A 104,874-nucleotide genomic window follows, 5' to 3' on the forward strand; every position below is an offset into this window, starting at 1 on the left:
GCGGAGCTTTAACAGCTCAACAACAACAAAGCTGGAGAATCTCACGCAGCCAAATTGAGGATTGTCAGTAACGGTGTTCAGCTTTACATTGTTCAAACCGGAGTCGACACTGATGGAGAGACTCAGGAAGAAGTTACAACTTTTAGACGTTTCTGAATGGTTAGTGGATAAATTGATGTAGCTGCTGTGGAGTTGATTCAACTCATCCACTAGCATGTGCCGTCATGTTCATCTTTAATGTTGAATTGATCCTCGTTTGTGAAGCAGTCCGGCGTAAAATGACGGTTCGTTTGTTGTAGTCCTTAAAAAGCGATTTCTGTAAAAGAAAATATCTCTCTTTGCATTGAACTTGCAGAGTTGTTTATGCTCAAACAGCAACATTACACACTAACTAAAGTTAAAAAAGTGAAATCATAATCAAGGACCCTTTAAATGAGGAGACGGAAATCGGAATGTGTGCAAATATATTTTCAAACAGCTTCGTCAGAGAAGATATCAAAAACGTACATATAAAAATATGTAACAAACATCTGAGATGTCTTAAAACTGTACAATAGCAGTTGTGTAAAAACTCACAGAACTGCATTTCCCCCACAAATACAGTGCATTTTGTTATGTGACAGACGAAAGAAAACAGAAAAAGAGATTTTACAGTATCAAATAATAACATGGTGAGATTCTCAGACAGTTATATGACAAAAAAATGATTCATGTAAATATATTTATATATAGTATACATGGAGTTGCCTTCATTGGTATGGATATATAAATATGAACTCTGAGTAAAAAAGCTCTAGTTTATGTGATTTCGTGGATCTTTATGACAGACATTCAAGCTCATCTGGCCTGCGTTTCATTGAGTCCAAACAATGAAAAAGATCATGTACATTAAACATATCGTTTTTCTTTTTAGTACAACATCATTTAGTCTTGTGTGTGTGTGTGTAGTGTGTAAAGCTTCAGCATTAGACTTTTGGATAGGCACACAAGTATTGTAAATAAAGTCATAAAATAAACAATTTACAGCAATGTGGCGGAAAAAGTCTCTAAGTCTCTAAATTGTTGGAGTCCAGCTTTTACACTTTGATCAAGCATGGATGCAGTGGTTGGGTCTTCGGGACATGATGAAACCCCTGAGACACACACACCTGTACGAGCCCTCCGTGTTCACACAGCGAGCGTTGATGCAGTCGAGTGTGTCTTCCTCTTCACACTCATCCACATCTACAGTCAAACAAACACACAGCTGCATCGTTAATTGCTTCCACAAGTGGTGTGGGAGAATAAAACAGCTCTGTTTTTAATGCATCAGAGAGAAAAAAAGAGGAGCGATACCTATGCACGTCATGGTAGTGATGTCGAGCTGATAGCCGTCGTAACAGTCGCAGGTGTAACCTTCCTCGACGCGGATACAGCGGCCATTTTCACAACCATGGACAATGCCACACTCCTCTGAACTCAGACTCCCGTATGATTCGTATCTCCCTAAAACGCACACAAGAGTCACAGTTTCTTCTTTGCTCATATACTGAGATGTACAAGATGTTTCTTGTGCTTAATTATAGTGAATGTGCACTTGTAGTGTACTTCAAACCTTTGAAGTATATTTTTTTAAAAACTTTACTTGCAGATAATCATGTTTTTTAAAAAATGTTCTTTAAAATGTTTTAAAGAAGCGCACTTATTTTAATGTGTTGACTGACATACTTAAGTAGGGATGCACCGATATGAACTTTTTGGCCAATATCGATAACCGATAATTCTTTATATTTAAAAGCCAATAACCGATGTACTGGCCGATAAATCTAAATCCAATTTTTTTTTATAATTTTTGAGAGCCTGATTACAAAAACAAAAGTTTCACCATTAAAAGCCATGTCCTAAGCACTATTATGTAGCAATGACAGACATGTTGCACTTCACTGTATTTTCCTTTTTGAAGTGATTTCAATCATATTTCAAGCAATTCAAAACCATCATGGTGAATAGTGCACATCTGAAGTGCCTTGTCTGAAGGAAATAATCCATTATTTATTGGCTTTAATATATCGGCCAAATTTTCTTATTGGACATAACGATAACATTAAAAATTAACATATATCGGCCGATACCGATATGGTGGCCGATATATTGTGCATATATTTTTAAAAATGTACTGCAACTTTATCATTAATTAAAAATGAATTTAAATGCATGACATCCAAGGTTCAATAGAAACGACATTAAAGTTTATATTTAAATTTATCATGAATGCTTGCCAGTACATTCAGCAGTTTAATCATATTTCAAAGACAACTGAAGTAATTATTAAATTACATATAAATAGTCCTACTTAAGTGAGACAACTTCAGCTAATTGCATTTAAATATACATATAAAATTTTCTTTTTCATTTCATTGTAAATAAGATGCAGTTAAGTGTCAGTATACATTACATTCAGTTCACACTTAAGTATGTTGTTTTAAAGGTGCCCTAGAACCAGTTTTAACAAGATGTAATATAAGTCTAAGGTGTCCCCTAAACGTGTCTGTGAAGTTTCAGCTCAAAATAGCCCATAGATTTTTTTTTTTTATTAATTTTTTAACTGCCTATTTTGAGCCATAATTATATATGCACCGATTCAGTGCGTGGCCCCTTTAAATCTCGCGCTCCCCGTTCCCGAGCTCTCGACTGCCTTAACCAGCATAAACAAAGTTCACAGCTAATATAACCCTCAAAATGGATCTTTACAAAGTGTTCGTCATGCATGTTGCATGCATGCATCGATTCCTGTGAGTACAGTATTTATTTGGATGTTTACATTTGATTCTGAATGAGTTTGATAGTGCTCAGTGGCTAAAGCTAAAATTACACACTGTTGGAGAGATTTATAAAGAATGAAGTTTATGAATTATACAGACTGCAAGTGTTTAATAATGAAAATAGCGACAGTCTTGTCTCCGTGAATACAGTAAGAAACGATGGTAACTTTAACCACATTTAACAGTACATTAGCAACATGCTAACGAAACATTTAGAAAGACAATTTACAAATATCACTAAAAATATCATGATATCATGGATCATGTCAGTTATTATTGCTCCATCTGCCATTTTTCGCTGTTGTTCTTGCTTGCTTACCTAGTCTGATGATTCAGCTGTGCACATCCAGACGTTTTGCCCTTGTCTAATGCCTTGAACATGAGCTGGCATATGCAAATATTGGGGGCGTACATATTAATGACCCCGACTGTTACGTAACAGTCGGTGTTATGTTGAGATTCGCCTGTTCTTCGGAGGTCTTTTAAACAAATGAGATTTACATAAGAAGGAGGAAACAATGGTGTTTGAGACTCACTGTATGTCATTTCCATGAACTGAACTTATTCATCTATGCCAAGGTAAATTCAAATTTTCATTCGATGGCACCTTTAAAGTATATTTAAATACTCTTTTTTTCAAAGTATTCTAAAGTGTGCTTCTTTTTCAAGGATTAAATTGGTCTAAGTGGCCAAAAGCCCTACTAAAATCAACTAAATGTTTTGTTCAGCAGGGTGACGTCATTTCAATCACTAAACTTAATATTTCAAACTCACGCTCATAGACTCTTCGTGGTCCCTCCTGTCTGTCAGGAAACATTGGGAAGGGGGGCGGGGCTCTCCATGTCTCCCCTTCCTCACCCTCGCTGTACGGGGAGTTTTCCGGAAGGGGGGCCAAACTCAGCGGAAGCCCGTCTGGACGTGGCGGCAGGGGTCGTGCATCAAACGTCCGCTCACCGCGAGGATCCGGGATACCGAAGGGAGGGCCGGGAGCCGTTTCATAATCGTCCTCCTCGTAGTAACGACTTCCCCTGGAAATAAGTTGAGTAGAATTACACACAATTTGTCAAGATAACACTTGTAAAAAAGAGTGTTTATTATGGAAATAATATACTTTAAAAGAATATACTCAAGTGTGAACTGAATGTAATGTTTCTGCACACTTAATTGCATGCTAACTGCAAACTTAAATTTTATTGTATTATTATATTATAGTTTAATAATATATAAAATAATATATACTTTTAAGGTTTGAAGTACATTACACTATAAGTGCACATTCAGAACAATTAACCTTTCACAAGGGAAGGTTATTAGTATATTGTTCAAATGGCCCTCACCCTGTGGCTGGCTGCCTGTAGGGGGCGTCTGGGAGCCCGTATGAACTTGGCGGTCTTTCTCTCAGCCCTGACCTCCTTCCACCTGCTCCCACAGAGCTGTAGTCATCATAATCAGTTGGCATGTAGTCTGGGCGTCCCGGCTGGGATTCAGAGTACACAGGGGGGCCGTAAGGTGGGAGGTATCCTCCTCTCCCAGGTACAAGCCCCGGGCTGAAGCGCTCATAATAACGAGGAGAGTAAGGAGGAGGACCCAGCTCATTACACAGAGCCTCATAGGCCTCTAATCAGGAATCAAAAAGACACATGACTGAGTCAAACTGGGTGTGTGTTATCAGGGTTAGGCAAAATTCAGAATTAGAATTTAGTCAGTGTGTGTGTGTGTGTGTGTGTGTGTGTGTGTGTGTGTATACCTTCATCTCTGCGGGGGCAGAGGGCACACTGCAGACCCCAAGCCTCACCAAACATACAACAGCACTCAGTAAAGGTCAGATGAGTTCCTAACAAAGGACTCTGACACACCAGACTAGCCGTGACGTGACGCCAACAGAAGTTTAAGTTCTCATCTGAGAAAAGCATAGAAAGAAAGACAGCAGATATATTTATTAAAATGCTCTTAAAGTTGTCATTTAACACATTTTTTTTTCTTTGCATTCCTAAAGGGACAGTTTATCCAAAAATGAAAATTCTCATGTCGTTCCCAATTCAAAAGACTTTCATTCATCTTGGAAACACAAATTAAGTTATTTTTAAAGAAACAGAAGCTCATATTTGCATCACACAAGCATGTTTACGTTTCCGCAAGAACCAGTAAGGTTTAAAACAAATAAAAGTCAAGTCATATTGACGTGTGTGTGCTTTAAGGAAAACAGAGCATTAAAGGGGACCTATTATGCCCCATTTTACAAGATGTAAAATAAGTTTCTGATGTCCTCAGAGTGAGTATGTGAAGTTTTAGCTCAAAATACCCCACAGATAATTTTTTATAGCATGGTAAATTTGCCACTTTTTGTGGGTTGAGCAAAAACACGCTGTTTCAGTGAGTGCCCTTTAAATGCAAATGAGCTGCTGTGCTCTGCCTGAGAGGGCGGAGCTTCAAGAGCTGATTCTCCAGTGTCAGGAGTCAGTCAGGACGCACTATAATGTCAGAAACGGCGAATATATACTGCATGGAGATAGAACAGGTATAGTTTAGTTTAATTACAGTTATAACTTATATTGTCTTCTTCCACTATATTATTACAAGCCTGTTGTACTGGACCCCGTCCGAATGATGACCAGAACTTTACAGACGAGTTTTACGATGTTTATTGTACTTCACACGAAAGATGAAGCGTCCATTTTCACTCTAGAAAATCTCTGTAGCAAGTGCAAGTGTGCATTAAAATATTATCCATAAACTCTCTCTCTCTCCTCCCTTGTATTATCATCAACATACATAGCGAAGAACACAGAAACACTCGTTACAACTAACAGTAAACAAATATATAAAGACCTTATGCCTTTTCGGGTGGTGCTTAATGAACTGGTAAACTTTATATCCGTAAATCAACTCTGATGAACTGTAATAAAGTGCTCTCACCTTCATTACTGCCGTATCCAGTATCGCTCTGGAGACTGTAAGCTGGATCACGAACAGTTTACTGATCTATCCTTGAGTAACAACCTTTTTAGCATAACCTCTGTTTTGTATTGTCCCTTTGTATTGACATTCGTTCACAAAGCAATCCGGTGTGAAATGATTCGCGCATACATAAACAAATTTCGGAAGAGTTGAGGGAGCAATTTCTTCGAAAGCAAAATTAATCCACCTCGTCTTCAGCGGCTCAGATTTCGGGAGTAAAGGGAGAGAGCTATGAGGATTAATCCATCCAGCTACAGAACACCTAAAACGCCTGGGAGACATTCTCGTCAGTGCAGTAATGGCGGACTGTGTACAACTCGCCCAGGTCGGTTTTATGTTAAAACGTCAGTGTCTGTTAACATTTGTGGGCGGGTCCTGTTGCTAAAGTGACGTCACATTGCCAGGGATCTGGAAACAGCTTGTTCTGAGACACTGCTTATGATTTATGGGGATTAAAAAAAAAGGAGTGGTTGGATTTTTATTATTATAGGGTGGTTGTGTACACACACTGCCAACACATATTTACAGCCAAACACCATGCAAAAGTGAATTATGCATAATAGGTCCCATTTAATATAGAACGGTGATTAAACAGACCTGGAACTACCTGTGCATTTAACATTTTATTGCAAACCTTCCAGCCAATCAGAATCGAGTATTCAGACAGACCATGGTGTAATGAATGAATGAATCAACTCCACAGCAACTACATAAATTTATCCACTAACCATTCAGAAACATCCAGTTTCATTCTAAAAGTTGTAACTTCTTCCTGAGTCTCTCCATCAGTGTCGACTCCGGTTTGAACAATGTAAGGCTGAACACCGTTACTGACAATCCTCATTTTGGCTGCGTGAGATTCTCCAGCTTTGTTGTTATTGAGCTGTTAAAGCTCCGCCCTCTTCTGGAAAGGTGGCGGGAGCAGCAGCTCATTTGCATTTAAAGGGACACACACAAAAACGGCGTGTTTTTGCTCACACCCAAATAGGGGCAAATTTGACAAGCTATAATAAATGATCTGTGGGGTATTTTGAGCTGAAACTTCACAGACACATTCTGGAGACACCAGAGACTTATATTACATCTTATGTAAAGTGGTATTATAGGTTCCCTTAAATTTGTGTTTCCAAGATGAATGAGATTCTTATGTGTTTGGAACGACATGCGGGTTCATGTTTGGCTGAAAAATTCCTTTAGAATGAAACTGTTAACAAAGGCTATAATTTATATGAAAATATACAATACAAATGTATAGTAGTAAAATAAAATATAATTCCATTATCAAAAGGATAAAAATATATTTTTAATTAAAAATAGTCACAGAGCCAGCATCAAAGGCTAGTGGCTACTAAATTTTCTAAAGTTGGTGTTGAGTAGGTGTATTTTTGCATCTCTTACCCTCAGTGAGTTCACTTGTATTGACGCAGTTGCGCTGTGTGTCATCCAACACTAGAGGAGCCTCACACGTACAGTAAAACGCTCCCAGTGTATTTACACACAAGCCACCAGTACAGGTATCCTCACTGTGACATTCATCATTATCTGCAGAAACACAGAGACACAGAGTCACAACATCACTGTCTACTGATCTAGCATCTTACAATGAGTCGGTGTCCAGAGCGTTTCGAAGGCTGACCGATGCACTCCAGCAGATCCGTGTCGTAGTAGAATCCGCTGGGACAGTAACAGGCATAGCCGGGAATGTTGTTGACGCACACACCGCCTTTACACACCTCCGGATCAAACAGCTTACACTCATCCACATCTGTCCGGGGTCAAGCAGACAACCACACTCAGATTAGAAACAACAATACTGAGAGGCTTATGGGAAATTTTTGTCTGTCCATGCATTTGTTTTACCTTTGTAGCTGAATGCTCCCGTTTCCATGGTAACGTACCCTCTTCCGCTGGGACACAACGACTGGAATTCGGCTAAATGGAGAGTTATTGATGATGGGGAAAAAGAAGTGCGCTTAATTTTATTGAATGTGCACTTGTAGTGTACTTCAAATCTTAAAAGTATATTTAAAAAAAACTTTTTTTAAGGAAAAGATTCCAGGATTTTTCTCCATATAGTGGACTTCACTGGGGTTCAACGGGTTGAAGGTCCAAATGTCAGTTTTAGTGCAGCTTCAAAGAGCTCTACATGATCGCAGACGAGGAATAAGAGTCTTATCTAGAGAAAACATCGCTCATTTTATAAACAAAATAAAAAATTATATACTTTTTAACCACAAATGCTCGTCTTGCACTGATCTGTGATGCGCCACACATTACATAATCACGTTGGAAAGGTCACGCGTGATGTAGGCGGAAGTACCGCGGTAAAAACTCCATCTCATTTTCTCCTCCAACTTCAAAATCTTCTGACATCGTTGTTTTACCTTTTTTTGTAAATGCCGTTTGACTTAGTCTTTGAACGTTCGCTTTATAGACACTGGATCGGTACTTCAACCTACGTCACGGCATGAGCTTTCCAACATGATTATGTAATGCGTGGCGCATCACAGATCAGTGCAAGACGAGCATTTGTGGTTAAAAAGTATAACATTTTTAATTTTTTTTATAAAATGGCCGATGGTTTCTCTAGATAAGACTCTTATTCCTCGTCTGGGATCATGTAGAGCTCTTTGAAGCTGCACTGAAACTGACATTTGGACCTTCAATCCGTTGAACCCCAGTGAAGTCCACTATATGGAAAAAAATCCTGGAATGTTTTCCTCAAAAACCTTCATTTCTTTTCGACTGAAGAAGGAAGACAAACATCTTGGATGACATGGGGGTAAATTATCAGGAAATTTTAATTCTGAAGTCAACTAATCCTTAAAAAGTATGCTAAAGTGCACTTGTTTTTGATGAAGTCTTTCTCCAGTGTTAATGTGCGTGTGTGTTCACCTGTTCCAGCTTCGGGGCAGATGTCATATTGGCACAGGAGTCCCCAGCCCTGTCCGGCCGTACAGCAGCACTCCTGCAGCGTCGTGTTCTGAGACAAGATCTTGCACGAGTACGGCTCAGATACGCCGTAGTAACACTCTTTCATTTCTCCAGGACGAGTTTGCGGCAGAGAGCCAGACACCGACCCAGAGGACCCACCAGAAACACGGCCGGATGATGAAGAGGAAGCTCCGCCAGACGGGCTCGGTCGACCTGCTGTAAATCCACACACATCAGTCCTGAAGTACAATATATGATGTATCAATCAGGAAAAAATCTATTTTTCTTTGATCTTTTGAAATAAAGAATTCTGAGTTAATATTAGTAAATATCAATAAACTTTCAGAACTCAAGAATGCAGTGGAAAAACAAAAACCCCTTCAAGATGAACCAAGAGAAATTGTTATTTTAAAAATCTCTGATAAATAAGAAGTGTGCTTAATTGTATTGAATGTACACTTGTAGTGTACTTCATATCTTACAAGTTTATTAAAAAACCTGTACTTGCAGATAATATAATATTAATGAAAATGAAGGCCACTTAAGTGCACTTAAAAGGAGCACACTTTCATGGCACTTAAGTACACTTTTAAAAAGTGCACTTCGTAATAATGTCTAAGTACATTTAAACTATTAAGTATTAACATTTTGGTCATGCTTTAAAGTAGTACACTTATTTTGATGTGTTGAATAACATACTAAAGCACATGTAAATTACTTGATTATAATTTTAACTGTAGTGTGTTTTTTCATATTACATTTAAAGTTAATATATTTTAAAAGTACCGAATAGCAAATTCATCATTACAAATGTTTAGTTTATCATAAATTCTAGTCAGTACATTCAGCAGTTACACTTTAACTATGTTTCAAAGACAATAGAAATAATTATGAAATAACATATAAAGATGTACTGAAGTACTTAAGTGGACTTAAGCGTTCTTAAGTTTAACTAATTGAATTTTAAAAAGTTTAAACGACAATTTGATTACAATTAACATTTTTGCAATGAAGTATATGTAAAATAAAAAGTACTATTGGTAACACTTTACTTGAAGGGGTGTGCATAAGACTGACATGACACCTTCATAATCATGACATGACACGTGTCATGAATATGAAGGAGGTTTTATGAATGTTTATGACAACTGTCATTAAGTGTCATTCGCTCAATTATGTCATTTTTAATGCAAAGATGACATTGTTTGAGATGTCAGTGTTATGACAACTTGACATAAACCAACACATCATAACCTGTCAGTGTCTTTGTCATGACAACTTGACATCATTTAGCTTTATGGGTTAAAATTGCATTAAACTGTCATGCGGTTGGTTTTGACATGAGGTCATTATAATAGTGTCATAAATATGTATCTTGAGCTCAAGTACAGTGGTACAAATTGAACTTGTCATTAAAATGTCATTAAGTGACAATACTCTGACAAATAATTTTATAACAGCGTCATGACTATTTTTCATTTCATGTTTTTTTTTTTTTTTTTTTTTTTTTTTAAAGTTTCCTCCAACAGAAGGTCAGATAATAGACTATTTCAAATTTCATAAAAAAAGATGACACTGTTATAAAATAATGGTAACACTTTATTTTAGGGTCTTTTAACTAGTTGCTTATTACTATTAGCATTCATATGGCTAAAATATTGGCTATTTATTAGTACTTATAAAGCACATATTAATGCCTTATTCTGCATGATCTTATTCTACATTCTTAATCCTACCCAATACCTAAACCTAACAATTAACTATAATAAGCAGTAAATTAAGAGTTTATTGAGGGAAAAGTCATAGTTAATCGTTTATATATGTGTTCCCTATACTGAAGTGTTACCAAAATAATGTAATGTAATGTTAACCCATAAAGCTAAGTAGTTTTTTTAAGTTTGATAATTAATCTGCTATGTCATGTTTATGACAGGTTATGATGTTTTGCTAATGTCAAGTTGTCATGACAAAGACACTGACAGGTTATGATGTGTTGGTTTATGTCAAGTTGTCATAACAAAGACATCTCAAACAATGTCATCTTTGCATTAAAAATGACATAATTGAGCGAATGACACTTAATGACAGTTGTCATAAACATTCATAAAACCTCCTTCATATTCATGACACGTGTCATGTCAAGATTATGAAGTTGTCATGTCAGTCTTATGCACACCCCTTCAAGTAAAGTGTTACCGTACTATTTTTAAAAGTGTTTTAAATTGTCCTTATTTTTTCACAAGGGATAATACTCTTTCAATAACAAAAGGAAAAGTATAATCTAACTAAAAGTTGATTATTTACTCAATATTTGCATGCAGATCTCTTTGCATTATGAGAATCATTATTTGTATAACACAGAATTGCTGCCCATGTAGAGTGTTACAAATTGATCACTCATAAGGTTGTTTCCTATGTAGGCAGCAGAATTCAAGCAGCTGACTAGTTTTTGGAACAGAGCCATTGTGTTTGTTTTTATATTGGTTGGTTTGTATGGTTTTATTATGTACATGCTTTGTAAAGCACATTTATGGCAGCAATATAAAGTAAACTTATTAATACTGTTATTATTTTTACCATTATTATTATTATTAGCAGGTGTTCTAGTATTGCCAGTAGAGGGCAGCACTGAAGCAGAAATACTATGTTCCTGCTTGAGGTACAGTAGAGTTGTGTGTGAGTTTGTGTGTTACCTGCGCTCTCTCTGTTCACACACTGCCTTGTGAGCGGGTCAAATTCCTCCTGTCCATTCTCACACTCACACGTGAACGATCCCTCAACATTCCAGCATTGTGCAGATCCGCAAACACCCTGCATCGTCTCACACTCATTTATGTCTGTGTAGAAATAGACACAGAGCGGTTTAATAGAGGGGAACAAAACAGTTTCTACTAATAAACTAAACTTTCCGATTGTGAAAAAGAAGTGCACTTAATTGTATTGAATGTGCACTTGTAGTGTACATTAAATCTTAGAGGTACTTGCAGATAATATGATATTAAAGGGATAGTTCACATTGTGTTCAACAGAAGAAAGAATCTCATACAGGTTTGGAACAACTTGATTTAAGTGTACTTTCATGAATACATTTCTTAACACACTTAAGTACACTTTGTAATAATGTAAAATTAAAAGTTTTACTTTAGAGGACATTTTAAATTATTATGTTTTAATAGTCTTTTGTCATATTTTAAAAAAGTACACTTCAATGTGTTGACTAACATACTAAAGCACATGTAAAGTACTTGATTAAAATCTTAATTACATTTAATGTTAATATATTTTAAATGTTCTAAATTATACATTTGTGATTACAAATACATTTAAATACATGACAAGTTTCAATAGAAATTACATTAAAGTATATTTTAGAAATTACATATAAAGATGTACTGAAGTCCTACTTAAGTGGGTCACTTAAGCACTCTAAAGTTCAACTAATTGCATTTAATATAAACAGAAACTATAAACTTGAATTTAATAACGTTAATAACATGCGATTAAGTGTCCGAGTTCACACTTAAGTATATTATTTTAAAGTGTATTATTTCTGTAACAAGTTCTCCTTTTAAAAGTGTACTAAAGGTTACTTCTTTTCACAAAGGTAAACTCTTGTAGGACTTAAGCAGGTAAAAAAAGCACTCCTAAGTTATTAATTAACTAAGTAACTAATTGCATTTAATATAAATTTAAACTATAATACATTTTCATTTAACTGGAAAAAACATGCAATTAAGTATCCGAAAACATTACATTCAGTTCACACTTAAGTATATTATTTTAAAGTATATTATTTCTGTAAAAAGTGCTCTTTTAAAAAGTGTGCTTAAGTAAGTATATTATTTTAAAGTATATTATTTCCGTAAGAAGTATGCTTAAGTGTATTTCTTTTACACAAGGGTAAACTCTTTTAGGACTTAAGCACTCTTACGTTTAACTAATTGCATTTAATATAAATTTGAACTATAATACATTTTCATTTAACCGTAAATAACATGCATTCAAGTGTCTGGAAACATTACATTCAGTTCACACTTAAGTATATTATTTTAAAGTGTATTATTTCCATAGTAAGTGCTGTTTTTAAAAGTGTGCTAAAGTGCATTTCTTTTTCACAAGGGTAAACTCTTTTAGGACTTAAGCCCTACTTAAGCACTCTTATGTTTAATTAATTGCATTTAATATAAATTTGAACTATAATACATTTTCATTTAACTGTAAATAACATGCATTCAAGTGTCCGAAAACATTACATTCAGTTCACACTTAAGTATATTATTTTAAAGTATATTATTTCTGTAAAAAGTGCTCTTATGTCTAACAAAACGTTGAAATGTCAGGTTTTAAATCGAGCAAGTCAAATCGAAAACAAACATTCTGTGTTTATGTAATCTGTATGAAAAGAGAGCCATGTCAGAAGTCCGTGATTCAGCTCATTACCCACTAATGCGGCCACGCCCACGGAGCCAGCGCTATTCACAGGCAAATTCAGAGACAACACATGCATTCATCATCTCAATCGTGTATTTATTGCCTTGAAAATTGTTTATCTGGATGAAAAAGCCATGGTTAGCGATCTCTGGAAGACATTCAGTAAATTCCTGTTTGTTTTCTTCTATTGATAAGTTTTAAGTGAGTTTTTGTTTCTTTAGCGCCCTCCGGCTGTAGTATGAATTGGTAAACACCAGCGCTCATAGAGATAACAATGAATATTAAATAAAAAATAACTCCTCTGTATAGAAAATTGACATAAACATATGAGAATCCTATATTTCTCCAAATGTGCATGCTTTTAAACTAAAAGCCTATATTCAGACTCTTTGCATCACAGAAATACATTATATTTTAAAGTATAATATAAAACCATTATTTTATATTGTAATAAAATTTTTCTGTATGTTTCATATACCATGATGAGCTTGAGACATCACAGAAGTTTTTTTTCACAGCCTACCTGACTGAAATGCCTCATTAATATGCAAGTCTTTTCAGGTCATTACTATTCAATTCTTTTGTCTTCACAGGTGAGAATGAGCCATTATTCATGGAGATTCACGCCTCCTCGCATACCGTGTTTCTTGGCAAAAAGTGTCTTACAAAAACTAAATCAGTATATTGTTATAAATGAAAGAGTAGTCAGCATAATTTTTACATAATTTTGAAGCAAAAACTCTAGTCTACAACCTTCAATACCCAAAAGTCTTGTGAACACAGATTTAATATACTTTTATTGGCCTTATATCAGTGACTTAAGTTTTTTGTTTTTTCAGTAACCACGCATAAATGTTATTCCTTCAAAAACACAAACATGTACACACATGTTCCTCACATATTATGGTAGCCTAGTTTGTGCTGAATACAGTGTAATGGCACTTGTGTCATTAATATGTTTATGAACAACTGAAAAAAGCACAAATGTCAGGGCATGTCAAAACTTCTCCAGGCCCCAAATCAGCCTCAGACTCCAGAGGGTTAAAAAGTGTGCTTAAGTAAGTATATTATTTTAAAGTATAATATTTCCGTAAGAAGTACTCTTTATAAAAGTATGCTAAAGTGTACTTCTTTTACACAAAGGTAAACTCTTTTAGGACTTAAGCACTCTTACGTTTAACTAATTGCATTTAATATAAATTTTAACTATAATACATTTTCATTTAACCGTAAATAACATGCATTCAAGTGTCTGGAAACATTACATTCAGTTCACACTTAAGTATATTATTTTAAAGTGTATTATTTCCATAGCTAGTGCTGTTTTTAAAAGTGTGCCAAAGTGTATTTCTTTTTCACAAAGGTAAACTCTTTTAGGACTTAAGCACTCTTACGTTTAACTAATTGCATTTAATATAAATTTTAACTATAATACATTTTCATTTAACCGTAAATAACATGCAATTAAGTATCCGAAAACGTTACATTAAGTTCACACTTAAGTATATTATTTTAAAGTATATTATTTCTGTAAAAAGTGCTCTTTTAAAAAGTGTGCTTAAGTAAGTATATTATTTTAAAGTATATTATTTCCGTAAGAAGTACTCTTTATAAAAGTGTGCTAAAGTGTACTTCTTTTACACAAGGGTAAACTCTTTTAGGACTTAAGCACTCTTACGTTTAACTAATTGCATTTAATATAAATTTGAACTATAATACATTTTCATTTAACCGTAAATAACATGCATTCAAGTGTCTGGAAACATTACATTCAGTTCACATCTAAGTATATTATTTTAAAGTATATAATTTCCCTAATAAGTACTCTTATATAAGTATGCTAAAGTGCACTTCTTTTTCACAAGGGTTCTGCAGACACTCACCCACACACATCTGTCCATCGCCTGTGGACTCGTATCCCTGGTCGCACAAACACTGATACGTGCCAATCAGATTCTGGCAGAAGGCGTGGAGTCCACACACCGTCTCATTGGCACACTCGTTGATGTCTGCGAGAGAGACTGCTGTCATTCTGTGTCTTGTTATGTTTTGAGTGATTTGTGTAACACTTACCCACACACTCTCCTGTGGCTGTGATGTGGTATCCAGGCTCGCAGGACGCCACACAGCGGAAAGAGCCAATGGTGTTCTCACAGCGCTGCGATCCACACACGACCGCCTCTGAGTCCAAACACTCGTTCACATCTGCAGGAGGAAACGGCTTCAGCTGAGTTCTGCCCTACATACACACTCATCCATGTGTGATGTCATTGCTTGTGACAGACTGAGACTTCTGCAGTTTTTGTGCTCTCCGTATGGGTGCTTTTTCTATTAACATCACATTTTAATCACAAATAAAGCTTGAAACGATCTAAAAACAATCGTTCTAGTTATAAAGTCAGAAGTGTGTGATATAAACTCTTAATTGCGAGTTGTAAGGTTATAAAAAGTGTGACAACAAAAGTGAGAATCAAATTAGTTCTACACACAAGAGCATTTTAAAGGACAATAACCAGACAAATGTCTTAAATCATCATTTTCAATAATTCAACGGTCCATCGTCAATTATTCCTTATATATTTTATTACATGTCACGCAGAAGAACAAATCAATATTGTGATCACAAGTAAATCATTAATTTCCATGTTTTCTTTAAATCATGGCTGCATTGTGCTAATTCTTTCCCTAATTTCAATTTAGTTAAATTGTGGCAATATCTTGTTATTTATTATATAAATTATTATTATAATTTAATATATATATATATAATTTATTATTATTAAATAATAATTGATTCCTCACTTTAAATTGGAAACCTAATTATAAAATAATAATTATATATAATAATAATTTTATATAATAATAATAATTATATATATATATATATAAATAATTTATTTTTATAATTAGGTTTCCAATTTAAAGTGAGGGATCAAATTTGTACAACGTTGCCATGATTTAAGTACATTGTAAAATGAGGAAACAAATTCCCTATCTTATTTTTTATCTATCTTGACCAGGGCTTCATATTTTTTATTTTATTTATTTATTTATTTATTTTAATATTTTATTTTATTTTATTTTATTTTATTTTTTAATATTTTTATTTTATTATTTATTTATTTATTTATTTATTTTAAACATCATTTCATTATTTTATTATTTTATTAATTTTATTTGTATTATTATTTTATTTTATTATTGTATTTTTTAAATATTTTATTACTTTATTTTTTTATGTATTTTTAATTGTATTTATTTATTTTAAATTATTTCATTATTTTATTTTATTTTAATTATTTGTTTAGATTTTTTATTATTATTTTATTATTTTATTTTTTAAATGTATTACTTTATTTTTTATTTTATTTTATTTTTTAATATTTTATTACTTTATTTTTATTTTATTATTTATTTATTTATTTTAAAAATGATTTCATTATTTTATTAATTTTATTTTTATTATTATTTTATTTTATTATTTTATTTTTTAAATGTATTACTTTATTATTTTATTTTATTTTTTTAATTATTTCATTTTAATATTTAAGTACTTCATTTTTATTTTTTATTTAATTGTATTTTATTTTTTATTTATTATTATTATTTTATTATTTTATTTTTTAAATATTTTATTACTTTATTTATTTTTTTATTTAACTTTATTTATTTTATTTCTTTCTTTTTTAATTTTTTTAGAATTTATTTTATTTTATCTTATTCAAAGGATCATTGTCCCCAATACTGTTGTCATTGTCAAAAAACACAATAGTTTAACAACCAGAAATATGATTAATTTTACTTCATAATCAGATAGCAATTTTATTAAATGTCATTTGTTGTCCAATCAATTAAGGAAGTACAATTAAAACAGAATTGTATTCAAAGAGCAGTTACATGGCATTTATTTTTAGTATGAATTACCAATAAAGATGTTGTGATACAAGTAACATTCAGATGTAAGTGTGTGTGTGTTGCTGGTGTATGTTTGTGATTGAGAGTGCGTGTGAGTTTTTACCCAGGCAGGCTGTTCTCTCTGGGTTGGTGGTGAAGCCGGTCTGGCAGTGGCACAGGAACGATCCCTCAGTGTTGCTGCAGCGGCCGTCCTGGCAAACTCCCTCTTGAGTGCACTCGTCCACATCTGGTAACACACATGCACACAGACCACATGACATCATCGCAAGCAGAAGCCATCAGTAATGCTCAGACTCAAAACACTTGTACTCCTGACAGTGTCTCTCAGCCCTGAACGACACGGACTGAGCTGGAGTTACATGAACATGAAGACCAAATGTGATATAATGTAGATTATATGATGCCAAACACAATTAGGAACCTTTAAAATAGCATAACAGAGGCAATTAAAACTATGTGCTCTTCAATGACAAAATGATGCAATACATACAATAACTGATATCAGTGTGCAGATGGTTTCCTTTATGACATTATCTGCGTAATTATCCTGCATCTTGATTATATCTAATAGGGTGTGTGGTTGACATGTCGAAAGGAGACATGTTTACTTCAGGCTTTTGAGTAATGCAGTTATGTGAATCGTTTCATCCAAGAATTAAAACATTTGAGAGATTTTCTTTTAAAACAAACCCCTAATGACAACTGAAGAATTCAGAAAACAATCCAAATCCAAGGTCGGTAAGAAAAGCACTCGTCACGCTATAGATTTTATATGTACAATGGCAGCTTGATGTTGGCTATATATCATGTCTGGTGTCATACCTTGGCAGGACGTCCCGTTAACGGTGCTCTTGTAGCCTAGCGCGCAAACGCACTTAAACGAGCCTTCTGTGTTCATACACTCTCCGCGCGGGAAGCAGAAATCTCCTTCCAGACACTCGTTAATGTCTGCGCCAGACGGATGACAGAATGCCATAGTGGGAGAAATTAGTTAAAAACAAACTCATATTTGAAAGCAGCTTATTCTGAGAGAGTATGAAGTGTGCGGTCAGTGGTTTCTAACTTTGAACTGAATGAGAATTTAATGTAATATTTTTGGTGAATTCTGACTGACCTCGACACTGGCGCCGCGGACCAGCTGCTCTGTATCCTGGTAAGCAGTCGCAGCGATACGACCCGTCCGTGTTCACACACGCGCTCTGCGGCCCACACATGTGAGGACTCTCACATTCGTCAATGTCTGGAGGGAAAACAAACAGGAAGGGCTGGTTGTGATGATGCAGAACTATAAAAACTGTGCATGTTCAATTAAACAGAAACTGGGCTTAGTCTGCCATGCTAAACATCATATTATACTTTATCCCTTTATTTTCTTCCTTGTTAGCCTCATTATTGTGTCAATCAAGGTTTTTGCAAGAATTTATTTTTATTGACCATTTAAACCATCTTCTTTGACCCTCTGGATTAAACAGGCTGCTTTTTGCCACCGTCTTTAAGACATTTTGGAGGATTGGAGGATTTTGAGTGCCATAGTAATAAACAAATGTTTCACTGAAAGTGTCAAATGAAAAAAAAAAAAAGTGTGAATAAAATTTTTGGTTTAAATAAATAATGAAATGTGTTAATAAAATGAATAAATATATGTTTAAAAAAAAAAAAAAAAAAATCATGAAATGTGTCATTAACCACAAATAAATGTTTTGGAAAAAAAAAAAAAATAAATCAAGTCAATAAAATGAATAAATGTTTTTTTTTTTTTTTTTCAAATCAAGAAATGTCAATAAAATAAATGAATGTTTAAGAAATAAATAATGAAATTTTAAAAAATAAATACATCATGAAATGTGCCAGTAACAACAAATAAATGTTTAAAAAAATTAATGATGAAATGTGTCAATAAATAAATCATGAAATGTCAATAAAATAAATGAACGTTTAATAAATAAATAATGAAATGTGTCAATAAAATGAATAAATATGTTTATTTTCTTTAAAACAATTGAGATGTCAATAAAATAAATGTTTTAAATAAATCATGAAATGTGACAAAATAAATAAATATATGTTTAAAAAAAAAAAAAAATATCATGAAATGTGTCATTAACCACAAATAAATGTTTTGAAAAAAAAAAAAAAATAAATCAGGTCAATAAAATGAATAAATGTTTTTTTTTTTTTTTTCTTTCAAATCAAGAAATGTCAATAAAATAAATGAATGTTTAATAAATAAATAATGAAATTTTAAAAAATAAATACATCATGAAATGTGCCAGTAACAACAAATAAATGTTTAAAAAAATTAATGATGAAATGTGTCAATAAATAAATCATGAAATGTCAATAAAATAAATGAACGTTTAATAAATAAATAATGAAATGTGTCAATAAAATGAATAAATATGTTTATTTTCTTTAAAACAATTGAGATGTCAATAAAATAAATGTTTTAAATAATCATGAAATGTGACAAAATAAATAAATATATGTTTAAAAAATAAATAAATCATGAGTCAATAAAATAATTAAATATGTTTTAAAAAATAAATACATCATGAAATGTGCCAGTAACAACAAATAAATGTTTAAAAAAATGAATGATGAAATGTGTCAATAAAATAAATAAATGTTTATTTTAAAGAAATCACAAAATGTGTCAATCAATGTTTTAAATAAATGATGAAATCTCAATAAAATAAATCACGAAATGTGTCAACAAAATGAATAATGTTCATTTGTTTTTTTTTAAAATAACGAAATGTCAATAAAAGAAATGTTTTAAATAAATCATGAAATGTGTCAATAAAATAAATAAATATATGTTTAAAAAATAAATACATCATGAAATGTGTCAGCAACCACAAAAAAATATGAAATGTCAATACATTTGTTTTAAATAAATTATATAAATATGTTTTTTAAATAAAATCATATCAATGAATCAATCATGAAATGTCTCAATAAATACTGTAATAGTGTTTTTTATTTAATATGTTTTATTATTTATTTTTTACTGAAACATTTCATGGTTTAATTATTTATTAACTCATTTTATTTATTTATTTATTGAAAATATATTTATTATTTTTATTGACATTTCATGATTTATTTTTATTTAAATATTTTTAAATTACTTATCAAAATAGATTTTTTATGTCATTTTTTAAGCTAGTTTGTTTCTGTAGTCTGCATATAATTTTATCTAATGTTATTTTGAAGGTGAAGGGTTTTGAGACAGATGTGTTGAGTCTTCTTCCTTCCAACCCTCCCTCGACCCGGCCACCTTTCATCTCACTATCCACATGATACAAACACAAAATCCAGGCGGATGTAGATAATTGTGCCCAAACACGTGGCTGAGATTTGAGTCCTGCCATCTGCAGGCCATATGCCCCCACTCACACCGCACTCCTCATCAAGAGAGAGAGAAAGGAAGGAAGACGATAGAGAGACCGTGAGCCTCTCCCTGGAGGAATGAAGCTCTGACACATTTGATGTCGTTCATTTGCCAAAGCCAACTTTCTGCACTACATCCTTTATTTTGTGGCGAGATGGATCCGCCAACAAAGCAGCTGTTTGCACTCAGAGAACTTCAAGATGACTTGAAAGTATGCACAACAAGTATTTACGAAGATTAAAACTGACACAGTGAGTCGGATGTCGGAAACGCCTGTGGTTGCGGTCTGCATTTCGAGGTTAAGCTCGTCTAACCTGTGCAGCGTCCGTTCTGCATGCTGTGCCCGTCTCTGCAGGGGACGCACTTGTACGAGCCCGGAGAATTCAGGCACTGCTGACCGGGACACTGCAGTGGGTCCAAACACTCGTCAATGTCTAATAAAGAAGGAAATGAAAAGCTTATTAGATAAAGTAAAGTAAAATTATAAAATGACAACCCTGTGTGCTCTCATTACCCATGCAAGCGCCCTCCTGTAGCTGGAAGCCCAAGGTGCACACGCATCGGAAGCTGCCGGGAGTGTTTTTACATTGGCCATTAGTGCAGCGTGTCGGGTTTTGACTACATTCGTCTATGTCTGAAAACACACAAGTGAGACAGCACAAATGCATTAAAGGGGACCTGTAATGCCCCTTTTACAAGATGTAATATCAAAAAACACTTAAAGTTAATATATAAAAGTCTCTGGTGTCTCCAGAATGTGTCTGTGAAGTTTCAGCTCAAAATACCCCACAGATCATTTATTATAGCTTGTCAAATTTGCCCCTATTTGGGTGTGAGCAAAAACACGCCATTTTTGTGTGTGTCCCTTTAAATGCAAATGAGCTGGGCGGAGCTTTAACAGCTCAACAACAACAAAGCTGGAGAATCTCACGCAGCCAAAATGAGGATTGTCAGTAACGGTGTTCAGCCTTACATTGTTCAAACCGGAGTCGACACTGATGGAGAGACTGAACGATAAAAACACTGACAGCCAATCAGAATCCACCATACTTTAAAGAGCTCAAGCATTTAAAGTGGCAGACGACAAAGCTAGCGCGCGCTTAGAATAAACAGAACAATATCGTCTGCTGGTGTGGTTATTATTTTCTTTATAGTTATTGGGCCTTAAATCTGCTTTGTTTTCATCCACGTTAAATTCAGTATGGTGTCTAACCTGACTAAGGTCTAGTGGTGCAAACGTCAGAAAGATGTTTTTTACAAGTTGAACGCACAAAAAAGCCCTGAGTTTCTGAGTTTGTGGGGTGTCAAAAAGAAAACATGCAGGATACGATGAATGCAGCGTCTGTATTGTCGGTAAATTTGTTGAAATGAATTAAATTATTATTATTATCTAAGTTGCATGTACCAAATACGAAAGTATTGTACGATATTTTATTGATTAGAATACATTTTAAACCATAACGCTCAAAATAATTAACTGGTTTGAGAAGGACAAACTTAAATTAAACAGATTAGTTCAGTCAAATGAACTTTTATGAGTATTTAGAACTTTCCTTTTCTTTCAAGTTCACAGAACTGATATATTTTAAGGAAACTGAACTGTTTCAATGGTTTGAGTTTTCTGAACTCATTTTTTAAAAAATTTAGATGAACTTAGGTTTAACTGAAACTGGGATTTCTATTTCCCAGAATGCTTTGCCCATGACAACAAAAATTTTGATGTAACCGATTGGCTTAATTTTTTTTTAGTTTTGCCAACTTTTTACATGGTAGATTGATATATAATGATTCAATTTACAGCACTTTCATTAATTAATTAAGAACATAAAAAGGCAAAAACACACTGCTGCCTATTTTTATTCATCATTTTGTAGAAGTAAATACAAACTCGTAAATACAAACTCAGATTTTTTTTTTATTATTATTTTTTTTTTTATGGTTTTAGTTTTATATACTGTTAATAACCCTGATATAAAAGTTGACAGATTGATAATTGTGACTGTGTCTGATAATTGCATGAAGACAAAGAAAGAAATAAACACTTCCCCTTATATTATTTTTTTAACCTAATTAAATTAGTGTTATTGTCAGCTGCACATGTGTAGATTGACATGAATTAATACCTTGGCAGCGTCCTTCAAGAAGCTCAAAGCCCGGCTGACAGGAGACACACTTGAAGGAACCGACCGAGTTCACGCACTCTTTTCCCGGGCACTGAAGCTCATTTTCACACTCGTTCACATCTGGAACAACAAGGCAAGAAACAGACTTCTTATTTTATGAATAGAACAACTTTCATTTAACATGCAATTAAGTCTCCCAAAACATTACATTCAGTTCCTCCTTATTTCCGTATTAAGTACTCTTTTTAAAAGTATGCTGAAGTGCACTTCTTTTTCACAGGGAACATGTTGCTCAGTTCTGTCATGAAGCTCATACCTTTGCAGATGTTTCCCTCCAGTCTGAATCCAGGGCGACACAAACAGCTGTAACTTCCCACGTTATTCTCACAGCGGCCGTTAACACACAGCTCAGGAGTCTGACGACACTCATCGATATCTGACGCAAATAAACAGCTTGTTCATTATACAACAGGCTTCATGCTTTCTCTGCTGGAAACTACAGCTTCAGACCAGATTCAGATACATTTCAGCTGGATATAAACTGGTTTAGGTAGTTGGGGTTGTGGCTGAAGTAAACCATGTAGATCATCTTGGTCAAGCAGATGCATGCAGGAGATCAGTAACGCAAAGCACACTAAGGTTAAATAAGAACGGACAAAGAACAACTGAAACATATGGGTAGAACAAATGACACTAAACTAGACACAGGTGAAAATATGGGTAACTATTAACAAACAAGGACAAAATCAGTGAGCAAGGAAACCAAAACTAAACAGAGTAGGGAAACAGGAACTAATGGAAACAAGGCAGAATGTCAAAATAAGAGATAACAGAACAGAACAGAACATTATCCTGATAATTATACTGACCAACATTAAGTAACATGCTGGCTTATGTCTTTCACTTTGTGTTAATGTTTTTGTCTTTAATAATATTTTTGATTAAAATTAAATCAAAATTTATGGTTCGAACCAAACTATAAATATGATTTGAGACAAATAAATAAATTTTGCCTTAAGTCTAAGTCAAACTTAGTCAACTTAGTCAAATTTAAAGCTGTATTAAGTGAAAACTTAAATATTTGAGTTATCTCAAGTTAAATCCAGAAGTCTATTCTAATGCAACATTTTAAACTGTGATAGCTAATTGCAACAATATCTATCTATCTATCTATGTATCTATCTATGTATCTATCTATCTATCTATCTATCTATCTATCTATCTATCTATCTATCTATCTATCTATCTATCTATCTATCTATCTATCTATCTATCTATCTATCTATCTATCTGTCTATCTGTCTATCTATCTATCTATCTATCTATCTGGCTTTAAAAAGTTAGGACCAGTTTTGTCTATATTTTTATATAACCAACCACAGATGTGTTGTAGTTAGCTGAGCATGCTCCATTTTTAAGGCTAAATCCAGGCCTGCAGGAAACACACCTATACGATCCCTGAGAGTTCACACACTCCTGTCCAGGACACTGTGATGGATCTTCACACTCATTCACATCTGCGTCCACATGCACACACACATATGATTTACAGTATTTATTCCAACCCCAGTTTTTCATAATTGGTATTGTATGAAGAATCATACCTGTGCAGGTACCGCCCTGCAGTCTGTACCCAGTCCTGCACACACACCTGAAGCTGCCAAGCGTGTTTTCACACAGTCCGTTCGAGCAAGGAGAAGGCGTCTGACGGCACTCGTCAATATCTGGACAGATTACAACATCCTACTTTCAGCGTCTGTACATATCTTACGTGTTATGACTTTGCAGGTTGAAATGAATGGTTACCTGAGCATGCTCCATTTTTAAAGCCAAATCCAGGTCTGCACGACACACATCTGTACGATCCCTGAGAGTTCATACACTCCTGTCCGGGACACTGCAACGGGTCCTCACACTCATTCACATCTGTAACGTACACATCAATCCATGCACACAATCATACTTTGCATCTAAATGTATATTATTGAGACTTAAAAGCGTTTTACTCTTCTTACCCACACAGGTGTTGGCCTGCAATCTGTATCCGGTTCGACACGTGCATCTGTAGCTGCCTGGTGTGTTTTCACACCGGCCGTCGGGACACGGGGACCGACGACATTCATCAATATCTGAATAAAAGAAAGATTTTTGTTATCCTGAAAAGCTCAACTTTAACCTTATAATAATCCTTGTGAAAAAGAAGTGTAGAGTGTATTTCAAATCTCACATATATGCACTTGTGGATAATATAATATTAATACAATAAAAGTACTTAAAGAGAGTACACTTTCATGACTGTTTATTAGCTTAAGATTTTTACAAACTTAAGTGCATATTTTAAATCATTGTTTTTATAAACTTTTGTCATGTTTTAAAGAAGTACACTTATTTTGATGTGTTGACTAACATACTAAAGCACATGTAAAGAACTTGATTATAATTTTAACTGTAGTGTTATTCGATATTACACTTAAAGTTAATATATTTTAAATGTACTAAATTGCAACTTCAGCATTACAAATGTGTAATGACAAATATTTAAATATTTAGAAACATGAAATATTACATAATACAAGTTGTATGTGACATACAAGTTTCAATAGAAATGACATTAAAGTATATTTTATTTCCATATTTCAAAGACAATAAAAGTCATTATGAAATTACATATAAAGATATACTTAAGTTCTACTTAAGTGGGCCAAAAAACTCAAGTTCAACTCATTGTATTTAATTTAAATTTAAACTATAATACATTATGTAACTGTAAATAACACTCGATTAAGTGTCTTACAACATTACATTCAGTTCGCACTCAAGTATATTATTATCATTTATAGTGTGGTATTAGTAAAACACATGAGGCAGAATATACAAACAAGGAACACTTTATCCAACACTAATATAATTCACCGAGATTAACTACCACATAAACCCAAGACGAGAACTGACAAGGGATTGAACAGAGCAGGGAGCATATAAACACAGAGTTAACAAGGGAACTAAACAAGGAACAGGTGAACATAATCATTAAAGGTGCCCTCGAATGAAAATTTGAATTTATCTTGGCATAGTCAAATAACAAGAGTTCAGTACATGGAAATGACATACAGTGAGTCTCAAACTCCATTGTTTCCTCCGTTTTATGTAAATCTCATTTGTTTAAAAGACCTCTGAAGAACAGGCGAATCTCAACATAACAACGACTGTTACGTAACAGTCGGGGTGTACGCCCCAATATTTGCATATGCCAGCCCATGTTCCCAACATTATGAAAGGCATTAGACAAGGGCAGCCAGTATTAACGTCTGGATGTGCACAGCTGAATCAACAGACTAGGTAAGCAAGCAAGAACAATAGCGAAAAATGGCAGATGGAGCAATAATAACTGACATGATCCATGATATCATGATATTTTTAGTGATATTTGTGAATTGTCGTTCTAAATGTTTCGTTAGCATGTTGCTAATGTTAAATGTGGTTAAAGTTACCATCGTTTCTTACTGTATTCACAGAGACAAGAGTCGTCGCTATTTTCATTTTTAAACACTTGCAGTCTGTATAATTCATAAACACAACTTCATTCTTTATAAATCTCTCCAACAGTGTAGCATTAGCCGTTAGCCACGGAGCACAGCCTCAAACTCATTCAGAATCAAATGTAAACAATATAACAGTATACAATACTCACATCATGCCGCATGCATGACGAACACTTTGTAAAAATCCATTTGAGGGTTATATTAGCTGTGTAAACATTGTTTATGCTGTTTAAGGCAAGCGCGAGCTCCGTGGGCGTGGAGCACGAGAATTAAAGGGCCAGTAGCCCTGAATCAGCTCATTTATAATGATGCCCCCCCCCAAAAAAAATGAATTAAAAAAAATCTATGGGGTATTTTGAGCTGAAACTTCACAGACACATTCAGGGGGACACCTTAGACTTATATTACATATTTTTAAAAAAAGTTCTAGGGCACCTTTAACTAATGAGTAACCAAGGAAACTAACAAGGGTCAGGAGAGCGCTACACTGAGAGGAGTACAAGAAACCTAAACACATAAGCAAACTAAACACAACCCTGACAATTATTTCCACAATAATTACTTATTGTAAAAGTATGCTAAAGTTTGCTTCTTTTTCACAAGGTAACACAAGATTAGTCTGCAAAAGGAATATTAGGTCTCACTTCAGATCAGGGTCCAATTCTCACTATTAACTATGGCTTTTGCCTCAATAAACTCCTAATTACAGCTCATTAATAGTTAGTTTTGTTTAGGTATGATGTAGGATTAGGGCTGCAGAATATGATCATGCAGAATAAGGCTTCATAATTACTAATAAACAGCAAATATATGCAAATAAGCAACTAGTTAATGGTGAGAATTAGACCCTAAAACTGAAGTGTTACCAAATATTATAATGATATTTCTGTGCCGTGTGTTACCTGAGCATTGTCCGTTGAGCAGATCAAAGCCAGGCTTACAGGAAACACACCTATACGAGCCCTGAGAGTTCACACACTCCTGACCCGGACACCGGAGCGGGTCAACACACTCATCGATGTCTAAGAATAATAAAACACCACATGACGTACATTTGAGTTCATCAGTTTAATAAATTCTGTTTTGGAGACAGAAAACATGTGACTCATCCCTATTATGCAGTAAATAATAATGTCCCTATCCCTTACAGATACACTGTTTGAGGTCACTAAGATTTTTTATTGTTTTTTGAGCACCAAGGTTACATTTATTTGACCAAAAATACAGTCAATTCAGTAATGTTGTGAAATATTAATGTCATATTTTTTAAACTGTAATTTATTCCTAATTTTCAGCATCATTACTTCAGTCTTCAGTGTCACATGATCCTTCAGAAATCATTCTAACATGATGATTTGCTGCTTTATTAGTATTATCAATGCTAAAAACAGTTGTGCTGTGTAAACAAAATAGACAAATTATAATAATTTATCCCTAAGCAATAATTAGTGCATCCCTAAAAACAATTGCTAGAATGTACAAAACAAACAAAAAAGTAAGTAAGCATTATGGGTAAAATGATTTGAATTACCTATGCAGCTGTTCTCCTGTAGCTTGTATCCAGTTCTGCACACACACCTGAAGCTGCCCAGTGTGTTTTCACAGCGGCCGTTAATACAGGGATTGGGCACCTGACGGCACTCGTCAAAATCTGTGGAATCCATCACTGATCTCAATGATCTCATACATTATTATGTGCACAAACATCCTATAAAGTCTCATTTACATGATCAGAAAAGTCAACATAAAGAATGAAATGTTTCTAACCGACACACAGAGTCTGCTGGGAGTTGGTCTGGTATCCCGATGGACACACACAGCGGAAGCTGCCCGCCGTATTCTCACACTGTCCCACAGAGCACGGCCTGGGCGTCAGCAGACACTCGTTTATGTCTGGAGAGAGAGATTGATCCACTGATTGGTTAATACTGTACTGCTAATATTGCTGGCTCCTGTATGATAAACTACTTGTGCTTTGGAAGTGGCTTTCAGTGCTTTACACATTACCAAGTCATGCACATGCACACAAATTATTATACCGTTAAAGGCACATTTTCATTATCAGCGGATGGATACAGAGATGACAAATATATGAGCTGGCTGTCCTCTCAGCAGTGTCACCCTGACCTTTGACCTTTAAAAGCCTTGGACGCATCAGTGAGAAAAAGAGGAATCCTAATCTAAAATACGCTGTGGAAAAATGGCTGTGGAAGGAACATGTAATATCAACATGATTTAAAACCTCTTTTAGGAGGAACATAAAGATGTTATCGTACATGTTTTTCTTCTTTAGAGTGTAATTTCTTATTCCTTATTCTTTAAGTCATGCAGTAACTTCATACCTTGGCAATGGCCCTGCTGAGGATTGAGTATATATCCAATGTTACACGCACACGTGTGTCTGCCGCCGGGCAGGTCAATACAGCGACCCGACCCGCACACCTGAGGACGCGATTCACACACTCGGGCATCTGGGGGAACCACACACAAGGCCATAAATACCAGTGTAAAAATAACTGCATTCAATTGAAAAATTTAAAATATTCTTTTCTTTTGTAAAATGATTGAATATCAGGTCAGTTTGTGGTTATTTAATCAGATTAGCTCAATCTCAGAGGTATGCTGGGTTCACAACTTGATGGACATTTATTCATTCCTCTCCAAACCAAATTCATCGAACAATCAAACTGGATGCAAATGAGGAGAAAATTACAGAGCGGTATTCAACTCTGCATTTTTCCATGTTGATATGAATTTGGCGTCACTTCAACTCTGGAAATCAAAGATGTCGGTCATTTATATGAGCAGGCCAATGAATTTTCTGGGTGCGCTCATAGTGACTGGGATAAAGCTCAAAGAATAGGGTACAACAGGGCTAAAGGTGCCGCGGGACAAAAGGCGCCTTTGATTTTATTTTCCTCTTAACCACTAGGTGGCACAAAAATGTGCCGCAGCACTTTCCTAAAAATGCACTTTTCAAAATGCACGTGCAAATTTGTCTGATCTTTGACGCGATCGCGGGCAGCAACGCAAAGTTGATTCTGATGTAGTTTGATCTAATATTTTATGTTTTTTAAAATTTGGTTGATTTAAGTAGCAAATGAGAATCGATTAAATTAATGTTTGTATTTTCAGACAAAGGTCTTCTTAATGATTTTCGGTTTTGTTCAAGCATCAGTTTTTCAAAAACGGAAGAATATGTAAAAGTATGGTATTTGGGGTAAAAAGTGCACCTGCAATAATTAACATGATAATAAATAGCTGACTGACTTTTCCATTTCTTGACATGACATGGTTAGAGTCACATAGCAAATATCATATATCAGATTGGGTATCCATCTTAGAGATAATACCCATATTTAATGAAACAATCATATTTTAAAAATATTATATTTATCATATCATAATAAAATATTTATTGTTACTACTGTAAATCTATATTGAATATTATGGGATCTTTCAATGCTTTCAGAATCTTTACTTTTTAAAGTAATTTTGTTTCTGTATTTGTAAAATATTTTTTTTATATTAACATAGGCTTATTTTAATAATGAATTCTTTTATTTATCAAAATAAACAGAAAATAGTACAAACTTTGCAAAAGTGATTCTTTTCAACAAGTATTAACTTAGACATTATTAAAAACATATTATTTTAGCTAAAGTATTTGTATGAATACTGTGTTCCTTTTACCCCATGCTGGGGAGCCTTTTACCCCATGTGTGGGGTAAAAGGCCCCCCTAACCACCTCATACATTTATAAGATTTTTAAACAAAATTAACCACATTTATGACTTATTTTCACACAAAATCTGTTGCTCCATCAATGTTCAATACAAACATATATATTTTTCCTGCAATCATACACTTTGAGAGTAGTGAAAAGCACATTTTTTCTTAAGGTGTGCCTTTAGCCCAGTTGTACCCTACTTCGTTTTTTTTAGATCACAAGTTGTTATTGTGATGTCTTTACTAATTATAACCTATTTCACTATTGTATGATGTTTATTACACAAACAATATGCTTGAAATATAAAATGAATGCATATGTATTGCATAATAAAACAGAAAATGTGCTTTTAATATACTATCTCTGTATTTAGAAAATATATTTAGCTACCACTAATACCAATACAGAGATAGTATATTAAAAGAACATTTTAGTTCATATTTAATGCTGTCTCAAAACAGCACAGTTGAGTACACTTAGATGTTCTTAAAATGATCTTAAGTAGTACTAAAGAAGAATTTTTAGTATATTAAGTACAAAATTAGTGCACGAAAATAGAGTACTTTAAGTATATTATGGAAATGTACTTTTTTTTTTTGCATGGGGTATCATTATGTTTTAGTAATCTTTTGTCACGCTAATAGACATTCTGTAGTTTCAATTGGTGTATGACAAAAAATGAGTATTTTAAGTCGATTTTGCTGAATTTTTTATTAATCACATAAAAATTCCACTAAAGTGCACTTAAAGAGTGATTTTTCTTAACACACTTAAGAACACTTAAAAAGTGCACTTTGTAATAAAGTCAATATTTTTTTTTATTTAAAAATACTTTTCAAATTATTGTTTTAATAATCTTTTGTCATGCTTTAAAGAAGTACACTTATTTTGATGTGTTGACTAAAGCACATGTAAAGTGCTTGATTATAATTTTAACTGTAGTGTGTGATTCGATATTACATTTAAGTTAATATATTTTAAATGTACTAAATTGCAACTTCTTCATGGAAATGTATAATTGCAAATTTATTTAAATACATGACACACAAGTTTGAATAGAAATGACATCAAAGTATGTCTTAGTTTACCATAAATGCTTCTCAGTACATATAATTATGAAATTACATAAAAAGATGTACTTAAGTATGTAAGTGGGTTATATAATTTTATGATAATGCATATAATTTTAAACTATAACAAATTTTCATTTAATAACATGCAATTAAGTGTTTGAAAACATTACATTCATTTTCTGTAAAAAGTGCACACACTTCTTTTTTGAAGTGTGCTAAAGTGCACCTCTGTCTCAGAAGCCTCTGTGATGGCGTACCTTGTCTAGTTGGCAGCGGTCGGGCTGTAGCGGGCACAGGCGGAGGTCTGACTGGAGATATTGGCTGTCTGTTAACCGAGGGCCGGCTGGTTTGCGTCCGGACAACAGCTGTAAACAATTAAATTAAATGAAACACACCAACACAACTGTGTTAATAAATAATAATAAGAAACGTTGTCACTCACGCGTGATCACTCTGACCGGCTGGTTGGTTCCTGTGGCGGCGCTCCCAGGACGGACACTGGAAGGCTGCTGAGGTCTGGCGTTTGTGGTTTGAGAGCCGCCGCCTGTTGACAGGTTTGGATTTGGTTGAGTTATAATGATAACCGAACCAGTCTGTGGATTGGCGTCAGGCTGCTGTGGTCTTGTAGAAAGAGAGATCGAAGGTTGTTGGACTCTGATGGTTTGCGTGTTGGTCGGTTGTTGGTTTCTAGAGCTTGTTGAGTGCGTCCTGGAGCTTTCAGGTTGGGATACTACGACTTGTGTGGATGTGCGGCCATTTTCGGAGACCAAGGGCGGCCCGCCGGTGTCAAGCATATCAACTAGTCTTTGGTTAAACTTGACAGCCGAAGCCGAATAATGGTAGCCCGGTCCAGCAGGACAGATCTCTTTGAAGGCAGCTGTGAACACAAAGTTAGATGCTGAACAATTGTAATCTTCGGTAACACTTTACTTGAAGGGGTGTGCATAAGACTGACATGACACCTTCATAATCTTGACATGACACGTGTCATGAATATGAAGGAGGTTTTATGAATGTTTATGACAACTGTCATTAAGTGTCATTCGCTCAATTATGTCATTTTTAATGCAAAGATGACATTGTTTGAGATGTCTTTGTTACGACAACTTGACATAAACCAATACATCGTAACCTGTCAGTGTCTTTGTCATGACAACTTGACATTAGCAAAACATCATAACCTGTCATAAACATGACATAGCAGATTAATTATCAAACTTAAAAAAACTACTTAGCTTTATGGGTTAACATTACATTACATTATTTTGGTAACACTTCAGTATAGGGAACACATATATAAACGATTAACTATGACTTTTCCCTCAATAAACTCTTAATTTACTGCTTATTATAGTTAATTGTTAAGTTTAGGTATTGGGTAGGATTAAGAATGTAGAATAAGGCATTAATATGTGCTTTATAAGTACTAATAAACAGCCAATATTTTAGCTATATGAATGCTAATAGTAATAAGCAACTAGTTAAAAGACCCTAAAATAAAGTGTTACCATTATTTTATCATTTGTCATCTTTTTTACGAAATTTGAAATTGTCTATTATCTGACCTTCTGTTGGAGGAAACTTAAAAAAACAAAAAACAAAAACAAAAAAAACATGAAATGAAAAATATTCATGACGCTGTTATAAAATTATTTGTCAGAGTATTGTCACTTAATGACATTTTAATGACAAGTTCAATTTGTACCACTGTACTTGAGCTCAAGATACATATTTATGACACTATTATAATGGCCTCATGACAGTTTAATGTAATGTTAACCCATAAAGCTAAATAATGTCAAGTTGTCATGACAAAGACACTGACAGGTTACGATGTATTGGTTTATGTCAAGTTGTCATAACTCGGACATCTCAAACAATGTCATCTTTGCATTAAAAATGACATAATTGAGCGAATGACACTTAATGACAGTTGTCATAAACATTCATAAAACCTCCTTCATATTCATGACACGTGTCATGTCATGATTATGAAGGTGTCATGTCAGTCTTATGCACACCCCTTCAAGTAAAGTGTTACCTAAACTTCTAATGCAGTCACATTTTTTGTTTCCTAATTGAGTCAGAAATGGGAAGGGTCAATGCTAGAACTTCAGTTTGTGGCATTTAAACGAAAATGACAAATTCCATCTACTTTACATATGCTTTATTATGTTAGTCAACACATTCTGACAAAAGATTAGTAAAAACTTAATTATCAAAAATGTACTTGTTCGGTCATTTTAGAAAGAAAAAAAAAATGTTTTGAAATTTAAAAAATCGCTGCTTTGTCGGAATAGTATGAAACTTTGTGACATTTGTCAGTTAGAAGACTTAAATCAGAGGTTCAAATCAGGTTGATTAAGCTCTGATAACGCATTCCTGTTCATTTTTGCAACATTTTTGTTGAATTTTGATGTTATATGTAACTAAATGTCCTGCTCTGTGCTCAGGTTTGACTGTAGTTAAATTAATGCAAAAACTGACACTTCAAATCAACATTAAATCTAAACCTTGACAAAAAGTAGTCTTTGAAAATGTATAAATATATATCCAAATCCACAACTTAATAAAAATAAGTATTTATGTCTAAAAACAACTAGAGAATTTACACCACGACATTACATACGTTTTTCTTTTTCTTTTTTTTTACTTTAAATAGATGGCACTAATCTGCCTTCAAAAAATGGATTTTAAAGGCATTGTCTCTATTGTAACATGAATTATGTAAAGTAATACAAAATATAAGAAAATAATAGGTAAAAAAATAATATTTAAAAACATATATTTTTTGTATTATTTTCAATGGGCAAATTTTTATAATAATTATCGCATAAATATTCATTACTTCCATAAAATTCTCTCAAAATACAAAATAAAAAATATTAATGAACAAAATATATATTACACTGATTTTACTGAAAATAAAAAAGTTACATTTCAGGTGTTTGGTCAAGTGTGACTCCAAATGAACAATACCAGAAGGTTAAAGTAAAACTACTAATTTGACATTATTACAAAACGCACTTTTTAAAAGTGTGTTAAGAAACATAGTCATGACAGTGTACTCTCTTTAAGTGCACTTAAGCACACTTCTTTTTCACAAGGGATATAATAGCTTTGTTGTGAGGAACAGATCAACAAAAGCTTTTCAACAAAACAGTTGTGCGTCAAAAGGCAATATTTTCAGTGCATCTCAGCTAGCCTTTGGTTATACTTGTATAATAGTAGCCTGGTCCAGCAGGACACAAAGTTAGATGTTAAAAACCTGTAAAAGTTCAATGGAGCGTTTCTTAATGGAGTCAGGAATGGGAAGGGTCAACCGGGACAATGTAGAACCGCAACTTGTGGTATTTAAACGAAGACAGACAAATTACACAGTAAATTCCATCTCCTTTGATATTCCTCCAGACATTTTCAAAGAAATATTGCTGGTGGTGTGGGTGGGACGGGGTCCTTGAGGAACAGTTGGACTCTTTGTGTTAAAACCAAATCATGTTGTTTCAATATTCTGTACTAACACACTAGAATGTTCTCAGTGCTGTCATCCATCCTTCTTCCAACTCTTTGCACAAATTTCTGCATTAAAGATGTTCATTCCAATGTAGTTGTTTGAAGTGCATTCTTTGAATGCCTGAAAAGTTTCTTACCTGAGCCAAAGAAAGGGCATAACTCACACTTCTTCCCCCAGGCTTTCCCCACTCGACTGCAGCAGCAGATCTGTTTGGTGATGTTCCTCAGGATGGGAAGAGAGCAGGAGCCCTGGTTCAGGATACGGAAACACTGGTCCTTCTCCTGTGAGATCACCTTCTGCGCTATGAGGGGAAAAACAATGCAGAATATAATAGGGACACGGGTAAGGATAGGAATCTAAACATGCAACAGATCGTACATGCAGGCACTGATTTATAAACATGTCTTCATACTGCTTTTTTAAGAGGTCATTTAAAAGGATTAGTTCACCCAAAAGTGAAACTTCTGCCATTAATTACTCACCCTCTTGTCCTTCCAAACCTGTATGACTTTGTTTTTTTCTTTGGAGCACAAAAGCAGGAGTTTAGAGGAATGTTCACGCTGCTCTTTTCCATACAATGAAAGCATACAGTGATCATAACGGTATCAAAAAATCTGTCCATATGACTCGTACTCTACATCGGAAGCCATTTCTTTGTGAAAAAGTTGGCAAACTTTTAAGGATAACTTATTACAGACATATTTTATTTTAAAAATGCTACTTATATATATATATATATATATATATATATATATATATATATATATATATATTTTTTTTTTTTTTTTTTAATTAATGAATTTTGACAAATAAAATGATTTTTTTTGCATTGTAGTTGAACTTAAGAGTGTTTTGACCCACTTAAGTACGACTGCAGTACATCTTTAAATGTAATTTCATTATTACTTCTATTGTTTTTGTGTACTGCATTTCTATCGAAACTTGTATTCACATTTATTTGTCATTGCACATTTGTAATGATGAAGTTGCACTTTTAAAACTTTTAAAATATATTAATTTTAAATGTATTATCAAATAACACACTACAGTGCTTTAGTATGCTAGTCAACACATCAAAATAAGTTTACTTCTTTAAAGTTTGACAAGAAATTATTAAACCATAAAAAGCATCTCTTTAATTTGACATTATTACAAAGCGCACATTTTAAAAGTGTACTTAAGTGTGTTAAGAAACGTAGTGATGAAAGTGTACTCGCTTTAAGTGCACTTAAGTGGCCTTTTATGTCATTAATATTATATTATCTGCAAGTACTTTTTTTTAAAATACACTTTTAAGATTTGAAGTGCACTACAAGTGCATATTCAGAACAAATAAGCAGAGAATTGAAGACTGTGAATCACTGTCTATTTTTATTGTATGGAAAAAGAAGGTCGTACGGGTTTGGAATGACATGAGTAAATGATTTTTTTTGTGTGAAATATTCCTTTAAGTTGGTTGCGTTTGTTATGGACGTCATACTTACGCAAACCTAGCTTAACAAAACAGCTCCAAGGAAAAAAAATATATATTTCTGCTACTCATTCTACATTGGCATCATTCTTTACACTTTTGGCACTTTGATTGGTTCAGCAGCACAAACAAAGTTTAAAGTAGAGCCAGGCATACAATAATCAGCCACAGAGCCACTGGAAATGACATACAGATCAGCTTGAGCAAATCACTGCATAATCACACATATGTAGTACATATACACAGCAGGCATAGGTACACTTACCTGACTGACAAACATGAACATGCTCAGAATCTCAAGAAGGCTTGACAAGATACAGACGAGAAGAAAACTTGATTAAAATAGAGTCACAGAATTTCCCAGATGCAAAAACTCAGGCAGAAAGAAAACACTGAGCGATCAGGCCTCGATTTAAGGATGCATATGCATAGAGCCAACAGGCATCTCTCAAGCAGAGCCAAGTAATGCCTGCTGGAATAGACAGAGACACAGCGCCACACAGCCAAAACCTTCACTCATTTGCATTGGCTTTGTAGTGTGGATTTGAAACTCATGATGTGTTAGTATTGGCCTGTATGAAGTCTGTGTATGACTGAAGGCTGTAGCTGTGTGGCATGGCTGTCCTGCCATATTCCCGCCGCCGTTCTCCTCTCGTGTGACGCCGTAGTGTCCGACAGTCCCGTACTTACAGATGCAGATCCCATGAGAGGCGTCCAATAAGTAGCCCTCTTTGCAGATACAACTGTAGCTCCCTCGGGTGTTTACACAGTTCCCGTTTTCACAGAAACCCGGCTGCAAACACTCGTTAATATCTACACCAGAGGAGGAAACATGACTGTCATAACCTGATGTGTTGGTGTGGGAATACCCTTGTGAAAAAGAAGTGTGCTTTGTGGTGTACTTCAAAGAATCTAAAAAAGTTGCACTTGCAGATAATATTAGTGAAATAAAAGGCCACTTAAGTGCACTTACGTTTCTTAACACAGTTAAGTACGCTTTTAAAAAATGTATTTTGTAATAATTTTACTTTAAAGTACATTTTAAATCATGTTTTAATAATCTTTTGTCATGCTTTAAAGAAGTACACTTATTTCGATGTGCTGACTAACATATTTTAAATGTTCTAAATTGCAACTTCATCATTATAAATGTGTAATTACAAATACATTGAAAAATATATTATATGTTTAGCTTACAATGAATGCATAAATAAAGTATTTATGAAATTACATATAAAAATGTAAAGATTTACTGAAGTCCTACTTAAGTGGGTCAAAAAAACCCTCTTAAGTTCAACTAATAGCATTAAATATAAATTTAAACTATAATTCATGTTCATTTAATTGTAAGTAACCTGCAATTAAGTGTCCAAATGTATCCAAAAACATACAGTATAAAGACAATAGAAGTAATTATGAAATATAAATATACCACTTTAAGCTCAAGCTGCATTTACTATAAATTTAAACAATAATACATGTAAATAGCATGCATTTAAGTGTCTGAAAACATTACATTCAGTATATTCTTCTGAAGTATATTATTTAAGTAAGAAGTACTCTTTTCAAAAGTATGCTAAAATGTACTTGTTTTTCACAAGGGATTGTTTGTCAGTCCATGTTAGCCATTGAACAGCTGCTCTTGTTTGATCAATATCTGGCTGGTGCAGGGATAAAAGATTTTTACTGAAGAAGCACCAAATGACAAACAGGTAGACTGGACAGGCCATGTTTTGGTAGGTTGCTGACGTGCAAAAGTGCAATTAAAGGTATTTTTTTCTGAAATTTACAGTGTTTTTTTTTTGTTTTACTCTTATCTGAAAAGATCAAGAAAGATGTTATTCCTCATGACAGTACTTTCACAAGGATACCTTGTATTGTGGTGTTCAGTATTATTAGCTCAAATGTAGCAAATACTGCAACCATTACTGTTACGTAACCTGAGGTTTGAAGAAGCAGGAGAGGAAATGTAGCATTCAGTGAAGAGAGAGAGAGAGATACGTAACAAATCTGGAGTTGTCATTATTTGACCCTGTGACCACCTCCAGCTATGTCTTGATAAATTGATTTCACAGTGTGTTTATCAAACCATCTGTTCTGCCGTTACGGTCAGGATAAAGATCGGAAAACAATGCCGTAGCTTCTCCTCGGGGGAAGGAGGTTTCTGGATTTCACAGATTTTGACAAATCGTGAAAGTTTCATTCCATCATAATTACTAGCATGTGAGACTATTTGGAGTACGCAAGTAATTTTATTTTATTTCTTTAAATTAAGCTGGACATGCTTCTCAGTATGCATTTCAAAGTCTGTATATAAATATACCTTTTTTTGTCTTGTTTTCCAATACAATTATCTAAACATCCTTACAACAAGATCTATTTACATAAGAAGCAAAATGATACAAGATGAAGATCAATGGGGTAATCACTGGGAAACAACCTTTTTGTTGTTCTAAAGGAGTGGTTAATTTTGATTTCACTTTTTTAACTTTAGTTAGTGTGTAATGTTGCTGTTTGATCATAAACAACATCTGCAAAGTTACGACGCTCAAAGTTCAATCCAATGGGAGATATTTTCTTTTATAGAAATCACTTTTTAAGGACTACAACAAACGGCTGGTAGGGACTACAACAAGCTTCTTCCTGGGTTAGTGACATCACTAACCCTAAAATTTACATAAACCCCGCCCCCGAGAACACACAACAAAGGGGGCGGGGCCATGTTGGGCTGCTTTAGAGAAGAGGAAGAGTTGTTGTAGTAGAGTGTTGTTGTCATGCCGTCATTTTACGCCAGACTGCTTCACAAACGAGGGTCAATTCAACACAAAAGATGAACATGACGCACATGCTAGAATCAACTCCACAGCAACTACATCAATTTATCCACTAACCATTCAGAAACGTCTAAAAGTTGTAACTTCTTCCTGAGTCTCTCCATCAGTGTCGACTCCGGTTTGAACAATGTAAGGCTGAACACCGTTACTGACAATCCTCATTTTGGCTGCGTGAGATTCTCCAGCTTTGTTGTTGTTGAGCTGTTAAAGCTCCGCCCTCTTCTGGAAAGGGGGCTGGGAGCAGCAGCTCATTTGCATTTAAAGGGACACACACAAAAACGGCATGTTTTTGCTCACACCCAAATAGGGGCAAATTTGAGAAGCTATAATAAATGATCTGTGGGGTATTTTGAGCTGAAACTTCACAGACACATTCTGGAGACACCAAAGACTTATATTACATCTTGTAAAAAGGGGCATAATAGGTCTTCTTTAAGCATAAAATTCTTGTGTCATTATTCAAGTAAATAGATCTTATTTTAAGAATGTTTAGATAATTGTGTTGGAAAACAAGGAAAAAAAAAGCTGAGTAAGAACCTACCTACCTACTAATGTCACCGAGCCAAAATGCTATTTTCATGTAAGGATTTGCATCTGCAATGCCCACTCTTTACCTTCCAATCAATTCCCACTGAATAAAATAATCCCGTTCCACATTTCCCCTCTATTTCACTCAGAAATACGGCACATTATGAAAATAAAATGGCTTGCAAATGCTTTTTTATGTTGACTTTATATGGCGTTATTTTACTGTCAATTGTCGAGAGCACATTATTGTGACGCGAGAGCATATCAATGTAATGCGCGAGCGCAAATCTGTCCGCTCCCGCGCGGATTTCCTCTGCTCTCGCGCAAATCTGTCCGCTCGCGCGCGGATTTCCTTTGCTCTCGCGCAAATCTGGACGCGCGCGCTCAAATATACAGTGCTCTCTTATGAACTGCCTCTCCTCTCGCTCAGATATTGCGTGTGCACGCTCAAACTGTTTCCTGCGTGCTCAAACGTGTCCTGCGCGCTCAAACTGCACATGTGCTCACGAATCTCTCCGTGCTCTTGCAGAAATTAATTTGCTTTTGGATTAAATGCTGTCAAAAGTTATAAACCAATCAGAAGAGACGACTGATCCATGAAAATGCTACATGGAATCTTATTGGCTGAGAGTGAACTGTGCCTGGAATTCTTTCGACAAAAATATATATTTTATTTCTTTACAATTTAATAATATTTTTAAATGTAACCTAGTCTAACTGCATCACATTACAGGTCAAACCCCTATTTATCTAAACAAACAAACAAAAAATGTTTCTTAAAGTTATTGTGGTCATACGTTTTGTGTTGAAATTAAAAAAAAAAAAAAAAATAGGTAACATTTTACAATATGGTTTTTATTTGTTAACATTAGTTAATGTATTATCTAACATGAACTAACAATGTGCAATACATTACTGTAATTATTAATCTTTGTTAACGTTAAAAATACAGCTGTTTGTTGGTTGTTTACTTCACAGTGCATTTAATAATGTTAACAAATACAACATTTGATTTTAATAACGTATTAGTAAATGTTGAAATTAACATTAACAAATATTAATAAATACTGAAGAAGAGCAATTCATTATTAGTTAATGTTAACTAATGCAGTTAAATAATGTTAACGCAACCTTATTGTAAAGTATTACCAACAAACATCTTCTGATTTAAGACCGAACAAGATCAGGGTCAAATCGTCATTCCCTTAATACTTAATGTGGAGATCACATACCACCATTGTCAATTTCTTTTGAGGTCTGGTATAAAACATGACATACAAAAATACCTAAGCTCTTGTGTATGCACGATTAAGCAAAAGAACGCGATCTTATTCCTAAATGACAACGATTCGGTTATGTCTATTAAACCTTTTGAAATTACAATCATACCAGAATATTTAAACCTGCTTTTGCATTGCTGCTGAAAGCAGTGGTCATGTAAGCTATATGTTTTAAACAGCTTCACAAAGTGTTTTCAACAACATACTATTGCTACATCTGTGTTGCAAACATTAAATAATAATGCAAGTATTGCAATAACAATTTATAGTCTGAATATACACTGATTTCAGCAATTAAAATAAGTAGCTAAATGAATGTTGAAACTAATGTTGTTACACTGTTCTGCCAGTAGGTGGTGACCAGTGACTGTTAAAATGTATTTGATGTATCAGAATGTATTTGATGTATCAGAATCATTAATTCCAGACCTCAAAAGAAATTGACTATAGTGGTATATGTGATCTCCACATTAAGTATTAAGGGAATGACGATTTGACCCTGATCTTGTTCGGTCTTAAATCAGAAGATGTTTGTTGGTAATACTTTACAATAAGGTTGCGTTAACATTATTTAACTGCATTAGTTAACATTAACTAATAATGAATTGCTCTTCTTCAGCATTTATTAATATTTGTTAATGTTAATTTCAACATTTACTAATACGTTATTAAAATCAAATGTTGTATTTGTTAACATTATTAAATGCACTGTGAAGTAAACAACCAACAAACAGCTGTATTTTTAACGTTAACAAAGATTAATAATTACAGTAATGTATTGCACATTGTTAGTTCATGTTAGATAATACATTAACTAATGTTAACAAATAAAAACCTTATTGTAAAATGTTACCTATTTTTTTTTTTTAAATTTCAACACAAAACGTATGACCACAATAACTTTAAGAAACATTTTTTGTTTGTTTGTTTAGATAAATAGGGGTTTGACCTGTAATGTGATGCAGTTAGACTAGGTTACATTTGATAAATATTATTAAATTGTAAAGAAATAAAATATATATTTTTGTCGAAAGAATTCCAGGCGCAGTTCACTCTCAGCCAATAAGATTCCACGTAGCATTTTCATGGATCAGTCGTCTCTTCTGATTGGTTTATAACTTTTGACAGCATTTAATCCAAAAGCAAATTAATTTCTGCAAGAGCACGGAGAGATTCGTGAGCGCACATGTGCAGTTTGAGCGCGCAGGACACGTTTGAGCACGCAGGAAACAGTTTGAGCGTGCACACGCAATATCTGAGCGAGAGGAGAGGCAGTTCATAAGAGAGTACTGTATATTTGAGCGCGCGCGTCCAGATTTGCGCGAGAGCAAAGGAAATCCGCGCGCGAGCGGACAGATTTGCGCGAGAGCAGAGGAAATCCGCGCGCGAGCGGACAGATTTGCGCTCGCGCATTACATTGATATGCTCTCGCGTCACAATAATGTGCTCTCGACAATTGACAGTAAAATAATGCCATAACTTTAATCTCCCCGCCATGAGAATTGTTCTTTTGTTAGTCACTTTGTGTAAAAGGATCCCCTAAATGTCTTTAAATATGATCTACAGCAGCACAAACTACATCCATCACACAATGAGTGAGAGTGACAAGCGCATCTGCTTCAGTTTCAGTATTTATACAAAACTAGACATGAACACAGCAACCATCAAAAAGTCTTTAGTGATGGATGTATTTGGCTGACCTCTGGATGAAGGAAGGAAGAATGAAGTGTTTGTTTGCATGTTCCTAAAATGTGTTTTGGCCTGTGAAAGATAATCGTGAACGCTCGGATCAATCTAGAACAGGGGCAGGAGACTCTTACCCACACACTGCGTCCCGTTGACCCTCTCGAAGCCTTTCGGGCAGTTCCCCTGTCCATTAACAGTGTTTCCTGTGAAGATAACAGCACACTGATCTCGAGCATGACACATGACAACATCTATCAAACTGTACTTAATGATGCATGCAAAAAATCAATTAACAAGTGATTCATCATCAAGACTGGAGGCTGAAACAAATTCAATGACACAAAACTTCCTGAAACAGTATTTCATTATGCCACATTATGTCTTTGTTCTTATATGTGAGCATATTTAGCTTACTTTCAATCTGTTTTTGCATTACTTTAAATCTGACATTACATTTTTTGCAAGTACAGTTTTTTATATATATATATATATACTTTTAAGATTTGAAGTACAAGTGCACACATAGAACAATTAAGCACACTTCTTTTTCACAAGGGAAGGCATGTTCCCTGATCAGTGTTTTTTTTTTTTTTGTCTTTCATAACAAAGCCTTCCAGCGGTTCAGGCATACTTTCCACAGTGCTTCACCGAGAAAATAACTATTTGTCCCTGTGAGGTTAAATATTTGTGGCTCCAGGGGAGCCAAAGATCCCAAAGGGTGTAACAGACGGATCTATTGTTCCAGTCATTATTCAGCATTGGGTAAAATGATTATGTAACCGTGTGCTTAACATTATCAACCACTCAGGGTCATCAAGCAGTTATGAAAATACATCCTTGGCAAATGTTTTTCTGTGCAAAGAACAACAGCAAAAAAAGCTCATCAGAAATGTCTCAGTAGCAATGAGATTTTAAATCAATAGTGCATTTTCTCTCAAAAACCCTGTTAAAAGGTTAGTTCATCCAAAACATTTTGCAATTTATTACTCACCCTCATGTCGTTCCACACCCGTAAGACTTTCGTTCATCTTCAGAACACAAATTAAGATATAATTAAGACAATAAAATAATCAAAGTGACTGCAGTGGTACAACCTTAATGTTATGAAGCGATGAGAATACGTTTTGTGCACAAAAACAAAAATAACGACTTTATTCAACAAATTCGTCTCTCCCCTGTCAGTCTCGTACGCAGTTCAGCACTTCCATGTTTACGTCCAAATGCCGGTTCAGTATTGGCCAGCTCCTGCGTCAGCATCACACGTATGCGTCGTGCTGATCACGTGACCAGCGTCGACCAATACTGAGAAACGTAAAACCTGGAAGCGAATAAAGTCGTTATTTTTGTTTTGTTTTGGAGCACAAAAAGTACAGTGGGTACGGAAAGTATTCAGACCCCCTTAAATTTTTCACTCTTTGTTATATTGCAGCCATTTGCTAAAATAATTTAAGTTCATTTTTTCCCTCATTAATGTACACACAGCACCCCATATTGACAGAAAAACACAGAATTGTTGACATTTTTGCAGATTTATTAAAAAAGAAAAACTGAAATATCACATGGTCCTAAGTATTCAGACACTCATATATTTAACTCAGGTGCTGTCCATTTCTTCTGATTATCCTTGAGATGGTTCTACACCTTCATTTGAGTCCAGCTGTGTTTGATTATACTGATTGGACTTGATTAGGAAAGCCACACACCTGTCTATATAAGACCTTACAGCTCACAGTGCATGTCAGAGCAAATGAGAATCATGAGGTCAAAGGAACTGCCTGAAGAGCTCAGAGACAGAATTGTGGCAAGGCACAGATCTGGCCAAGGTTACAAAAAAAATTCTGCTGCACTTAAGGTTCCTAAGAGCACAGTGGCCTCCATAATCCTTAAATGGAAGATGTTTGAGACGACCAGAACCCTTCCTAGAGCTGGCCGTCCGGCCAAACTGAGCTATCAGGGGAGAAGAGCCTTGGTGAGAGAGGTAAAGAGGAACCCAAAGATCACTGTGGCTGAGCTCCAGAGATGCAGTCGGGAGATGGGAGAAAGTTGTAGAAAGTCAACCATCACTGCAGCCCTCCACCAGTCGGGGCTTTATGGCAGAGTGGCCCGACGGAAGCCTCTCCTCAGTGCAAGACACATGAAAGCCCGCATGGAGTTTGCTAAAAAACACCTGAAGGACTCCAAGATGGTGAGAAATAAGATTCTCTGGTCTGATGAGACCAAGATAGAACTTTTTGGCCTTAATTCTAAGCGGTATGTGTGGAGAAAACCAGGCCCTGCTCATCACCTGTCCAATACAGCCCCAACAGTGAAGCATGGTGGTGGCAGCATCATGCTGTGGGGGTGTTTTTCAGCTGCAGGGACAGGAAAACTGGTTGCAATCGAGGGAAAGATGAATGCGGCCAAGTACAGAAATATCCTGGACGAAAACCTTCTCCAGAGCGCTCAGGACCTCAGACTGGGCTGAAGGTTTACCTTCCAACAAGACAATGACCCTAAGCACACAGCTAAAATAACGAAGGAGCGGCTTCACAACAACTCTGTGACTGTTCTTGAATGGCCCAGCCAGAGCCCTGACTTAAACCCAATTGAGCATCTCTGGAGAGACCTAAAAATGGCTGTCCACCAACGTTTACCATCCAACCTGACAGAACTGGAGAGGATCTGCAAGGAGGAATGACAGAGGATCCCCAAATCCAGGAGTGAAAAACTTGTTGCATCTTTCCCAAAAAGACTCATGGCTGTATTAGATCAAAAGGGTCTGAATACTTAGGACCATGTGATATTTCAGTTTTTCTTTTTTAATAAATCTGCAAAAATGTCAACAATTCTGTGTTTTTCTGTCAATATGGGGTGCTGTGTGTACATTAATGAGGAAAAAAATGAACTTAAATGAGTTTAGCAAATGGCTGCAATATAACAAAGAGTGAAAAATTGAAGGGGGTCTGAATACTTTCCGTACCCACTGTATTCTCGTCGCTTCATAACAGTAAGGTTGAACCACTGCAGTCACGTTGAATATTTAAATGATGTTTTTACCACTTTTCTGGACACTGAATGTGGTAATTTCTTTGCTTTCTATTGAGGATAAAAAAAATCATATTTCATCAAAAATAACGAAGGTCTTACGGTGTGGAACAACATGAGGGTGAGTAATTTTCATTTTTGGGCGAACTAACCTTTTACAATAATATAAATCATTATAGAAAAGTTAAAATATCATAATTTTTATTTTATTTATTTGTTTAGCTAACAGCTTTTAAAAATGTCAAGTCTGAGGAGGATGTCAGATTTTATTGTGGGACAAGTGATGTAATCATCATTAAATTTTCGGGGGAAAATCAACGGTTTGATAATTGTGCATATTTTCTTTTACTTATTTGTTCCATGAATTGGTTTGTGTTTCACAATTATTCAACCCTCTGGTGCTGTTCGGTCATTTTTTGACCGAAAAATTATACGTTTTCCCCCCCAATTTTTTAATCATTGTAATGGTACGAAACTTGGTAAAGGTTTTGGCACTTGCTATGTGAACATACATACATGCAAAAAATTATTTCTAAATGGTCCTGAAAAAAACAGTCAAACTTGTATTGTTCGTGGATAAAAATGAGCGCTTTGGAAATTAATGGGATACTAATTTCATCTAGTGGAAGCGTTTGGTACTGCACCCAAACAAAATCTTACTGAAAGCTAATTTTTTGAGATATCAACTTTAAATTTGGAACACAACTTGTTTAAATTTATGGCTTTGATTTTCTTGCAGTTTTAGAGTAAAACATATTTTGGAAAATATACATTTCATATAAAAATGCATTCACTTCATTTTTTTTTTTTATTTATTTTTTTTTTCACTTCAGCAATCATCTGCCAAGTGTCGTCTTTAAAAAGAGACTATGCTTAAGCCTGTACTCCAAAGATTCAAGATTTTCCAATAATTTAAGTTGGAAATTTCATTTTCAGGTCTATGCTCAAAAAGTGGTTAACAGGTACAGTAATAAACGGATCATAACAATTCCATAAATATAATTTAGTACCATAAAATAAAAATAAAACAAAATAAAATAAATAACATTATCAAACTAAAATATAATACATTAATTTCATTAAAAAAAAAAAAATGAAAAAAAAAAAAAAAAAAAAAACCTGTCATTTTTGACCACCAAGCGAGCAGCACCAGAGGGTTAAATGCACAGTTTTTGTTATGCTAATTTTGCTATGCATACAGTAGTCTTTCCTTGACTACGTTTACATGCACCGTCAGGCAATATTGTGATTAAACTTTAACTCATGTAAACAGAAAACTTAGATTAAATCAATGCAATTAAGCTCATAAATGTAGCAACCATAATCGTAGTAAACCATGTGATGTACTGCGATTTTAATCACAATAAACAGCCATGTAAACACTTTAATGGCATCTATTCCACTCCGAACAAAGTGCACATGTGCATATGTTTTGGCTGCTGAAGAAACAATGACATGAAGTTCATGTTGACAATGTTGCATGAATATAATGTACGCTGATGGTCGAAAACATTGAAATGGAGACTTTTTTAGGCACATCACTGAACAAATAACTGAGGATGGTTACCAAAGAACTGGAAAAAAATCTGGAAGAGCTTGGCCATTAAACGCCTAATGTGAATAATGGCCGTAAAAATAACCACAATTCTTAAAGAAAAGTCAGAATAATGAAAATCGCATGTAAACGGGAGTGAAAAGGTTTCCACGTGTCATGTAAACATCTTACTGCGATTAAGTCCTTACTCTGATTTTTGGATATAATCTCATTATTGGAGCACAAGTAAATGTAGTCATGTGACAACTTACCCCATATAGTGTTGCAATACACCCAGTTATTGAGGCCACAGTATGCATGTTTTGAATGTACATTAATATCTCAATAATACTGGATTGTGTCATTTTATGTCACTATATTTAATAAATGATAGTGGTGCTGAAGTCAGTTTCTATTAAATACGTGAAAGCAAAGACGATGAGGAATGTAAATATGCTGTAATGTTTAGCCAGCCGGCTGATCGAGGGCTGATGGCGACACCTTGACTGTTGCAATAATAATAATATAGTAGCAGGACTTAAATGCGCCGTCTGCCAAAGAACTCTCTAAGCTATATTTATCTCATGAAGTCATGCAGCGACTGCTCTATTTTCTGTTTTACATGATAGACATGTGTTTTTCTAGCCAGCTGAACTGATATCAGTGTGTGTGTGTGTGTGTGTGTGTGTGTGTGTGTGTGTGTGTGTGTGTGTGTCTCTGTGTGTCTCTGTGTGTGTGTGTGTGTGTGTGTGTGAGTTTGAGTTAAGAAGGAACAAACCTGTGTTTTGTTGCCTCTTTGTGCTCAAAGTACAAACCGTGCTGTTATAAACAGTCAGACGGTTTATAGTTGCAAACCTCCAGGCCTGTCTGACAGAACTGACATGCTCCATGTTTAGACGACTCACCTAAGAGCACTGGGCAGAGCGTGCACTCGTTGATGCCCCAGGCCTTCCCAACACCCCTGCAGCACATCTCTTGACTGCGCAGACCAGGTAAAGGAGAACTGCACTGTGGGATAGAGCAGAAAACACACAATCCTTCACTAATTCAAGTTGGGCACGGGCTGGTGTGATGCACTTGTTCAGGCTCAGGCCTCGTTGGTTAATTCACTAATAAATGAAAACTCTTTCATAGTTTACTCACCTTCACTTTGCTAAAAGTATGCATGCTATTATTATTTTGTGATAACTAGCAGAATGTCCAGATGTCCAAAATGTTCTTTAATGCCCAGAATGCCCTACTTTTTAGCGATCAAAAGCAATCTTTTAAAATGTATTAATATTTCAATCTATTTCTCATTGAAAGATTTTGCATATCGACTTTTTTGATATACAGAGTCATATCCCTTGTGAAAAAGAAGTGTGCTTAGATGTACTGAATGTGCACTTGTAGTTTACTTCAACTCAAATTTTCTGTAAAGCTGCTTTGAAGCCAGGTTTAGACCTTAGTTCAATTAGGACATTTAAATAGCTTTTATAAATGTACCCTAGAAAGAAACATTACTGGTGTGCATCTTGAGACAAAACAATATCACTGACATATTTAAGATTGCTTTCAGTTAAAACATGCATTTTAGTTTAGGACTACACTTAAGCCTTGTCTGTGAAACCGGGGGTTTATGTATTAAAGCACTATTCAAATATATTTAAAGGGGATCTATTATGCCCCTATAAGTCTCTGGTGTCCCCAGAATGTGTCTGTGAAGTTTCAGCTCAAAGATCATTTATTATAGCTTGTCAAATTTGCTCCTATTTGGGTGTGAGCAAAACACCGTTATTTTGTGTGTGTCCCTTTAAATGCAAATGAGCTGCTGCTTCCGGCCCCCTTTCCAGAAGAGGGCGGAGCTTTAACAGCTCAACAACAACAAAGCTGGAGAATCTCACGCAGCCAAAATGAGGATTGTCAGTAACGGTGTTCAGCCTTACATTGTTCAAACCGGAGTCGACACTGATGGAGAGACTCAGGAAGAAGTTACAACTTTTAGAATGAAACTGGACGTTTCTGAATGGTTAGTGGATAAATTGATGTAGTTGCTGTGGAGTTGATTCAACTCATCCACTAGCATGTGCCGTCATGTTCATCTTTTGTGTTGAATTGACCCTCGTTTGTGAAGCAGTCCAGCGTAAAATGACAGCATGACAACAACACTCTACTACAACAACTCTTCCTCTTCTCTAAAGCAGCCCAACATGGCCACGCCCCCTTTGTTGCGTGTTCTCGGGGGCGGGGTTTATGTAAATTTTAGGGTTTGTGATGTCACCAACCCAGGAAGAAGCTCATTGTAGTCCCTACCAGCTGTTTGTTGTAGTTCTTAAAAAGTGATTCCTGTAGAAGAAAATATCTCTCTTTGCATTGAACTTTGAGCATCTTAACTCTGCAGATGTTGTTTATGCTCAAACAGCAACATTACACACTAAATAAAGTTTAAAAAAAGTGAAATCATAATCAAGGACCCTTTTAAGTAACTCAAATAAGTGCGCTTTTTAAAAGTATGCCAATGTGCACTTCTTTTTCACAAGGGATGTACTGTACTACATTTACTTTTTGCTCCTCTTTGGAGCACTTTTGCTGTATGAAAGAGGAGTAGCCTTGACATTCTGTTAGATTATTTGTTTTGGTTTGCGCAGAGAAAATAATAATAATGCATGTTTCCAGCAACATACGAGTGAATAATCAATGCATTTTCATTTTTGTAAGAAGAATCTCTTTAACCCCAAGTTGCTCAAGGGGAATTGTCCCTTTAAGAAGAGTACTACAAGTTCCTTTAGATAAACAATCTGCTAAACAATCTTGAATAAACACACTTCAACAAGCTCATACAGAGGGTGGTGACGGAAGTTGTTTTCGGTACACTGGATACTGCATTTGCAGCTCAGCATGATCACATGACACTCATAATGTTTTGCCATAAACAAGTCGTTCTCAATTCATCCAACATAGTCCAGGCTTATCCAAGGCTGAGTCCTGATCCAGCTAGAATTAAACCAGATGCTCTATTGTTCAAATGAATGACATGAGGAATGAAAACAGAAGAGCTTCAAGCTAACCTGTCCATTGCTGACTTCTCTGAAGCAGTATTTGAAGCTGGATGACTCCGTGTAGACTGAATCCCCGCGTATGGTCTGGGCTTGTATCCGTGGTGGTGGCGCCTCCGCTCTCTCTCCCGGCAGCTGGCGACGATGGGCACCCGAAAGCCCTGCGGACCAGGTGACCGTTTCCGAGTGCTCGTGCACTGTGGGGCCGTAACCCACCTTCAGCACCTGGTGGATTTTCACACTGGCCTCTGGAGGGTGCTGGACTCGCACCTTCACCATGGGGGAGGCTGAAGGACAGAGACACAGAAACATACACTGATGATGGCTTTCATCATACAATCATAAAGATCATGGGCAGCTTTGACCCTGTGGACATTCAGAAGATAAAACACACTTTTCACAATTTACACTCTCACTAGTTTCATGTGTGAAACTAAAAAACTGGTGAAAAACAAACAAACAAACAACAAAAAAACCAAAAAAACCTGGTGTACACTCTAAAAAATGCTGGGTTGTTTCAACCCAAATTTGGGTCAAAACTGAACAAACCCAACCGTTGGGTTAAATTGTTAAATTTAACTTTTAACCCAATTGTTGGGTTTGTCCATATTTGACTCAAATTTGGGTTGAAACAATCCAGCATTTTACAGACGGTAGGATTTACTTTGAATTAAGATGCTTCTCCAGTGTTCCAGAGTATGTCAATTTACCCTTATTAGCTAATAATTCTGATTATGTTCAAGATGGACATATTTCTAACATAGCTCTCCTCTGAGAAAACCTAGCGATCAGGTGTTTTCAATCTCATCTGAGATTACTTTGTGATGTAACAAGTAAAGTATTGCATTACAAGTAACGTGCATTATGTAATCAGATTACATTTTGATGTAAGGAGTGAAGTAACGCATTACAAGTAACATGCATTATGTAATCAGATTACTTTTTGATGTTACGAGTAATGCATTACAAGTAACGTGCATTATGTAATCAGATTACTTTTTGATGTAAGGAGTAATGCATTACAAGTAACATGCAATATGTAATCAGATTACTTTTTAATGTAAGGAGTAAAGTAATGCATTACAAGTAACGTGCATTATGTAATCAGATTACTTTTTGATGTAAGGAGTAACGCATTACAAGTAACATGCATTATGTCATCAGATTACTTTTTGATGTAAGGAGTAACGCATTACAAGTAACGTGCATTATGTAATAAAATTACTTTTTGATGTTACGAGTAATGCATTACAAGTAAGGTGCATTATGTAATCAAATTACTTTTTGATGTAAGGAATAAAGTAATGCATTACAAGTAACGTGCATTATGTAATCAGATTACTTTTTGATGTAAGGAATAAAGTAATGCATTACAAGTAACGTGCATTATGTAATCAGATTACTTTTTGATGTAAGGAGTAACGCATTACAAGTAACATGCATTATGTCATCAGATTACTTTTTGATGTAAGGAGTAACGCATTACAAGTAACGTGCATTATGTAATAAAATTACTTTTTGATGTTACGAGTAATGCATTACAAGTAAGGTGCATTATGTAATCAAATTACTTTTTGATGTTACGAGTAATGCATTACAAGTAACGTGCATTATGTAATCAGATTACTTTTTGATGTAAGGAGTAACGCATTACAAGTAACGTGCATTATGTAATAAAATTACTTTTTGATGTTACGAGTAATGCATTACAAGTAAGGTGCATTATGTAATCAAATTACTTTTTGATGTAAGGAGTAAAGTAACACATTACAAGTAACATGCATTATGTAATCAGATTACTTTTGATCTAACAAGTAAAATAATGCATTACAAGCAATGTGCATTACGTAATCAGATTATTTTTTGATGTAACGAGTAAAGTATTGCATTACAAGTAACATGCATTATGTAATCAAATTACTTTTTGATGTTATGAGTAAAGTAATGCATTAAAAGTAATGTGCATTATGTAATCACATTACTTTTTTGTTAATGAAAATTACATTCTAATAACACAAATACATACAAAAAAAAAATAACAAAAACATGTTATTTTCAAAAACAAGTCACAGTAATAGTATGAATTATAGCTGAAATATAGCTATTGATGCATGATGTCAACAATAGCGGACAGATGATTAATCAGAATTTTCTTCCAATCTAATATCAATACTTGGAAAATGTAACTGTGATATGACTCATTAGATATTGCTTGATGCTACAACTTTTTTTTTTTTTTTTTTTTTTGCAAGAGTCTCATAGGATAGAAGGAATGGATAGATATTCTGAAGCAACTTGGCATTTCTGACTGGCCATCAACCATCTTAGTTTGGAGGAAAAAAAATCTACATACAACGGCTTGCCACTTGGTGGCAATGTATAGGAAGATGCACTAAGGTCCACTGTAGAGGATGATGTGCAACTATGTCATCAAAACCCATGCATATGCTAGAAAATGCTTTTTGAATAGCTGTCCACTGTAGTGACCTCTATGCATGAAAGGGTTAAAAGGAAAGTCTGTGTCTAGGGCAATAATAAAACAATACGCTCTATACATTAATGTTTTAAATTCATGAGCCTCGTAATCTTGAATCAGAATAACTTCCCCTCCCTCTTGCAGCTTCTCTTCTCTGATGATGAGGGCGGGGCAACCTGTCACTCACATGAGATCCACCAATTGCAAACTACAACCATCCAACCATCCAATCAATTCCCCAGTGAAAAAAAAATCAAGCCCCACCCTACATTTGTTCTTGTTCCAGAAGTATTTATCTTTGATATACGGCACAATATGGAAGAAAAGACTAGCGCAACTTCTGATTCATGCTGAATTTATAGTTTACATTTGATAAAAAATCTAAAACTAAATCTGGCCACACCTCATTAAAAATCATTTTAAAAGAATCAATCAAAAAGTAAAGAATCCTCGAGGAGTTAAAACCATCACAGTCCATCAAAATAAGCTTCAGAGAAATTAGGCATAAAGGAGATTCTTCACCTATTAACAAACACTTGTGAGTTATTCTGGAGAGGCCTATTAAACAGCGGGCATTTGAAAAGCAAATTTATGTGAATATAAACCATGAAGGCATGGTAAAAAAATTTCCAATCCCATTCAACATGCCTGTAAACATTGTGAAGAGCCTTTCCTAACACACACTAATGAATATCCTGACACAGATCATGTCTTAGTCCTGGAAATGACACTGACTCACACTCACACACTCAGGACAGAGCAAAAGAAAGTTCTATGGATTTAATGCGTTTACTGTTTCACACATAAACAAACCGATGCTCCAGAAATAACAGAGGAAGAAAGAGAAAGGCATAGGGAGCATCCAAGTTACGATCTCTGAAAACAGAAGACTCATTCTCCTGAAACATGTTCTAGCTCTGAGTCACCATTACCTCCTGCCTTTCGGAGATTAAACTTGGCAAAAAGCTTGTCCAATTTTCCTCACCAAACAGCCGGCAAATGCAATGCTGTCGCTTTCCAGAGCTCTGTGTTTTATAAAAGATGATTTGAGGTCTAAAGACGATACGAAAATGGCTCTGTGATAAAAAGGGCCAGAAAAGAGAAAGCAACATGGGCCTTATTTGTTTGGACGAACATCTCTCCAACCCCAACCCCATCTGGGAACATCAGGTTCAATTTGGGATTCAGAAAGTTACACAACAGTACAGACAGTCTTTAGCACTCATAAGCCCAATCCAAGTTGCACAATAAGAGTGTTTTTAGTTCTCTCTGGCACTGCTGTACGGTTTACTGGCACCTTGCAAAAATCACATGTATCGTATAAAAATAGTAAAGTATTCATCCTAAAAAGGTGTAAGATTTTACTTTTAATTTTTACGTGTTGCATTCGAGTTGCATAAGCATTATATCACTCAAAACACATTTTTTCCACACCGCACCCTATGTAGTTGTGATTGTAATTGATGTTTCTGGCCATGTTATTTTCTGTTAATCAATTCAGAATTAAACACACATTATTTTAATATCATGTTGGTAATTTACAGCAGGTTTACAAAACACAGTTTTTACTGCAATACTTGGTAATACCAAAAGAAATGTTTCCAGAGAAAATACCACAAAAAAGAAAATACCACAGAAAAAAAAAGGCCATTTCATGTGATTTTACAGTAAAATACTGTTACATGTACAGTTTTTGGAAGTGAAAAAGAACAAGTCATCTTATAAATTAAAGTGAAAAAATGTAATTTGGTATATTAACATTATTTTAGTTCAAGAAATATATGGCTTTTGTCTCTCAAAGGAAAGAAGCGATTCTGAACTGCCTGAAATTAATAATTCCAGTCTCATTTTCTGCTGAACCTATAGTTTTGTAACTAATTTGCATAATGCCAGTCTATGGTCTTTAATGGCTGAACAGCGTCTCTTTGCCCCGCCCTCAAACACTGTAGTTGTATCTGAGACTGGAAGAGTTTGGATATGATATGATATGATAATGAGCATTTGGTTTCTGACCAATCACAACAGACTGGGCCATCTGACCAATCAGAGCAGAGCAGGCTCTCAGAAAGGTGGGGTTTCCGTTTCAGACACTGAATTATTATTCAGTGAGAATTAAAGTGTTTTTGACCTTGGATGCATGTAAACTTATTGTAGAAGACTCCAAAACAAAATTAGGAATCTTTAAATTAGCATAATAGGGACACTTTACACTGTCTTTCCTGAACACGCCCCAAGTCTTGGTGAGGTTTTGTAGTTCGTCATGTGTTATCAGCATTGCGTGCAGAAGCTTCTGGAGGGCAGCAGAGGTGGTGCTTGTTCATTTTTCTCCTTGCCAAAAAAATGACCTCACTTGACACTCCCCCATGAAATGACAGATGGAAACTCATTTATCATTACTGCCTGATTAAATAAACCAAAATTAAAGAGTAAACACACAGTGTTACATCAGCCGAGTCTGTGGTGTGTCACTGAGTGACGGCTGTCAGATTGAGATTATAATGGGAAATGCCACAGTTCATCTGTATCTATAAACACTACATACACACAGGGTCTTAAGCATGACAGAAAGTGAAGTAAAAAAGATATTTAACTAAACTATTTAATCACATGCTAACTCTTTAGCAATTAAGGGATTAGTGTTTGCTCTCATTTAAGAGTTGAAATGAATTCCTGGGAGTGTTTTCGATCATACTTTGTCTGGTGTAAAAGAAGTACTTTAAAAAAAAAACTGTAGTTACTAGAGAAATAATTCACTTTAAAAGAAAGTGCAAACTCAATGTAATGTTTTCAGACACTTAAATGCATGTTAATTCCAATTACATAAAAAACAAATTTTAATTTTAATTTGTATTAAATGAAATTAGTCGAACTTAAGAGAGTTTTTGACCCACTTAAGTAGGATCTTTATATGTAATTTTATAATTGCTTCTATTGTCTTGAAATATGGTTAAAACATTTATGGTAAACTAAAATATACAGGTGCTGGTCATATATTTAGAATATCATCAAAAAGTTGATTTATTTCACTAATTCCATTAAAAAAGTGAAACTTGTATATTATATTCATTCATTACACACAGACTGATATATTTCAAATGTTTATTTCTTTTAATTTTGATGATTATAACTGACAACTAAGGAAAATCCCAAATTCAGTATCTCATAAAATTAGAATATTACTTAAGACCAATACAAAGAAAGGATTTTTAGAAGTCTTGGCCAACTGAAAAGTATGAACATGAAAAGTATGAGCATGTACAGCACTCAATACTTAGTTGGGGCTCCTTTTGCCTGAATTACTGCAGCAATGTGGCGTGGCATGGAGTCGATCAGTTTATGGCACTGCTCAGGTGTTATGAGAGCCCAGGTTGCTCTGATAGTGGCCTTCAGCTCTTCTGCATTGTTGGGTCTGGCATATCGCATCTTCCTCTTCACAATACCCCATAGATTTTCTATGAGGTTAAGGTCAGGCGTGTTTGGTGGACAATTAAGAACAGGGATACCATGGTCCTTAAACCAGGTACTGGTAGCTTTGTCACTGTGTGCAGGTGCCAAGTCCTGTTGGAAAATGAAATCTGCATCTCCATAAAGCTGGTCAGCAGCAGGAAGCATGAAGTGCTCTAAAACTTCCTGGTATATGGCTGTGTTGACCTTGGACCTCAGAAAACACAGTGGACCAACACCAGCAGATGACATGGCACCCCAAACCATCACTGACTGTGGAAACTTTACACTGGACCTCAAGCAACGTGGATTGTGTGCCTCTCCTCTCTTCCTCCAGACTCTGGGCCCTGATTTCCAAAGGAAATGCAAAATTTACTTTCATCAGAGAACATAACTTTGGACCACTCAGCAGCAGTCCAGTCCTTTTTGTCTTTAGACGCTTCTGACGCTGTCTGTTGTTCAAGAGTGGCTTGACACAAGGAATGCGACAGCTGAAACCCATGTCTTGCATACGTCTGTGCGTAGTGGTTCTTGAAGCACTGACTCCAGCTGCAGTCCACTCTTTGTGAATCTCCCCCACATTTTTTAATGGGTTTTGTTTCACAATCCTCTCCAGGGTGCGGTTATCCCTATTGCTTGTACACTTTTTTTTTCAATCACATCTTTTCCTTCCCTTCACCTCTCTATTAATGTGCTTGGACACAGAGCTCTGTGAACAGCCAGCCTCTTTTGCAATGACCTTTTGTGTCTTGCCCTCCTTGTGCAAGGTGTCAATGGTCGTCTTTTGGACGACTGTCAAGTCAGCAGTCTTCCCCATGATTGTGTAGCCTACAGAACTAGACTGAGAGACCATTTAAAGGCCTTTGCAGGTGTTTAGAGTTAATGAGCTGATTAGAGTGTGGCACCAGGTGTCTTCAATATTGAACCTTTTCACAATATTCTAATTTTCTGAGATACTGAATTTGGGATTTTCCTTAGTTATAATCATCAAAATTAAAAGAAATAAACATTTGAAATAAACCAGTCTGTGTGTAATGAATGAATATAATATACAAGTTTCACTTTTTGAATGGAATTAGTGAAATAAACTTTTTGATGATATTCTAATTATATGACCAGCACCTGTCATTTAATTTAGTCATTTCTATCAAAACTTGTCACATATTTAACTCTATTTGTTGTTTCAATTTAAATATTTTAATGATTACTCATATTCGATATATTAATATTGAATAACACACTACAGTTAAAATGATAATCGAGTACTTTACGAAACAGTCATGAATGTCTACTTTCTTCAAGTGCACTTAAGTGGCATTTTATTTCATTAATATTATATCATCTGCAAGTACAACTTTTTAAAAATATACTTTTAAGATTTGAAGTACACTACAAGTGCACATTCAGTACAATTAAGCACACGTGGGTCGTGGGTCAAATAATGCGACATGCAGTTATTTTCATGCAGACGTCGATGATACACAACACAACACTCTCATAGTGAACACAGCTGAACACTAAACAGGCTAAATTCAACCCAAAACAATTATTATGTGTTATTAGTTGTGTTTAGTTACTTACTGTAAGAGCTAAGATACTTTGAAATATGTCTGTCATCCTCAAATATTTGTTTAGATGATCTACCTGAGAGAAAGTGAGTACTGAAGAACTGAGGAACACATGAGTGATGCAGGTTCATTTCTGGCTCCTGTTACTCTCTATTACCTCTGTCTAATAAAGAGGCAAAATGCCAAAACACATATATTAAAATGCCATCACGTCTTAGTAAATACCCAGAGCACCATTCAGGTTTTTCTGTGCACATGGTGGTTTCCTTGATGTCATTCGGCCTCCCAGTACAACAAACCCCCACATAATCCGTCTTGATGTCCTGACACATCATCTATTCAAGATGACACCTGAGATATTCCAGGTGTAACTGACATCTGCATGATGCATCAGATGCGTTTCTGCTTTAATTCATTACAGGACTCTAAACATGAAAAGGCTGGTGCTGCCATTTATGGATCACATCCAAACTGAGAACCTCAGCCAAATGAAAACAGAAAATACGCGTCGCCAGTCTGTGACACAGTCATTTTTCACCATCACAACAGTCTGGCTCTGTATGTGGCCATGAGTTACATAACAGACGATAGTGCCAAAGAACATTACCCTCGATGAAAATCTGAAAAGCTAATTTTATGTTGTGAAGTCTTGACTTAGTAATGCATTTCATTGTCTAAATAAAGTTCAACAAATTATATTGTAAAAGTTTTAATGAAACAGGGTGTGCTTGTTTAAATAGCATCCATTTATACATAAATGTGCTCCTAAAATGTTTCCACTTGTGAAAAACAAGAGCACTGTAGCATACTTTTAAAATTATGGAAATAATATACTTTAAAATAATATATTTGTGTGAACTGAATTTAATTCAGATGCTTAACTGCATGTTATTTACACTTAAATCAAAATGTATTATAGTTTAAATTTATATTAAATGCATTTAGTTAAACTTAAAAGTGATTTTTTTTTGACACGCTTAAGTACATTTTTATATGTCATTTCATAATTACTTCTATTGTCTTTGAAATGTGGTTAAAGTTTACTAATGAATGTACTGACAAGCATTTATGGTAAACTAAAATATACTTTAATGTCATTTCTATTGAACCTTGTATGTCATGTATGTAAATATATTTGCATTTACACATGATGAAGTTGCAATTTGATACATTTAAAATATATTAACTTTAAATGCAATACCAAATACTTAATAATGCTTCTTTAGTATGTTGGTCAACACAAAATTAAAATGTGCTTTAAAGTAACATTTTTAATTTGACATTATTACAAAGTGCACTTTTTAAAATTGTACTTAAGTGTGTCTTTAAGTGGCCTTTTATCTCATTAATATTACATGATTATCTGCAAATACAGTTTTTTAAAAAATATACTTTTAAGATCTAAAGTACACTACAACTGCAAATACAATACAATTAAGCACACTTCTCTTTCACAAAGGCAAAGCCATTGCACAAAATGCTTCAAAACATTTTAAATGCAAATATGTTGTAGAAAATGTCTTTGTGCTTTGTGCAAAATAAAACATTTAGCTTCCGCCAGATTGCATTCAATTTATGAAGAAAGCATAACGCCTCTTGCAGTTCAAAAAGCTTACGCTACATCCTACGCCTTCCGTATTCAACTTATGGAAAAAACGTAACTGATGCAACGTAACTGAAGTTGAATATGGAAGGCGGTCAGGCGGAAGCTAGATATTTTACTTTCATAACTTGTTAAATATGGATATTTTTCTTACACAAACGCATCGCTTCGCTTCGTGTGGAGTACATTTATGATGCATGGATGCACTTTCTTGAGCTTTACACTCGTTGGTCCCGTTCAATGCCATTATAAAGCTTAGATGCATCAGGATATTTATTAATATAACTCAGATTGTGTTCATCAGAAAGAAGAAAGTCATATACACCTAGGATGGCTTGAGGGTGAATAAAACTTGGGGTAATTTTCATTTGAAAGTGAACTAATCCTTTAATAAACACCAGGCCCACATTGTGTGTCAACATGCCTTCCAAAAGTAAACTCACCATGAGAAATATTCACTGCAAACAAAAACACAATCAGCGGCCACATTTCCTCTCACCATTGGTGTTGATCTGCTCAGGCGTCTGCAGAGGCAGTATGTACTCAGACGTCATCGGCTGATTGGCTGAATCCACAGCACTTGCCGGTGGTTTCTCAATGTCATTGGTGCTGGAGGCGGCAGCGTGGACGGGGATGTGACAGAACTTCCCGGTAAAGTTGGGCGGGCAGAGACACTGATCCTTCTGTATGCACACTCCTCCGTTCTTACACAACATCGGACACACGACTGATGAGGAAAAACAGAGAGAGGGTGAGTAAAAAGAATTGAGAAAAAAAAAAATTCCGATCAATAATGTTTTGGTGACAGACACATAACATAGTCAGCATGGAAATAGTGTGTCTTTGAATGGATGTTATTAACAACATTTCAAAATGGAGAGTTTCTATAAAAAGCAACTCTTTTTAGTTGCATTCCTTTTATTTCATTAGTGGCCTCAGCATGCCTTCCATATCATATAATACATTTGGAAAGCTTGGGCCAAAACAAAAATGAAAATAAAGAAAGAATGTTTTAAAGAAAGAAAGAAAGAGTTTGTTTTTACAGTATTCATCTGCAATCGCTCTAGCGCAAACTCCTGATCCAAACACATCTGTCAAACAAACAGAATGCAGAAAAGCTCCTTAAAACAACAGAAAACAAACTCCACGCAACAGAGAGAGGAAGAGAACGAAAGAAAACAAACTTCCAAGACAGACAGAATGAGACAGAACAAACTTATCTGTTATTCAACATCATATCAAATCACATTATTATTATTTTCCGACCCTTCCACTCCAATAACGTCATGAAGAACAGTTTTCATGATCCAAGCAAATTCCTGATAAAATCAAAGCCTGCACTACATATTTTTATTATTATAAACACACTGGTGTCCTGTGACCACATTGAAAATCTGGGATTCAAAATAAAATTTAATCCTGAAAAAAAAAGAAAAGTTTTTTTGGAATTTGAAAAATGTAAAACAAATGGCGTAAAACGAATTTCTAGATCACTGATCTAATGAGGAGATTTGTGACACTGACCATGTTAACTCTTTGTATAAAAGGTCAAATGTTCTTGCTTGCTAAAATCATGCTGGATAGTAAATACATAGCATATTCATTTTAAATACAATTTATCACTAATATATGCTGTATGATGATTATAAAAATTACTTATAAAAACAAAACATTTTCACAACTAGTCTCAGATTTTCGAATCCAAATGTATGTAAATATTCTGTTCTTATTTACAATTTGCAATCCACATAATTTCATTATGAGCTTAAATAAGAGCAGAATCTTATCTAATATACAGACACACGGTACAGGCACCATTATGAAACACGTTTATAAAGAAAGTACTTTCCTTTAGTTAACTAAAATAATGCATGAAAAACAACACACTGTTTGTAATGAAGGGGAATGAAGCGAAGATGAAAAACAATATATTATCTTTAGAGTAAACACACACAAACAGCAAGGAGACGGTTGAGATCTGTCGTCGTTGGCTGACCCATTTCCTCCCAGCTGTCGGTGACAAGAGTTTATGTGTGTGTGATGTGAGAAATCTGTGCAGTTTAATTTTGGGACTTTTGGGACACTGAGGTCACCCAGCCAATTATATTCAGTTAGATGAGATTTACCTTTCGTTTCTTAGACGCACACACACACACACACACACACACACACACACACACACACACACACACACACACACGTCTATTAGCCAGGGTTTAGCGGAAGCTGAACAGCATCCAAAGTCCACAAGTATCCATCAATTTTACGGCAGGGTTCTGTGCCGGGTCAGCACTGATTCGTAGGCACATCACTTTAAAACCCTTTTGTGGTCGTATTATATAATTGCCAGAAAACAGATAAAAATCAAATGATAAATCAAATATGATTTACATACATATACAAATAAGTTTGCAAATCATAAATGGAAGCAGGGCTTGACATTAAAGGGTTAGTTCACCTAAAAATTCAGTCATTAAATACTCACCCTCATGTCGTTCCACACCCTTAAGACCTTTGTTCATCTTCAGAACACAAATTAAGATATTTTTGAGAAAATCAGATGGTTCAGTGCATTGCCAGCAAGACAATTAACACTTTCAGATTGCCAGAAAGCTACTAAAGACATATTTAAAACAGTTCATGTGAGTACAGTGGTTCAACCTTAATGTTATGAAGCAGCGAGAATACTTTTTGTGTGCCAAAAAACAAAATAACGACTTTATTTAACAATATATAGTGATTTCAAAACACTGCTTCATGAAGCTTCGAAGCTTTACAAATCTTTTGTTTCGAATCAGCGGTTCAGAGCGTGTATCAAACATTGAAATTGCGAAACACTTATGACATAACGAAGCCTGGTTTACTGAAATCACGTGACTTTGGCAGTTTGATACACGCTCCGAACCACTGATTCGAAAACAAAAGATTCGTACAGCTTCGAAGCTTCATGAAGCAGTGTTTTGAAATCGCCCATCACTAGATATTGTTGAATAAAGTCATCATTGTTTTTTTGGGGCACAAAAAGTATTCTCGTCCCTTCATAACATTAAGGTTGAACCACTGGGCATTGAAAGTATTAATTGTCTTGCTGACAATGCAGGCCTCACTGAGCCATCGCATTTTATCAAAAATATCTTAAAAGTTCTGAAGATGAACGAAGGTCTTACAGGTGTGGAACGACATGAGGGTGAGTGATTAATGACAGAAATTTCATTTTTGGGTGAACTAACTCTTTAACCCTTACCCTCTGAGATATATATATATATAATTTTTGTATTTAAGTCTGTCAAAAAGGCATACTACGTGCAATGTAGTGTTGTCAAAAATACAGATTTTTTGAGACATATCAATACTGAAATATCTGAAACACTTCCAATCTTCATTTTCCACAGAATAGACACAGGAGTCCAGCTGCTCTTTCTCTCTCTTTCATCTCTCTGACAGCGAGTCGACACACAAACCCTCTTCCCTCACTCATATCATTTGCTCCGGGTGAATATTGTTGGTGTTACAGGGCATGAACACCCAAAGTGCGCACACATAAAGCCACCTCTCAGTGCTAAATTGAACTCTTTTTTGCTGCTTTAAACAGTCAAATACACACAAAATGTCAAATGTCTTGGTGAGTATTACTGTAAACAAAGTAAGTTATGTTTTAAGTGAATGTAAACAGTTGAGAAAGAAAACGCATGTGTAAAGTGACAGCAGCCTAATATACCTGCTGCCAAATTATAATATTAAAAAAAAATATATATATGGAAGTTTTTCCCCATGGTATTGATGTCAAGCCAGTGAAATGGTAAGTGGCTAACTTTGGAAAACCACTACCAAAGTGGCTGTTGAGCAAAAAAGTTAATGTCAAGCTCTGAATAGGAGGTGGAGCTTATATGTCAACATCTGCCATTGACTATAGCAAAGTAAAACGCTTTATGAATTACTACTCCAATCTCTCTGGCATAACAAGGGTAAATTCACTATAAGCTGGTTTGGCTACAGTGGTTAAACTGTTCAACCTGCAAAAATGACCAGTAACAAACTAGCTAATAGGAGTTTTAATTTGTGTCTTATATAAATATGGAGATGATCTCATGAGCTGTATGCTAACCTTTACATCAGTGGTCGGCAATAGGCGGCCCGCGTCCGCAGCCAGATTATTTTGATAGCGACTGGTTCTGAAATAGATCTGTCTGGAGAGAGGAGTTCATGGTTGCATAGCAAAGACAGACGCCACGGGAGCGCAAGTGCTTTGGAAAGGAAAGAGGCGTGGCCGCACTTTCCACACGTTTTTAGAGGCGACATGTTAACAGCCCCTAATATTATATTCTTTGCAAACAGCAATAACTTTGTTGCAGATAAGACACACTGGCTTTGCATTCACAAAACCAGGTAGGATGAACGCATAGTTGTCTTTCCATTCTTCTTTGTATGCCCTGTTTTCGCTGAGTTAGTACGTGAGGATGCCAAGAAATAATTCTGAGTGTAAAAGTAGGCTACGTCAAATAATTATTACAAGAAGTTAGGCTCCGTTGTGTAACAAGCAAATTAAAATGATACTCATTTATTATTCACAATATGGAAATGAAACATAGTTCGTTATGAGCATGACTCAAACATGCCATTAATGGGCTTATTCAAGTCCTCTTTTATTTTTATTTTTCTCTCACATATGTGTGTTTTAGCAAGGCGGACTGTGTTGCAAGTTGGTGAATGAAGATACTTGCCAGGTTATGTGTCACTACTCTGCTTTATTAAATTATCCCGTGTAAAACACACGAACACACATGTGGCTTTTTGTTAATGACTGACCTACTACAGGATTTAACACAGAGTAACAGCTCACTATCAGTTACAAAAGACACTGGATCAGTCCGTCACAGGCAATTCTAGTTACATTTTTCATTAAATTATTCAAATTATCCTTTGACTATACTCTGGCCTGCCATCTAGTGGTGAAATGTTTTTTTGGCCCGATGTCAAACTTAATTGCCGACCCCTGCTTTACACTGTATTTTATACATATTAAACTGTATTCTAACACAGGCTGCTATGGGTGTAAATGAGAAAGCGAGGGCTGTGTGAGACTGGGCGTTGTTTACAGATGATGTGGCAGAGGTTAGGTTTGGAAATGAATGAGCTGTGGAGCGTTTTGAACCAGGATGAAAGCTTGTTCTTCAGCTCATCCATGTAAACACAAACAGCTGGCAGAACCCTTGCACTTCGTTAAATTAAAGCTGGAAATCTCCTGTACCTTCTCATAAGCGTTCCACCTTCATTTCTGGACCACAGATATTCTGTTGTTTTGAAACTATTGAAGGTTCGGATAAATATTGGCTCCATCCAGATAACAGGAAGCCAAATCTACACTTTCAGTGAGGGGGGGAAATATGTAAATAAAATTCTTTCGAAATGAAGAAAGGCCAGGAATACGCTGCTTGACTGAAACAACAAAATGATACAACTCTTGACAGGACATGAATGGAGGAAAAAGCCATTTTCATTGGAGAGGGTCCAAGCTGAGTTAAGGTGGGTTATGCTCTCATTTGCACTTCAAAGTTTCATTCAGAGAATCTGCCATCTTCAGCTTAAATGAAGAAAGGAGATCCTGTCAGACATGGATAGATCAGTTTGAGGTTGTGTTTAAAACTAAAACGTCTCAAATTAGACATACAAATGCTTTTATAAAAAACAAGTTTGGAATAAGAGCGTCAAGAGGTTTGTATCAACACAGATATACACACATTTCGGGCATATGAACTTCAAGGCTGACTGCATTAACACTCGAGTCAAGGGGGGAAAGGCAGAACTATTTTGAGGTAAATTAAAGACACATGAAGTTAAAACGTCCTCTCAGTGTGCTGTGCTCTGGGCTAGACTAGAGAAAGCTGCAAATCAATTCATTTCTATGGGGATAATGTGTCACCATCTGAATGTGTAATATTACATATTACATATATATATATATATATATATAAAATATAAAATAATATTTTCGGTGATGATTTTTACTCAAATATATCATATTATTATTACTATGCATCATAGTAAAAAACTAATGTAATAATGATCTTAAAAAACGGCATAAATTAAAGGCAGTACGAAAATATTAAAGATCATAAATTTTCCACTGACCCCACAGCACCCCCTATTTTGACAACCTGCTTTAGTGTTTCCGTGCCTTTGTGGCGCCCTGCAAAAGTCATGGCAAAAGCATATAAAGCTAATATACCAAGGTTCAAAAGTTTGCTCTTCAGTATTACAAATCTCTCTGTAATCCATTAACACATGAATATACTTCCACTAATGTCAAAGCGTGATTGCATGAAAGAATTTTTCCATATCGTAACAACTAGGACAACACATGAACCAAAAGCTGAATCTTTTAAGAAACATCCACACATATGTACAGTAAATGCACACACTTACACACACATGTTGTGAACGCCCCTGACAGTTTCTGGCTCTCTGCCATCGTCCAGATGTTTCAGGGCCCCTGAGGTCCACTGCAGGTAAAATAATTAACCCTCAGAGATATGGCACACATACTGTATATGTACGGAGTGAGAAGAAATGGCTGCTTGATTTTTCTTCCGACAGGAAGCACGTTTCACCCTTTCTCCACTGATTTCAGCTAAAGCGGATAAAGGATTGCAAGCTTTTATTTGGCACCACGTGTTCGCCTCTCTGTTCATCCAAAACCCACAGCCTGCTATTGGAGGAGACTTATAACCAGCCCTATATACACGTGCCTCAGATCGGATACAGATGCTCAGTCCATCTGTATTCATCCATACATTAACTCATCTTCATTCTAAAATCCAGGTATCCAGAATAAAAAAAAAGAAAATAAATATTTAAGATTCAGATGACTTCTCAGTAGTTCAGAAGTGCTTCAGTTCACATGTGCTGCGATGAAGGTATATTTTAATATAGAGACTATTATTTTTTTCCCTATTATGCTATTTTAAAGGTTCCTCATTTTGTTTTGGAGTCTCCTACAATAGATTTACATGCACCCAGGGTCAAAAAACACTAATTTTCTCATAATATCCAGTGCAGCATCAGCTCTTTTCTCACAGTGTCTGAAACGGTTCAATCAAAGATTTGGTCTCTCTAAACCCCGCCTTTCAGAGAGCCTGATCTGCTCTGATTGGTCAGATGACCCAGTCTGCTGTGATTGAAAAGTAATATCTGAAAACACATAATAGAGGCACTTTAGAAAATAAATTTGTTTTAAATTGATTCAGTACCTGCAATAATCCTGGCTATGTGCCATACTGTATAAAACCCCCATATTTCTAACTTTTAGACCTTACTATGGTACACCATAATCAAAAATATATTTTTGCTAAAAACATTTATTTATTTATTTATTTTAGAAAATAATTTATTAATAATCTGTATCATTATTTACATATTGTCATGTGAACAACCAGTCAGCAATTAGACTGATGCGAGTCTCACAAACCTACACCACAAATGTTCCTGGTTCATTTCGATTTGGACATCACCAAAATCAGTCATTTATTTGTAAATCATGGCGTTTGTTGTTTGTGCACCTCATGAGTTCTGACAACTGATGATTTTGATATTTGAATCTGGCAACATTTTATGACATTCAATGTTACATATTGCGGTAGTTCGGAAATGGAATGTTCGGTGAGTAGCGCTAAAAGGTTAATGCTCTATCGCGTTTGAAAATACCATACCACCTACACTGAACCAAACCCATAGTGTTAAAAGCAAATGTGAGATAAAAATGCATTTCTGTCAAGACAACATTCAGTGTGTTTGGCATGTAAGTTTGTATGACAATGTTGATATATTTGGTCTTGACGGAATAGATCTGCTACACTGCTGCTGCTGCTGTTATTGCTGCTGTTGCTGCTGCGGTTATTGTTGCTGCTGCTGTTATTGTTGCTGTTGCTAATGTTATTGCTGCTGCGGTTATTGCTGCTGCTGTTATTGCTGCTGTTGTTATTGTTGCTGTTGCTAATGTTATTGCTGCTGCGGTTATTGCTGCTGTTGTTATTGCTGCTGTTGCTGCTGTTGTTATTGCTGCTGCGGTTATTGCTGCTGTTGTTATTGTTGCTGCTGCTGTTATTGCTGCTGTTGCTGTTATTGCTGCTGCGGTTATTGTTACTGCTGCTGTTATTGCTGCTGTTGCTGCTGTTATTGCTGCTGCGGTTATTGTTGCTGATGCTGTTATTGCTGCTGTTGTTGTTATTGCTGCTGTGGTTATTGTTACTGCTGCTGTTATTGCTGCTGTTGCTTCTGTTATTGCTGCTGCTGCTGTTATGACTGCTGCGGTTATTGTTGCTGCTGCTGTTATTGCTGCTGTTGCTGCTGTTGCTGCTGCTGCGGTTATTGCTGCTGCTGCTGTTATGACTGCTGCGGTTATTGTTGCTGCTGCTGTTATTGCTGCTGTTATTGCTGCTGCGGTTATTGTTGCTGCTGCTGTTGCGGTCATTGTAGCTGCTGTTGTTGCTGCTGCTGTTATTGTTGCTGTTGCTGCTGCTGTTGGTTAATGCTGCTGTTGCTGCTGTTATTGCTATTTCTGATATTGCTGCTGTTATTGCTGCTACTGCTGCTGTTAGTTATTGCTGCTGCTGCTGCTGTTGCTGCTGCTGTTGCGGTTATTGTTGCTGCTGCTGTTGCTGCTGCTGTTATTGCTGTCGTGGTTATTATTGTTGTTGCTGCTGTTATTGTTGCTGCTGCTGTTGTTATTGTTGCTGCTGCTGTTATTGTTGCTGCTGCTATTGCTGCTGCTGTTATTGCTATTTCTGATATTGCTGCCATTGCTGCTGTTATTGCTGCTACTGCTGCTATTTGTTAATGCTGCTGCTGTTATTGCTGTTGGTTATTGCTGCTGTTGCTTTTGCAGTTGGTTATTGCTTCTGTTGCTGCTATCGCTGCTGCTGTTATCACTGCTGCTGCTGCTGCTGTTGGTTAATGCTGCTGTTGCTGTTGGTTATTGCTGCTGCTTTTATTGCTGCTGTTGTTGTTTATTGCTGCAGCTGTAGAGCAAGGACTTGCTACTGCCAATACATACACAATACCCTGCTGTAAGCAAGTAAGACATGCTGCTGCTATACAATATAGCATACATTAATTACCCGTAGCAGATCTATACAGGTGGAGCTGGGGAAGGTGGGGGGTTTCTGAAAGTGTGCTGCCACTGCTACAGAAAATGCTATTAGAAGGTTGAGCAGCAAGCTCATTGGCTACTGATACAGAAGGAACCAATTAGCTGTGCCCTATAGAGAATAATGTGATTGCAAGCATATTGAGTTAAAGACCTATCAGCTTGTGCCATCTAGAGTTTCATGACAGAACTTTGCATTTGCTGAAGCAACCATGCCATTTTATCTTGCTTCTACAAGTCTTTGAGCTCTTTTATCTACCTTCACATCACAAATGTACCAGGTGAGCAACCGAGCAAGTTTACTACATCGGAAAAGCCGAACATATGGAGCTGGTTATGCGATGCAAACGTCAAAATGTATGTGTTTACAAATCATACTCTACGGTAAAAGTGTTTTAAGGTCATAACATAGTATTGTGCAAGGAAACAAAAATAAGTATTTATTAATGGATAATCTGTCACTTTAATCATCAATTTGTGCGAAAAGGAATTGAAGTTGTTGGTGTTTTACTCTAGTGTTCATTTCAGCTGCATTGTATGCTTTTGGGGTTTTGAAAACTGTAGGTAGAGGCATGTTTTTCCAATGAACCTTTGTTGGGATTTTCAATTATTGTCACATTTTTTGTGCGAGTGTGTTTGTGACCATTTTAGTCACAGCTCTGATATCGCTACCACATGACACCAATTTGGTGAAGATAAAACGCTTCCAGGCCAAAGGAAGCACAATCCAGAAGAAACATGACTAACAATCCCACATGGATCCACAGAAATTGACTAGGAGCTACAGAATAGTGGAGACAAATGTGTCTAATCAGCATCTAATCCACTGAGATGAATGCAGGGGGGGAAAGAGGCGTTATTTATATAAATAGCTATAAAGAGCTCTGGATCGCATTGGCGCTGGAAACATCTCCCTGGTTTTTTCAGCTCCCCCACAGCGGTCAAACTTTCACTATGCCTTTACAATCACTACTGTGAGCGATTAGAATCATTCTCGTTGTCGTAATTCAGCTGTCAAATGACTCAAAAAGCAAAATTACAACCAGCGCTCTGGCCTCGTGCCTGATGCCAGACTGACCGTGAAGTCACTGAAAAAGACCTAACCTCCACAATCCATTTGCTCAACTAAAAAGACACTTTGACAGCATTGGCGGAGGTTTAGAGGACCGATAAATTAGTTGCATATTTATCAGAACTGGAAGCCAACGCCATTCCTTCGATGCCAAAAACACGGCATTTGTGTTTATGCCCGTTTATCGCCAAACAGCTTTAGCTGGATGCATTTGCATGCTGGAGAACGCATATAAATCATCTCCTCCTTTTATGTAAGGAGCGTGTTTACCGGACTAAAACACAAATGATCTTTCCCTGTATAAAATTTATCAGAGGAAGCTTTGGTGTGTGATAAGTTCATAATGAGTTTCTCTTGATGGAGATTACAGGCAGCACTTGTATAAATAGGTCACAATGTTACTGGATTGTTGGAGCTGATTTTCTCTTGGACAAGAAGCAAGAGCCGAATAGGAAACAGGTCCCGAGTGGAAACTGAAGTCAAGAGGAGTGTACGAGCCTTACATAAACGCACCATGGTACGGTGACTCAGAATACAAGCTGGGATTCACAACACAATTTTCTTATGTAACGAACGGAAAAAAAAAAAAAAAATCTTATTTGATTAGTGACCTAGAAATAGTGGAGAATCTTAAATAGTTTTATGAACAATGTAATCTCAGACATTTGGACCCCACTGTACAGCTACATATGGGAGAACAGAGAAAAACAAACAGCCACAAACTGAGAGAAAAAGACAGTTAATGAAGAGACATTATTTGACAAGCATCTCAAACGCTCTGGTCATGCTCTCCATCTCAGTGCAGATGAAACTATCTGACAGGAGGTGCAAATGTCCAGTGAGGAGCTCATCCCTCATGTTTGTCGTTGCTGAAGAGCACCAGACACAACAGATGCCTCGAGACAAACACACACCGCTTGTAAATACTTTCAGATGGATCTTTTACACATCTGCAGGTCTGTGCATGTACATGTAGCGTGTGTGTGAGTGTGTGTGTGTGTGTGTGTGTGTGTGTGTGTGTGTGTGCAGAAGCATCATGCTCATTCATCATTCACAGTGGAAAGGTTTCAAGTTTAGGTTTTTTAAAATAATAAAAAAAAAGGTTTAAAAAAAGAAATTAAAAGAATTTTGAAAAATGTAAAACACTAAGAAAGGTTATTATTATTATTATTATTATTATTAATTTAGCATGGACAGGATCAAATCCCAAACTATATCATTTTTTATTTTTTTTAATAAACAATAAATTTTAGATGAATATATTTATAAATTTAATGTAATAATAATAATAATAATAATAATAATAATAATAATAATAATAATGCATTATTATTGTATTAAATGTAGAAAAATATATTCATCTAAAATTATTATTATTATTATTATGAATTTAGCATGGACGGGTTCAAATCCCAAACTGTTATATAATTTTTTATTATAAAAAAATATTTTTTTAAAATATTTTTTATTATAAATTAAAAATTTATTTTTAATATATAAATAATTTTAGATGAATACATTTATAAATTTAATGTAGTAATAATAATAATAATAATAATAATATATTATTATTATTATTATTACATTAAATTTATAATTGTATTCATCTAAAATTATTATTATTATTATTATTATTTATTAGTAATTTAGAATGGATGGGTTCAAACTACTATATAATTTTTTAAATAAATAAATTCATTTTAGATTAATACATTAATACAACAATAATGTGTAATAATAATGATAATAATAATAATAATAATAATAATAATGTATTATTGTCATTACCATCATCACCATCATCATCATCACCATCATTAATTTAGCAATATATATATCTATATATATATTATATATATATATATATATATATATATATATATATATATATATATATATATATATATATATATATATATATATATATATATATATTCCTACTATTTAATAAAAAAAAAAAAAACTTTTTAAATAAATAAATAAATAAATAATTTAAAGACATTTATGAGAAAATATATTTAATTTAATTGAGCTATTTATTTAAAAAAAAAAACATTTTAAGAAAATTATATAGTAGATTAGGATTTGAAACCTAACACCACTAGGCTAACAAATTTTTAAAAAGTGTGTTTTTTTTTTTTTGTTGTTGTTGTTGTTATCTTGCAGGATGCCACTAGTGCCGGTGTCTGTGTTTGTGCATGTACTCACACACTCTGAAGCCGGATCCAGGCGGCGTCTGTCCTCCCTGCTCACTGTTGTAGATAGTGGTGACATTTCCGCGCTCACAGTAGTTGGTGCAGCGTCCCTGCGTGCAGCGCAGCCTGCAGATGGTGGGGGTGAAGAGCACTTTGATCCGCTCCGAACCCCCGCGGACGACTGTGGAGCGCTGGTCAGATGAAGAAGGCTGAGCGACAGCTAGACAGAGGCAGAGGGCAAAGCCAAAGCAGAGCAGCAAAGTCAGCCTGTGAGGACGCATGTCGAGTCCTGTTTACACGCGCATCACACACACATGACACAGGATGAGTCTGTTTCTTGGATTTTCCCTGCAAATATCCCAGCTAGTGCACAAAAAAGATGCCCAGTTCCTCTTTTCACCCAGATATCAGCCAAACACACCTGTGTGTGTGTGTGTGTGTGTGTGTGTGTGTGTATGTGTGGCTGTGTATGTGTTCAGAAAGCCGTTTGTTGAGGAGACGAGAGCTGGTGTCCTGGTGTCTGAAGGTGCTGTTGCAAGCAAACTCTCGGATCCATCTAGCTCTTGTTCTGCCCTGCGCTCACAAACAAACTGACAGGCTTCCCAATGCACTCGCTACATGAGCAGAACTTTCTCTGTCATATGAGCAGGAGAGACCGGAGTGGGCGGTGAAAGAGAGAAAACTAGTGGGGGAGAGAGAGACTTTGCGTCTCTGGCATCGCACACGGGGGTGAGGTCAGCGCCGTTTAATGTGTGTGTGTGTGTGTACCGGGGGCTTGTAGATGAAGGGAGGGGTGTATTTTTCTTTCACTCTGCATTTTCAACACTGTCATTTGGCAAGATTTCACTGTTCCCCTGCAGTGTGCTCTGGACATTGAGGAACAGCTCAGAGAAAATGAATCATTTAGTCACCTTAATGACTTTTCTTTTTCTGCGGAACACAAAAGGAGTCATTTTGAAGAATGATCACGCTGCTCTTTTCCAGAAATCGAATGCGTTATTTTAGTATCATCCATATGTCATTATAGTAAATATGAGGAAGCCTAATTTTAAAGGGGTGGTTGATTATGATTTGACTTTTTTAACTTTAGTTAGTGTGTAATGTTGCTGTTTGATCTTAAACAACATCTGCAAAGTTACGACGCTCAAAGTACAATTTTCTTTTACAGAAAAAGGACTTTTTAAGGACTACAACAAACGGCTGGTAGGGACTACAACGAGCTTCTTCCTGGGTTAGTGACATCACTAACCCTAGAATTTACATAAACCCCGCCCCCGAGAACACACAACAAAGGGGGCGGGGCCATGTTGGGCTGCTTTAGAGAAGAGGAAGAGTTGTTGTAGTAGAGTGTTGTTGTCATGCCGTCATTTTACGCCGAACTGCTTCACAAACGAGGGTCAATTCAACACAAAAGATGAACATGACGGCACATGCTAGAATCAACTCCACAGCAACTACATAAATTTATCCACTAACCATTCAGAAACGTCCAGTTTCATTCTAAAAGTTGTAACTTCTTCCTGAGTCTCTCCATCAGTGTCGACTCCGGTTTGAACAATGTAAGGCTGAACACCGTTACTGACAATCCTCATTTTGGCTGCGTGAGATTCTCCAGCTTTGTTGTTGTTGAGCTGTTAAAGCTCCGCCCTCTTCTGGAAAGGGGGCGGGGAGCAGCAGCTCATTTGCATTTAAAGGGACACACACAAAAACGGCGTGTTTTTGCTCACACCCAAATAGGGGCAAATTTGACAAGCTATAATAAATGATCTGTGGGGTATTTTGAGCTGAAACTTCCACTCGCATCACTTCATAAAATTGAGGTTAAACCACTGGAGTACTTTAATGACGTCTTTACTACCTTTCTGAGGCTTGAAAGTGGTAGTTGTGTAGCTGTCTATGGAGGGGTCAGAGAGGTCTCAGATTTCATCAAAATATCTTAATTTGTGTTCTGAAGATGAACGAATGTCTTATGGGTTTGAAACAACATGAGGGTGAGTAATTAATGACAGAATTTCTGGGTGAACTAACCCTTTAACATTAGTTAAGGCATTGGTTAACATGAACTAACTGCAATACAAGCTTTGCGAATGTTAGTTAAAAACACAATGGTTTATTGTTTGTTCATATTAGATTACAGTCTATTAATTCATTATATGGAAAAGAGCTGCTGAGATATTATTTAAAAATAATTAAAGATTTCATATAAAAATTCCAAGCATGTTATTCAGGTTTGAAATGACATGAAGGTGAACAAATGATGGTAATTTTCATTTTTGTGTGAACTTTTAATTTAAAACGGAGGATAAACCTAATCTAAAACAGGCTTTTGACCGCAACTCTACAAGGCAAAGAACAAACAACTCTCATAAAAGATGATGCTATCTATTATCTGGTGTTTAAACGAGGGGGAAAATGACTAAACCTGTAGGAAATTAAATCTTATTTGTTTCTCCTAGACAACAATGAGAGGGCAAAGGAAAATGTTCTCATTTCAAAGTTCTTTATTTAGGCCCAAGTATTCTCAGATTTAGACTCTACAATCAAACATATGAGATCTCAATATGAACTCATTCCTCATCACATTCATCCAGGATGAAACTATCTGCTGTCCAAATTCATTTATTGACTAATTTGCTTCCATTTTTTTTTTTTTTTTTCTGAGAAAGTTTAGGAGAAGCATCTATCTTTAAGTGCTTAAAGAGGACATTTGTTATCATGTTCTGAACTCCCTGAAATGCCTCCATCTTGAGTTTTCTTCACAATATTACTCATTTAAATAATTCATATGCAGAATAAAGGGGCGGGGCCTGGTTGAGTTGCGGTTCCTGGTGGTTATGGTAAGGGGCGGGACATTTCCCAAACACCAATCACAACACACCGCTCCAGCTGACCAATCAGAGCACATTGTGCTTTTCAGAAGGCGGGGCTTCATAGAGACAGGAGCTAAACAGAGTGTTACTGACAGACTGGGAAGAGAGGAGCTGCAACAATGGAGAATATGAGGAAAATAATCAACATTCAAGCAGGAAAACCTAGGCATAATATGGCCTCTTTAAATGAAACATCACACAACTATGAAAGAGCAACATCAGAGCAGTAAGATTTTCCTCTAGAAAGAAGCAAAAGTGGGTTAAATGGGCAGAAATGAGGTGAAACTGACTGTAACTCAGCCTGACTTGACACACTTTCAGAATCTAGAACAAATGGGCCTGTTTTCTGTGTGGGAGCCTCAGGGGGAGACGCGATTTGGAGGACACATTTCTCCCCCACACCTGTACGCTCACTGCACTGACACATCCGCAGCTGCTGGAATAAGGCCTGCTGGGACAGTAAATTAGTAAAGCTACCGTAGGGAGGATCTAACCCCGCACTCCTCAGCACGGATGATCTATGGATCATTTCACCCAAACTGACCGCCTGCTGTGGCTCTGCAATGACAGTTTCAGGGGTTTTATACAGTCATCGATATGCATTTATCTTGTAAAGGAAGAAACAGCTACTGTCATTTTTTCCTTCTTGATCCACTTTAAAATGACTCCATCAATCATTTGGGAGGAGCTGTTCAACTGTGTCATGATGTCAGTGTTTTACATATTAATGAGGCAGTAAAACATGTTTTGTCATGGCAACCAGTCCTGTTTCTCATGTTGTTTGGAAAATAAATTTGTAACCTTATTGTTGTAAATGATTTCATCATGTGGCACTAGATCATAAATAGACACACAAAATATCATGAATCTCTATATATTATTAATTTTCTCCTGCCATCTGCTCTTTACTAAAATATGTGGGATTTTCTGGGAATAAAACTGATGACTTTGTGCCATGTACAATACAGTGTTGGATAAGTTACTCTAAAATGTAAAAAGTAATTAATTACTACTAATTACATCTTCAACAGTGTATTCGATTACTAAAAAGTATTGCATCACTTATAACTAATTACTTTCTAAATCCAGTTGAACAATACAAGGACAGACTTAAAACTGCTCTTTTAATTCTTTCAGATAAATAATATAAAATTGTATAAATGATTCTTGAACTGATCACAGTAATTAAAAGGAGAAGGTTACATTTTAAACATACATTTTAACATTAGATGTTAAATTTTTATGTAAATCCACTATTTTTTATATATATAAAATTTAATGCAATTACATCAGAAGTAACTGTAATTAAATCACAGAAAAAGTAAAAGTAATCTCTTACTTTACTTTTCAAGGGAAAGCAATTAAATTACAGTAATTAATCACTTAGTAATGAATTACACCCAACACTGAATATCAGTCAAACTTCAGAAACATGTACTGCCACTTTCCATAAATATAGGGTACAAAATGATTTAAAAAAAAATGTATTATATATATATATATATATATATATATATATATATATATATATATATATATATATAATATATATATAGTGAGTTACAGAAGGAGCTAAACCTTCATCATATGTTAAACGTCAACTTCAGGATGCCAAAATGACCATATTGAGCTATTTATTCTTTATTTCAATATTTGCAACCATGTTACCAAAATATAAGATATTTTGTGTGTGTGTGTGTGTGTGTGTGTGTGTGATTTTGCAATTATCTACAATGAATTTATTTTACTTACATTTCAATATTTGCAACCCTGTTACCAAAATCTAAGACATGTCTAAACAACTAAATATTGAATAAACATAAACTATATAGACAGACTTTATTTGTTTGTTTATTTATTTATATTTTTTTCAATGTTTGCAACCGTTACCAAAATTTATGTCTAAATATAGTTTAAAACTTTAAAATGCAGTTTTTCTAAAATTAAATTAAATAAACATAAAAAAATTTAATAAACATTATCTTTACAATAAATAAATGGTTTTTTTTTTTTTTTATGTGGTAAATTTTAGTTTTTAGTCTTGTATTTTTAGATACAACAGCATGTCATTTTAATATGTCCATTTATCTACGGAGCACCGCATATGACATCCAAACAAAAACAAAAGAAAGGTAAATCATGCACACAATTTACTGTTTTGTTCTTTCGATTTACTAAATCGTGCGCATGATTTACTAGGGGTGTAATGGTACATGTACTCGTACTGAAAATGTTCGTATGCATCTTTCGGTTCGGTACACGTGTGTACCGACGAATACAGCCCTTTAACCACTTTTAACCACCAATAATCGCAATAAGCTCTGTATTTTGTTACTTTCAATAAGAAACAAGTCTCATTCCTCAAATTCTCTCCATTTTATCATGAAATTCACATAATAAATGCAGTTTTGTCGCTCTTTGATATGGCCTGACAGATCGCTGTATAGGCGCCTCAGTTACGGTATATGTATATGTTTAATGTTTAAATAAATCTGTCGTGAATACTATTGGATACTGATTGGTCATGATAGTTTATCTGTCCTATCAAACAATTCTCATAACGAACAAAACAATGCTTGTTTAAAAAATTCACAGGACAGTCAAGTGTACAATATTCATGTAATCCTGCTATGTATTTAAAGACCCATGACTGGTATTAAGAGGGATCAATTATCCTTTTACAAAGTCTTGATGTTGTTTTTGTGCTCTACTAGAACAGGTTTTCCTGCTTGAATGTTGATTATTTTCCTCATATTCTCTATTGTTGCAACTCCTCTCTTCCCAGCGCTCTTGCTGCTTCCCAATTCGCCTACTTATACTACGCCCAAAAAGTATGTACTCTTTCTGTGAACAAAAAGTACATACTTTTAAGTGTGTAGCAAAAGAGTAGACAAGCTTTGGGACATACTATTGCGTCATACAATTGCGTCTTTTCTTTGCGTAAACTGGCCTGTCAATCATCTTACATCCTCCACATTTCATTCAGTTAATTTCCTACCGTATCGGAGAGAAATGCAGTAACACGTTGATCTGCAGTCGTGGGTCTTTCATGTGGAAAACTCTTCTCATATTAATGTATAATGATGCATTTAGAAGTTAATGGCCAATTGCAGATGAAATATAACACAGATAACATTAAATATTTTCTATCAGGTTGAACTGATTATTAGTCACTCAAACCTCTCACCGTCGCACATATCCGCCATGCTTTGTAGTTTTTTTAACACTTTTTACTCGTGTTTGTAGTTCTGAACTGAATCCTCATCCAAAGCGCAATGGGTTGTGGGCAATATTAGCCTTTATAGTGTGCACACTTTGAAAGTCTATCGGAAATAGTAGACCATTCGGTGACTTTTGGCATACTCTTTTCAACATACTAAGCTTTGGGACACACTTATTTTAATCTCACATACTATTTAGGATGGATAGTATGGACATTGGGACGCATGCTCTGTTTAGTTCCTGTCTCTATGAAGCCCCTCCTTCTGAAAAGCACAATGTGCTCTGATTGGTCGGCTGGAGCAGTGTGTCGTGATTGGTGTTTGGGAAATGTCCCGCCCCTTACCATAACCGCCAGTTTCAACAGGCTACTAATTAACTCAACCAGGCCCCGCCCATTTATTCTGCGTATGAACTATTTAAAAGAGGAATATTGTGAATATCGTTCCCGGAAGAAAACTCAAGACTACAATGGAGTTCAGAAACAGGTCACATTAGTGCACAGACACTAGAGAAAATACAGCATTAATCATAAGCTCACCAAAATCCACTATCAACAATCTCTCACACAAGCATTCATATTTGGCAAAACAAACTGGACAATAAAATCTTGATGAAGAGCTTTAGGGTCAAACTATTCTGGTATATCGCAGCGCTCAACTCCATTCTGCTCTCGTCTTATTGACTCGTGACACTAGGGGAATTCAGCTATAAATATTTATAAAGTGTGCCATTTCCCTCATAATCACAAAAAAAGGTCATTAATGAAAAAGCAGTTTCCTCATGCGCTGGAATGCTGAGCTTCTGTCACTCCCTCTCTGCATTACAAACTCTCTCAGCGTGGAAACTTGGATTCGGCCTTTACAGCAGCATTAAGTGTTGGATTTCGAGAGATCTGGCATTTGGAAGCGACTCTTGTCTTTTCCACGTGAGACGACATCCCTCATTCTAGTATTTTCCACTTCAGCAGGCAATAAGCATTGACAATATTGCAGCTGGGGAAGGTGTATTAGTGTTTGGAGTTAACGTGCTGTTGGAAGGAGGGAGAACAGGGAAGCCCTGAGGTTATGTGGGGCGTCCAGGGTTGTTTACGTGTTGGCTCTGGATTTAAAGGCCCGGACTGGTGTTAGGAAAGGCCTTCTGGGAATATTTGTGGGCTACGGAGCACACTTCATTACATAAAACCACACTCAGCTAGAGAGAAACTGTATAGACAAGCTCAAGAATCCCAAAATATCCACAGCTCAGATAGTCTCCAGCTGCAACTTCTTCATAATGGTGGTATTTTAGTATCATTATGGTTTTTGTTAATATTTTGAATTTTTCACAAAAAAAAATTATGATTGATTTGTAGTGAATTCCATGAATTACCTGAAACAAAAATATGCTGGCCCAGACTGAGGAATTGCTGTAACATGCCATTCAAAAGTTTCATCTCCCTAGAGCTTTACTTATCAGCCACAGCTTCATATTCAAGGGCTTAAAGACTATAAATCTAGAGATAAGCAACATTAGACGTCTGTGTGTCTGTGTGTGTGTGTGTGTGTGTGTGAGTGAGAAAGAGGTCAGCCTCCCCACACTTCCCATCCGCTGCCACAGAGCACCATTCCAGCATGTTCTGAGGTCATGGAGACACAGGGGTTCCCATTAGCAAAACACCACATCCATCTCCTGAGTAATTACTGCACCATCACCTCTGAGCCAAACCAAACAACGACAGGAATATGCTACAATGGCGTATCGAGGACTGTCTCGATGCAAACTAGCCTGAATCTACAAGCAGATAAACCTTATCGTGGCACAAAAGTTTTAAAACTAGGAAACAGGCCAAATTATTAAAACAAGATATTTTCTATACTCAGGCATGCTGTTTTGAAGCCAGTGCTGCTTCTTGCAAAGAAAAGGTAAACATGTTGACATAGAAACCTGTATAAAGCTTAAAAACAGTGGTCCGCAAAACCTTTTGGACTCCATGTAAATAATATTCTGAAACCCCTTTTCCAATTGTTCGTGATTTACTGGACAAAGATTATGGATAAGGATTTTGAAAAAGATCTTTTAAAAATACAGCCGTTTTTGTGTGTGTCCCTTTAAATGCAAATGAGCTGCTGCTCCCGCCCCCCTTTCCAGAAGAGGGCGGAGCTTTAACAGCTCAACAACAACAAAGCTGGAGAATCTCACGCAGCCAAAATGAGGATTGTCAGTAACGGTGTTCAGCCTTACATTGTTCAAACCGGAGTCGACACTGATGGAGAGACTCAGGAAGAGGTTACAACTTTTAGACGTTTCTGAATGGTTAGTGGATAAATTGATGTAGTTGCTGCGGAGTTGATTCAACTCATCCACTAGCATGTGCCGTCATGTTCATCTTTTGTGTTGAATTGACCCTCGTTTGTGAAGAAGTCCGGTGTAAAATGACGGTAACAACACTCTACTACAACAACTCTTCCTCTTCTCTAAAGCAGCCCAACATGGCCCCGCCCCCTTTGTTGCATGTTCTCGGGGGCGGGGTTTATGTAAATGTTAGGGTTTGTGATGTCACTAACCCAGGAAGAAGCTCGTTGTAGTCCCTACCAGCCGTTTGTTGTAGTCCTTAAAGTGATTTCTGTAAAAGAAAATATCTCCCTTTGCATTGAACTTTGAGCGTCGTAACTTTGCAGATTTTGTTTATGATCCAATAGCAACATTACACACTAACTAAAGTTAGAAAAGTGAAATCATAATCAACCTCCCCTTTAATGATAGTTAACTAATGCCAACTAATGAGACCTTATAATAAAGTGTTACCCTATTTTGTAGAGCTTGGCATAACTAGAAAATTGTATATTCATAATAAAAAAGCTCAAGAACGTTCCATTAATTTACATGACTTTTACAGGTCTAGAAATCACACTTTTAAAATGAAGCTTCCTCACATATCCAGATTTTTCCAGACCCTGGTTCTTTGAAGAACACAAGCTGTTGTTGAGGGACTGAATTTAAATAAGAAATAAGAAAATTGAAATAAGAAATATATCATCTTGAAGCCCCCTTAGAAGTGTGCTGAGGCCCCTATTGGCGCCCAGACCCCTGGTTGAGAACCAGTGTCTTAAAATGTACAATGGGAATTGTTTTCAGTAAGTTTTATTAATATAACTGTTCGAACCATTCGGTACGAATACGCACAACGTTACACCCCTACTACATAGCTATAAATATTCTGTGAAACAAACAGTCAGATTGTTTGGGCTATGATTTGGTTATAATAATGATATCTCTTGACTTTTGATTGCAGCCTTGATACATTTTTTGAGATTTAATTTGCTATTTCAGAAGAGGCAAAGTCAGTTTGCTCTTCATTGAATCTCATTGCCGTCTAGAAAGAAATCATTTAGGTATTAACATGATCTCATTTGAAACTTTCTTTCCTACAGGGAAGGATATGAGGTGAATGTTTTCCCTAAAACATTTAATTTTTAACAATTTTCCCAGCTAGCTTGGACTGACCTGCTGTGTAAACGAGTGTGTACTGGCCGCGTTGAGTGTGAAAGGTTTTGGTGCTGGAGAGTTTGGTTGCTCCAGTAGAGGATGAAGACTCCAGTCTGTTGCGCTCGGACTCAATGTATTTCAGTATAACGCTTGTGATCTTCTCTCCACCTGTTCCATTGGATAGCACTCTCTTCAACAGGACTGACTGGGCCTCTTTTAAACTGCAACACAAAGCAAAATAAATAAATAAATACATAATATGTATGTATTTTTGAGGTTATGTAAATGCAAATATAATCAAACTTCACAAACTATGGTGTCTCGTACTATGTGTCAACTATTGTAATTGTACATTTATTACTATTGTGCAATCTCCTTCAAGACGTTTTAAACTAAAAGCCATTCAAGTGGCCGGAAATTTCTGCTTTTAATTCAAATTGTACTTAATGGCCCATTAAAATAATGAAAAGAACTCCACTGCAAACAGAGAGACGTTACCAACTTTCTTGCAGTGGTTTCCTGTACAACTGTATGCCCGAGTTGATGCTAATGTGGCAAACCTTTTTCAAATCCACAGCATGGACTTAGAAAGCATGCATGAGCATGAGCATGAGCTCATTTTCCCAAACAGAGATAATTTACAGTGAAAACAAGCTGACGTGAGCTTGGGTCAACAGCAAACAGCCTATAAAACATGCATATGGCCATTTCCATTTTACATGCAACCTTCCCAACTCTGCATGTGTCATACACACACTCACTCTGCATAAACACCCTCGGAGACACAGCAGGAGATGATTTGAGAGGGGACTCATTCACAGAAACCCATGATAAAGGACAACTGGATAGGTCCTAATACAGAGCCCTGAGGGACTCCTAGATTTGCACTGAACTCCAGCAAATGAACCATAATGATAATAAGTCTTATACTGTATTTTTTAAAATATAGAACACATCTCTGAATCAAAAAAAAAAAAAAATCTTCCAAGTGCAATATATTTTTTTGACCATGTCAAATTTCTGTCTTTGGGGTGCACTAATATTTCGATTATTTATTTCATGCTTTGGAACAATCCTCTTAAACAGCTAACAAGCATGGGACATTTCCTAAAAACCTCACTGTGATGATTTACTACCTTTTAGAGAACATTTCAGACAAAGAGGTTTCTAAAATATATACGTAGATCAAATACCTTTCATAGCAGACATATGTAAGCATTCATATCTTACTTGAAAAGCCATGGAAATAAAAGCACAACTTGCTTGCTTTATCGATTCTGGGTTTAGTTGCCAGGCTCGGGACTTTCAAAAACAGAGGACTTATCTGACAAATCTAGTTCACACACTGAATGTGATATAAAAACTGTTGAAAGATGAGGAAATTGCAGGCTGTCAGCACAGAGTGTGTATGCAACATTGGCCCGTCAGGTAGATCATTGAAACTGACCCATAAATGGAGTCTTTCAATAGTCTATTGTTAGAGAACTGTTTCCACAGGGCAGGCCCTTCCTTCCCAAGCTTAGATTCAGCAGTGGACTTGCTCAACAGTCTGAGATCATTGCAGAGTCTGAGTGGGTCTGATTGGCCTCAAAAAAGGCTGTAAATCTCTCAAACTAGGACACAAAACCAAAATCTATTGGTTTAGAGTAAGGTTTAATGTTGCCAAAATATACTTTTTTTTTTTTTTGATAAATAAAAACTTGAGGGTTTAAAAAAATACTTACATTATGGTCAAATTTTTTGTTTTGTTTTTTTTTGCCCTTAATGCCTTGGCAATTTTTCCTTGAAAATGGTATTGTATACTGATAATTTTCAAGGGATTTTATCAAAGTTATAAATTCCAGGATTCGGGACAACACTAGTAATGATATTTCAAATAAGTTCTACTTTAACTTTATTGCATGAAAACTAGCATTTTAAAATTTGAAATTGTGTTGATTCTTCTCAGGCAATATTATCATGCAAACTGAAAACTCCACAAGATATTTCCACAAGTTTTGTTTATTATTATTCCGGCTATTTCGCCAACAAACTCGCATTAAGATCATTAACTAACATCACTAAACTGACCTGTTATGTTTTGTGGATCTCCTTCAGGGACCCCTGAGTGAAAACCCTGGCATTATACAACAGGCTAAACACTTTTCTTGTCTTTTATAAATGTTAAAACCTGTCCTCTAAATCAAGATGTTGCAAGATGATTCCTTGGTGTGACATAAACTACTTCTTAACCATGACCGCATATACGCTTTCTCGAGTAAATATATTCCATCTTGAATATCAAAGCTCTGATCAGAGACCTCCAAGGGACAAGACTTCTTAACTTTATGGTATTCGTTGCCCCATCAATCTGAGATCAGATGAGGTGTGGCTCTCCAATCATAACACTTTTCTTCAGTACCTTTTGTTCTTTTGCATCCTCTGTCATCTGAATACAGTATAAAAGAAGCATCTGCCTATGGGGCAGCCAGTCAAAACAAATATGTCAGTTTGAGGTTGAGCAGTACATCTTCTACTCCACATTATCCACCTTGGCAAAACATTAGGTGAGATTAGAGATAGTGTTATTTTTCATTTCAGGGTGGAGAGTGAGCGGTGAGAAGATAAGGGTTACTTAAGGTCTCTGTATAAAGAAAGAACAAATATACCTAACATCAGTGTATACAAATGTTGCAGTTGTTTACCATTTGGATGGAATTATAATCCTTTAGAATCCCTCAAGAAGCTTTGAGTTCAAAAGTAATCTTCCTACTACATCAGATGGGAAAGAAGAGCATTCAAACAACGACATTCTCGAATGTGCAAGTTTTACAATCTTGTGCTGCAGTGCAGTGAAGTAGAGTCAGATGGGTATTTACAGTAGATATGAATTTGGAGTATGAGAGCGCCGCCTGTAGGCAAATCCTAGTAACACACATAATTTGTTTCTTTTGTGAAAGGAATGTCTACATACTGGATTAAAAAATCTTTGGTATGGGGAACATATTTACTATTAACTAAAACTTTTGCATCAGTAAACTCTTAATTTACTACTTATTAATAGTTAGTAAAGTAGGTGTTAAGTTTAGGTATTGGGTAGGATTAAGGGCTGAAGAATATGCAGAATAAGGCATTAATATGTGCTTTAATAAACAGCCAATATGCAAGCTAATAAGCAACTGTAAAAAAAGAATTGTTGGTTTAACTTAATAAAGTAAGTTACCTGGTTAATTTTGAGTTCATTGACATTAAAAATTTAAGTTAATACAATGAAGGCGATTGGTTTAATCAACAGAAACTCAAAATATTATGTTGTCTGAACTACATTAATTATCTAAGTTCGACAAAAGTTTGACAAAATAAATTATCATGAAATGATAAATATATTTTTTACAGAATAGTTAAAAGTGATAATTGTTCCCTCACAACATTCAGCAAATTAAAAGTACATTGTAAATATTGTTTAGATCTATATTACTTTCCTTCTGTTTGTTTATTTGTGTGCTTTATATTTTAATTGGAAAACTTAATTTCCTCTGGAAAATTGCTGTTTTAAGTATATTTTTAACACTGGGTAAGATATGGGGAAAAAGTGACAGTGCCTTTATCTGTATGTTTAGTCAAAACACGCACTGTTAACTGTAATTTTTCCACTTTGTGGCAGCAAATCGTGAACAATTGTTTTATAAACACTTAAAGTCGCACCATGTCATTTTTTCCATATAACAAAACTGTATAACCTAAAGAAATGATTAGTAATTTAAATAAGTTTAAAATTAAAAACTCCAAACATAAATGATTTGCTGAGTTGAACAAAAACTTCAAAAAGTCCAATTCCACTGTTATACTGGATGTTTAGGAAGACAAAAATGAGGCAGTGATACATAAACATTAAAAATAACTTCAATAATTACCAGTGTAAGCTAGAAGCACTTTTTGAATTTGAAAGTTAAAGGGGATCTATAATGCCCCTTTCACAAGATGATATATAATACTGTGTGTCTGTGAAGTTTCAGCTCAAAATACCCTGCAGATCATTTATTATAGCTTGTCAAATTTGCCCCTATTTGGGTGTGAGCAAAATCACACCTTTTTTTGTGTGTGTCCCTTTAAATGCAAATGAGCTGCTGCTCCCGCCCCCTTTCCAGAAGAGGGTGGAGCTTTAACAGCTCAACAACAACAAAGCTGGAGAATCTCACGCAGCCAAAATGAGGATTGTCAGTAACGGTGTTCAGCCTTACATTGTTCAAACCGGAGTCGACACTGATGGAGAGACTCAGGAAGAAGTTACAACTTTTAGACGTTTCTGAATGGTTAGTGGATAAATTGATGTAGTTGCTGTGGAGTTGATTCAACTCATCCACTAGCATGTGCCGTCATGTTCATCTTTTGTGTTGAATTGACCCTCGTTTGTGAAGCAGTCCGGCGTAAAATGATGGCATGTCAACAACACTCTACTACAACAACTCTTCCTCTTCTCTAAAGCAGCCCAACATGGCCCCGCCCCCTTTGTTGTGTGTTCTCGGGGGCGGGGTTTATGTAAATCTTAGGGTTAGTGATGTCAGTAACCCAGGAAGAAGCTCGTTGTAGTTCCTACCAGCTGTTTGTTGTAGTCCTTAAAAAGTGATTTCTGTTAAGAAAATATCTCCCTTTGCATTGAACTTTGAGTGTCGTAACTTTGCAGATGTTGTTTATGATCAAACAGCAACATTACACACTAATTAAAGTTAAAAAAGTGAAATCATAATCGAGAACCCCTTTAAGATATTTCTGTACACTGCAATTATTCCTTTCCTAAAATAGCTATTGATGTGCTTTCCAAGCCACTGTCTCACTTGTGAAGAGTTCACTCACCTGGGCGGTTGCCAGCGTAATGAGTATGTCATTCTTGCATCTGGGTTGGAGGCAGATGTGGAGATGTTGGGTTGGATGGTGGTGGATACACGTGTTGCCGTGGTAACTGTTGCCACGGCAGCGGTTGAGTGTAAGATGGGACCAGGCTGTGTCTCAAACCAGGTGCTCAGGGTTGGGTTGATATTAACATGTTCACAGCGATGGCCGTGGAAGCCTGGACGACACTGACAGATGTTCGGCCGGCGACAGACTGCTTTATTATGGCAGCGCGGGTGACATCTTGCTAGTGTGAGAACAACAGAGAATGGCATGTCAAGCTATATTATTTTCCCAATCAAATCCCATGACATCTTTTTTAGAGTGTGATTTTATTGGACACAACACATTTCAGTTGAAAACTGGAAGTATTTTGAGTTGCACTGGCCCTTTAATGACACATGGGTCAAGGGGTTAGTTATTAGCTGGTAAATCTAGCTACATAAGGATTAGGAAGGTGTGGATTATAATGAGAAAGCTGAGGGGCTGGATTAATTGTGCAACTGAGCTCAGGCGCTGCCTCAACATGGCATTCAAAGGTTTGGCCTACTTACAGTAAAGGATTGTTATAATGTTCAGGCATCCATAAATACATTTTACTGCTGAAAGTAAGATGCGTGAACATAATATACATAAAAATCTTTAACATATTATCTAGCCCACATGAGCCTAATAAAATCATTCCATAAAACAAATAAAGATGCAAAGGGAACAATGAACAGTGGAAACAAATTAAGAACAGATTTTAATCTCCAACGTGAACTTATGTGCATTAATTGAAAACTGAATATGGACTCAATTAAGTAACACAAAATGTTTTCATTAAATGCCTGTCAAATGGGAACACACAGGCTGAGGGGTTTCATCAATAATCATCTGCTTGACTTACATAAAACACTTAATAATGGTAATAACAGGATATTTCATTAATGCAATACAGAATCAGAATTGGTTGACTGTAAATGCGGCCATATGGAGCAAACGATAGATAAAAAGCGAGCAGGGGTGCGTTTCCCGTACAACAACGTAATTTGCTGCTTCACTACCATACACAGTAAAATCCCCAGAGTTAAATCAACTCTGCTCAGAGTACATATGGTCCCTCTCTAAATAGTGTTAAAGTAACACTGAAGCAGAGTTAAAGTTAATGAGATAATTAAGCAATTAATATGGCTGTGACTGAAGTCAGTTGTAGTTCTTGTGTTACTCTTTTCTTCAGTGATTGTTAACAGCAGGTGTTCATCACTAATGCACAATCATCACTTAATTAATTGCTTAATTATCTCATTAACTTTAACTCTTCTTTAGCGTTATTTTAACACTATTTAGAGAGGGACCATATGTACTCTGCGCAGAGTTAATTTAACTCTGGGGATTTTGCTGTGTAGTTCAACTAGCTAGTCACGACTGTTTCCCGAAACCATATTGTCGCAAACCTGTCGTTCAGCCATTCTGGTTAATGATGTCATGCAGGAGGTGGAGTAATAACTTTGAAATAATTCTAGATTTTTTGCTATAAATTACAGACATTGCATCTGAGGACTAATAAAATAAAATATGACAAGATCTAAACTGTGTCAGAAAAAATAATCTTAATTATGTCAGATAACACTTAAGCAAAACATGGTCAGGTCAAAGTGTCTGAATAATTTTTGGTTCCAAATTTTTATCAGTCTTACTGGTAGTCCACTGTATGAATAATTTTTGGGTATAATATGTCACAGTTTACTTTATTTTGCTATCCTCACTTACATAAATATCCTGCATATATATATATATATATTATGAATATTGTGTAAATAAAGGTTGTGAGTCAGTGGTTCTTTTTCTAGATTTTTTGCTATAAATTACAGACATTGCATCTGAGGACTAATTCTTATTTTTCTCAGTTATTTTGCTTAATTTCCAGATTCAATCATAGGCTCGTTTTCGTATCGCGTACGCACATGCAAAAATGGTGCTTAAAATCTCTTCACAAACTAAAATATGTAAATGACATTTGTATATATTTGAAATAAAAGATATACACTGTACTAAATGTCAGCTTGCTTATTTTGCTCAAGATAATGATTTGTTAAGTCTACATGTCATAAAAACAAGAAACTGTTCTTCTAACCACAGCTTGAGAGCTGTCGATCCAACCACACAAGTCTGCGATGCAGTTTGCGAATGTTCATTTGAACGATGGTTTCTGGAAACACCAAATCGTGTTAGTATGTTAGTTGGCTAACGATGCTTTTGGGAAACGCACCCAAGATTAGTTATCTTAGTAGACTGAACGTTACAAAAACGACTTGGAGGACTTAAAGAGATGAACAAAAGTCTTTGGAACAACATGATAATTAATGACAGAATTTTCATTTTTTGGGTGAACTAACCCTTTAAAACAATTGCAAGGTTTGTTTTGTAACTTCATTGGTTCTGTTGAACTGAAAGCTCAGTGGTTTAGAGCAGCGGTTCTCAACCAGGGGGGCTCAGCAAACTCCCAAAGGGGACGCAGGATGACTCTATTGTTATTATTAATTTATAAACATAATTAAAATAATTAAAATCCTATTTTAAAAATCCTATTTATCATATATATATATATATATATATATATATATATATATATATATATATATATATATATATATATATATATATATATATATATACATATATACAGTACAGTCCAAAAGTTTGGAACCACTAAGATTTTTAATGTTTTTAAAAGAAGTTTCGTCTGCTCACCAAGGCTACATTTATTTAATTAAAAATACAGTAAAAAACAGTAATATTGTGAAATATTATTACAATTTAAAATAACTGTTTACTATTTGAATATATTTCACGAAGTAATTTATTCCTGTGATCAAAGCTGAATTTTCAGCATCGTTACTCCAGTCTTCAGTGTCACATGATCCTTCAGAAATCATTCTAATATGATGATCTGCTGCTCAAGAAACATTTAATGTGTACAATTGTACAAAATATTTGTGTACAATATTTTTTTCAGGATTATTTGATGAATAGAAAGTTCAAAAGAACAGTGTTTATCTGAAATCTAATCTTTTGTAACATTATAAATGTCTTTACTGCCACTTTTGATTGATTTAATGCATCCTTGCTGAATAAAAGTATTCATTTCTTTAATTTCTTTTCAAAAAAATAAAAATAAAAATTCTTACTGACCCCAAACTTTTGAACGGTAGTGTATAATGCTACAGAAGCTTTGTATTTCAGATAAATGCTGTTCTTTTGAACTTTCTATTCATCAAGGAATCCTGAAAAAAAAAGTACACAACTGTTTTCAACATTGAAAATAATCATAAATGTTTCTTGAGCAGCAGATCAGCATATTAGAATGATTTCTGAAGGATCATGTGACACTGAAGACTGGAGTAACGATGCTGAAAATTCAGCTTTGCATCACAGGAATAAATTACTTTGTCAAATATATTTAAATAGTACACAGTTATTTTAAATTGTAATAATATTTCACAATATTACTGTTTTTTACTGTATTTTTAACGAAATAAATGTAGCCTTGGTGAGCAGAAGAATCTTCTTTTAAAAACATTAAAAATATTAGTGGTTCCAAACTTTTGGACTGTACTGTATATATATATATATATATATATATATATATATATATATATATATATATATACTATTATATTATGAATATTGTGTTGGGCAGTGGGGGCCTTTAATAAATAAAGGTTGTGAATCAGTGGTTTAGTACATGTTTCCCCTTCTGTGAAGTTGTTACAGCTCGCAGCCGTGCTGACACTTCAGCTCATTGCCTCATTTGAAAAATCAGACAAATGAAGAGGATTTGAGCCAGATGAAATACTGGCAGCCGTATATATCTGTCTGTCTGTCTTTCTATGAACATAAAACCATCTGAATGGCCCTGAAAAGATACTCACGTTTTGTGCACTGCTTGGTCTTGGGGTTGACTAGCCATGAATAACAGCACCTGGTGCCACAAACGTTGGGCCTGGAGAAAGACGGACAAAGATCAGGAGTGTCAGAGTGAGAGATCAAGGGTGAAGCTCTAGGAGTGACAAGAACAAAAATATAAAAAAGTAGAGGTCATCACATGCCACACTGCACAAACATGGAGTCTGCATTTGCTTAAAATTGTGGAATAAACTTCATTTGCATCAAAAATTCACTTTCATTTCACCCTTTTCCAGGCTCCACGCCAAATCAATCTGTCCAGCATAATCACAATTTAACCACTTCTGAAAGGACATCTTTAAAAGACTTACAATCCGTGGCCCTGGGCCCCTTAAGATGCATTGGACTGAGTGAATAGCCTTGGGTTTAAGCTGACCCTTCACCCCGTGTTGTATTCAGCTTGGACAAATAGCGGCGATGAATAAAAATGAAGGGGGGAGCGAGTTTGTTATAGACGCCCCCCTCGTTGGGCCTCCGTCCTCCCTGTGCCTACGCACATGAGAAATATTGTTTTTCCCACAGTGGCGTTGGCTGTCCCGTCTGGTGGGTAAACTTTGCTGGATTAAGAGTCTTCTTTCAGACTCCTGGCCCGCATCTGTTTATCTAGCTGCTTTTGGGAGAAAAGGCAATTAGCACACTAACACAAGCCGAGCCGGTCCTGAACGCTTGCTTGAAAAGCAGCGGCCAGCGCGCATAAACCTGACCCTTCTGCAGCGTCGGGTGGGATTTGCTAATTAGTTACAGTATGTGCCTTTATTGTATGGCTTCTGAAGGGACACTGTTGGAACTTGCCAGTCCGAGGGATGATGTGCAGCGTAAGCCGATTGAGACAGAGCCAGCATTGGACGATCCAGGCTACGTGGAGGTCAGAATGACCTATAACCTTCCAAGAGGGATCAAAGCTACACTCTAAAAACTAATTCAGGGGACCTTTAGTCATTACTTAAATATATATATTGTTGTGAAATAAAAAATCAAGTTCTGAAATGCTGTTAGACTTTTTACTTGTAATTGTTATTTTATTGAGCTTGGATGACACACAAATTATGCCTATTGATTCGATATATACTATCATGACTTGTCATAGTTTAACATTTTCAATTAATCAAAAATGTATTTAATTTTAAGTTCTGTTAATGTAAAATACAATCTGATGATGTGTAAACGCGTTTCATCGTTCAACACTTCTTTTAATTTAACTGAAACTGGGCTGGGATTTATATTTCCCATCATGCTTTGCCCATGGCACTTGAAAGGGAGAGTAAATGCTAAAATTAAGTGTTATAAAATAAAATGTTTTTTGCACAAGATTAATGGTAAGGGAGATTTAGCAGTAATTAGTGTTTTGTTATGCTAATTTAGAAGAGTTTCTGTTAATGTGGGTTTTTGGAGATTTACCATCATGGTGACAAGCGGTGCTTGGTAAGTTCATGTTACTTAGAAATGTTTTATTGTGTCCAAAAAGCATCTTCACCTTACTTAAAACATTATGTTGGATCAACTTAAATAGTTGCATTCATGTTGACAATTATTACGTTCATATTACTTAGAAATGTGTTTTTATTGTGGCAAAAAAACGTCTTCACCTTACTTAAAACATTATGTTGGATCAACTCAAAGTATTGCTTTGAATTAATGTAATTCTCCCAATTGGCTTAATTTAAAAATTCTAGTGGAAAATGTTAACATATTTTTTTTTTTGTTGAACCAATGTTTTATTTTTTAGAGTGTAATTCAGCACACACAGACTTTGAGATTTAACTAAAATCACTAATTAAAACCGCATGATCATTATTTGAGCTTTAAACTTTTCTGTTGATTTTATGCTACTTTTTTTTTTTTTTTTAAACAGCTTGTCAATGAGATACCAAAATGCATTTGTGAAACAATACAAAATGGCAAATTTTTGCCAATTTTGGAGTGTATATTTACACTAAGTGTAAATAGCCTGTCTTGTTGACAAAGTCTATTTACACTAACTCCACCCACCAATGTCTAGTTGGGCCAAACAAGATTAAAATCGATGCTCGCCACTCAACGTCTGCAGTGGTGTTGGTCGTAGGGAGAAAGGCTTTTGACGTAATCGACCCGAGTTCGAACTCGTTCTTCTCTCTTTTCTATGGAAGCTTGCTTCTGCCACTAAATAAAAAAATTAAAATTCGGACTTTTTTCTCACAAATTTGCATCTCACAATTCTGAGTTATAAAGTCAGAATTGCGAGACATAAAGTCTTTTTTTCTCACAATTATGAGTTTTTATCACACAATTCTGACTTTAACTTGCAATTCTCAGAATTGCGAGATATAAACTCACAATTGCGAGTATGTAAGTTTTATTTTTTTTTAGAAAATGATGGCTGGGATCATGTAGAGCTCTTTGAAGCTGCACTGAAACTGCATTTTGGACCTTCAACCCGTTGAACCTCAGTGTCCAATATATGGAGAAAATGGAATGTTTTCCTCAAAAACCTTTATTTCTTTTCAACTGAAGAAAGGAAGACAGACATCTTGGATGACATGGGTGTGAGTAAATTATCAGGAAACTTGAATTCTGAAGTGAACTAATCCTTTTACAGCTCAGGAGTATGAGTTGAATGAACCACATGAAACTTTTATTTTGAGTTTTTGAAGGCTTCAGTGCTCATTTTTGCATATAAAAAGAGCGAAAAGTACAATCTTCTTTGTAAAAGAGAAAGCCAAACTTGTTTGAAACAACATGACGTGAGTAAATGATGACATTGTTTTCATTTTTGGCTGAACTGTCTCTTTAAACTGAAGCTGTGCTAAGATGTCTCATAACACTGAGACCTTTTACCACCAGTCTGTCTGTCTGTTCTCTAAATAAATCCTTGACCCTTCACTGGACCCAAGCAGGGAAGTTTCTGCACTGACAGAATGGAAAGTCGCCATCAACTTTTGTACCCAGTTTTGGTTTTAATATGGAGTCGACACCTAAACGATACATTCCCATTGAGACGTGAGTGATGTTTACAGAGCTGAGAGAGGATCCCATTAGAGCAAGACTTGATAGTGATCGAAGACGTCTGTGTTTATTCTGTTCACATGGCTACAGCGGACAACTTTTTTCATATAGTCAAAAAGTATTGGGGGCATGTTAAAGGGATAGTTCACCAAAAAAAATAATGTTCAAAGCTGCTTTTTTCCATACAATGAAAGTAGATCGTAACTAGAAAAGGCATTGATTAACACTGACTTTGAGAGCAGCTTGGACATTCTGCTAAATATCTGTTTGTGCTCCACAGTAACAAAAATTGATGGGTTGAAAATGGACAAACCCAATGATTGGGTTGTTTTAAGCCAGAAGTTGGGTTAAATGTTTGCCCAACCTGCTGGGTAGTTTTATTTAACTCAAAAATTACTGTATTGCTCACTTAAAATGAACCCAAAATATGTTGGAAATTAACATTTATTAACATGTTTAATAAATGAACATTTATTAATAAGTTTAATGAATAATAATTAAACAATAACATTTATTAAATTGCTTATTAATGAATGTTCAGCTTTTGATTATTATTATTATTATTGCCTCTAGCAATTATGTCTGATTTTAAATTTCCAACCTATTTTGGGTTCATTTTAAGTCAGCCATAAAGTAATTTTTAAACAATAGTTGAGTTAAATAAAACTGCCCAGCACATTGGTCAAACATTTAACCCAATCGCTGGGTTTGTCCATTTTCAACCCAGCTTGGGTTATTGTTAACCCAGCATTTTTAGAGTGCACCTTTAGAAAGTATAGTGTATTAAAACACATGCCAAACCACCAGTTGCAGATGTAACAGGGAATCTGCAAATATTATAATGCATTTTAACTTATAATTAACTTTTATTTACAGATTAACTCACAATTATTTACGAAAAGACATAATGCATTATAACATACATTATAAATACCTTTATAAAGCATTATACATAAAAGCATAGGCGTAATTTTGCGTAATTTCGCATGGGTCGATATTGTCCCTACCACTTTTTGAAACATCTCGCGGCACGGATGTACCTAATACACATGAAACATCTCCAGTTGACTAGCAGAGCATTCATTTCATTCGGTGATCTGGCAGTGTTATCACTCGTGCACAGTCCACACAGATGAACGCCACTGTTGTGTCGAATTTCGACCCCCTGCCAAATTACCTATAAAAAACCTATAATAAACTAATACTATTTAAAGGTCCCGTTTTTCGTGGTTTTTTGAAGCTTTGATTGTGTTTATAGTGTGCAATATAACATGTGTTCATGTTTCGCGTGTAAAAAAACACAGTATTTTTCACATACTTTACTTATCTGTATACCGCTGTTTCCACTGTCATAAAAACGGGCTGATGACTTCCTTGTTCTATGAAGTCCCTCCTTCAGAAATACGTAACGAGTTCTGATTGTGTCAGCGGTTCCTGTGTTGTGATTCGACAGCAGCTTAGCGAACCTTGCCCGGAAAGGTCACGCCTCTTACCATAACGTGGAGATGCACGCGCTCAGTGTTATTGTAAACATGTCTTTAATTTTACCCTATCAATTTGAGCCGGAATCAGACCCGGTGATTGGACTGCGGGATGAAAATAACAGCGTTTCGACGACATGGCGACAAACACAGTCTACAAACGCAACTCTTGTGTATTCCTGTGGGCGGAGGTTAGTCAAAAAACTGTTTTAGTGACGTCATTAAAGAAGGAAGTAGAGGGATGTAGTCCAAACTGGCCGTTCGATGTAGGTGACTTCTGTTAAATAAAATATCTCGCTTGGCACTGAACTTTGAGCTTTAAAATTTTACAGATTTTATTTATACTCTAACAACAACATTACACACTAACTAAAGTTTGAAACATGGGATCACGAAGAACGGGACCTTTAAGGATGATTATGTTGGCTTTTGGGTATCATGTAAAAAATAAAACATCTGTTCTTTACCAGCTGCTTTTGCACCCACATGTATCTCATTCCCTCGGCCTACAGCTCTCTGTTTTCTCTGTGTGAGCAGAATGCAAAGAAACAAGGCAGTGAAGCGAAACTTTACATCTTCCAAACGAGCAAACCTCCACACCTCCAACACATTACTGGGAGCAGAGGCCGTAAAATAAAGATTGTAAATGAACCTTTTATATTTTAAAAATGTTATTTACATTTGTGCAACACAAAACAAAAAGGGTTTATAGTTTTCTTCTTGGCCCCGGCTGTTTTTTCCAGCACCTCGTAACAGAGAGCCGTGGAGAAGCTTCAATAAAACCTCAACCGCGGTCCTCAAGGTCAAACATGTGGGTTAACTGCCGGATTGTCACAAAGCTCCCACTTTGCTTGGCACCTCCATCAAAAAGGAGGAAATAATCATGTTTTTGTCTCTCTTTGAGATCTCAGAGGTGTGAAAGGCTCCGTTGATGCGCTCTGAAATGAAGCCATTTGCTGCGCTTGGCCTCCTGAACTGTTGAACCTGCATTCGGCCTGTCAGCTTTACTAAACTCCACAACAACGCCCTCCTTCTCCATCTAGGGCTGTGAAAACGCTACCATATTCCCGCTGCCTCCAAACCCCATTGCCCCGGGATGGACGTGTTTCCACGGTCAACGTCCTCGGTTGACCTGAAAGCACAATGACGTCCAGAGGAGGTGGGATTGTTACAGAAGAGCAGTGGTGCATCCTTGATGAACTCTTACAAAGGTTCAGTGGCATTTTGGCTCCGTCGAAATGAATATGAATAGAAGGGTAAGTAATTTCCTGCTCTGTTATGGCTTACAAAGACCAGTCACTAAGTCTCCAACTTTTCAGGATAATCATGAATTCCTCTCATTGCTTGAAGGATCAACACTTCCGGAGTGAGTCTAGAGAAACATCTGACTGAATGTTACCACTGTGAACAAAGACGGGCCAATGTTTTAATGTCATTCTGGTTCTATAAAGGACTTTGATTGAAGTAAAGTGCTCCGCTATGTCTCTCTGGGCCTATAAACTGCTTGTAAATGAAAGTTAGAGAAGCAGTGAAGAGAAAAACGGTTTAGATGGCCGGTCAAGATGAGGACGAGATGTGTAGTAAACAAGACGTTCTTCCTTTACACTCAATTGGGTTGAAAATGGACAAACCCAGTGATTGGGTTGTTTTGACCCAGCGGTTGGGTTAAATGTTTGTTTATGTTTATTTAAACCAATTATTGTTTAAAAATTACTAAAGGGCTGGCGTAAAATGAACCCAAAAAAGGTTGGAAATTAAAAATCAGACACATAATTACTACTAGAGGCAATAATAATAATCAAAAGCTGAACATTAATTAATAAGCAATTTAATAAATGTTTATTGTTTACTTATTTTTCATTAAACATATTAATAAATGTTCATTTGGGTTCATTTTAAGCAAGCAATACAGTAATTTTTAAACAATAGTTGAGTTAAATGAAACTACCCAGCAGGTTGGGTCAAACATTTAACCCAACCACTGGGTTTTGCCATTTTCAATCCAACTTGTGTTGTTTTTAACACAGCATTTTGTCAATAGTATCAGAAAAAAAAAATAAAAAATTGCAATAGAATTCCATTATTTCATTATTTGGAAGTATTATTTATATTATTTGGTGGGATTTGCATTTATGGTCCACCTTTACAAGGTCAAAAAAAAAAAAAAAAAAAAAAAAAAAATATATATATATATATATATATATATATATATATATATATATATATATATATTAAAAAATGTCAATGGGATTACTAATGGAATTCCAATCATTACTTGCAACCAATCCAAAAGGATCCTAATGGGATAGGAAAAAAAATCCCTTTGGAATCAGATTCTAGCAATTACAGAAAAATATGAATTTAGCTCATTTTTATTTGCTCCTCATGAAAGTTCTGCAAACCCTCCATCATTGAACCCGTTCTCTCTTAAAAATAAACAGTGAACAGTTGAACAGTTCTTAAAAAAATCTCTTTTTTTTTTTTTTTCTTAGAGTAAAGAACATTTTTAAAGAACCTTTTTCACTATAAAGAACCTATTTGTGGAATGAAAACGTTCTATGGATGTTAAAGGTTCTTAAAGGAACCAGACGCCAATAAAGAACCTTTATTTTTAAGAGTGTGCATTTATGTTCACTACATTTAAAAGCAATAATAGGCTATAATAAAAGTCTATTTAGTTTCCACATATATTCACCACAAACATGTCACCTTCATGTAAAGACTTTTGAGATCACTTCAATGAAGACACTTACCCTTTTAAATCTATCTGTATTGTGGTTGAGTTGGAGTGATGTCGGTGTCTCTGTGGTTTGCTCCTGCTTTGTGGAGGATGGATGAGATCAGGAGGCATCTGATGACTGACTGATGAGGAGTTTGCGATCGCCAGGGAAAGAAATGACATGCAAAATGAAAGCCTCCATAGTTCTGACATCGTTATTCCGACCTAGTGAGCTGCAACTGATGCGTTATCCAAAGTCGTTTTTGCTCTGAAAGCTAGTGAATATGGTGCGTCACCGCTGATGGCCCTCATTCGTTGTAACGGTGAATTGATTCTCTCCATCTAGACGCGCTGCTGCGAGTCCGGACGAGCGCACACTGACTCACATGAATGAAAGAGATGCGTGAAAACTTTGGGCCAATCAGAGTGATGTCTGTCTTGTAGCCAAGAGACAGCCAATCAGAGCTCAGACTGATGGAGCGGCGCGTGAGGAGTGTGGCAGATAGACACACATTTGGGTTGCATTTGCTTAGTGACATTTTTAGGAGGAGATTGGAGATATCAGAATTATTAAACTTATTAATAAATGTTAATTTCCAACAAATTTTGGGTTCATTTTAAGCAAGCAATACAGTAATTTTTAAACAATAGTTGAGCTAATTAAAACTACCCAGCAGGTTGGCCAAACATTTAACCTAACCACTGGGTTAAAACAACCCAATTGCTGGGTTTGTGCATTTTCAACCCAACTTTGGTTGTTTTCAACCCAGCATTTTTTTAAAGTGTATGTTTGCATGAAAGGAACCTAACTGATATGATTTCAATCTAAGAAAAAAATACCAACACCATGCTTAGCCTAAACTTCATTTACTTTGTCAGTCACAGCTATGCATCCAAACACTTTAACAAAAGATAAATAAAACATAAAGCATTGTCATGGGAAATATATTCCCAGGATGATCATCACCAAAGCAGTAAGGGCGTCCAGATGTCTGAAGGTTAGTGGTTGGGTGTCCAGTTGAAAGTAATGAACTTCTCTTCACACAGGGGTGTAAATGTACACTAACACCACTACTAGAAGGTTGAGGATGGTAGCAGTGACCCCAATAAGGCAGAATATTCTCTCTGTGGTCTCCTTGCTGCCGTCCGTGGCCTCCGGACCCTCATGAGCGGCTGCTGGTGTCGCTGCCTCTGTCGGTTGTTCCTGCGACAGAGCAAATATTCCCCTGTTCACATATGGATGGATTAACCATGCATCAGATTCCAAAATGTTTTTTTTTTTTTTTTTTTTTTGCAGTGATGCTGCAGAAGAACCACTTTTGGTTCCCAAAGAACTTATAGGGTTCATGAAAATCTGACTTTTTCCGCGATTTAAGGGTTAGTTCACCCAAAAATGAAAATTCTGTCATTAATGACTCACCCTCATGCCGTTCCACACCCGTAAGACCTTCGTTCATCTTAAGCACACAAATTAAGATATTTTTGATGAAATCCGATGGCTCAATGACATTTCCTCTCTCAAGATCCATTAATGTACTAAAAACATATTTAAATCAGTTGATTCATAACGCTCTGAAGCTTCCTGAAGCAGTGTTTTGAAATCGGCCATCATTATATAAGTCGTTATTTTGTTTTTTTGGTGCACCAAAAATATTCTCGTGACTTTATAATATAAATATTGAACCACTGTACTCACATGAACTGATTTAAATATGTTTTTAGTACATTAATGGATCTTGAGAGAGGAAATGTCATTGCTGGCTATGCAGGCCTCACTGAGCCATCGGATTTCATCAGAAATATCTCAATTTGCATTCTGAAGATGAATGAAGGTCTTATGGGTGTGGAACGACATGAGGGTGAGTAATAAATGACAGAATTTTCATTTTTGGGCGAACTAACCCTTTAAGTGCTATAATCGGGTCCCTGGTGCATCTAGCAACCCAGAAAGGGTGAAAAAGGACAACCTAGTAACTTTGTTTTGGTAAGTCTTTCTCTGCAAGCATGTGAAAAAACCTTCTCTCCTTGTGATGTAGGAACGGGATCCTTTTATAATATTACTGCTCCCTTGAATCTGTATGTTTCCACCCACGGCCCTGCCTGAACTGATCACTGATCTGTTAACAGCTATAATAGTAAACATACGAGTCTCCATAAACTCCTGGCATATGAGCCACTGAGGACGCAGTGGTGTCATTTTATTTATGAAGGGAATGTGTGCAGATGAATTCATATACCATTATGTGCAAGTCATTTTACACCAGACTGCTTTACACATGAGGGTCAGTAAAACAGGATTTGCACAGAAGTTGATTCTCAAAGATGGATCGATACCAAATGTCCATGATCCAATTTCATATATATTTTGTGATGTTTGCAAATTGTCTTTCTGAATGTTTTGTTAGCACATTGCTAATGTACTGTTAAATGTGTCTAAAGTGTTCTTACTGTATTCACAGAGACCAGAGCCATGTTGTTATTTTCATTTTTAACCCAAAAACACTTGCAATCTATAATTCATAAAAACAACTTCATTCTTATTGAGTCTCTCCAACAGTGTGTAGCTTTAGCCACGTTAGCCGTACAGAATGTTAGCAAACATCCACAAAACACATCCCATACCATGTGATCTGATATGCTGCATCACGAACAGTTTGTAATAATCCAATTTGAGAGTTATATTTGCTGTGTGAGCTTCACCTGTATTGTTTATGCCTCAGTCTCCAGCTTGGTAACAGGGAACATGAGCTTATTTGCATTTAAAGGTACACACACCAAATCAGCGCATTTTTTCTCCCACCTAAAAATAAGCAGCTAAAACATGGTATAATATAAATCCATGGGTATTTTGAACTGAAACTTTCTGGGGACACCTGAGACCTATATTACATCTTGTAAAAAGGGGCATAATAGATCACATTTAAAAGAACCTTTTTTTTAAGAACATTTTATTAATCTAATGAACCTTTTTCCACTACAAAGAACCTTTAGAGGTTCCATGGACTTTAAAGGTTCTTTATGGAACTTTCAATGCCAACCTATTTCAACAAATAACCTTTTTTTTTTCTTTGAGATTCTATATCAAGCAGTATAGCATAAAATTATCCATCTATTTAATGTTCTATTCAGTTTTTGAATTGACTGCTCTGAAAACTCAAGTTATGTGATTTTGAGTAACAGTGTATATATATATATATATATATATATATATAGATAGATAGATATAATATAAATATAAATAATTTTGTTCAAATTAATAAATTAATACTTTGATTTAGTAATTTATTACAATATTTAATATGGCAAACACTTAGATATTTGTGTTTAGTGCATAAAAATTTAATACGTATTTCTGTTCTTCCATTTACAAGAAACCCCTTTTATATTTGTTCTGTTGTGCATCATATCCACTAGATGGCACTAACAATCAAAGTAAATGTTTCACTAAACAGAACAGGACTGTGATTGATCAGCTTGAACAATTCAGTTAAAGCAAAGACACATAGAAGCACATTCTTAAGAAAGAAAGAAAGAAAGAACCTGAATAATAAAATGAAATAAACTCATCCTTTATTGTTGTCACATGACATAAATCTACAGTAGGTACTGATATTTCATTAATCAAATTACCTAAAGATTTACAGTGGGTACGGAAAGTATTCAGACCCCCTTAAATTTTTCACTCTTTGTTATATTGCAGCCATTTGCTAAAATCATTTAAGTTCATTTTTGTTCCTCATTAATGTACACACAGCACCCCATATTGACAGAAAAACACAGAATTGTTGACATTTTTATGCAGATTTATTAAAAAAGAACTTAAATGATTTTAACTTAAATGATTTTAGCAAATGGCTGCAATATAACAAAGAGTGAAAAATTTAAGGGGGTCTGAATACTTTCCGTACCCACTGTAAGTCATATGACAGGTTCATGGCAATTCATAACTATTTACATTTTGATGAACTGGTGGTGATTTCATCTTTGTTAAAATATAGTTATAAAATAGTTATGGCTCCTGATGAGATCAGTTATTTGTATTCTTCATGAAAAGCAACTGTGTCGGTCTGATCACACACACACCTGAGTTATTTACCTGAATCATGTCCTCCTGACCCATAGTTCTCCTGTTTGTTACACACACAGCTTTCACGTCTTTTCCGCTCTTCAGTGACTGCAGCACATGAATGTATGCCTCCTCCATGTCTCAGGTTTCCAAAGTCCTCACTCAGTGTCCCTCTTCAAATATGGAAGGGTGTCACATTCATCGTCGGGTCTTTGTGCTGGTTTTAGACTGGGGTTCAGATGAAGAATGGAAAGCCTCCTGCCGACATCACCAACACATTCTGTCTGAGCTCTGATGGACTTCAGCCTCTGACTGCTGAGAGCTTCAACAGAAACCTATGGAGACCAGAATGGCCCATGGTTTCAAAGGGCTTTCCTTACTCAATAGAGACATGGAGATTGATTGTGGTAGAAGGTCATTTATCTTCATTAAAGAAAGAAGGATTATGATGGAAGAGTTTGATAGTGTTCTTGTCATTTCAAACAGAAATAATTTGTCCTCAAGAGCTTATGATGACAATGTCAGATAAAAGACTTTCCTTGTGAAAAAAAGTATATTTTTAATATACTTTAAAGTGCAATGTTTTCAGACACTTAATTGCATGTTATTTAGAATTAAAGTAAAATAGTTTGCATTTATATTAAAAGCAGTTAGTGTTTTTTGACCCACTTAAGTAGGACTTAAAAGTGTACTTAAAATAACTTATTTACGGGATATTTTACTTTAAAACAATATACTTAGAATTACTTATATATTATAAAAGATATTTTTTATTTTGAAATTAAGATATTTTGATAAATAAAAAGTGTTTTGCATTTTTTTTTTTGACTCACTTAAGTAGGACTTCAGTACATCTTTATATGTAATTTTATAATTACTTCTGTTGTCTTTAATATATGGTTATTTATGTATTTATGGTAAACTAAGTATATACTTTAATGTTATTTCTATTTAAATGCATATGTCATGTAATTACATTATCAGTAATGAAGTTGCAATTTAGTACATTTGAAATGTATTAACTTTAAGTGTAATTTCAAATACACAGTGCAATTATAATCAAGTACTTTAGTACAGTAAGTCAGTAAACACATCAAAAACAAACACTTCTTTGAGGCATGACAAAAGATTATTAAATCAGAATGATTTAAAATCTACTTTAAATGGTTTAATTTTACATTACAGATTAAATAGTGTACTTACGTGTGCTCATAAACATAGTGTACTCTCTTTAAGTGCACTTAAGGGGCTTTTTATTGTATTAATATTATATTATCTGCAAGTACAGTTTTTGTTTAAATATACTGTTAAGATTTTAAGTACACTACAAGTGTACAGTACAATTAAGCACACTTCATTTTCACAGAGTGTTTTCTGCGCCAAAGAGGACTAAACAAGACTCGTCTGAACTCCATATGCTCTCTCAGACCATCTTTTGAAGGTGAATTGAATTCTTGTTTCAGTGCAGAAAGTTTAAGCCCTGTAGACCAGACTGATAAAGCCTGACACAGGACTAATTACACAAGGCCTCAGAGAGCCGGGGAGAGAAGGAGCGAGGCGTCCGGTGGGTCTGAAATGTTATAATGGGCAATTGTGGTAGTATTGCCACTTTGCACTTACCTGCACACATTTCTAATGAGCACTTGGGATGTAATTAGAGGTCAGAGGTCAGTGTTATATAACCCAGGGGTCAGTAGAGGACAGGATGAAGACAGATGGAGGAAGATGATGAGGAAAAATTAGACTCAAATGCTGCAACTACAGCTTTCAATTAATTTTTTTTTTCCCAGAAAACCACCCAGGAAGATCGATAATCTGACATTTTTACAGTAAAAATAATCAGTGCACCACAATAATTAGCTGAAATGTGTATTTGCATTCATCAAGAATTACAATGGACTGTCAACGCTTGGTGCTGTTTTTATTTATTGCCTTTTTTTTTTTTTTTTTTGCATCACATATTTTAGTAATCATCATAAATTAGGTATCATTTGAAAGCTTAAAAACTGAGATCATCCTGTGAAAACTGTTTTGAAATTGGACATTGCCTTACAATGGAAATGGTACTTTAAATACTTTTAGCAAGCTCCTCCCCCTAGTTGTCATAGTCATGTTTCATATTACAAAATTTATTTTAACTACTTTATAATCAAAACTTTGACAGTCAAAACTTTTCTAATCTTGGCAAAACACATATTGTTGGAAAGGTTTGAATCTCAAAGGTCTGAATATCTGAACTTTAATTTTTGTGATATCAACATCAAATATGGAACACAACTTGGTTAGACATGTAGCTTTGATTTTATATAAATTTTCAAGAAAAACTTATTTATATACCTATATAAATATATATATATATACAGTACAGTCCAAAAGTTTGGAACCACTAAGATTTTAAATGTTTTTAAAAGACGTTTTGTCTGCTCACCAAGGCTACATTTATTTAATTAAAAATACAGTAAAAACAGTAATATTGTGAAATATTATTACAATTTAAAATAACTGTTTTCTATTTGAATATATTTGACAAAGTAATTTATTCCTGTGATGCAAAGCTGAATTTTCAGCATCGTTACTCCAGTCTTCAGTGTCACATGATCCTTCAGAAATCATTCTAATATACTGATTTGCTGCTCAATAAACATTTATGATTATTTTCAATGTTGAAAACAGTTGTGTACTTTTTTTTCAGGATTCCTTGATGAATAGAAAGTTCAAAAGAACAGCATTTATCTGAAATACAAAGCTTCTGTAGCATTATACACTACCGTTCAAAAGTTTGGGGTCAGTAAGAATTTTTATTTTTATTTTTTTGAAAAGAAATTAAAGAAATGAATACTTTTATTGAGCAAAGATGCATTAAATCAATCAAAAGTGGCAGTAAAGACATTTATAATGTTACAAAAGATTAGATTTCAGATAAACACTGTTCTTTTGAACTTTCTATTCATCAAATAATCCTGAAAAAAAATATTGTACACAAATATTTTGTACAATTGTACACATTAAATGTTTCTTGAGCAGCAGATCAGCATATTAGAATGATTTCTGAAGGATCATGTGACACTGAAGACTGGAGTAACGATGCTGAAAATTCAGCTTTGATCACAGGAATAAATTACTTTTTGAAATATATTCAAATAGAAAACAGTTATTTTAGATTGTAATAATATTTCACAATATTACTGTTTTTTACTGTATTTTTAATTAAATAAATGTAGCCTTGGTGAGCAGACGAAACTTCTTTTAAAAACATTAAAAATCTTAGTGGTTCCAAACTTTTGGACTGTACTGTATATATATAGTTACGTCCTTTTGCTCTGTGTGTATTTGTTTTTCCCTCTCTCCGCTTTTCCCTGTCGCTTTGTCTTTGTATAGTACATTAGGTTAGGGGCGAGTGCCACCCCATGTACTTTTGGTTTTTGACTAGGCAGCATAGATTAGTTAGGGCGTCTCCGACGCTGAAGACTTTTCCTTTTCACATTTTTCTTTGTTAGTTAGTCTTAGGGGGATATTCATAAGATAGACTGGTTTGGTTTTGTTATTTTCTTTTCTTTGGCGCTCCCTTCTTCCCTTCCTCCCTGTCTCTTGTACGTTATTTGTTCCTGTAAATACTGTATATATATATATGCATTGTTGCATTGTTCTTTTGGCTTCGTGGTTCTTTGTCCCATACATTGCTTATATGTGTTTCTTTTTAATGTCAATTTTATATGTTATGCCCCTGTACCCCCCTACACCTTTTCAGGGGTCGTAACATTTGGGGGCTCGTCCGGGATCGTATATATAAGATAAAAAATAGTATAGTACATTTGATTTACAGTCATTTTAAACTTCTATAACTTTTTCATACTTTCATTTTTTGTGTTTTGAACAATCTGCTGAGTGTCTTCTTTAAAACAAGACCAAACTTAGGTCTATATTCCAAAGCAATCATGAAATACA

At 35.4% G+C, this 104,874-nt stretch overlaps 2 protein-coding genes and 1 long non-coding RNA gene across 4 annotated transcripts; all 3 read right to left on the reverse strand.

Annotated features, from left to right (window-relative positions):
• Positions 1-447: 447 nt before the first annotated feature.
• Positions 448-71,947, reverse strand: LOC125253810 (latent-transforming growth factor beta-binding protein 4). 2 transcript variants are annotated; one of them, XM_048167949.1, is made up of 35 exons: positions 71,321-71,947; positions 59,398-59,625; positions 49,820-50,094; positions 47,678-47,780; positions 42,349-42,417; positions 36,577-36,699; positions 34,552-34,716; positions 31,344-31,778; positions 31,159-31,266; positions 28,441-28,569; positions 27,866-27,991; positions 27,630-27,749; positions 27,001-27,120; positions 24,572-24,685; positions 24,363-24,482; positions 24,161-24,280; positions 22,873-22,992; positions 22,557-22,676; positions 20,948-21,067; positions 20,748-20,867; positions 18,154-18,279; positions 17,862-17,987; positions 17,143-17,265; positions 15,198-15,329; positions 15,008-15,133; positions 11,387-11,530; positions 8,655-8,909; positions 7,620-7,691; positions 7,396-7,524; positions 7,158-7,301; positions 4,549-4,701; positions 4,139-4,418; positions 3,576-3,829; positions 1,336-1,485; positions 448-1,224 (listed from the first exon to the last, which is right to left on the reverse strand). In XM_048167949.1, exons 1-35 carry the CDS (start codon positions 71,586-71,588, stop codon positions 1,088-1,090), a joined length of 5,454 nt encoding a protein of 1,817 aa, XP_048023906.1. In that variant the 5' UTR covers positions 71,589-71,947; the 3' UTR covers positions 448-1,087. The 2 variants fall into 2 exon arrangements, with proteins under 2 accessions (XP_048023906.1, XP_048023907.1); XM_048167950.1 differs by lacking the exon at positions 36,577-36,699.
• Positions 71,948-80,826: 8,879 nt separating this feature from the next.
• Positions 80,827-97,329, reverse strand: LOC125253811 (latent-transforming growth factor beta-binding protein 1-like). The gene is made up of 4 exons (XM_048167951.1): positions 96,898-97,329; positions 89,648-89,718; positions 85,698-85,980; positions 80,827-81,085 (listed from the first exon to the last, which is right to left on the reverse strand). The coding sequence occupies exons 1-4, from the start codon at positions 97,074-97,076 to the stop codon at positions 80,845-80,847; spliced, it is 774 nt and encodes a 257-aa protein (XP_048023908.1). The 5' UTR covers positions 97,077-97,329; the 3' UTR covers positions 80,827-80,844.
• A 385-nt stretch (positions 97,330-97,714) lies between these two features.
• On the reverse strand, positions 97,715-101,029 carry LOC125253725. The gene is made up of 2 exons (XR_007181534.1): positions 100,960-101,029; positions 97,715-98,067 (listed from the first exon to the last, which is right to left on the reverse strand). It is a non-coding gene; the product is annotated as an uncharacterized LOC125253725 (long non-coding RNA).
• Positions 101,030-104,874: the final 3,845 nt, after the last annotated feature.

This window comes from Megalobrama amblycephala, linkage group LG19 (genome assembly GCF_018812025.1).
Source record: "Megalobrama amblycephala isolate DHTTF-2021 linkage group LG19, ASM1881202v1, whole genome shotgun sequence".
NCBI lineage: Eukaryota > Metazoa > Chordata > Actinopteri > Cypriniformes > Xenocyprididae > Megalobrama > Megalobrama amblycephala.

What these genes read in the sequence shown, in the direction of transcription:
- LOC125253811 (XM_048167951.1), bottom strand. Translation starts at nt 97,076, where the DNA reads ATGTCAGAACTATGGAGGCTTTCATTTTGCATGTCATTTCTTTCCCTG. An exon ending in GACCAAGCAGTGCACAAAAC is followed by an intron (nt 85,981 to 89,647) that starts GTGAGTATCTTT and finishes TTCTCACACTAG; the next exon opens with CAAGATGTCACCCGCGCTGC. An exon ending in TTACGCTGGCAACCGCCCAG is followed by an intron (nt 81,086 to 85,697) that starts GTGAGTGAACTC and finishes TTTGTGTTGCAG; the next exon opens with TTTAAAAGAGGCCCAGTCAG.
- LOC125253810 (XM_048167949.1), bottom strand. Translation starts at nt 71,588, where the DNA reads ATGCGTCCTCACAGGCTGACTTTGCTGCTCTGCTTTGGCTTTGCCCTC. An exon ending in GCTCAACGGACAATGCTCAG is followed by an intron (nt 24,686 to 27,000) that starts GTAACACACGGC and finishes TCTTTTATTCAG; the next exon opens with ATATTGATGAATGTCGTCGG. An exon ending in TACAAGTGAACTCACTGAGG is followed by an intron (nt 4,702 to 7,157) that starts GTAAGAGATGCA and finishes TGCTTTTCTCAG; the next exon opens with ATGAGAACTTAAACTTCTGT.